At 42.0% G+C, this 144,179-nt stretch overlaps 6 protein-coding genes across 7 annotated transcripts; 3 read left to right on the forward strand and 3 right to left on the reverse strand.

The window, feature by feature from the left end:
- Positions 1 to 2,647: 2,647 nt before the first annotated feature.
- LOC112575991 (low-density lipoprotein receptor-related protein 4-like) lies at positions 2,648 to 11,615 on the reverse strand. The gene is given in 20 exon segments (XM_025258176.1): positions 2,648 to 3,005; positions 3,184 to 3,340; positions 3,665 to 3,792; positions 4,091 to 4,259; positions 5,114 to 5,368; positions 5,684 to 5,862; positions 6,074 to 6,263; positions 6,667 to 6,776; positions 7,301 to 7,382; positions 7,385 to 7,456; positions 7,895 to 8,022; positions 8,233 to 8,368; positions 8,371 to 8,400; positions 8,562 to 8,801; positions 8,985 to 9,157; positions 9,442 to 9,616; positions 10,168 to 10,321; positions 10,678 to 10,749; positions 11,058 to 11,137; positions 11,549 to 11,615. Coding segments are annotated over 19 exon segments (2,610 nt in total). The 5' UTR covers positions 11,121 to 11,137; positions 11,549 to 11,615; the 3' UTR covers positions 2,648 to 2,908.
- A 17,210-nt stretch (positions 11,616 to 28,825) lies between these two features.
- LOC112575963 (fatty acid-binding protein, liver-like) lies at positions 28,826 to 56,196 on the forward strand. Its single transcript, XM_025258138.1, has 5 exons — positions 28,826 to 29,201; positions 29,427 to 29,633; positions 54,234 to 54,415; positions 54,632 to 54,742; positions 54,989 to 56,196. Exons 2-5 carry the CDS (start codon positions 29,558 to 29,560, stop codon positions 55,037 to 55,039), a joined length of 420 nt encoding a protein of 139 aa, XP_025113923.1. The 5' UTR covers positions 28,826 to 29,201; positions 29,427 to 29,557; the 3' UTR covers positions 55,040 to 56,196.
- A 3,550-nt stretch (positions 56,197 to 59,746) lies between these two features.
- On the forward strand, positions 59,747 to 62,717 carry LOC112575773 (ribosomal protein S6 kinase alpha-4-like). Its single transcript, XM_025257788.1, has 8 exons — positions 59,747 to 59,798; positions 60,198 to 60,404; positions 60,742 to 60,857; positions 61,041 to 61,148; positions 61,402 to 61,482; positions 61,859 to 61,986; positions 62,226 to 62,523; positions 62,640 to 62,717. The coding sequence occupies exons 1-8, from the start codon at positions 59,747 to 59,749 to the stop codon at positions 62,715 to 62,717; spliced, it is 1,068 nt and encodes a 355-aa protein (XP_025113573.1).
- Positions 62,718 to 65,583: 2,866 nt separating this feature from the next.
- On the reverse strand, positions 65,584 to 69,271 carry LOC112575774 (ribosomal protein S6 kinase alpha-5-like). The gene is made up of 8 exons (XM_025257789.1): positions 69,220 to 69,271; positions 68,457 to 68,525; positions 68,118 to 68,327; positions 67,775 to 67,890; positions 67,399 to 67,506; positions 67,101 to 67,175; positions 66,877 to 66,986; positions 65,584 to 65,875 (listed from the first exon to the last, which is right to left on the reverse strand). Exons 1-8 carry the CDS (start codon positions 69,269 to 69,271, stop codon positions 65,584 to 65,586), a joined length of 1,032 nt encoding a protein of 343 aa, XP_025113574.1.
- Positions 69,272 to 75,442: 6,171 nt separating this feature from the next.
- On the reverse strand, positions 75,443 to 79,955 carry LOC112576115 (B1 bradykinin receptor-like). 2 transcript variants are annotated; one of them, XM_025258370.1, is made up of 4 exons: positions 79,730 to 79,955; positions 78,463 to 78,626; positions 77,357 to 78,122; positions 75,443 to 75,964 (listed from the first exon to the last, which is right to left on the reverse strand). In XM_025258370.1, the coding sequence occupies exons 2-4, from the start codon at positions 78,490 to 78,492 to the stop codon at positions 75,900 to 75,902; spliced, it is 861 nt and encodes a 286-aa protein (XP_025114155.1). In that variant the 5' UTR covers positions 78,493 to 78,626; positions 79,730 to 79,955; the 3' UTR covers positions 75,443 to 75,899. The 2 variants fall into 2 exon arrangements, with proteins under 2 accessions (XP_025114155.1, XP_025114154.1); XM_025258369.1 differs by lacking the exon at positions 75,443 to 75,964 and having other exon boundaries at positions 76,668 to 78,122.
- A 192-nt stretch (positions 79,956 to 80,147) lies between these two features.
- LOC112575775 (low-density lipoprotein receptor-related protein 4-like) lies at positions 80,148 to 89,668 on the forward strand. The gene is made up of 19 exons (XM_025257790.1): positions 80,148 to 80,235; positions 80,845 to 80,892; positions 81,183 to 81,271; positions 81,574 to 81,645; positions 81,950 to 82,109; positions 82,314 to 82,494; positions 82,630 to 82,802; positions 83,670 to 83,909; positions 84,308 to 84,476; positions 84,869 to 84,996; positions 85,485 to 85,641; positions 86,010 to 86,119; positions 86,251 to 86,434; positions 86,600 to 86,778; positions 86,990 to 87,247; positions 87,493 to 87,661; positions 88,247 to 88,374; positions 88,864 to 89,020; positions 89,263 to 89,668. Exons 1-19 carry the CDS (start codon positions 80,217 to 80,219, stop codon positions 89,363 to 89,365), a joined length of 2,724 nt encoding a protein of 907 aa, XP_025113575.1. The 5' UTR covers positions 80,148 to 80,216; the 3' UTR covers positions 89,366 to 89,668.
- Positions 89,669 to 144,179: the final 54,511 nt, after the last annotated feature.

Raw genomic sequence — 144,179 nt, forward strand, 5'->3', positions numbered from 1 at the left:
ATTTGTAATGTGTTACATTTTTGTTGATATTATTGAAGAAATTGCTCTAATTTTTAACCTGAGAAATACTGGAAATAAAGAGCATTGCATCATGATTCACCTCTCATGATTTTTTTGGCATGCCTTTCTTGGTGTCTCTTCCTCTTCATTCTACTGTATCTTTCTCTTTTCGTCTGTGAGGAATATCAGAGAACAGAAGCTCTGTGAATAGTGGTGCAAGTCTGGTACGAGTTAGGGCATGAATTGAACGATTTTTGTGGCCTATGAACACGAGCTGTCAACCTGTCAAGTTAGAGAAGGGACATCAAACGTACGAGTGCTTCACCATCTGGCTACACTAATGCCGCGCATGAATACGCTTGATTCAAACGAAATGTTTAAATTGAAAGTTGATAATAACATCACAGGTGTAAATGTTAACGGCAGAAAGGACATCCGGGAGATTAGCATTATTTAAGAAAGCAAAAGATGACAAAATATTGAATTGTATCTATATTCCAATCTATGTCGAGATAAGTTCAACCGAAGTTCCCCTGTCTGGGGTGTGGTTTTCGCATAGTAGTTTATATCTTCTACCAAGCTAATTTCTTGATGATTGTAAATTTGTTGGAAATCTTTTTCCCTTTTTGTTAAATGGAGTACATACAAATGGCTACATAGATATACGTACACACGCAACATAATATGTAAACATGTTATCTATAGAATGCCATATAGGAGGAAATATACGTAGCCAGCAGCTGCTCCCAGCTTGCACAATTCATTTTAAAAACTGTAATTAAAGCAACGCATCCTCCTTTCCACACCACAGTTTTAGTCACAGGATCGTTTTAGTATGGTAACTTATGGATGTTTGAAATACTACTACATGTATAATCTTTTGCAGAACATATGTAACGGAAGATGCGTTTCTACTGTTGTTATGTAAGAACACCGAGTCAATTCAACAACAGCAGTAACAAATGTCGAATGCAGGAATGTAACATCTTTCCACAGATTAAGATGTTTAGGAGGCGCAGTTCTACAGTTTGTAGCTCCGATCTACAAAACAATTATTAAATTGTGATAAAATGCAAGGTTCATCGATACTTGGAAATAGTTTGATACATAACCTAAAATCGTATTACTTTTGATGTTAGAGTTCAAAACATGAAATATTCTCTTGTTATCGAGAGCAGTGTAGAAATCATCTGCAACAAAAATTCAAGTGTCCAGAGGTTTAAACAAAATTGACTAAAGGGAGAGAAATACGGATTATGCAATGGACAAAGGTAGTCTCCCTTGAAGGACTGTTTTTTTCATTTTTCATGCTTGTGATGATATGTCCTTATATACATCTGTATATCATATATCTTGATACCTGTACTGTCCACTGGATAGTGATGTAACTCTCGTCGATAGGTTGGTTGTTTTTTTTTTACTTAGGAAGGCGCAACAACAACAAAAACAACGACGACGACAACAACAACAACAACAACAACATCATTCCCCAACAGACGATAGAGCCATTTAAAGTTGCCCCTATAAACACTGTCACGGACCAGTCTATTAGGAACAGGGGGTTGTTGCCCCTTTCTTTTGTTTTCAAAGATTATTGCCCTTACCAGTATCGGAGAGTGTTTATGGTTGCGTCGTGCTTAGCGTCAGATCACGACGTCATTTTATGACGTAATTTTAGTTTGGAAGAGAGTGGAAATTTTTGGAAGAAAGCAGACGACGGGAGATGAGAGAAGAGAAAGAACAGGTGTGAAAGTGGTCTGACTGTATATGTGGATACAGGGACGGTTGGGAGTGTGGAATCCCAACGTAACCGCCGGAAAGTGGTCTGGCGTGAAAGTGGTCTGACTGTACATGTGTATACAGGGACCGGTAAGAAATAAATGAGTTGTTTGCCCCGTCAAGGAACTACGAAGGGACTCTTCGGGAGTGTGGAAGCCCAAAGTAACCGCCGGAGAGGTGATGAGAAGCGGACGGAGAAGATTGTTGGAGAGAGAAAGGACGGACAGAAAACTGAGGAGCTGTCTGACTGTACGTGTGGATACAGTGACAGTTTGGAGTTACAAGGCGCTGTGTGGAAGCCCAGTAGCGGACAGAGTGAATGGATTGTCCGTTTTGGGGAACTTGTGTATGTGCAATTCAAGGAAGATTTCATTTTGGGTGTGAGTAACTAAGACTAACGATTTATTTAAAACATACGACAGTTTGGAGTTGCAGGTCGCTGTGTGGAAGACTATGGACTTTGTATATATTTAGTTAATGTTGATTGATTTAAAGTTTTTTTTTTTATTCCCACGACAAATCTTTGTGCTATGTGATTAAAAGAACACGCAAGGGGACGCGTGCGTGTAGTGAGTGAAAGTGAGATCAAAAACAGCGTTCCTGACAAACACTCGTTCAAGAACCCTATGCAGCCTTAAGCCGCAAGTTTCTGTTTCAGTCTGGCTTTTGTAACAAATCATCTGTAACTTTGACCGTGTTCATCTGTTGTACAATTTTTAGTCGTTCACGTTTCTTATGCAAGTGATTAGCGTTCAGAGCTTAAAGTTGATGCTGTGGTAGAGCGCCATACAATCATCTTCATCATCATCATCGGGAAGGTAACACAGGCGAACAGACGATATGCCAGACTAACAAAACGAACGAGAAATGATTGCTGCAATGATTTATTCTCAAAATTTCAAGGGGTTTTCGTTGCCCAAGTTCATTATATCCCATAAACTAACGAAGAATTCAGGTATTCCTGGAAGAGCACTAAATCAAACTAATTTTTTTTTTACAACAAATTATACAAAATAAAAAAGACTTTGTTCAGTCCATAGCCAACGAAATTCACGAGCGAAGAAATCTTGCTCGCATCTTGAGCCACATCAGAGTGAAGTAGAAACAAAAGATGTGATTAGGATCTGCTTCAACTTTCTGACACAGCGATGGCTCCGATGCGACTAAAGCTGTCAGGTCCCACCGGCATCTGATTGCTGCCATCTTTGTTGATGCGCATCGGGGTTCTGAAATGACATTACAAACAAAAGACAGTAAAACAGTCCTTTAAACAGACCTACAGAATGTCCTGCTACACTGTACTAATTTTTATGTTTTTTTAAAAAAAATAGGGAGTAAATTTATTTCAGGTCCCACTGTTGTAAAATTCACTGTAAAATAAACTGTATTTCGTGAGCCACTCACATGCGGTTCCAGTCGCTGTAGTAAATATGGTGTCTGGACGCAGCCAGTCCAAAAAAGCGAGCACCGAAGTCAGAAAACAGAACGTTTCTGTGCTGACCGTTGGTGTCCATAGACTCGATGAGATGAGTGCCAGCATCGCAGAAATACAGAAGACCATCTGCAATTACATAAACACACACGCTAGCGCAAGAACGCACACATGAGTATATAGATATACATTCTCTGGAAATGTGACAAAATCAATGAATAAATAAATGTGAAAGAGTATTGAGCTTTACTTTCGTGAACATTGAAGCTCGAGTTAATTTCTTGAATTGATGATTAGTTTACCTCCCACCAACATTCAAGCATGTTTGTGTACTCGTGTGTATGGGCGCAAGTGATTATACCAATCTAGGCCTGAATGCTCAAAGAAAAGGGATAAAAAGAGGAGAAAGAAGCGAGAAAGAAAGAAAAACCAACATATTCGAAGAACACTCACTGGTCTTGTCCAGGACCAAACCATTTGGCCACTTAAGGTTTGTGGACACGAGAACGCGTCTACCGGACCCATCAAAGTTGGCCCTCTCGATCTTTGGTGACGAGCCCCAATCAGTCCAGTACATTATTCTTGAGTGTAAAAATAAATATCAGTTTAACCGCCATTCCGTGTGTCTATACATAAATGGAGACACATAAATAAAAACACACATATAAATACTAGTTGCATACTCATCAAAACGCGATTAATAAAATTTAGAGAAATTTTAATAATCTAAAGTGTTTACTCTAGCTTTCGTTGTAAGCAAAACCCGTTAAAATCAAGATGGCCGTCGTGGATTACCAGGGAGCTGATGTTAAACACAAAAGCTCTAATTACTGATAAAGAAAGTGAAAGGACGAGATGTAATAACGGCCATTAACGGACCTGTTTTCTGTGTCGAGCACAATGGCACGTGGCTCATCGAGTTGACTGCTCACAATGATCTGCTCGTTACTTCCGTCTAGGTTACATGAAGCTATGACGTCACGTCCGGTGTCCGTGTAATACAGTTTTCCCATATGACTATCAACCGCCAGTCCATCTATCACTGACCCTGCAAAAAATATCAGCAGAAATTAATTGCATGAGGAAGAGATGTATCTTGCCTTCATTAAAAAAAATTAACAAGTTCAAATGTTATTTATAATATTAACGTTGACAGACGACAGATCAGGAAGACGGGACAAGTATTTATTTCTCTAATCCCGGAATTGAAAATAAAGACGAGAGAACCACGACAAAATTTTATTTAAAAATACGTCACAGAACAAAGAATGACGACATTCCTAATATGACGCAAATAGCAACATGACGAGTAAACTCTCAATACGTCAATAATAATGATAAACGCAATATTTTTACAGCGCGTGCTCACACTCCTGAGGAGCACGCTCTTAGCGCTTGAGAACAAGAACGAGACATGGACAGCATATGATAGACAGAATAACAAATAAACAATATAAGAACTTCGGAAGGATAAACAACAGTACCGATGATAAATAAAAACAAATACAGAAATCTCAAAGAGGAATGAAATAGCGAGGACTCAGAGTATCATGATTTTACAACAAACAAACAAAAACCCGTAGGTTCCAGTCCCTGTAGTAAATAGTAAACACAAACTACCATTGCTTTGCGAAGATCAGCTTTAAAGTCCAATGATGGCAGGAAGGGATCGAGAGTAAATAATGATAAAAACACTGAAAGTTATTGTCTTTAAGTCCATGATCCATTATTCTTATGTTTGTGAGTTTTTCATTTTAGTAATAGTGCTTTGATGGTGGGTAAAGCGCTATACAAATAAAAATAATTATTATTATTATTGTTATTATTATTGTTGTTGTTGTTGTTGTTGTTGTTGATGTTGTTGTTGTTGTTGAAAGCAGACAGAGAAGGGTGGAATCGTACCTAGAGGCATTTGCTTCACCATCCTCTGCCCCGTGGCGTCCAGCAGTGAGCTGAAGATCTGACTGCCCGGTACCTGGTGGACACTGGAGAAGTACACTCGTCTGTCCGCTGGGTTAAAGGTCAGCGCTACGGGATTGGGGGCATTCATTATCTGGAGCGCGACGTAGCTGTACGTCGTCATGTCCATGCGGTTGATGAAGGCATTAGTGGAGGTAGAGGAGTCCGTAAACAGTAGGAAGTCATTCACGGTGTTGTCTGAAATCAAAGATGAGTTTATTCACCATTCAAATTTGTTTCAAAGATAAGATAAATTACTGTCTATTATTTCACAAAGTAGGCGACATCTGTGTCGAATTCCGTTGAAATCTATCTACCTAACTAACAAAATGCTACCTGGTTGCTGCAAGTCTTCTGACCTTATTATCAGGCAACAGTATTCAGTTCACCTGGGATGCAGCGCTACACGGGTATCGAACCGACGCACCTCTCAGTTCCGACGCCACCGCTCTAACCACTCGGCGATCTACTTGCCCTCCGTTCACCTGACGCCCACATAAACCTCGTTCTTACCCACAGTGCAGCTGACACCAGCATCCTCATTGTGGGAACAGTCGTGGTGGGCCCAGTTGTCGCGCGTGATGCCGCAGTCCACCAGGTGGCTCTCCGTGCCCCGACAGTTGACCTCGTCCATCGCGATGATGAAGGACCCGTGGCCGGACCGCCCGTTGGTGATAGCCACGGCTCCCGACCTGAGAAAAGGTCACGAAAAGGGTGAAGAGTGAAAAGAGTGAAAAACCTTCAATACGATTATGAACGGTCGAGTCAATGATTGTGTGAACTACTCACGAACGCTTCCTCCTCAAAATGTGATGTCGTGTCATCGCTAGCACTTTTGTTGATAATTGTAAGAGTTGACTACATTTTTAAAGGCGAACAAAGAAATATTTGTTTGAGGCTTACTCGCTGAACCCCAACATGCGACACACGACAGCCGCATCCCTGTCATCCCAGTTGTCGTCACAAATAGTCCCGTATTCGCCGTTAGCGTACACCTCCACATAACCGGAAGTGGCCGTCTGATGTCCGTTGGAATTGAGGCGCACGAATACGTGATCACGGTCAAGCTCGACCGGCGTAGCTGCTGTTACACCTGTACATGTCAGAAGGTGAGAATGTGGAATGAGCAAGAGGGCTTTCAACAACAACAACAACGACGACAACGACGACGACAAGAAGAGAGAGATTGGGAATTGTGTTAATAAGACTGTAACGCTAAGCATTGTCAACACAACTAATGAATGAATGATTAAAGAAATACAATAACTAGTTTATACAGATACAAAAATATAATAGATAAATAATAATTGATTATATGGATATCCTCATGGGCCAAGTGGTATACATCATTTTTTCAGTTAACTTTTCAGAGTGCAGGTAAATAGGAATTAATAATGGTGCACTATTTTTTAAAATCTTTTTAGATTTCAAGTGGCGAAATCGGTTACCTGGATTAACGCACCCACGCAGGCACGCGCGCACACGTGTTTACATACCTGGAAGATTCTCTGCTGAGCTGTAGATTCTGATGTCTGACAGCTGCCGGAAGCTGGGGGGTCCAACGTTTGTCCTTCCAGTTCCGTCCTTGTTCACCCTCATCACGGTGCTGAAAATATAGAACGTCAGGCTGCATTCAGCCGGTTGTCTGCCCACTATTGGTTAACACGCGCAGGTGCGTGCAGGTGTGTGCAGGTGCGAGCATTGCTGCTCCTAGTCAGACCGCAGGCAAGATATTAGATGTTCAAGGGTCTATCACATGGGATAAATACCGCTATGACGACCTTCTCTTCTCCCCTATAAAAATCTAAATATAGCAACGAAAGATTTCTGATACTTCGATAATCATAAACAAACATTCATCTTTCAACATAGGCATGGATCCGCCCGCAAACACATACAAACACACACGAGAGTGCACGCACAAAAGCACAATTCATCAAAAGAAAGACAGAAAAAAATTAGAAAAGAAATCAGAAAGAAACAAAGGAAGAAACTGAATGAATGGTGAGCTACTTCAGAGTGCTGATACCGATATATATATATTCTCATTTAAAGCATTTTGAGTTTAAAAAAAAGAGTGAAAGATATCTTGTCGCAAAGCCAAGGTGATTTGTGAAGTACAAGTCTTACTTCTCATTCCAGTCGGTGTAGTAGATGAAGTTTTCGAAGACCGAGATGGCGTAGAAGTGCGCGCCTTCGTCTCTCAACACTCCCGTCGGTCTTCGCCGTTGAGACCCATTGACTCGATCCTGTTGAGCCCTCCGTCCGCGAAATATATTTTGTTTTCTGTTCACAGATGCATTGATGTGAGAGCATCAGTGTGATGATGATGATGATGATGATGATGATGATGATGGTGATGGTGATGTAGGTGTGTCTTAAGAATAGTCTAGGTAAGATCACATTAAAAAAAGTTTTCTTTGAATCACAAACTCATCTTTATCTTGTAACTAGCACTTGGTAGTTTGTTTGTTTGTGTTTTTTTTCATCTGAGCACGATTTCCGAGTATAATTGTCAGTTATGATTAATGAAGCACATTATCGTTATTATCTTTGTCATTATGAGAGAGAGAAGCATATAGGCGGACAGTTGAACATTTCTGTCGAAAGGAAAGACTAGAGAAATAGATGAGCAGACAGGCAGACGGACTGACTAACACATTGAAAAAAAAAGCGAGAAATGGTTTAAAAAAACATTCAGTGATACGAATGGCTGGCACTGACCTTTGTAATCAATGGCGATTCCATTGGGCCACTTGATGCCGGTATTAACCAGAATTGTCCTTCCAGAACCATCGTAGTTAGCTCGCTCTATTTTGGGGTTTCTTCCCCAGTCAGTCCAGTAGATTTTCCTGAAATAATGTCAGCTCGTGAAGTAACTGATAATTCTACTCTCTTTCTTTTTCTTTTCTTTCTCGCATAGAGTGAACGCTTGTGTAGCTCGGTCCACGGGTAACAGAGACAGACACTCATTCCAGTCACATCTTAAGGTAACAGTTGATGTATAACACCTCACAGCTACCTAGAGAAAGAATGTTCCAAAAGTAGATGTCAATACTTACTTAGTTCGAGGGTCAAGTGCAATGTCCCTCGGCTCATCCAGGTTTGAGTTCACGATAATTCTGAAGTCTGAACCGTCCAGGTTCATCATAGCAATGATGTCATTTCCTGTGTCCGTGTAGAACAACTTGCGGTTCAGGGGTCCAGTTCGATCTTTTCTAAATTTGCGTCTGAAAAATAATTTTTAAAAAAACTTTAAGTGCCAAACCATTGCGTTCATAGACACTTACAGAACATAAATACTAACAAGCAGAACCCGTCACCAGCAATGTCTGATGCTACATTGACCTTTCTCGGGTCTAATTATTAATAACCAAGAACTATAACTCACTTATGTCAAGCTGTCTCACTTCTCTGGGGTCTTCCCCATCAAACCGGATGCTGACGATCTGGCGGAGGCCGGGATCCACGAAGTACAGGCGACCGAACTCGGGGTCGTAGTCAAACGACGTAGGTGTGTAGATCTTGAGCTGCGGAAGTGGGACGAAGCTCTGGGTCATCAGGTTCATGCGCATCATCAAACCGCCGAGACCCACGTCAAGGAGAAATATGATGTCATCTTCGACCGTTACTATGCAGACGGACAAACGGAACACATCATCATCATCATCATCATCATCATCATCATCATCATCATCATCATCTAATCAATCAAAGGCGCCAGTAACAAAAGAACAAACAATAATAGCAGGTGAAGCCAACCAAAAAGATCTTCTAACACTCCCCCTTCCCTGTTCAACCGCTGACCACTGACCAGAGCTGCAGACGACCCCAGCATCCTCAGAGTGGGTGCAGTCGCTGATGCCCCAGGCGTTTTTGGTGCACTGAGCCAAGCTGGCCTCTTGTCCGTTACAGGTCACTTCGTCCAACCAGATCCTGCCGCTACTGTTTGTGTAGACACCTCCCTGCATTCCCACGGCTCCAACCCTGTCGATAACCCGGATGTAAAGGTACAGTTAACACCTTTCCTTGCAACAATTATGTCCCATTAATGATGATTACATTCTACAGAGTAAGGAGTATATCTTAATAAATGCTTGTATTCTGCCCTGTGATGAATACCATCAATGACTACAAGTTCGTGCAATATGGATCTTGATTGCTACAGAGGAGCAGAAAAAGATGAAGAGTAAGAAAGGTAGAAGTCCATGCCAGAATGTTGGATTAGTATGACAGAATAGTTTGATGTCTGATCATAAAATGATACCTACGGGCTATAACCCAGCATTCTGCACACAACCTGGGCGTCCATGTTGGTCCAGTGGTCATCACAGATGGAGCCCCACATGCCGTTGTGGTAGACTTGCACCGTTCCTTCATACGCGCTGCCCTGGGTAATCAGCCGAACATAGACCTCCTGGGTTGCAGGTATGGGCTTGTTATCTCCTGCAAAACAAAAATACGTGCGTTTGAAGAAAGAAGGGGAGGTAACAACAAAGGGAGAGAGGCAGTAAGTAGCTATGGACTAGGTGTGCATGGCTACCTCCTAGATTGGTTACCTTAGGTCTTAGCTCTTTGAACCATTTGTAAAATCTGGGAACATCTATCTATATCCTTTATCTTTGTGTTTTTCTGTACTCGCTTTATGATCCCGTTCCAAAGCTATCTCGAAGGTAGTCTTGCGTCCAGTCCATAAATTAGGGTCCCATCGGAAGGTAGAATAGGTCTTTGAAATTGCCCACCCCCTTTCCTCTAGAAAATAAAAAAAATTAAGGAGATTTCGGGAGCAGCTAAACTGACCAGAAAAACTGTTATACTAAAAAATGACCAAAAGACTACACTCATTCATTGCTCTGTACAGACCAGGAAATGACAGAATAGGAAAAAAAGAACAGTCTTTGTAAGCACTGGTCGAGACTTAATAATTTGGAGCCTATATCATTTTTTTTATTTTAAGCGATCGTTCCAAAGAAGGGTTTTAGAATGAAGTGTCCTACCTGTTGTACATATTCCCTTGTTGCAGTAGCTCTCCCGACAACACATGCTGCACATGGTGACTTCCCTCCTTGACCTGTCCACCTCAGGGAGAACTTTCACGTTTCTTTTCTTGCCCACCAGCGAAGTGGCGAATTTACTCCCTATATCGCAAGCCTGTCAAACAATTAATTTCAAGGAAAGGTAAAAATTGGCATTATGAGCCCGCCATCAAGAGTCTAAATTGCTCTTACATATTTTCTTTACCTGAAAGTTTCTTTCTCTCGTTAACTGTCATCTACTTTCAGGGAAGTACTCCTTTGCGCTTGTTCCTGAAAGTTCTTGTTTGTTTTTTATTTTGTACTTGTATGTGTTTATATAGATATATTTATAATGTGTATGTGATTTGTGTGTATGCATGATTATATATATATGTTCAAGTGGCAAGTGCATGCCAGTGAAGGAAAGACTTTTTTTTACTTATAGTTATTGCTGTTTGTATATTAACGAAGATAATTTGTCAAAGTTCTCACCATTGTCTTTTCACAACTGAAGGTAAATTTTTCTTGCAAATCTCCGGTAAGTCTCTTTTCCGAGAAACATACCTGTCCCGAAAAAATATTTTTTAAAGATTATTGTTATTGTATGGGTTTCTTTGTATAACTACTGATGTAAAGTAACTACGTCAGTAATTCGATTCAGCAATCGAAAACATTTATTTTATTTTTGATTACTGCTCTGTTTATCTGACCTGTTAAGCAGTCTTTCAAATGCTACATCACACAGGCCACAACCTTAGATATATGAACCCATCTATGATCTGATCGCACCACACATACAACAACGCGCGCTCGCACACACACACACACAGAGATTCAAAACATATTTTTGATAAGAATGCATAGTTGTTTACCTCGTCATCGGCACACCTTTGTAGAGTTTGACAACTGCCAGGCTCGCTGACGTCAGAGCACATATAACACACGGGGCCCGCTAGACAGGTACAACAAAGGTGTGGATCAAAACCTCGATGTTCATAGCACTTTGCATGATGACTAAAGGATTGACCATTGTGATAATAAATGATTGAACAAATCTCAATGCAAGATATTGCTTCCACAAATCGGGGTGAGTCAGTTCTCGAGATACAAACAAACAACAGAAACGTCAGAATAATGCATAGATACGTTAACACTGTCAAGGCCTCAGCCAATGGGAGAGCAGGGGGAAATATGTTAATTAGATATGTGGTGACGACAGTGGGTTTGAAATGTTTCGGTGTTAACGTGCGTGATCTGGGAATGATTTCCATCCATCCATCCAGCCAAAAATCTGAAGCCCTAGCTGCCACCGATTTAAAATTTAAGTTTGCAAAAAATAAATAAATTATTTTAAAGTTCTCACCATGACAGAGGGAAGAGAAGCTGACAAACAACGCCGCAAGCAGCAGCCCTGAAAATAATCACAAAGATGAAATCGTGTATTTTAAATAGTCTGTCAGCTGTCTTAATTAAAAGACAACTTCTTATACACTTTGTAAGTATGCGTGTGTGTGTGTGTGACGTGTACGTCACTTTTCAGTTATTGAGTAAAGAACAATTAAAACACAAAAATTACAGTTAGATTTTCTTTACACCGATTTAACATCCAGGTAAATATTTACTGATTCCTCTTACCTTGTTGGAGAATTTCATATTTGTCGTGATGCTGGAATTACTTTGTGGCCAGCGACAGCTTCTTTATATACTGTGCAGTACGTGATGTTAGTCTATTGTTATCTTGTTGTTATGAAACCTATTTAAAACTTGAGAAAATTATCATCGCAGTTAAAAGTAAAACAAGAAGGGGGCATATAGGTACACTAGATTAAGGAATATCAACAAAATGCTAAATGATAAAAGAAAAACAAAAATAAAGGGTGTGTAAAGTAGAAGTCGGTGTTTTCTTCTGTGTTTATTCCCAGCATAGACATCTGTTGGATGAGGAGAGAATTTATGTTTGAATGATGTAGAGAAAAAGTGTATGATGACTGATAGAGATAAACAAAAACATGGGGCAAAGAAATAAGAATTTAAAGCAAGAAACCAAGAATAAATGAAACACACACACATGAAACATTGCAACTCAGGTCCTAGATTAGTACACTAATATCAAGTCTGACACCAGGAGACCATGACATGATGGATGTTCACTAACTGGCCTTACTTTTGACTAGGACTATACTAATAATTACAGTATTCAAAGCACACACACAAACATATTTAACGACGCAGTACAGTCTGCTTGTGTCATCAAGGTCCTGAAACCTGCAGAAGTCTTATCAAAGAAAATGAAAACTTATCCGATTGGATCCTCCTTAACCAATGGCACGAGAGAAAGAAAAGTAAAAAAAAAAGAAGGAGAGCATCATTTGAGTGTGGAACAAAACAATTTTTTAAAAAGCAAAGTTTAACAAAAAATTAAAATACAATATGTCTTCTTGTGTAGCATCTCTGGAGTCTTATGATCTAGTGAAACCATAATCAGAAGACTTACAAATAATTTAACAAATAATTTGATTCCCTTGCATCAAATTTATGGAATTAATGGCTGGTGCGTGTTTTGAAATGTGCCCTGGTCATGATCTCTCAGAATGAAATATGATTCAAAGTAATTTTAAGCCTTGTATGTGTGTGTATTTTTTTTTCTTTATTTCTTCGTCTGCTGCTGTCTGCTTCGAGTACCACACTCCGACTACTAGCAATATTCTGCTAATACTAGACTACTGCATCTAATACTTCTTTCTGCTTACCACCAATACATACTTTTGTTTCTGCTAATTCTACTTACTTCTACACTCTAGTTAATTAATTCTACACTCTAGTTAATTAATTCTACACTCTACTTCTACTTACTACCACAAATGCTTCACTTTTCTGTTTCTTCTAATACTGTTTTTACTACCAATAATTTTTTCTGCTTTTGCTAATACTACTTTGAAGTAAGAGATAAAGTCCAAGTGAGAGAGATAACCGTAATGAACCACTGGGTGACATTGACCTTTGCTTATCACTTCATGACACAACAACAGAAAAAATCTCAAACAAATACAGAATTTTTTTTTCCTTTCAGTTCTTTCGAAAACACAAGCTACATTTAAATGTCCTGTTTTCGTTTTCTTGAAAGACTGATTGCACAAACAACCGTTATCAAGAGATATTCTTGACTTTTGAAGCACAGATGGTGCGTTTCCTTCATTTGTCTGTTAATGAGGGCTTTATGGACGAGCAGATCAGTACTGAAAGTCTGTGAGGAGATAAACAAGGTCCCTAGGTTTGCTTGTTTGTAAACTGTCCTTGTCAACAGGTCCTCATGTTGGTAAGTATTACAGAAGAAAACAACGGTTAATCTGTCAATTTAGCTAAAAGCTATGATTCTAAGACTTAACATGCTGTAGAGATTCATTCCAGTCGCTGTGATTATTTCTGCTTTCACTTAGAAAGTTTACAAAATGAATGTTATGTTGCTTCCGTCAATACTTGTTGACGGATTATAATGTTATGGAATGAAATCACAAGATAAAATATGACAATGAGTTTTTGCTTTGAATTCTGTTTGTCGATGTTAAAATCATCGACTATATCACGGTTGTGAAGGAGGGCAACAAATGTCATAGAAAGGAAACATGTAACAAACTGTTTTAATTAACGGAAATAATGGGATCAAACTGAGATACAGGAAGAAAAATCGTATTTCTTTTGGATATTAGAGCTTCATCATGAAGTTTTGTCTTTCAGCTAGAGCAGTGTAGGAAATCGCTGCAATAAAAATTGTCAGTTTTAAACATCCACAAACTACTCAGGGGAGAGAAATGCAGATCATGAAGTGTACAACAAATAATGATTATCTCCCTTTGAAGAATGCGCCACTTTTCATGCGATAACAATCGTGATGGGAAAAAAAAAAAAACTGGTCAGAAATGGAACTCAGTATTGAGTATTCCTGTGGCACATCTCAAAGAGAAGAGATTGAAAAAAATATTTGGCCATAATACTGTTTATTATCTCGTGACAGAAACTACGACACTGAAGACTGCCTTACTTGATATGTTTTTAGACTTGTGTTGCATGATAAGTTGGTATTAGAGAAATGGATTCTTCAAGTTTTCGTAATAAGATGATCAAGAATTTAAGAATGTTTTTCCACACAGTGCCAGTCCACTCTATCTTCTCTTAAAATTCTTATTTAATATCCCATAGAGGTTATAAAAGTTTCTTAAAATATTACTGATAGTAAAGAGCATTAAGAAGCAGTAAAAACGATTGTCTGGTCTAGACGCAAGAAAGGAAGAGGTGGGAGGAAAACTGGGTGTTTTAGATGGCAAGATGTCACCATCTAATTGAAGTTCGTTGTTTTTCTTTCCTGAGACAGAGGAAACAAACGGAAAAACAAAAAGACCGCGGTTGGGGATGGGGAACTGAAAGGAACACACATACAGAGTTCGAAACCTGACTTGCCCTCTGGTTGCACTCTCACCCGATTTAGAAAGTGAAAGCAGCCGCCCCGCCCTCCCTACGCCCCCCACGAGACATTGAAAAATGTCGGTTGTTACGAGGTGTTCACGACTTCTGTTTAATGCCTTTCACATTCTTTAAAAACAACTGTGGGAGGAGCACACTTCCGGAAAAAAAGTGGACTCCACACTCTGCAGCACTCGAATCTGGTTAAAATCAGCTTGATTAATTACACCCAATCTAATTGCCTCCTCCTGCATCGACCAGGCGGCGGATGTTTCCTTTCAAGTTGTCGGCTTCGCAGTCTTTAAACGAAGCACGGAGCTGGAAGACAAGAAGAAGTCTGGACAGATATGGTTTACAATCAACTCCAGCTGTTAAGAAACCGTTAGAAACCAGGCAGCACTATAAGACGGAGGAAGATAAGAAAATTATTCTTCTTGCTTGCAACGGCAGCTTAGTACAAAACTTTAATAAAAGATTTATGGTCTGCAAAGCCGAGAGATCATATTTTCTTTTCATTACTGATCAACGCTTAAAGAAAGTATTTGCTTTCCTTTGACTCGCAAAATCTCAAAGACATGCTTAACAGTTCACGGAATTACAAGGCGTTAAAAGACATTTGCAATTACAGGACTGGCATTAACGATTATATAAGTATATGCCTCATAATAATGGATAATTTGTGTGTCTGGTCATTTCTTTCTCCTTTCAGAAACTAATGTTATTGTAACTACGTCATCAGAGACGTTAGACACTAGAGATGATCATGAAGGCAGTTTATACAAAGTTTAGAGAGTGGTCAATTAAGAAATTGTGTAAGAGTAAGAGACAGAAGGAGAAGGAGGAAGGAGATATTTCCTAGTTTAATAAATTCCAAAAAACTTTATTTACAAACGGTAAAAATATCCGGTATAAATCCTCTCGTCTTGTTCTTCAACTGCTTCGGCAGTTTCCTCAACACTCACGTGTGTCTAATAGAAAAGAACGGTCTTTCTGTTCTGGGAAACGCATTTGTTCTCCTCCAAACCCCAACAACTTCAATAAGCATTTCGCCAGACCAGCAGCTTTAACACTTTTTTTAAAATTCAGCACAAGGATGGGTATTTATTTCATTCAGTAGATTTTCTTCCAGCGGGACAGTCAGCAGATTTACTCGTCGTCGCCTCGTTCACAATCGTCAAATAGCTTTCAGATGAAGCTTCTCTGTTCCTCGTGCCATACTCTGGTCTTGTTTTATTAACTTTGGATGCGTTTCTGACACCTCTCCTCTTCATTTCTTGATCGTGGCAAGGGGTTTGGAAACGAGAGGTGTTTTTTTTTTAATAAATAAAAAGAAAAATATTTACCAGCACTACAAAAGTTTTAACCGAGCTTCCAGGTTGCCAGATTCACAGACTGGGTTTGGATGTAGGTTTAGCGGAATATTTTTAAAAATTCTTCTTGTTATTTACAAACAACAGCCTCTTTCTTTTCTATCATCTGTATGCTCTGAACTTAGAAAGTCTGGTCTCACGGATTTTGTAAAATTATTTCCCTTAAATGTAAGTTCTGAAAAAGTTTCAAGTAATAATGTATAACTGGGTTTATCTTTTCGTTTATACTTATTTGTACATTTAACAAAAAATTTTTGCTTAATGAACAGTCTGATTTTCTATAAATGCTCTCTCCTCTCTCTCTCGCAGACAGATCAGACAGACGCACTTAAAATGATTTAAATGTTTCATTTTAAAACTAGTTATTGTCGTTTTTGCATCCTTCTCTGAAGCATCCATTTCAACGGACCTTTTGGCACTTTCACTATGAAAGAGCTGCACTTGTCTGGGTATGATTTTAATATTTTTTAAATACTAGACTGAGATAAAACCTTGCATCTAGAATGGAATGATAATAAATCGCTGTAGCATGAAACAGATGGACGCGGAATAGTGAGACAGTTTCAATGTTGCGCAGCCGTTGATGATGAATGCGTTCTGTCTGATATTTTTATACACAGAGCACGCGAAGATTTTTCTGGATACTTTTTTCACGTGTCTGAGAAATACAGCAGTGAAAAAATATCTATCAGCATTCCTGCATGTTTCGTTCATCTTTATTTTCTTCTGCATCTTCTGGCATCCCGACCATAAAACGAAATGCACTCATCTGCATACGCATTAAGTCTACTTTTAATTTTTTCCAAGATTCTGAATCATCCAATTAGTAAAAAAAAAAAAAATCAGTATAAGGTTAAGGTCATTTACTAAATTTTTTTGTAAATTGTTGGTGTTAGAAACCTCAGTTTATCGGGGCTTTACGTGAACTCGGTGTCCATCTCTTCTCCCTCGCTTCCTCACAACCCCAACCCTCCATGGAGTCAGGTACCCATACCCTCCAGCTGAATCGACTAAGGGAAGGTTGCTGCGCTGATCGGGCTTTGAACCAGCTCGCTCTCAGTTCGACGCCAGCGCTCTAACCACTTGACTGTCAGCTTCCCAATATCAGAGACAGGCGCTCTTCCAAGAAATTCAAACAATTTGTTTACGCCTTTAGAAAACTGTTTATGCTTTGTTTAGATAAAAACTTGACATGTTGAGCCACACACTGTCTCACATAAATTGCTTGTAGCAAACGCTGAAGGCTGTCAGGGAAGGGCAGACTACTTGAAATCAAGCGTGTGATGAAGCGAATGACAAATACATCACTTCTGAAGCTGGCCGGCGGACGTTACAGGGAAGTGCGCATGCGCACCAGATTGTATCCGACTGACATTTAACCAGGACGTTAACCTCTAGACATCCGCAATCTGTAAGCATCATGACATCAGGGACATCATGATACCCCGTGTCTCTCAGATGCTGTCTATTCATCCTCTTGTAGATGAGACTGATGGAAGACCTGATTGATGAGTGGGCAAAGAACTTACACAAACAGTTTCGGAAGGTAAAGGGAAAAAATCCAAACCAAATCAAAACAAGAAACTCTTAATAAATATAACAAAAACAAAGAAAAACAAATAAATTCAACAGCAAAAAAAAAAAAAAAAAAAAAAAATAAATAAAATAAAACAAAGTAAAACTCAGTAATGTGTAGGTTTGCTTTGGGAGGATTGGTACAATAAACTAAAGTCTCTTGGCTACCAATTATCTCAGGATGTCATTTTTAGAACTATGGTTTGATGAGTTGGTTGACTCCCAACGGATTTTGCCAGAAAAAAAAGGTCAAAGGAGGGAAGAGAAAGAGAAGGGGGAAGAGAGAGAGAGAGAGAGCAGTTTTTGTCAAAGATCAGCCTCAATCTCATTTCCTGCCTGTGGTATAACATGGCAAAGAAAATCATTCCGTTTCTTCCCTTTTTATACCTCATTGATTTTCTTCCTTCTCTCTAAGTTCACCGCGTGTGGGTGACATGAAGAAATTCCACGCACACACACAGATCTGGCAATCCTCCTTCTCCCGTCTACACCCCCAACCTCACCTCCTGTCCGTGTATCTCCGTCCTTTAAACACTTTCCCTTCCACCAAAGCTTCAGCGAGAAATTCGTTGCGTACAGTGAGTACAGTTCAGTGACGTGCAGTGTGGGTGTTGACACGACTCCACGTCACAACATTCATTCCTTGACAACTTAGTAATCAGGCTGATCATTCTGCTCGGCCTCCAGCTTAAGTCTGTGATAATTTACTACACGGCAAAGCTCGGCTCTCTCCTCATCTCTGATGATCACCGAGGGCTTTTACTGAAAAACAGAAATAATAGGCGTCCTTCCAAGAAATTTGAATTATTTGTTAATACCTGTATGGCTGCTTCAGGTGAAGAGATAAAATATAAAATGTTTAGTCATACAATTTCAGATGGTAGTTGTTGAATGGAGAAAAAAAAAGAACTGAATGAATAATGATCTATTTGTCTGTATGTCTGTGCATCTGTATCTATATTTGTCTGCATATCTCTGTATCTATAATGTTTAGTTGTGCTGGATGCCCTGCATACCGATATTCACCAGATATTTTAAAGTGGTCAGATAGACCAAACTATTGGAAATATGATTGGCATGTCGAAATGCAATCGTTTGTCGCTAATCTAACGGCAATGTTTCTCTGAATTAAATTAATTTAAACCAAACACCTGACTTCTAAATCCACCCCAGAAAAGCTTATGCACCGTCTCACGTCTATCAAATTTCTATGTAAACTGTAATGCATCTAGAATTTCTCAGATTTTATTTTCTTATATAAAGATATTGAGTCGGGCATCTTTCGTGAGCTGAATCGTCTTCGGGGTTCACTGAGTAGCGCAGCACCGTCTCACCTGGTGTAGGTGTTCAAGGCCAGGTGGGGTTGGGGTACTGACCGTACGGGATAGACCCGACTGAGTCACCGGGTACATTCTCCTTGCCGCAAACTGCGCGGCGTCAATGGTGCGGACCGGGGTCGCAATGACATGAACTGCGCTCACAGCTCTCAAGGGAGAGAAGCGCAGATTATCTCCCTTCCAGCAGCGCGCCATGACTAAAGCGAGGTTGGGGAATGGGGTAGAGGGAGAGGAGGGAGAGGTCGTTGCTCGGACAGTGCAAGGTGGTGGTGGTGGTGGTGGGTTTCGGACATGGAAGGAACGTCAGCCGGGTGCGTCAGATCTCGATGAGCGCGAGACCCAAACTGCACATGCGCCTGCACGCGCTGACACCAACCGTCAGGGCGAGCGCTGCCGACATGTTAGCATTCCTGTGTCTGGGACATTCCCGCGTATTATCATCGCGTAATGGGCGTGTGTGAAAACCGAGGGTGTTGGCGCGAACAGTAAACACGACGCATGCAAAATGTGAGGATCTGGGAGGGGGATTGGTAGGGGATGCAACTCGTGCAACACGACTAAACAGCCTGGCATTTCCTCCCCACCTCCCCACCGCTCTCATGGCACACAGCAGACAGTCTGACATTAGTCGGCACTTTGCGTGTGGTGTGGTGTTGTGTTTGTGTGTACACCTGCATGAGAGAGAAAGAGGGAGAGAAACATACAGGAGATGTAACACAAAAACATGGTAGAGAGAGAGATGAGAGAGAGAGAATGTCATTTTACATTTGCGTAGTGCAAGCAGGGATCGGCTTGTATCGGTTGTATCCAGCTTGTATTTCAATACATTTGTCATTATGTCTGTTAATATGACACAGACTGTCATGTCGCCCATATTTTTGGTCACGTTCAGTAAAAAGAAAATTAGACATCAAAAAAGCTTTGCTGAAACGACAACCATGATCTTCTTACTGGACACGACAGACATTCACGTCCGCACATGGCAAACCATCAATGTCTTCTAACTCTCGCCATCGAGCCTCGTCGAGTTCAACTCATCATGTCTTCTAACCCCACACTCATCGAGTTCATTAACACAGCAAATTATTTAACTTATTACCTCGACCTACCTAGCACCTACCACATGGATGCTAAACTTCATGTCCACTGACTTTTTCACTCCATCACGTGGACTGGAGTGACGCACATTGTCACGTGCGTTACAGTGACGCAAATCGTCACGTGAGTTAAAGTCACGCACTATTTCTTATGCCTGCTGCAGTAACGAGCATCATCATGTTTACTGAAATGAAAAACAACTTTCGGTATCACTAACGAGGGCACGAACTCATTTCTCTCTCACTGACATGAAACCATTGCACCTGTGGGATCAACCAACAGTGCAGCACACCTGCATTCCGTTACAAGCCCCTTTTAATAAAGAAAAACCTCAGAGCAGGGGATCACCTGAGCTTTTATATATATATATGATGGGAGGAATGTTTTCAGGGCAGATGCTCACAGACATACGGATCATTCGCACTGTATGAACAAATGAACTGTACTCAGTGTCTGGTGTACTCAGCTGAGCTCGACTGAGTTCAAGTGTAGTTCAGCGTTTCGAGAACGTGAAGATTGAAAATTAAAATCTTTTAAAGGCCTTGTATATTACCGTTATCGCAAACCTGGTCAAATATTTGTTCTTGTTTGTCCAATTAAGAAGGATTTATTACTAGAATTTGTTGGCATTCCGTTTCTCCATCTGTGTTGTCTGTCGATCAACGAAAATTACCATCGAGGATAAAATTCAAGGAGGCCGGTTTTATGTGATGTTTCCTTTTCCAATCGAAAAACTTCCTTCCATATATATAAAAAAAGACAACATGTGTGGTTGAATTTCTAAGAAACTTTTAATGAATAAAATGGCAATGACGAAGAGCTATGCCAGTCAGCAAATGATTTTTTGGCAGACGGTCGTTACTTTGACAGATGGATGTACATCTTGAGAATGTCTACACCCAGGGTACATATCTAAATTAGTTTAATGTCGAGTGCCTTAATGTCCTAAGTATGCAGGGGTCGTGCTATAAAGTCTTCTTGAAGAACAAGCTCAAGTGGACATTAATGTTATTTGCTTGAAATGTTTTAGCTAAACGATCCTGATTGTATTCTGTGTCTCTTAGACGTGTTGCTGCTTGTCCATATTAAAAAGGTGAAGTTTATTAGCAATTTATTTCATCGTGCTCTGTATGACAAACTCTCATAAAATCGACTCAAGATTATTTACACATAAATTGTAAGATTTCGGAAACATTTTCCTGATAGAAGAAAAAAAATTGTGGAAGAATCCGTGACATAACTAATTAATATTTATACAGATTACAAACTTATAAATCTGTTGTAATTTTGATTTATCTTACCTTAAAAATGCCTCGTTAGTTTTTTTTTTAATTTATGTTGAAATTAATTTCATGTAAAAAAAAAAAAAACTTTCGGCTTTCTCCAAATTTTAGGACAATCATCGGTTGATATTTTGTCGTGTCATAGTTGATTTCTGTTTGTTTGTTTGTTTGTTTGTTTGTTTGTTTGTTTGTTTTGAGGGCCACTCTTGTGGACTCGACTACCAAATGTGACATTTAACTTACTTTAATCACACAACGCGATCAGACTTCGACCTCTCACCTGTCAAGAGTTAATGCCTGTCTCTTCTCTGCTCTACCATCTTTTTCTTTTCATTGGGGGTGCAGGTGAATAGACCTCATTCCTGGGTGTAGGTGGATTGTGGAGCTGGTGCTGATGACGGCGATAAATGCCAAAGTGGTGGTGGATGGCCGACTTTCTCGCGACACAGACTTCATTCCAGCTTCTGTGTCGACCCTGCACCTCGGTCTCTCTGGAAAAAGATGCAACAGCAGAAATTTCTGACGACCTCGAGAGATGTAGGAGTCGGGGTGGTGTTGAGGTGTGGTGGGTAGTAGGGTGGATAAGGGTGCACCTTCTTTATTTAAAAAAAAAAAAAACCCTGAGGGCGATTAAACATTGAGCCAATAATTTTGTGTAGTCACAACATCGTGGAAAGATCCTAAACCACGCGGCGGTGTGCCAGGAAAGCGCGTGAGCGGAGGAGAAGGTGATAAAGTCAGAGGCCGGTGCAGCAAGGACAGCAGGGTGCAAGCTGTGAGAGGAATGCGGTCTGGGGCAACACAGGGGACGCTGACTGCGTACGTCACGCACGTGTCTTCTCACACACACACACACGAGCATGTATGCACACACACACTAGCATGCACACACACACACACAAGTATGTACGCACGCACGGATGCACGTGTCTAAAGACTACACATCATCAGAGATCGCAGTCCTCGTGTTAGTACGAGGGTTCTAGAGAAGGAGACTTGTAACGATGAGCGTGGTAGAGGGATGGAGAGAAGAAAGCCAGGTTGTACAACACCTACCTGTATCGAAGAGTAGGAAATGTAGATAACACAGAAGGTTGTATACAAGAACCAGGTTGTAAAAAATACAAGTTTAGAGAACTCAGTGCACAAAACAACAAGGGGTGCAAAGATCATGTTATTGTACTTTTAATAGGGGATAGCAAGTAGAGAACAGTTAAGATTGCAGAAAACAATGAAGATGACAAATAATATCCAGGTCTGCAGATCAGTCTTCAAGATACAAGCTGAAGAGAAGAAAGTGGAAAGTCAACAACGAGTTTTCTGGAGAAGAGGATTTTATTGTCGTAGAAAGCAAAGAGATTGCAAAAACATGTTTGTAGAGAACAGTAATGGTTTTAGCGACAGACCTGACGAGAAAAGAAACGAGAGATGTAAGTTCATCCTCAGCCTGCTGGTTCCTCATCAGGTACTCATAACGCGGAATACCGCGAGACCGTGATTTATGATGAGATTATGGAGGTAAGGGGTGAAACAAGACTCCATTCTTCTGTCTGGTTTGAGGCTACCAAATAACGAACATTCTTTTTTGTGAGTTTGCTGCGAGGGTGCATGCGAGGATGGGGACAGGAGAGACTCACCTACTCACACACAAAAAAATAAATATGGAAAAAAAGTAGAATTTTATCTCATTATCTGAATAACAACGGCATTCTTGTCGCAATGATCTCTCTCTCACACACACATACACACACTCGACACGTAACTCCTTCCTCCCTCACCTGTCGCTACCACCATCACTCACAAGCTCGCTGTTGATAATGGCTCTATCGGAGATAATGGTAACGACAACGACAGCAAAACTGATCAACGGCTTTCAAAAGTAAACAACAAGAAGGGCTGGATGGATGGATGGGTGGATGGTGGGTTGAGAGATTAGGGAGGAAGTTGCAGACTCGCGCGAGAAACTTTAGTCACACAGAGTAATAGAACCTTATCCTTTCACAACCATCGCTTCTTTCCTCCCGCCCCCATATCCTCCCTAACCCCTCAACTTCCCACTTTTTCAGCTTGTGGAAAACTCTTTCTCGGCGTCTACAGCTTTTTGTCTACTTAAACAAGCAGAAGGCGATCCAAATAAAACACCGAGCTGCGTCAACGATTTGGCCGAAAGCTCGTTTTACAAAGGGAGGTAAGATTCAATTTGTGTGTGTGTGTGTGTGTGTTGTGTTTGAGTGTGTGTTTGAGTGTGTGTTTGTGGTGGGAGTGGCGGTTAAAGGAGAACAGAGGCTAGTGTTGGCAGTGGAGCTACAGATATAAATGTTTTATTGTTCCTTAGTCTTCTCCATCTCTTCACTTTGAACTCGAGATTCAGTCCCTTAGTTTAATTTTAGCGAAATTTCTAGACTGCGCTCAGATCATCAAAGTTATTGAAATATATTTTTTTGAATTTATCAAACATCTATCATGTAAAAGAAAAATAGATATCAATTTTGTTTAATCTTCCATCTTCTATTTTGAGGAAGTAAAGACACCAATGCAATCTCTTGGAGGAGGCCGCCATGGCAACAAACGTTCCAGAGGACGCTCAGTACCTCGAACTAAAAAAAAAAAAAGTAAGAAAATTGTATTTTGCATGTGCAAGCACCAGAAACCTGCCACAGTGCGTTTTTAACTCATACCTGTTACATCCAACCGTAATAAGAGCGCAGAAGTGCGAACATGGTGGGTTCCTATTTTTACCTGTTTTGATTTATTGAGCTCAACGCCGGGGATCAAAGTGTCCGTCCTTCGCGAAGGTAATTAGTTGTGGAGGTATCCGAAGCAACGACAAGGTAATGCGTTGCCTGCAAACGACTTGTCTGCTGGTGGTGGGGGAAAGAGCGAGAGTAACTAATGCCGCAACAAGAAAGGGGAAAGCAATCTGGCTTAACGACTCAATCTATCTCTGAGCTTCCCTGGCGGCATGTTTGACCGTCTCTCGGTTCAACGTGGTACAACGGTTTTCCTCCGGGGAGCCTACTGTTGCGTGCATTCTGATGCATTTTCAAGCTTACGTCTGCTAGAGTGTTACGTGCGGGATCGGAATCCGTGTTTACGTTGGTGCCACGGGGGGAGAAAAGGGGGAACACGAGGTTTCCAGAAGGACGAGTCGCCATACTTTAACGCATGCGTAATCGGCATGCATCCAGTCAGCTTGTCGTCATAAAAGGAAATGCGAAAAGTGGCGGGGGTGGCAACTCAGCTTGAACACACAGACAAACATGTCTTTTTATCTGGGAGAGTCTTTATCTAAACTTAGAAACGGAAAATCATATAAGAGTAATCTCCCCGAAAAATTATATATATATAAAATCTGAGAGTGCATTTCTCGAATGATTTTGTAAAATTCAGTGAAGGATATTATTTCCAAAAATCTGGGCGAATAAACCTATTCCGCTGGAACGCTGTCTATAAACTTCACCGCGCGCAGAGAGAAATGATGACGTCACGGTTGTCCGCAGATAGGCCTGATTAATGAATGTTCCCAGTTTTCCCATTGGCTGAAACTTTCCACACGCAATTCTGACTTGTCGACCTTTCTCTGTGATGTTTGTCATCGCTGATCTCGGGACCATTCAACATCAATAATCCAGTCTCTGGTGGAAACCAACAAACATCAAAATAGATTGCTGATGACTTCCAGCAACTAATCTATGACGATGAAAGTGTCGTTGATTAAAAATCGTTTCTTGCTGCGCAGGGATTTATAAACGTGTCTGTCATCAAACCATTCACCCACAAAAAGTTGAATTTAAAAAACAATCCTGTCAGTATTCACCAGTGTAAAGAAGCAGCTACGAAATCGCTTATGACAAAAATTTTACAAAGTGTAGGAAACTATGTTGGATCTTCATACGCCTTCGGTCTGTCTGTCTGTCTGGCTGCCTGTCTGTCTGTCTGTCTGTTTGTCTGTCTGTCTGTGTCTGTCTGTCTGTCTGTCTGTCTGTCTGTCTGTCTGTCTGTCTGTCTGTCTGTCTTCCTCCTTCATTCCCGTTTGTCTGTCTTGCCTGTTTCTTTTGCTAGCTGCTGCATCGGTTCATCCGGTTCTTTTGCATAATTGCAGGAAGAGTAACGGCGTTTCCGTTCATCTATTCAGGCTGCGCTGTTTATTTTGCTTCCCTTTTCCTACCTCCCTCCGAAAACGTTTGACTCAAACCAACAAATGTTTCCCCTCTTGAAAAACAGGAATGTTTTTGCATTTGGCGCGCATTGCATCCACAGCAGCTCGGAGGGGACTATTTTGTGAAACAAAGTCGTGGCTAGAACTTAACATTCCTCCGCGTTATTACCTTTGCACGTTGTGCACCTATTTACCTTTCGCAGGTCCAACTCACAGGTAAGCTGCAGCTCGCTTATATTTTATGTTTTGTCCTTCCAGGTCATTTTAAATTTTCTTCTGAACAGTTTTTGATTGACGTGCTTACCGAGGGCATAACGACACAAGGTGCACTGAAGACGGTTTATCATCTTCAGATTGAACATCATTAGCTTGGCTCCGTCCTCTCTCTCTTCTCTCTCAATATTCAATATATTTTTCCCCTGGAAGTATATATATATATTCTTCAGAATCAGTTTTGCCATCATCTTCTCAGTCTTTGTATTGATTGTCTAAATATGTCTGTCTGTGTGACAGTGAGTCTGTCTGACTTCTCCCTTCTCTCTCTCTCAACCTTTCTTTTGTCGAGCTGCTACATTCAAAATCAGAAAAAGAAATCTTGCAATAATGAAATAATTTGTGGTCTTATTTTCTTTTTTTAAATTTTAGTAAGACTAACTCCAAAATCACTACCCGCAACACAACTGATAATCACTAACGTGTAGTCTCTTCACAATTTCTCAAACTATTATTTACACGTAAATAGTCTCATTAATTAGGCATCGTTAATTTTTTATTGTCTCATAATTTGAACAAACTGACCTCTTTTGTTAGTTGACGTGTAAAAAATTCAGACATATCTACATTCTCCCTGCTTTGCCGTGGGAGGTAACCCTGAGAGGTGAATACCTCCAGGGCTAGCCATCAATCACGGGAGAGAACTCTCTAAAATATTTGGTAGCATCTATTTTCGCTTCTGCTTCGTTCAGTCTCTCTTATTCGTGGTCTGAATATTTCCTAACCTGCTCTTGCAGAAACAGTTTTATGGATGACGAGATATCGGACTTTTTTTATTTATTTATTTATTTTTTTTTTCCCTTCTGTCCGACCCTCTCAGAGATTACTTTTTCGCTCCCCACCCACCGTCGGGGACACAGCGGCGGCGAGCAGCAATACATTTTCAAATCTGATGTGTAATCATGTTGTGATATGTGAAGAGAGTTGCAGCGAAATTTCCTGCGGTAGGTCCAGACAGCACGTGCCCGACGTCTGCGCATGCGCTAGTTAAGCGGGTGTTACCAAGATTCAAGATTGTTTATTAATCTGTCACCATCTAGGAGGTATTGAGATATTTAATATGTATTAGTATATATTATAATATATTTATTTAGATATTTATTAATATTAGCACACATTCCTGTACAATTTCTGTCACTCACACCTACACACGCTTTGCAAGTTGGTTTAAAAGAGTTCATATATTGAAAACTGATTTTCGCATCTTCAGCCACTGAACTCATACATACCCTGGACTCATACACTTCTCGATCCACGAAATGTACTAGTAAGAAGCCCATTAAATCATATATATATTATGTGTTTTATTACGAGAGAGAGATGGGGGAGAAAGACACAGGCACAGTCGCATGGGTCGAAATCTCATACACTATCTTTCTTTCAATCTTACTCAGTCCCGGGTATCTTCACAAAAGTTTACCGCTACCTCCAAGTCCCACTTTACGTAACCAGTTACCTAACGATCGTCAGCCACCCGCCGTGTCCTGGCCCTGGTGCGCCGGGTGTTCCGGTTCATTAACCCCTCGTCACGGCGGCCGCGGGTACCTGGTGATTGCGGCACCGGGGTCGACACTTCGCACGCGCAAAAGAAACAAATAAAAAAAATGACAGGTACGGACAGAAGAGGAAACGAACATACAACACCTGGTGACGCAGTGGCTGCACATCCCACAGGGAGAGGGCGGGGAATCTACCTGCACGTGTAGCGCGTCTGGCATCTCTCCTTCCTTCCCTCTCTCCTTCTTAAAGAACACGCAACGGCACGTGCAGCCTAGCGCTTGCTGCTTCTTTTCCCATTTTGTGTCTGTGAGTTTGCTCTCCTGTCTTTCTCTCTCTCTTTTTTTTTTCGTATCCTTGTGTAATTTCACAACTCTCTCAGTCAATGTTTTGGGTGTCTTCACTCTCTACCGCTGGTCTTCTCCCTGGCTTCTCTCATCCTTTCTTCCTGGCTCCACGGTTTGTCGCTGTCTGTCTGTCTGCTAGCATATCTACTTTGTTGACATCTACTGTTATATAACACGTCCTCAAAGCGTTTGTTTCCTCCGCCTGTTTCTTCTGAATGTTTGTTCTTTAAAATAAAACCCTGTGGAATCCGAGCTATGGAGTAATAGGGGGAGCAACACATGCGATAAGACTGAAGTGCGGAGGAAAAAATTGTAAACAGAACAGAATTGATGAAAAATAAGGATAGGTCTACTCCAAATATTAACTGTGGGATGGAGGGATGGGGTAGGGGAGTGAATATAGAAAGTAACCGGGAGGAGAGAGCAATGCTGCGCACCGCACATTACGCCGCCTGTGAGGGGCTGGCGGACCCCACAATGAGGCCTGGTGCTGATTGCTCCTACAGGGATTGATGGATCTCTCTTCCTCTCTCACACTTTCTCTCTGTCATTCTCATCCAAACACTTGTCTCTCTCTCAAACTTACACACTCTTTTCTATCTCTCTCACTTTCACCCACATACTTGTCCTTCTCTCCTTCTCACCCACACTCTTCTCTCTCTCTCTTGTCCCTCTTTCTCTCGTTCTTTGTATCCTTTCTCTCTCCTACTCTTTTCTTTCTCTATATCTCTCCCTCTGTCTATCACTCTTGTCTGTCTATCTTGCTTCCTCTCTTTTTTTTTTTTTTTTTTTTTTTTTTTTTTTGCTGTAGAAGTCAACTGTATTATTATTTCCAATTATAATTAACAATGATAGCATCTCTCTCTTAAATAAAAATAAAGTGTACAATTCTATTCTTTTATTGTAGAGCCCTCAGCTGATTCGCTTAACATTTCACTGATTTTTTATTTAGTTTTTATTTTATTTTATTTTATTTTTTTTGGTCCCTTCTTCCTCAACCTCCGCTCTCTATTCTGAGCATTTCCTTATTCCAAAATGTCCATGTTCATTCTCTCTACTCTTCCTCTCTTTCTCCGTCCCTCTCCACGCGCGCACCCACCCACACGCTGTGAACACTGGGGGACTGCAGAAAGCGCAGCAGGCAGCTTGGACCAGACTGGAACTCATCGCTGATTCTCCCCCCCTCTCTCTCCTCCCTCTCTCTCTCTATTCTCTGTCTGATAAAGAGAACCGTCAGTCGTTTGAATAAAAGGCTCTCACGCCAGTCTGCGAGTCACTCAGTTGCCCGCGGTGTCGCCAAGCCACGAGACCAGCCTGCTGTCGAGCGAATGAACCTTAACGAAGAAAACCAGTGAGAGAGAGAGAGAGAAAAAAAATACAAAACAGTCTGGTAGCTTCCACGCCGCCGAGAGGAACTGCATTCCGCAAACGCACATTTAATTAAAACTCGGAGGGAGACTTCCTGGGCATTCAGGCTCCACGGACGGAGGCAACCACAAGTACAAGGGGGGAGAGATTCCCTTTCCGCACATACCTGCTTGCATCCTAAACAGAAGCTGACGTTTGTGAAGACAAGAGCTGATTCCATTCTCTGTGATTCTTGCAGGCATTCCTTCTGAGTAAGTCATTTGTAAATAATTCTGATGCTACTCACCTTACAACTCTAAAAAAATTCAGAATTTTAAAACTAACTTTACGTTTGGTTTGTCGATTCAGAATTTATTTCTTGAAAGTAGTTTTTAATCCCGGGTTTTGGTTTGTAGACATAATTAAACGCGCGTGCATGAAAACCTCGGCTTGTTCGCGCAATGAGCCCTCGTAACTCGGGGAACGTTCTGTTGCAGCCCGCACGTTACGAGCGCCGGCCGGCCGAGCGACCGGACGGGAGGAGCAGTCGACAGCGGCAGCAGACGAGACTCGCGTCAGTGTGCGTAGAGACGTAGAGAGAGAGAAGGAGCTGTGCCTTCGCCCGACCATGTCGCTGGATTCATTCATAGGAAAATGGGTGGAGAGCGGGAAGGAAGGCTTCGAGCAGCTGGCCCAGACCATAGGTGAGTGAGCTTTGCTACAAATATTGAGAGGGAGGAGGAGGAGGAGGATGGGAGGCGAGAGTACCCCATGTTTTATGTAACATCCTCCCTCCATGCATCACCGTCTTTCGTTCTTGACTCTCGACCACCTTTCGTCTTGTCTCCAATATCCCCTCCCCTCTCCCCCCACTCCATCCCTTCCCCTCCTCCACTGATGAATTTCTTGTCAAACTCGCGCAGCTGACACTCATATGAAGATGTGTGTATGGGGAGGGGGATGGTGGAAGAGAATTATTTTCTTTATTCTCCACTCATCCCCCCATCCTATCTTTCTCCATGCAGCGGGTGGGTTTCGTTACACTCACGATTGACTACGTGTGAGCGGGTGGTGTGTCCTGAGAGGAGGGTGGGATGGAGGGGGAGAATGGCTATTGATTAACCTCAGTCTTTATCGGTCCCAGGTGCAAAGTTGCCTCCCGCCTCGTTGTGAAATCAATGCGTTTGGCCGCGGTGAATGAGCGGTGTGTGGGCAGACGACCTCTGTTTCGATTTTCGCCGTGAATTTTTCGGGCCGAGCATGCTTCCTTTCTTCCTGAGTTCTCGTTCATCCTCTGAAAGTTAGACTGTTGCATGTCATTTTAAAAAAAAAAATCCTTTATCTTACATTTCCCTTCCCACAAACACCGGACCTTCTCACTCCGTTACCTCCCAGTGGGCATCCACAAGCCGGGTTTACAAAGTCATCAGTGCAACCAAATTTAATTAATTCGTGTTTTGGGTAACGAACTATATTGACTGCCTTCTAGACATCCCGACATTAGCTTTTAAAACGAGGGAATGTCTGCGACCTTTGATCGCCATTAGCACGTGACCTAAACGCACTATTAGATCGATCAGGTCACAGTGACCTGGGACCTTGCCCGCCATCTTGAGATGTTTACTGACTGCGATATCATCGTGTTCTTTACCTTCCACTTGTGAATGCCCTCGTTGAAGTCCTCGGGGACTTTCATGGTTTATCATAGAGAATGTCATGGTTTACTATAGGAACGTTTATGGTTTAGTGAATTTGACATTTAACAGTCATCCTCAGGATGCCCAACGTAGAGCAGTTGCTTCCCTTATTTTTATTCTCTCCTCGATACAGTATCAGAACTTTTTTTAAAAAAATATGTTTTATCCTCAGTTCTGTGTTAAAACGTATTTTTCTAAGATATTTGTTCGGTCAGGCTAGACTGTAAGATGTCGACACCTTGTTTACCAAATTTTCGCAAAACAGTTATTAGTTTCACAAGAACTGAACCACTTAACCTCACTAATTTGTTTTTGTAGATAGTAACAGAGCAGCATTCAAGTATTTTCTTTTTTTCATAAAACATGTTTCCTCTCTCCAGTCTTGCCAAGTGCAAACCAGCGGCTCAGACATTAGTCATCGAAATTTCTTTTATTTCTTTTCTTCAGTCTGGGTGCTATTTGGTGCAGTCCACAGCGATTAAAAGTCATCTCGAATGAGTTTCGAACCAGGTTCGGCAGGAAGGTGACATCATCGTGTGGCGCCGCTAATGTCCGCCGTAAAAGTTAATTGCGGAAGCGGCGTTTGCAGAAGACTTTGTAGGGAAAAGCCAGATCATCATGGCATCTGGCAATTTCAAGACTTCTTTATTTATTATTGGCGCCGTCAGATATTTTTTTCAAAGCGAAGAAAGCCAATATAAAAACTGTTTAAAGAAGTGACGAAACGATTACACTCTGAGTGACGTATCGCACCGGACAGGTGAACCACTCACCGATGCGGAAATCGGCAGCTGCTGGGATGATTGATGTTTTCTCTATAAATACGAAAACATCGTTCTCTAACTGTAACACGCCATGGCCGCAATGCAGAACCGCCATGGCCACGAGCGAGGGTTATGAGGCGAGAAATAAGGGAGATAAGCCTGTAAACGCGCTTTGTGCTATTCAGACGGTTAAATTCAAGATGGGGAGACAACTGCTGGGCCTTCCAGAGGGAAATTATGCCTCGGGGGCTGGCACAGTGCATTCAGCGGTGTATGCAACTTCATCCCTGTATGGATCTGTTAGCAAAGCCATCGCTAATCGTCGTGCACGCCACCCGGCAGGGCCCGTCACTCTGCCGGCGGAGGCTGCTCACCCTGAATGTCGGGATATTTCTTGCACGAGGTTAATTTTAAGCGCCTCCAGCTTTTCCTTGAAAGAAGGCCATCTTAAAATAGCAGCGGGAGAAATTTAGCCAAAAAAAAAAATTAATGAAATAATAAATAAATGAGTTCTGACGTAGCTTTGGCACGTGGTAACAGATTTAGGACCGCGCATGCGCAGTCACACATTTCTGAAAGTGAGAGGTCGGGCTGGATAATGAAGGTTGTAGAAAGGAGGCAGAAATATGTAAATGTTATAGAAGAGAAGTGTTTCTCTCGCTTAGTTGATCCTTCTGTGACTGGGGTTCGAGCCTCACAGGAGTGAGAGGACATGAGGTCATAGGTCTCCTCTTCTGTTTGCGGAGACGCTTTCTTCACGTTCAAACACGGTTTGGCAGTTAAAAAAAACTGCCGTGGAGCTGTCTCTGTCAGCTAAGCACATAAATGCAAGTTTACGAGGGTTCAAAATGGGGTCTTAACGGCCCTATCTGTAGGGAGAGGTAATTTTTTCTTTGTTCCCTTAGTGTGAAGGAATGTCTTGGCTCGATGTTCTTTTTAATTAACTCACACCCTCTCGAGCACTCTCTCAACCACAAGCACAGACGTGCCTGAACAAACACAAAGAAGAAGAAATAAAGAATGCAGAGAAGAAAGAATTTTAAATATTGACAAGAAGAAAGATAGACCGCTAGACTTTCCTATTCGTTTTCCTACCCTCCTTCCTTGTTCCCTTCATCTTTAACGCACTTTTAAGCGCATTCCTTTTTCCGTAAAAATGTCCAGGTAAAAACATCCTGCATCTGATACTGAAGGAGGGCTGTCATGCTCAAACGTTGCCTAACGGGTCAGAATTTTCCTTAACGGCGAAGATCTCGGAACGAAGACAATGTTTTGTTTTCGCTAAGAACAGCCACGTCACGTGACCCTTGCGTTGTCTGAGCCGCGTTCCAAAGGTATGCAGACTGGCCCTACAAATTTTCTTCTTCTTTTTTTTTTTCTTTCCTTTTTCAGTCAACTGACGTTGTGTCTGTCAGGTTGCGAGAGACTGAAGCTATGTACACGCCTGCTGCTGTTGTTTGTTTAGGAAGAGTCTGGGGTCGGTCGCATGGATGTTCACATCTCCTCTCCTCTACATAAAAAGTCCTCCTGCGTTCCCACGGATATGCAAGTGCTTATTCAGGGTAGTCCAACATCAATTCCTGTAAATTATTATTTTTTAAATCTGTACTGACCAGTCTACCCTCGGAAATTATGTCCTCGCGAGTTGTAAATGCTTATCTGTGTCTAGCTTCCGGTATATAGGACTACAGTGATGTTAGCTACCAAACATTCTGTACATACTGACACGATTATTATTGTTCACATGCTCTTTCTCATTTTTCGATCGGCATCTGAAGTCTACAAGTCACTACTTGGAAGCATAGGAACATTCCTTCATTTCTCCCCCATTTTCCTTTTCTCAGTCTTTCTCCAAACAAACGCTAATTCATGTTGGCATAAACACATTTGTCACTCTGTTAACTTACCCTTGTTGGCAGTCTGTTGTCCTCCATCTGAAACATCGCCAACCAACAGCGTACACAGTTTACAATCACAGTTATCGTGATTATTTCTCTTTCTCTCCCCCACTTCTCTCTCTATCTCTCTGTGTGTCACTTAACAGTTCACCACCATCATCTATTAACCTTCTATCTGTCTTTTCTATTTCCAACATCTACGGCCTCTCTAAACACGTTTAGCAATGTCGGAGAAGCTACAAACATTGCTGGGTTACTGCTTCCAACAATGTGTTATTTGTATCTTAATTTCTCACATCATCCACACGAGGTGATGTTTGTAGTAAAACAATTACACTAGGATCGTGTGTACACACCCCTGTACATTCCTCACCTTTCGATTGTCGGCAAGACTTCAAGACTTGAAGACTTCTAGTCCAGGAGCAATCAGTTTGCTTGCTAACGGTCTTCACGTGCAGGGCCGTGCTTGTGGATGTTTGCAGACGTGTCCGCGCGCTGGGTTTCTATCCATGCACTGGTCAGTGCTTGAAACTTTCATCAAACAGCCATTCCATCGGTTTTGTAGGAGGAAGAAAAATGTAGTTTATGGGTGACAGGGAGGACGACTGCACTCGAAACGGAAACACACACCAGAGAGAGAGAAGGAGGGAGGAAAGAGACATTTTTTTTGACGCTGACATGAATTTATTCATGAATATTCATTTATTCCTTGTGGGGATGGAGAAGTTGACAAAATATGCAAAAAGGTTCTTTCCCTACACAATTTCTTCACAAAGAGCTTGAATAATTGTGTAAGATAAAATGTCAGGGTTATATAACATCATCTAAACATAACGATGATACTAATTTTACTTTTTGGTCAGAGCACAGTGGTGTTTACTTTATTCTCTATGTACTTGGAGAGGGTTAGGGTTAGTTTTTTGTATTTTTACCAGGTAGATAATTTTTATTTATGAGTCAAGGAGTGTTATATCGTTTTGTCTTATTTTCAGCTCGCATGATAATCATCTTGTTTTACATCCTGTGATGAACTAGGAAGGGGAGGGGAATGAACTTATCGAAATATTTTTTTTGTGATTCATAGAAATGATTTTTATGAATTAGGTGTGTTTTTCTGCACTTTTATTACATACATAATAGGTCTGGTGACACAGGGCGAGAGACAGAATTGGAGGAGCGAGCGAGTGCAGCTCACCCTAGTCTCACCCTCTCCCCACCTCAGACCCGGGTTGCACTGACACGGGCTGGTCTCCCGGTCGACAAATATAATAAGGAGAGCAATGTTATTGCTCCAGGGATAAACATGTAGCGGAATAGGAAATTGATGCAGTGGGGATGTAGCTGGAAATGAAGGGTGGTTACAGGGGTGGTGGGAAAGGAGGGGTGGGTTGAATCCAGACAAGGGACACAGTGTGCGTGACAGAACGGAGGAAGACTGCCATTGTGGGGAAAATTTCAATAAAACAAAAAATGAAGAACAAGATCAGGATTTCAAATAGAACAAACAAACAAAAAAGGTTAAGAGATATGTGGAACATAAAAGGGTGAAAGACTTGTAAACAATATGGCCTGTAAGTGCAGGGTTGTAGAAGCAAGCTGCCGCCTATTGACCCAATGAGGTCATCAGGTTTGGAGGGAAGGAAGAAAGGGAATAACGAACAAATGAACACAAGAGAGGGAGTGAGGGATAGAAAGATTGAAATGACTGAATGACTCACTTACGTAGGGAGAGATTTCGAACAATGTTGCTAATGTTGGCACTTTATGAATATATTCCATAAGCTAACGGATTTTATCAACTTAAATAATTAATTTGTTTAGTTATTTTAAAGTGAAACTGTTTCACTTACCTGGAACAAGCAGACATAGCAAGACCTACCCACCTATATACACAAACAGGCGAGTGCACAGTAGAATAGATGAAAAATCCAAACGGTAAAAAGAATAAAACACCCTTTCTTTCTTTCTTTCTTTCTTTCTTTCTTTCTTTCTTTCTTTCTTTCTTTCTTTCTTTCTTTCTCTCTCTCAAACACGCACACATCCACACACGCACATGTATTTATATTTTTTACATATACATATAATTTTTCACATAAATGCGGTAATCGTTCAATCCAAGCTGCCTCTCATGATGAGGGGCTTCAGCCAGCTTACTGTCACGAGTTGTGTGATGCTGCACGTGATCTGCTGTCCGGCCGCGAGCGACGATCGATGCTCAACGTATTGGGAGGAGGACATTGCAGATCCTCCTGCTCCCCCCTCTACCTACCAGCACCTTCCACTCCACCCACCGCCACCACAACCCTCCCCACATAGCTACCACCACCACAACCCTCCCGACATAGCTACCACCACCACAACCCTCCCCCACATAGCTAACACCACCACAACCCTCCCCACATAGCTAACACCACCACAACCCTCCCCACATAGCTAACAAGTGGTGATGGAGATACTCGGCAGCTGACTTCCCCTCCTCCCTGCCAAGGTGGAGGCCGCTGCGAAGCCCAGGTATTCCAACCGTTGACAATGCGCCAGGTGATAATGAGAAACAACAGGTTGTCGGCACAAGTTCATTCACTTATTGCAGCGCCCTCTTTCCACAAGGTTGCAGACTTAGTGAGTTAGCTCCTCCTGCTGTGACTTGACATCCATTCGGGTACTTTAAGACCTTTTCATCAGCACCCTCGTTCAGCGGGTGTCTGTACTCACTGACCTGTCTCTAGAGTCATATCAGTCAGCACTTTTTTCAAGTAGGGAACTACTTTCTGATATAAGTCTATAAAGCTCTGCTTTGTACAATACTGACATACATTATATAAAACTGTTACATAACACTGTTACACGATTAAATAAGCTGTGAGTGCATTACACTGCCATGTAACAGGTCTAACTCATTTACTGTGAAAAGAAATTAAAGCTTACGGCGAATGAGTTATTTTTCGTCCATATTTATACATTTATCTTGCTGACAGTCGGCTAAATCTGGCGAGGCAAAGATGACTTTATCCGAGTGCATAGCTCTCACTGCTTCCGCTATCCCGGGTATTCTCAGGGAGAAATCTCCGGAGGGTTTGTCGAGTGCATCTCCATCCACGAGGAGGACAAGCTTTCGCCTCGTAGCTCGGAGTCCAGGCCGACCGAGCGGTTAGCGAGCAGAGAGGACTAAGTGGCAGACTGTTAGATAACGAGATAAAGAACAGTGTCTGTCTGCTAATTGCTGAACTGTTTAACACCGGGAGTTGAGAAATGGGGAGAGAATGAGGGGAAGAGAGGGCGGTGAGGGTGGTGGCGCTGCCAGTGCTTCCTCTACACAGCCATGACTCGTCCTCGTCAGATGAAAGGCAGGATGAGATCAATGCCGGGTGCTGAGACCCAGTAAATGATGAAGTGCACCAGCACTTGCCAGCAAGTGTTTGAAAACTTATGAAAAATGCAGTTTCTGGTTCCAAATATCATTTTCGTATTATCACTTTTTTTTTATAAAATATACTTTATTGCATTTTAAAAATAATAGTTTTATTAAAAAATGTTTTGTATAGAATTTTTCAAAATTGAAGCCATGTAAGAGTTGAACTCTAAAACCACCATGTCAAACTTTCAATGAAGAAATATTTTTTCCTCTCATGTAGGAGTAGCTGCTTCACTCCTTTCTTTTGGCATCACAGTCTTCTTTCATCTTTTCCCTTTAGCATTTCTCTGGCAGTTCCTTTTTTCACATTTTCGTAAGATCGACATCTTCTCCTTTTTTTTAGCCTCTCTCTCATTCTCCGGGGCTTGCAGCCTAATAGTGTGTGCTATCTACTTCCGGTCTCCCGGTGCTTTGTCATTCAAAATGCATGTCGTTATCTGCTTTCGTCGCTGCTAACATCTAACATGTAGATCATCACTTCAAAGCCTCGCTCCTGATTTCTATTTGCTGGAGTTATGGCTCTTGTTTCAAGAACCGCGCTTATCTGCACTTTTTAAGGCCGGGTACCCACGGGTGTACCCCTATAATCTCGTTCCCGAACCTGAGGGCAGATAATCTTAGATAAAGTTGGACGGGCGTATCGCGATTACTCTGGCGCCGTGGTTTATCATTTCTTCACTAAAAATGTTGCCGAGCATGACATATCTTGCTGTTCACTTGGCATTTCTTTTTCTCTTTTCTTTCCTTTTTTTAAACCTCGCGGGATTTGCACTGATAGATTAGTGAAATCCTGTCTTTGAGTCCAGATAATTCTTCCACCTTGCATGGCATTAATATATCAAATTTTGCGTCGGCTGCAATAGTTTTTATTGATCATTGCCATATGCTGTTGTAATTTATGATCATTATCAAAAATAAAATTATCAAAAGGTTTTAAAGACATCTATAGTCATGCCTGTTCGATACAGATCTTTCTTTCTGGACGCATAATTTTTTAAAATCATTTTTAGAAAATATTAAATAAATAACAATGTAATGTACAGCTGTAGCTTTTGATTTTATAAGTAGATAAATAACAGTAAAATTTAATTTTTTTTAAAAACTTAATTTGCTTCAAGCTTGTTTTTTTTTTTCACAGCTTGATGTTCAAGAAACCTAGTAAACTGGCTATTAAAAAAAAACGGTTGTGAAGTAGGCTACTACAGCAAACTGATTACTATCATTACTAATCTTGCCAAAAATTTAGTTTAGAAGTCAAAACTAATCATGAGGACATCCCCATGGAATCTGAACACCCCGATAAGTTCAGCATGGACACAAGTTCGAGTGGTTTTTGCTCTGAGAGACATTACAACTCTGATTCTCCATTTCCCATAGGCAGTGACTCGATTACTGAGTCCTACTCAGGCAAACAAAGACAGAAAGAAGACAGAAAATACTAGATTCACTGGATTTCTTTTTCTGCAAGCCTGTATGATGCCATGATGGAGGCCATCAGAATGATATTTTTGTCGGCCAGAAATACCCGAGTATCGTCGACCGATGACAGCAGCTCACGATGCATCCTGCGTAGGAACCGACATGTTGTGCTCGACCATAATTAAAAAAAAAAAAATGGTATTTTTATGGGAAGTGATAGCGAAAAATAAAAAGTTATTTTCCACCTGCAGCTTATCGGGTCACAATGAACTCCTGGAGAACATGTGTAGGAGGAGAGACAAAGGTGACAGAGGAATAGGGGTAAAAATGAGCGGTGGGGGAGAAATAATCAGACTGCATGATGGGACTGGCTTCCCAGGACTGCTAGAGTATGAGTACAAACTCACATAGCCATCTCTGTATCTCTGTTTCTCTCTGTGTATCTCTGTGTTTCTAAATGGAGGAAGAGGCATTCATCACCGATATCTTTCATTTAGTCTGATACATCAGGAACTGGAACTTTCTGGTAAGAAAAATAATTTGCAGAATGAAAGATGGCCGATCGATTACAGCCAAGCCAGTCTGCCAGAAGTGATGCCGAGGGAATCAAAGGTCGGGCTTCACCTAATCAGTAGGTTGTATAAATAATACTTGAAAAGAAACCAGAAACAGTCCCCGAGACCGCTGATTATTTCACCCAGTGACCTAGAATATCCTCCTGGTTTCCCATTACCACCAAACCCCTCAAATTTCCTTTGTCGTGTGTTCTTTCCCTCTTTTTCTGAACACGTGATTTATTCGTAGAAGCACGAGACAGGATGCAAAGAAGGAGTCTTATACCTTGGAACTAGATGGCCGGGTGGGCTACATCAGCGTTGTTTCATTATCATTAGTACAAGGATCCAAAAAAGACATTCAGACATTCCACAAAAGAAACATTAAATTTAAAAAAATCTACATAAATTGTATAGTAAATATATAGTCTCAGTCTGATGTTCGCTTCCGCGATTCTTTGTTCTCGCCAAAAGTACAGACCCCGAGCAAAAACACAGTCTCTCAATTCTTCCTTCCATCCCAAACCAACTTCCAACGCACGTCTATTGACCACTTCACACAATGCGACTGAAAGATGCATAAGAAGGATGCTGGAAGACAAGTTGGTTTCCCCTATTTTCAGCCAAAAGATTTTCCGAGACCTTCCTCACAGAGACTTTGAGACGAACATCATGCGCCCTCACAAAAATCATTTCACCTTTCACCGATCCTTGTTCTGCCTTTTTCAGCAGAAATTCCAGTTCGTTCTTCACTGCAGTTTATATTTAATATAGATATAGATTAATTATATTAACCGTCTGAGTTTCGGCCATACGGCTGCAACCACAGTTCTTACAAGATTTCAAAGAAGTCAGACATTGTCTTCAGGGTAAAAATACTATTCCCTCGCCTTCACAGTCTTTGTGTGTTTTCATTACCATGGAGACACACAGGACAAGGTCCAGGGATTACAGCTGGAACTAAACTCATTGCAAGCGAATATTCATGGCTTGGCTTAGGGTCAGGCTGGTACGCGCCCATTGAATAACCGCATCCGTCCGCAGGGGGAGAGAATCATAAAGTAGCGCATGATGGAAGGGGAGGGAATCAATCTCACATCACTGCTGTGTACCCGGCGCTGTAACCGCAGTTGTCTTTATCTGAACTACACTGGCTCCCATAAATCACTCGTAAACGGAGGAAAACTTCGGAAGATTAACCACGAAGTAATCTTAGGAAACGTTTGGTTGTGAAGGTTTGAAAGGACGTTTGTCCCTTTGTTTGTCTGTCTTTCATCTCCTTCGATTCGAGAAAGCTTTATTCTTTTCAACCATCTAGAAATGATGAGAATTTTTGTAATGACAATAGCAAGACAAATTTCGGAAAAAATAAAGGTTCTAGAAAAAAAAAAATGAATGGAATGAGGAGGGGGGACAGTTGAGGGTGCAGAAGAGATTCGACCGGAAAGTCCGAGCGTGGAGAAGGAGAAGGAGAGCTGAGTCGTTACTGATGATCGGCTGGCTGGGAACCGAACCCAGAGGGCTGTAGCATTCATCATGCCACGTCAGTGCATTAGCATAGCGGCTAGACACCATGATGACATTTCAGTCGAGACTGGTTTTCCCACGATTGTCTGACCATGGCACAGTGTTGTAGAGGCACTGATGGCGGTAACTACGACATCAGTAATGAATATCTATTACTCTAGGCCACTTTTAAATTATTCTCCTTCTCTCTCTCACTCTCTCTCTCTCTCACACAAAGGGGAGAATGCAGAGTTACTGTTAGAATAATCCAGAACTAAAGAGGTTTACAACCCTGGGATGATCTGCACTTTCAAAACATAAACGCAGACATCGCATCCTAGACAGGGTAGTGCCAGGGTAATTCCCCGCATGACTACGTGGCTTTACTATGGTAATTCCCAGCGTGGAAGCTTGGCTGTGACGGTAATTCACTGTTCCCAGCATGTGACTGTGACAGGGTATGTCCCCGTATCAGCACGTGACTGTGAGGATGATTCACACCCCAACACCAGGATTGACAGGGTAATTCGCGGTGTGAGCACGCGGCTGGGACAAGTAATTCATGGAACACGTAATTCACGGCCCGAGCACGTGACCACAAAAAACAGTAACTATACCATAAATAGCGTGACCTCGACGGGGCAAGCAGCATGCGCATGACAAGGCAAATTTCCATAGAAGGAGGATCCCGGTGGGATCCATTACCATAATGGTAGAAACGTGACAAGATAACCTGCAAATATAATCCCTGCACGAGTCAGTACCCTCGGAATAAAAGATGTTACAGTGGCTGGCTGGATGGCTGGTCTTCCTTCTGACAGCAACGCAGGATTTACAACAGGAAGTGAGCTCAGTCCTTATTGATCACGTGCACAGGGCGGCCTCGTTGTGGAAAGAAACGAAACACCTGATCTCTTTGATCATCTTCTGATCATTTCATGTGGAAAACAGATCTTTAGACGACTGGGGTGACTATTTTTTTAAATACTTCAATACTTCCTTTTCCCTTCTGTTCTCGAGATACACGCTTACAAAACAAACAAACAAACAAACAAACAAACAAACAAACAAACATCACTCTGCATCGTCGTCGTCGTCGTCAGGTGGTTTGTGAAAAGAAAGTACACACGACAGAAAACAAAATATGAACATGATTTGTTGTCACCCTTCTGAATGCATTCTGGTACTCGGCGCTTGACCTTTGAACCTGCCGGCCTCAGTCGCAGACACCGATATATCCACAAGTATTTGTCTGGGGTAAATGTGCCCTCCGATACCTGCAACAGAAATGCTCGCCTGAAGCCCGACACTCACGTGAAATATCAAAGGTCGGCGATGGTGATGTGAAGGTGGATGTGTGGGAAGTGAACAAGGTTTGGGAGGGGACGGGAGGCGGGATGCAGGATCTGCATGCTTGTCATCTGCATACATTTTCGAGGTGGAGGGAGGTGACTTGTTGGCTGATTGAATCGTGTTATGTTGTGCTGGGGTTGACTGGAGTCGTGCATGCATGCCTGCGGGCGCTGTGCATGTCGGTAATGCAATTGTGCAACAGCTGCACAACAACATCGACAGGCTTGGGCTCCATGGTGAATACCAATGATGTTAAACAGGTTTCCAGAATCCCACAAACCATATTAAGGGTATCACAGGGGGTAAAAAGCAGTAGTCACCAGGGACTGTAGTTATGAAGCGAGGGTAAGTCATTTCCCCGGGGTAAACAATAAAAATTTTAATACATCTTTATTCCGAACTTCGAAAGCGATGTCCAGAAGCCCGATGTCACTACTTCATATTTCTTTACCCCCATGACACCTTTGTGATTGCTTATCTAGGGGTAAAACAAAGTCTGCTTGTCTGGACACAAGCCTCGGAAACAAGACCCTTGTCCTCGTGTTCGCCATGTTTCCCGACTTACCCCTCCTTCATGACTCCGGCCCCAGGAGTAGCTGGCACAGGAGGAGGGTTGTGACGAACGTGCACTTAGCTGCTGAAAAAGGCGAGCAGGCGTGGGAGTAGACCTCAGCTGGTCTGGTCTGAGTGTGCCAGTTCTTTCTGATGGAGGATAACCTGTGGTTTGTCTTGCAAGAAGCCTTGCTACCATGAAGGTGAAGCGTGAGAAATGTTGATGGCAACTGCTTTAGTTGACAGGAATGGACAGAGTGGGTGAGATAGGTTGGTAGAGTAGGTCGGAACAGTCAGGTTCTTTATACTTTTTCCATTTCCCAATGTCATACCTTTTCTCTTCTTTCCATTTTATAATAATAAACTTTTTATCCTATTTTTCCATTGTTTTCCATATCAGATACTCTGTCTTTTTTCCATTTTCTTCTGGCGCCCTTTTTGTTTCCATTTCGCGATGCTTCTATTTCAATTTCCATGACTTATGTCCTTTTCGCAATATCTTATCCTTTAAAAAATCCAAGTCTGACCAGAAATATTGGTGAGTTGTATTGCGTGCAGGCTGGGGATCAAGTGAATACACTCCCACGCTCATGCTGGTATTTCTGGTGAGCTCTAGACGGTTTGGAGGGGTACATACCCGCACCTAGTGCTGTCATAGCACAGGGGTTAGTTAACATGACACTAATTCTCTCCTCACTTTTACCTAAACAAACATTGAACCTTACTTTCGGTAGCTGCTCATGCGGAAAATGTGTTTTTGCAGATTAATACAGCCCTGAAAATTTAATGTGATGCTCAATTTGATATTATTTAATAAATGTTTAAATTATTTGACTCATAGAACCTGATTTGAAAGACATGCTATAATAAAGTAGTATTTGACTTTATATCCGCCTCTTGGAATATTGATTTTTTTAAAAGAAACCTTTCATCTTGGATAAGCAGCCATTACATTTTAAACAGAAGGTGATCGTCTCCAGTTGCCGACAGTTTGTGGTTCCAGTCTTAGTTTTCTGTTGCCATTTTTTCAACTTTCAAAAAAAAAAAAAATGAAATGTTTACCCGGCTTTTGAAAAGAAAAGGATAACCTTACGCACAGAAGAACAACAGACAAACTCGAGATCGCATGAGAGTTCAAGGAAAAATAAAAAGCCAAGAGCACGAGGAATTCAGGTCACCATTCACTCCTGCCTCGCCCTCTTGACACTTGTGTCTGGTGTTTTCCTTTTTAATGGACGGAAAGCATTTGTAAGATCACTGACAGATCCCACACCTGCCAAACAAATGTCCAAAACCTGGAGGAAGGCGGAGAGAGGATAAAAGGGAAATCCGTTCCTAGGGGAAGGTGGAGCTCAGGGATGGAGCTTTATTTTACAAATAAGGATTGAACGGCAACTGCCAACAGCGATTTGTCGTCGCTAAGAAACGGTATTTCGTCAGGAAGACAGGTTGGCTTTGTTCTTCTACAAACCAGAACACTTTTGCGAAGACTTGGCTCTTGGAAAACCTTTTTCCTTCGGCCTCGTCGTCTTCGTTGTCCACTACAACATCTACATCAACACGATTTCCTATTTTTCACCTGAATAACAACTCAAAGTTTTAAAGATTTAAAATGTTAAAGGTAGGAGACGACTGCAAGGTCCAGCAATGCTGTTCGCGAACAAAGAAGATGTCCTGAGTGAGGAGCAAGCCAGTTGCTGTTTGTTCAGATGTTTGATTTCCACCTTTGCTCAGACAACGATGGGAGGGAAGCTGGGCAAAAGAGGGATTATCACCTCGAAAACTGAGCTACACTTTCGTCACTCTTTTCTTCTTTGAACTAATCGATTCTGGCAAGTTTCGTATGCACGGTGGAAGGTGTCTGAAGCTCCACGGCCAATATTTAACACGAACTCTTTAGCTACGGAAAACATTAAACGGAAAACCGAAGGCTTACACCTTTCACGATGGCGGAAAAACAAGTGGAACAGGACAGAAAAAAAAGCATGTAAGGCTGTAATCGTGGATTTATGTGTAAATCTTTTTTTGTCCCTGTCAGAATGAGAAGAAGTAAATAGTGAGGAGTAGAAAAAAGGGTTGAGAACAACAAAAAATTTTTAAGTTTTTTTTATTCTTTGATTATCATTTGGGGTGGAACATGATCGCGGTTTGGTGCACCTGGAAAGGAAACAAACTCTCTATGATCTGAAAAACTACAAAAGCTAGGCGCCTCGTAATAAAAAAACAAAACACTAATAAATGCAACAATAAACACTTCATTTTTAGGAAATAAAACAGAAAAAACATTACCCCAAATATTAACTGCTCTGTTTATAGATGCTTGGATTGCATGAAGACAGGCGGGGTAACACAGCGCGAAACGAGAACGATGAGATTATCTGTTCCTGTCTGAATTTGTTGCTTTTTCTATTTACTGATCAGGAGAGAACGAAATGTTTTGTTTCTCTTCTTTTGTCTTTCATCACTTTTGAGTGTTGTCCGACCATCATAAATGAAACATTATCCTGGCTTTTAACTCCTCCTAATGTTTATTGTGGCGGACAAAAGGAAATAAATAATAAAAAATACATAGCTGCTGCATACATTTCCAAGATGGCGATAATGGTGGCCTATGGCATGATGTGTGCATAATGGTTATTACTGTGATATCAGGGATGTGTGTAGGTGGACTGCCGTCTGTCTGCCGAGACCAAAGCTTCGCCTCTTGCGAGGTTCTCCACTGTTAGTCTTGGCGAGCCTAAACAAAGAATGTGACTAAACCGGAAGCTTTGTCGTCTAATGCCTCATTTTAGTAGTTAGCTAGAAAAAAAATCGTCTGCCAGCAGTCCAGTAATACAAGTTCGTGGTCATATACAGCTAAAAACACTCTAAATTCCTCGCAACGCGATTGGTTTAGGAAGGTAGGAAGGAAGGATATACGTGGAAAGTACAAAATCCACGGCAACAATCACCATAGCAACTACTGTCGTTTCATCATGTTCTCGTGGCTTTGCACTGTTCACTGACTGCTGTTGGCGGGATCAGCATGACCCTGGCATCACGTGCAAGTCCTGCCCAGAAGGAGTGGCCTGGACAAGCGGAGATGACTCGTGTTGCAATTATCAGATAGCGCGCAGTTAGCTCCTCTTGTAAATTCCACCAGGGAATGGTCCATGTGTGGGCATCCATTTTGTCTTTCCTTTTTTATAATGTCTGGCTGATTGCCTCTCTTTACTGTACATTTGTCTCGCCTCTTGTCTTGTTTTTCTTGTCTCTGACTTTATTTGATTATTTACTTTCGCTTCTCGTTCCCGTTCGTGGTGGTGGTGGTGGTGGTGAGGATGGTGGTGGTAATAATAGAATTTGTAAAGCGTATTTACCCGTGGAGGCAGGTTCAATGCTCTGCACTAAAGTCTACAAAGTCACAGTCAACCACTAAAAATGAAGCACGTGTCCGCAAATCAAACAAGACGATGGAACTGAAGAATGGACGGAAAGCGTTTGCTGCATTAGGAAAGATATAACATCGATGATAATGTAACAGTATTACTGTTCTCTAAGTAATGCTACTGTTAGCTTAGTGATAATATTGCTATTAGCTAGTGCAAGAAATTTGCTGAAAGTTTTGTTTTTGATGGTCTGCCTCTACCCCCACCACTGCTTTTATTCACACACTTTTCAGCGCGCGCTTATATATATAGAGAGGGGAAGAGAACGACAAAATAAAATAAAAGAAGAAAGAGAAATAGAGATAAAAGAAGGATAAAAAGAAAATAACAAGTAGAGAGGAAATTTGCATAAAACTTTATTTTCACAAGTAGGTTCAAAGTACTTTGTAAAAACGCATTCAAGTACATACTTATCAGGACAGGCTTCAAATGTACCTTTTGTACAACGAACGTGCACACAACACAACGTGCACATCACGTGCAAGGTGTAAGACATGTGAGGAGAGAGAAAGTCTTCTCTGAACTTGTAGCCCGAGTTTCTGTTTTAAAGAGTTTCTGCCATCATTATTCATGTTTCTCGTCTCTGCACTTTCGGACTGGAAACCCTCGTCTCCCCCAAAAATACTTAGTCTTATTTTATCTCGACGACTAGTTCTTTCCAGAAATGTCAAAATACACTCTGGCCCCACGTGGCGAAGCCCCTAGAGTACAAGCCCCTGGGGTTGTGAGGGATTTCCTGGCATGCGACTTCAACTGACGGTCTGGCAGACGACTGTGGAGATAACAAGTTGCACACAAGAGCTAACATGGCGGCGCAGTCATGTAACATTCGGAAAAAAATATTTACAAAGAACGTAGCTATACTACAGGAAACCGCTTATCGATTTGAATCATCAGGGGAGTTAACTGTCATTATCTGGAAACAAGGGAGGAAAGGCAGCCTCAGTGTTTATTTGCGTGTTTGGCGTCAGTGTCTGCACGTGTCGGACTGAAACCCGAGTACCACGTGATCACGAAATCTTCGCTGTCGGATGAAATTATTGATGTTTGTTTTTTGGTTTTTTTTCTGTTCGTAAACAAGCTGCAGGTTATTCAACAAAGTTTTGTAGACATCAAAGTACTGGCCCTTGGCAAGATCAGAGATGTGACCTGAAGGGTTGAACAAGCGGCTAGGGCCAGGCGGTGTGTGTGTGTGCAGTCAGTTGAAATAAATGTTTTTTGAGTTTTAAAGCGTGTATTTTTAAAGAATGTATTTTGAGTTTTAGACCTTAACTATGGCTAGTCCCTAGAGCTGCTTGCTGCACCCGGGCCCTGGGATGGGTGCCATGCGAGGTCCAAAGTCTGACTTGAATTTAAGTCCAAATTTTTTGGCTTAACATCCCTCATCCCAAAAAGTCGGTTTTTGCTGACGACCACGTGAACTTTTAGTCCTGAAAATGAGTTTTTAAGTCGAAAGTTCAGACTCAACTAGCGAAATCGACTTAAAGCTTGATACAGGCAATTTAAAACTTATTTTCAAAGCCTCACATTGTAAGGGTTGTACTTTCACGGTGTGTTGACGTGACCTCTCCCAATCCTCCACATCATCTGCATTCTTCTTTTTACTCATTGTTCTTCGCCCCATCCCTCTGTCCCTCTGTTCATCTTTTCACAATGTACTAATCGTCTCTCGTTTTACTGAAAAAGTCAACCCATTAATTTTAACTTTATTTGTTAGGGTTCGGCTGGTGGAAAATGGGAAGAAATAATGAGACAATTTTGATGACCCTGCTGCTAGTGATGATGTTGGTGGTGGTGGTGGTGATGATGAGATGATTGTCTATGGCAGGGGTCAGAGCGTACAAGCCTTAACTGGACCTTTTCCCTTGTGTCCCTCCCTTTCTCTCTCTCTCTTGATCACGATGACTTAATGCATCTCTAGACTAGAACCACGTGACCGCTCGCGGCTAATACAAACCATTGCCTTGTTTCCTCACCTCTTTGTCATAAGAGGCACATAATTGCTTGGTACCCGCCACACACTTTCAAGTGAGCTTGGCTGTCATACATTGTTAGTAATTTCATTTCCTCCCCACAGAGAAGAGCCTTCATCTGACAACAACAAACACAATCGCCCCACGGCCTGTAGACATCACAGGAAAGCTGTTTGGACGAGCTCAGTGTATTGCCCTCGTCGTCCTTGTTATCCTTATCCACAGTCTTGTCTCGTGAGGACGAACACGCGCACTGTGGCATTGTTTAGAGATGGAGGGAAGGAAGTGGGGAGAGGGCGGGATGGGTGGAGCGAGTGGCGGGTAAATGGACCGAGAGAACAAAACAAGATGAGCTTGTAATTGTGAAAGACAGACAGCCAGGCAGGCAGACAGGGGGAAATCTTCAACAGGGTAATGATTAACAGAATGAAGGATGAAACGTCTAAAATCCTTTTGTCACGATCCCTCCTCCCCTTCTTGTTTCTTTTGTGCTCCCCGCCTCGTCCTTGATGAAGAATGCTCATCTCGCCAACCCATCAGCTCAGGCAGTTATGTATGCACTGAACTGTCGAGGTCATTGATATTTTTTCCTTGGGAAAGTAAGAAACGATTGTTGAAGAAAAAAGAAGCAAAGGAGAACAATAGATAAATAGAAAAAATAACAAAAAATGAGGGAAAGACAGACAGACAAACAGATAGAAGTATGAAATCTTCGAAAGGGAGACATCTGTGCGAACAAGAAATGCACAGACTGGCTTCCTCTCCCGCTTTTACTTCATTCAGATCGTTATCGTCTTTGACATCCGTTCATATGTGAGCATCATTCCTGGGCAGCGCCGTAAAGCGTGCACCAGGCCTGCGCATGCGCTGTCGTAATATTTCTGGTAGCTGAGTGAAATATGTGGCAATGACATGAGTATGGCTAATGGTGGGGAAACGACCCCGGGGGTTTGAACGAAGACCTGGAATGTAAGCTCAGGGAACCGAGGAGGGAATGCGCCGCAAGGGTGGCCCGATAGCTCAGTGGTATGGCGGTTGAGGATCCTGCACGCGGATCTTGTCTCAAAGCTTGATTATTTCTTTCCAGAAACTCATTTCCTTCTTGTCATTTTAGCTCTTTGCTGTCTTCCATGGAGGAACATCGTAGGTAGCAGTAAGCAATTTACAGTTGAATAAACTTTGCCAGTTAACCAGTCAGGAAACGACCCGGCTTTCGTGGTACTTACGTTCCGTGAACACTACTCGTCTCTCCTACTAGGTCACGTGACCATTAGCAGAAAAGCTATGGAACGGCACAGATTGCGGCGGTTTGCGAGGACCTGAGGATCTGACGGGCATTCAGCCATGCTGGAAAATTCTGGCGCTGGCCTCGTCTCCATCTTCATGACTGCAAAAAAAAAAAAAAACCAAAAAAGAAAAACAAAACAAACAAACAAAGTGAGGAGTGTGAGGGATGGCTATCATTCTGAGCGGATGTTTAGGGTAAATGAATGGGTCCCGAGTGCAAGGCAGAGGGCGCCACTGGCGTTCCGGAACTGTCAGTTTAGGTTTGGGTGGGTTTGGTTTGCAAAGGAAAGTTTTCTTCTGGGTTTTCTTTAAGTTTTTTTTTATCGTGTATTCCGGCATCAGTACACATATGGCGCGTGAAGTGCGCTAACAATACACACACGCGTGCAAACACATCAAGCAGTGGAATTAGCGAAGAATTGGGGATCTGCGGGGTTTTTTTGGTTGTTGTTTGTCTCTTTGTGTATTTATTTACTTCGTTCGAAGAAACATTGTTATTTTATTTGTTAAATCATTTGTTATATTTATTTTATATGGGGGTTTTGTTCCTTTTTCAATTGTTTCCTTTTTGTTCCTTTTTTACCCTTTAAAATTTATTATTATTTAGTTTGTGGTTTGTCTCTTTTTTTATTTGTTTATCATTTCTTTTGTGGTGCTTTTGTTTTTTTTAATTTGTCTCTTTATTTGAGTTTTTGTCGATGGATGTCTTTCATTGAGGTTTGGTTTTTTTAAAGTCATTTGTTTTTTCATTTTTTTGTTGTTTTTTAAAGTTCCTTCACGTCTTTTTTCTTGACTTTTTTATTTGTTTAGTTTACTTAGCTGTTTCATTTTTAATCCAGTTGCGAGAAACCGGTTGACCTGTGCTGTTTACAAATTAGCCTAAGTCAAGCAAGTAACTAGTTTACTAAACAAAGTATCATAATTACATGCATGCATGTACAGACATGCAGACAGACAACCTGACATCCAGCAAATGCTCAACTGTGACTATTATCTGACCTTATGTCTGCAAGTTGTTCTGCTGTGACCGTTATCTGACGACGACGACGACGACGACGACGACGACGACGAAAACATGTGTCGAGAGAGAGAGAGAGTGAGAGAGAAAGGCAGACATATCTAAAAGACACATCATACTGTTCTGCTGTAGTGACAGATAATTACTGTCGCTTAAAATGACCTCTCCACTTATTGCATACAATCATTACCATTATCATCAGCTTTATCGTTAATTGTTAATCCCTTTATCGTTAATGGCCCCTACCCCAACACGCTTGGCGTGATGATGCACCATCATCAACAACTACGTCACGCACGAGTACATCAACGACACTCCCACCTTCATTCACCCCACCCACAAATAATGCGTTGAGGACTCATCCAACGCCGTCCTGCTTATTAGTCCTGGTCTCTCGTGCCCCAGTGGTCATGGTGCACCATCGTGACGTCACGAATATGGTGCGAGCTTCATCATGCATGAATGCATTAATAACAATCTTTAAAAAAAAAACCAACAGGAATTATCTGAAGCCCTTTCGGTAGGGACAGGCTAGGATGGCAATCGTTGGCGTGTGAGTGAACTCAGGGTCACATTACAGCATCCTAAAGGTCATGAGATCTCGACCATGTTGGTTTCCTTGATCAATTGTGAGGAACCTGAAAAAAGGATAGATCGTGATTTCAAAACACAATCAAAAGAAATTTCGCTTCCGACGATGACCATGATGATGAAGATGATGATGAGGATGATGATGATGCTGCAGCGAATAAGAGGGTTAAGAATATTTCTTGAGTAATTGTTCCGAGGGGGCGTGGACATTGGCGAGGGTACTGCACTGTCTGTGTGTCATGCCAATTAGGACCACCCTCTGCCCTCAGGGAGAATGTACGCCTGGCAGTAATCAACCGGGTGCCAGACCTGGCGCAGTCCTCTAATGAAGTCGTCGTGTAGGCAACTCGCCATAAGTATAGGTGCATCGGGTAGGTCGGTGGTGGGGATCGGGTGTAGAGAAAGGTCTATCACCATGGCCAGTAAAACACCGCCCTCCGCATTCTTCTCTAGTTCACGAAATATGAAGGTACTTGGTGTAAATATTTGTTTTATGTAAAGTAAGATCACCCATCCTTTGTCGTTGCCGCGTGCCTGATTTCTCTTCCCATCTTGATTATGAGGAATGAGGGACGAAGTTAATCAAAATTCAATTCCCTTCGCTTCTGGCCTCCCTTGTGAGACACAGCAGTATGTCTTGGCACACTTACCTCCCCTACCCTGCACCCACTTACCTCCCCTTGCCACACGCACCAGCAGCAAGAAAGTGCGTGTGTGTGTTGCGTGAGGGGTTTGGGGGTTGCGGGGTGCTTATGTGTGTGTGTGGTAAGGGGTGGGGGCGCAGTAATCGCACTTTATCACAGGTGGCGCTCTTAGCTCTATATCGGTCTGCCCGCCTCATTTCAAGTGATAAACATTTATACACACAGGAGAAACAGATTCCGCCGAGAATAGAATACCTTCACGTGTCTTACAGACCGCTGCAGTTAAAGGTCGATCAAAGCTTCAAGCACTTGTCTCTGTTCTTTAAATATCACATTCATTAAACACACTTAAAAATCTGTTAAAATCTCTCGCCCATTAAATACACCTGTTTTGCTTTGCACTCGTTGAATCCCATCGTTCTTTAAATACACTTCTTTCTTCTTCCGTCTTTCAATCGTTCCTTCATCAATGACACAAAGTCTGTTATAGCATCTTTTTTTTCTCTCTCATATAATGATATTAATTTACTAATTTTCGTTTCATCAATCTATCTATCTGACCTTTTTTTCAGGTATTCATTCAGTCCTTCTACCCATAATAGTTGTCTGGTCTGGCTGTCTGTTCGACTAATAACTGACTCTCGTCTTCAAGCCTTTTCTATTTCCGAAGCGCAAAGTATCTAGGAGGGTAAAAAAAATGGATAAAGAGCTAAAACATTTTTTTTTTGTCTCCGTTCACCTCGCCTATTTTCAAGAAGAACGGAAGTCCTGGCCAGACTAATTACCAGCATTTCCATCCAAACACGGGGCCGAGTTCCTGAGGGGGGATGCGACCCCCACTTTCGCATTTTTGTCATGCCTGCCGTGCCAGTTCGTCCTCGCTGATGTTGAGAGGACGAGTGTGTTATCCAGCACCTGCTGAGGTTTTTTTTTTAACCCCTGACCCTTTGTGTCTGTCAAGAAGTCTATTACTGTATCAGATCATCTAATTATCTCTGGATGACGATCGGACCCGCAGATGCACGGACAGCCGGACAAGCAGGCGCACTGACATTTCTCTCTCTCCACACACACAATTACACTGCAACATATTTTGTTTACGACAATATTTGTGTAGTCTGTCGAGCGCATGCTCTAATTAACACTTGGTATTTAGTACAATGGCCTCCTGGAAGTACCCCGAACCCTGTAACGATCTCGCTCATCCTCTCATCATCCCCTTCCACCCACAAGCTGCCTCGCTGGCGGGCGGCAAGAACTGGCAAAGAAAATGGAAGGTGTGTGGGGTGGGGTGGGGTGGAGGGGGAGAGAGTTGAAGGCTAAACAAACCCCTCTCTCACCTGTACTTCATTTTCTGCCAGGTACTGGCTGAGCCTAAATTCTTGCATGTCTGAGATAAACTGATCTGGCCTCAGCAAATGCGGAGTGACTGGGTTATGTCAGGGTGTCTCTTAGATGTGCCTGCCTTTGTCTCACTCTCTCTCTCTCGACACATGCAAGGTTCCATCATCATCATCGTCATCGTCATCGTCATCTGAAGGTTACAACAACTGAGTCCAACCAACCAACGTCAGACATTGTTTCCCTTCGCGTTTCCCTTTTGTTACCCTCCTACATTTAATGTTATATACAACTGTGTTTATTCCAGATAAACAACTCATAAACATATGTAAGCTTACGCAGGAATGCGATGGAGTGGTCGTTACTTCTAAGCAACCTTTGCACACAACTTCAAACAACTTGCTATTTTCAACCTTCACATGGAGGTTTCTTTTCTTCTGCATGGAGGAAGCGTGTGTGTAGGGGAGGGGAGAACATAATCGTAACGCCAGGATAATAAACATAAACTATTTGTCAGGATATCATTACAATTAACTCTTAACCATCACATTGCTGTTCGTCTGTCAGTATTAGCATATACTTACTACTTAATCCTGTTATGGGATGAGTCTGCTAGTGTACATCTATAAGGTTTGTACTTAGAAGTAAGAATCGTTTTTGAAAGATATATATATAGGTGAGGAATATGTATAATGCATTGGTACACTGAGATTAAATTGAAATTATCATATCAGGATGAGGAGGGGAAATGCCCAGTAGAAGAAACGATAACAAAGACAAACGTATTTTAAAAAAAGGTCGAGAAAAAAATGAAGAAAAAAAAAAGAAGATATGAAGAAGGCGTTCAACCGACATCTTGTTCGTTCATCATCTGGCTGCGCGTGCAACAGCTCCTCACACACTGCCCCAGTTCCAGACGTCTGCTGTAATTATGTGGGCGACAGGGACGGAAACCAGGTTGGAACAAATAACTAGATGAAAAAAGTCTTCACTGGCTTTCGTGGGGTTTCGATTGGATCCTTATTTTACCGCTGGCAGCCTGTATCACGTGACATGGCTCCGTGCCTCGCTTGTCGCAGTCCCTAGCGATGACACGTTTTTAAAAGATGGTGTATAAGGCTTCGGATTTCTCTTCCCTTCAATAAAACCGTCCCTTTCTCGTCTTTTTAATCAGTCTCCTTTTTTTAAAATTTCTCAGGCAGCAATTTTTTTTATTTTTGGAAAAAGTCGGCGGATGTTGTTAACAGATCCAATGGCTGGCTGGCCAAAGCTGCTGGCGGTGAAATTTGGCGAAGCTGGGTGTTGCGGACACCCACTGTCTCTCTCTCTCTGAAACAGATCCTTCATCGTCTCTGAAGAGGTGGAAGTGGGTATCGTGAAGGGAAGGGGCAGGGTGGGAAGGAGATCGTCTGCTAGACATGCTTGCTGTGCCAAAGTGCTGAAGCGCTCACCTTCACGCGGCAGCTACTCCAGGTGACGGTAGGTTTGCAGTCAGGTGTGAACACCTTACCTGTAGAAACGGTGGATCTCTGTCTTCTCCCCTCCCCCTCCTCTCTCCTCCTCCCCACCTCCTTACCTCATCCTCCACCTCATCTACGCATGCGCGAGCGCAGAAATGCACTCAGCCAGACAGAGCCAACCAGACAGACAAGAAGGCAATAACCAATAGAAAAGCGATTACCTGATACGTCCGTGGGGTGAACAGGATATGTTGACTCCCATCCTGCACCGAATCGAAGACATATTTTGTCACGTGACCCAGTAATATAAACCAAATGGAATAGAACGGAATCACTTAATAAGGCATCTTCCCTAAACCTTACAGATACTTCGTTTTATTTATTTTATTTATCTTATTTATTTACAGGCCTACCTGCAGACAAGCTGGAGTTCTACAAGCAGGCCAAGACGGAGATAACGTATACCAGGGATGGAGATCAGTGGACAATAAATGTAGGAATCGTTGGAGTTCCCAACGGTTCTAGGGTCTTTAATTTCGTCATGGGTCAGCCCTATGACTCCGTCAACATTGATGGCACGCCGTTAAAGGTTTGCTACCATCCTGTCGTCTTTTAGTCACTGTGATGTGTTTTTTATTTATTTATTTTTGACTGAGATATTTTTTTCACTTACCCCATAAACTTATCTGCTCATTCTAGGAGTTCATACTCTTACTGGCTAAGATCAGAGTATCTATCTATTGTGTTTGTACAAGCTATTCATAAAGATTAATGAAGTCTCGCCTTTTATCGTTTCACCTCCCAGAGCGTGATTACCTTCGAGGGCGGAGCCTTTGTTGAACAGCACAAGGAGGCGGGACCAAGGGAAGCGGAAATGAGCATCGTTAGGAAAGTCAACGGGAACACCATGGAGGTGGTAAGCATCTGGTTAGAGATGTGCATAGGTGGATAGTTGTCTGCACCTTTACTCTCTCGAACCCTCGTTAGCAATCCTCAGTTCACGATCGAGGGAGATAACTGGTATGGCCGTTTTATAAAAATTATAGTTGTCGTTCCTATTCTCTTTATTAGCAAAAGATACCTTCAATAATCAGTTGACTTTTCTTGCTTGAAATTATTGAAGAAATACAAGTATACATCAAGTAAGGTTCGTTTTCCACAGCAAACAACGGTTGGAGGCGCCACGATGACGTCGATCTACAACAAAGTATGAACGTGATGACGTCATCACGAGGGGGACATGGCTGCTTCACAAGCTGAGAATGATGTTGCGGATTTTTTGTGTTTCATGCTATGAGTGCGAAACTGAACGCGCAAACAAGTGCTGGATATTTATTTGTTTATTTATTTATTCATTTGTTTAGATATTTATTTCAATTTTTATACGAGGCTAGCCCAGGTGTTTTGTGAACTCGGAGTTCATCTCGATAATTTTGATGTTGTGTTCTACGTGTGCCTGCTCTGTGACTTCAAACATTAAAGCTAACATCTCGATGTGCATCAAAGCCTTTTTTATGTCCTCGCTGCAAGAGAAGAAGAAAAAGACGAAGACTTCTGAAGACCAAATGCCTGACTAGATTGATGTTCAAAGATAATTATTCTGTCTTCAAGCTCGCTCGTATGGAGTGAACACCTCTCATTTTTCTGTGTTATAGCTTTTGATGTCCTCGAATGGTAGACAAACCATTTTAATGGCCTTTTCTGGTGCTACAGTCGTTTATTTGCTTAATACTGAGTGTGAAAAAAAGGACTGGTATCATCAAATGTGAGGAGTATAAATCTGATTGATGCTGCTTTTTTAAACAGAATAATAAAAAAATTGGAGATAAAAATAAAATAATAAAAATAGAAGAGAAAGATTTTCCGGAAATTCTACTAATGTAAGAAGAAATAAATACACGCTTTTGCCTTTTCTTGTTGTAAGTTCTGGCACGCTCATGTTCTTGTAACTGATAAGCTTCGTCAGCAGAAGTAGAGGTCGACCTCCCAGGTCGAGTTGGCTGATTCTAATGCTTGAAGCTTGCACGTGGTGCGTGCGGCCTCGCTCGTGTTCCAAGAGGGGCAAGGGGTGGATTCCGGATTGTGTGGAACGTGTGTGGTGAAGTGGAGGTGGGTGGGAAGAAGAATATTCGATAATTTTGCTGTGAACAGATGAGATGACGTATGTGAACGCTGTGTCTGGCGTGTGAACGCTGTTTGCAGAGCTGAAGTGAACAGACATGCGCACAGGACATGTGAATGGCGCGCTGAGGAAATACCTGCTGCGATTTTTGTTTGTTTGTTTGTTTTGTGTTATGGCGAGCGTCTACTTTCCCCGCAGGTGCAATTAATGTATGTGTATTAACTTATTAAACTGCCTTGAGCTTGCACTTTTTTCTTTGTTGATGTGTGTGTTGTGTGTGGCTGGAAACAGTTCAATGTGTGTGTGTGGACTGTTGGAGTAGTGATGATGATGATGATTGATGATGATCACAGAGATTAATACAAACAGCACAATAACATAGGGGTGACAGTTTCAGTAAATTAAGAACAATAGCTCAAGCAGACGTTGTCCAGCAGTCATCTCTTTTACCGACATTTGAGTGTCATATGAACACATGAACAGAGATATGAACATATGAACGGACATATCAACAAATAAACAGACATATGAACAGCGCTGCTTTTAAAACAAAGCTTTCCTATAAATATTACAGTGTAATAAACAAACCTTCCTCAGAGACAAATACCGATAGTTTCAATGAATCGTGTGAGTGCGAGTGTACGGAGAGTAACAGGAGGAAGAGAGCTGAGGAAGAAAAAAAGCAAATTAAGAAAAAAAGGAATTTAAAAAAAAAAAAACCTCCACACAAACCTCTATTCTTTAGAGCGTGCAGAGTAAAAAGAAGCTGTGGTGGAAAACTAATCAACAACTTATATCAGTGAGCCAACCATGCATTTACAAGAAAATTCCCTGTCAATAGGTGAAGTAGTTCAGCGCGATTTGTGCAGAAAACCTATAAATGACGCTTTACTTCACACTCCCTGCCAGGAAGTCGCGAGTGGGATAAAGGGAGAGCATCCATGACTGTGTCTGTTCAACACTTTGTTATCTCCCATTTCGCTCTCTGGCAACACTATAAATATGGAACAGCTTTCATGGAGCGAAGGATGTCGTCATAACGGGTAAATCAAGAGCAAGCCTCCTACCTCCGTGGTTATAAAATGGCGTCCAGAGAGCGCGAGGTATCTCTACCCCTGAAACTTTAGTTATCAATCACTGGTAAATTAACATAAAGCACGGTTCAGCGGGCGTTGAACTACGAAATCAATTAATGTTTTCTAAATTTCGCCACGGATAAAAAAAAGGGTCCTAGATACTCAAATGCCTAGCAACAACTGACTCCAGCGACAAGTCCAGCGTCAAGACCGTACAACACCAGTGGTTACCCCTGCCTCGGGTGTTACACGGTCTTGATGTCGATACAGCATGACACTACTGAGACGATGCCTCGTTACATAGTTTCTGATGTCTCCGAGGCATTCCCGCATGTCATCATGGAAAATCCCTGTCAATGGCTCACCTTGTTAGCCACTGAGTGAGCAGTGTTCAGGGAGTGAACTACCCGTGCAAACAGCCCCGGGTACAGTGCGACACCAGTAACCGGTGGGGTAGCCAAGAACACGCCGGTACAAATCCTCTTACCTAATCTCTTATCTCTTGTAGGAATACAAGTGTTCACATAAGATGACTCAAATAAAAACACAAAGAACTTTCATTATGTGAGTGTGTGATTGCGTGTTTGTGTGTGAAATGTCAGGTGTGATCTGTCTAACACTCTAACCCTTTCAAGTTATACAGCATTAGTGACCTAGAGTTCACATACAAAGTGTATATAGTAACACATTTCTGAATATTTACTTGCAGTTTGAATAAAATATAATATACGTATGGGACAGCAAAGCACGCGCGCGCTCGAACACACACACAGAAGACCTTAAAATATTTCACATGTGTGTGTGTGCGCGCGTCGTGAAAAGAGACAAAACTAATGAAAGGTAAGTAGTCAAGATTCTATGGAGGTAATATCTGCGGTCCATTGTCCTCAATTATGAATTTTATTAAATACTACAAAATGATCGGACTAATACGAAATTACTTATGTACCAAATCACCATGATCTTTGGGGGATGGAATATAATCAGTTCCACTGATTGTCTGTAATTTAAAGTCCATAATCTCAGAATTATTTACTCGCTTTCCACCGACAAACAGCTAACAGCTAATCCCGGGTGGTTACGTGTTGACCACGAGCTGCTACTGTCCCCGACCACAGCTGCCGGCAGTCTTACGTCATGAATGGCCCCTGGACGTCACGTCCACCCAGTTATGGGCGGGTGGGAGTAAATCTCCGGGGCCTACGTTGCGTCAGACAAAGCTACCCAGCCAGATGATGACGTCGCGTCAGGCGTCAGATGCAGGTGGCGCCGCAGGCATGGAAGACGGGAAAGAAGTGGCCCGACTGACGACGTGTGACGGTTGGCTGGTGATCAGCAGCGAGGGCTCTAGGACAGTAAGCACGAGCGAGATGACCACGTGATCTGACGCTTGATTGACCCTCTTGCCCCGAGCACCGACGTCACAAGGTCAGCCAGATTGCTCAAAGGCAGCTGAACACCACAACACTCTTTCCTTTGTTCTTGGAACAAAACAACCTATCAACACCAGTTGATTAATACAACGACCGGCCAGCCGGCCATCCCATCATGGCGCGGCACGCCTCAGACTGTTGACCCTGACAGTCGCAGTAATTGCTGTCTTTCACACCTCCCCCTTCCTGTTACTTTTCCCTGTCCCCTTCCACCTTCCAGGCTAAAAAAAAAAAAACCCCGAGCTGACTGTCTTAAGGACAGTGCCACCTACAATAATTGACAAAACTTTTACTTTCAGACTCACTGTCAGCTAGAAGCTAACGAACAAATCATCTAACAGTAATGAGATAGTATATAAATAAGATACCTTCGCTCATAAATAAGATTGACAAAAATAAAAGATGGAGACCTATTTCTCAGGGTTCCCTCCTAAATTGGAAATTAAATTGAATGAAGAGGATGATCAACTAGTTCGACTGGCAGTAAAATAAAATACCAATCCTAATGTCACCCGTCTAAACTTTGCTGTTTCCCGAGCTGAGAGAACAGCCATAAAGCTGGCAAGAGAGACAGATGGCAAGAGAAATACAAAAATCTTTGTTTGTGCTCATCGAAAAGAAAGCAATGTTCCTTTGCTTGTACTTATAAGAAGTTCGCTTCTATTGACACCCACAACCACCCCTTCCTCACCACACAAGCACCACCAGTCGTCACCCTTGTTATCGCCTGTTGTGTAACGATGACCAAGTAAAGGTGAGGTAGACTCGGTGGACACGCTCTGCTGGTCACGGTCTTATCGAAGGTAACTACCCGTACCCCGCGGAGGACAGGTGCTTAAACAACTGCTCCACGTCATCACTGCTATCACTCTAAGCTTGTGTGTGTGTGTAAGAGATGATTACGCAAATTGGAATCAACCAATTAAAATTGTTAGACTCGCTCGACCTTTGTACTCTCCACCAGAAGAGACAGACCAGGAGCTTTCCCGAGGGTTGTTAGTCTCACTCGGTACCTTCTACCGATGACACTTGTGAGCCACGTGTGGACTATCTTAGTGTGCTGACTCAGAAACGATCATAATTTTTTTTTAAAAAAAAGGCTTGTGGAAAAACGTAAGTTACATTTTTATTGTCTGCTTTTGAAACCTATTTATATTTTTTTCACATTTGAGTTATCAAAACAGAATCCTGGCCGCGTTAAGAATGAAGGAGAAAGTTAGTTTAATATTAGTGTGTCAGGTTTCTGTTATATCGTGTTATTTAGTTTTGCTGCAGGAAACCTTGTGGAAATGGCCGTTGGACTGAAAGACTTTTCAATGGTGAAATATCTTGCATCTGGAAGTAAGTTTTTAGCGATTACTGCATGAATAAGACAAATGTTCTTCAGCACTTACACTTAAAAAATAAACAACAACAACAAACATGTAAAGGCGCACTCAAGAGACAGAGAAATCCAGATCCATTTGTTTTTAGGAGGCAAAATAAACTCACGACTTATTTCTACTGTGTAAGTAAATTAATCTACAAAGCTGGAATGCGAGATGACACACTGTGGTATGTTGTTGTTTTGGTATGTTTGTCAACATAACGTCATTTTAGGTGTAAATTGGTGTATTTGTATTTTGACTTTTTACACACTTTTTACATCGTATTCAAAATGCACAAACTAAATTAATATTTGTTAAAAAAAATGTCGTTTTGCACCTTTTGAGGTAAGAAGTATTCTAACGACGGTTGCAGGCTTTGCCAGAGTATTTCTCGTGCGGAAGGTCGGAGGAAGAGACGACGGGACGCTGTACGCCATGAAGCGGGTACCCAAGGGAAGTAGCAGAAAAGCCAAGCGCGTGCGCATGGAGCGTGACGTGCTTGACTACATCCGGTATTTCCCGTACGTCACCAACATGCACTACGCGTTTGGGACGGAAGCGGCCGTGTACCTGGTCACAGGTAAGTGGGAGACATTTATATGTAACGATTAATAATGACGTAATAATTTGAGAGCGACACGAGTTAATTAGAGGGAGGAAGCCGGAGTACCCGGAGAGAACCCCAGATGGTCAGCCCTGTGTTCTCATTTCTCATTTCCCTCTCTCCATAATCCTGCATTCTTTTATTTGTTTCTTTGATTCTTTGCTTGGAGTCTCTCTTTCATTCTTTCAGGCTGCTTTTCTTTTTATTTGTCTTTCTCTGTTCTTAATTAGTGGTGGTGGACAGTTGACGCCATCTTCTTATGAATGTTTTAGTCGATTCGTCGGCTTTATTTTTTTGCTAAAATTCCTTGCAGACTTCGTGCGCGGCGGCGACCTGTCCAGGCTTCTGCACGAGCGCAAGTTCTTGGAGGAACGTGACGTCAGGATGTACGTGGCTGAGCTTGTCCTGGCCCTGACTGGTCTTCACAGGGTGAGCTTCATTATTGCATGTGGTGGTGGTGGTGGAACTGAATGACGATAACTCTCCCTGTATCTGTGTGTGTGTTTCGTTTTTTAGAGCGGAGAGATTTATGTGGGTGCGTAAAAACATTTTCAAGCACACCACGTGACATATATCTGTGTATATATGTGTATGCCCGTGCATTTCTAACAGGTCGGAATTGTCCACCGCGATCTCAAGGAGAGAAATATTCTTCTGGATTCCAACGGACACGTTGTCGTCGCGGACTTCGGGTTCAGCAAGTTCCTTAACTTGTCGGAGGTTTGTGTGAACAGCTCACTCCCCCATCGCTACCCTCCGTCTCTACGGGTACAGAAGGGGGTACATTTTGTTTATGTCACTTTGTCAAAACATTTTGAGGGAATATTATCATATTTACTTGTTTAGCTGTAAACTGAAAATACACAGGAAAATACCGTCTTGAAAGTTACATGCCTACCTTTTAAATTAATTAAATGAACACCTGTTTATTTTTATTTATATATTTTATAATTATCTGTAACACGTGTTACAGAAGGAAAAGACCTACTCCTTCTGCGGTACCTTAGAATACATGGCGCCGGAAGTGATCAACCATACTTTAGGAATGGATCAGGTGAGTGAAATCATTTTTAAAACATTATACAATTATTAGCACGAAATATTCAATACGGTATTATTTTGCAAGACTTTTAATAAAATAGTAATAGAAACAACAAAATAATTACTCAACATATCAGTAAAAAGTCCAAACAGTAATTTTGCTGCACAATGTTTTACCGAACCTGTGTTAAGATAATTCTTTCTTGGCCTCAAACTCAACGAGTTGTCCTTAGTCGGACAAATACAGACAAAGGATTATGTAACAACTTTCCCAAGCTTGGATAAACGGTTGTCTACATCTGTCATGTCAAGACTGTGGATATTAAATAGAATGTGAAATGTCTGTAAATGTACATGGGAGACTAACAGTTGCGGGTGTTGTGCTGCAGGCAGTGGACTGGTGGGCTCTGGGTGTGGTGACGTGTAAGCTTCTCGGCGGGTTGTCGCCCTTCTGTGTGGAGACGGAGACAACTCTAGGAAAGCCATCTTTGAGTAAGTCACCGCCATTCTATCTTCGGTTTTGTTTTTGTTTTTTGTTTGTTGTTGTTTTTTGTTTTGTTTTGTTTTTTCTGTTTGGTTTTTTTGTTTGTTTGTTTGTTTTGTTTTGTTTTTTTGCTTTTTTTTCTCTCCACAACCCATCCATGTCCGCTAAGCCCCAAACTTTTTCTCGCCTGCCTTTCCTTCTCCCTTTCTTGCCCCGATCCTCCTAATACAAGAGAACCCTTTGTCATGATTTGTTGTAATATTATTTTTCAGCCGTATCCTGCACGGGCAGCCGACCTTTCCCCCGGCGGCGTCTCTCGAAGCCCGAGACTTCATGCAGGCGCTGCTGACAAAAGATCCCGAGAAGCGCCTGGGATCTCGCGGAGTGGACGAGATCAAGGCTCACCCCTTCTTCCGCGGACTGAGTTGGGACGAGGTGATGGCCAAGACCAACCGGGTGCCTTTAATACCCGAAGTTCTCAGCGACCAGGAGCTGACTGAGTCTCACAAGCGCGTGCCTTTGAAGGAGTGTGACGTCACAGCGCCCCCTGAAGACAACATTTTTTATGAGGTTGTACAGCACACAGTTTGTTGTCGTGATGGTCGCCATCATCATCGTCATCGCTTTACTTGTCATTAAAAGCACAATAGGCTGATCATTACCATCACGTTCGATGTCTGTTTCAGGGATTTACCTATGTGGCAGCCTCCATCTTGCTGTCAGAAATAACGGACGAGGAGGACCTGTCAATGACATCTGACTAATAGTCTCCTGCAATTCTGGTCTTGATTGGCCCGCTAGCAAGTTGCTAGTAGTATCATTGTTTACAAAAGTGACAGTCAAGGTAAATATCATAATGTGTGCAATATTTTATCATTGGACACATCCCAGGATGAACTTTTAAGCTCATAGACATTGTACTCCAGTCCTGCAGTCAGTCATGTTTAACAAATAATTTTAGATGACAAATTTACATACGTATATTTTGAACATCAACGATCACAAATTGAAAATGAGAGTTCATGAGGTAAAGCATGTAGAAATATAATTATTAAATGGTAAAATTATATATATATTGAATATTATGTTGAACATAAGAAATAAATTGAATAAAAGATAATATTTTAGTTGTCTTTAGAAGTAAAGTGCTCTCCATTCAATAAAGGTGTTTGAGTGACAGATAATATGCTTGATCAGAAAGCAATTCTTGAACAAATCACTAAAACCTGTTTATTCCAGACGAATTTACAAATTATCAGTGATGTTTGCCAGTACTTGGCAAATGACAAGTGCTTGACACCAGAGGACAGAGCTTTCTTTAATCAAGTGTACAGTGAGTAGCGAACATGGATTCTGACATTATATTTATATTCTGACATTATATTTATACACACATTCATAACATCACAAGTCACTTCGCTCTATATAGAGTGTTAGCATTACATGTACACACTACATAATACAAAATAGCACTAACACACAAGAGTCATACTTGTGTAGGGTCTGAGTATATTATGGGATACACTACACTATCACTATTACAGGTTATCATAGCATTGAATGATTTCATTACATTTGTCTCATTTTCATATATATACTTTCAGAGGATGAAATTCTTGAGAAAGTCCAGTTTCTGGATGACTGCCTTGTGCCGGGCAAGATGTTTGTTTGCACTTCAAGAGAAAAGACAAGGAGTTTATATCATGCTGCCTACATAAAGAATATGAGCTCTGTGGCGGAGTTCTCATGCTCCTTTCGAGTGTGAGTATGCTCTTTAGAAATTTTGCATTTATATTTCTTATTATTATTAAGGTATTTTATCCTTGAAAAGATTTCTCTTTGGAGGGAGGGGATGAGGGAAGGAGGGGAGGGGTAACCAGCCTACCCTGCGGGTTGTTTGCACACACATCTAAAAACGCGGAAAAGCAGGCAGATATAAACAAGACCAATGAGTCATTTTTAAATATTATTTACGCTTTTCTGGACATGGGGACATTAGATGACCTGGAATGGGGTGAGTTGTGAGTTGAGCAACTGCCTTGCTTGATGTTCCATCCATGAGACCTCCACCTAGTGTGCGTCAAACGAGTCTATTTTTACATCTTCATCGTATTTATTTGTTTACTTTCATTGAAGCGTTAGGATGGGAAAGGAAGACAAATAATATTATTGTACGACAACAGTTCATAATATATAAAAGAACTATATACCCCAGTTATGTTGTTTTGCTCTTCCGTGTTTTTAGCTGTGTGTGTGCTCCATTGTCGCCGTTCCTCTTCATCCTGGCCATGGACTGGATCATGAAAACTTCCACCGACAGTGAGAGGAGAGGGATCAGATGGACCATGACTATGACAGCAACAACAACGCTGGAAGACTTGGACTTTGCTGTCACACAGCCACCAAGACATGCATGAAAAAACAAAGGCCTTCTCAGAAACAGCTGGAAACCTTGGCTTGAAGGTCAGCACAAAGAAAACGAAAAGTATGAGAGTGAACGCCAGAGTCCAAGACAGCATCAAACTAAATGGAGAAGAGATTGAGGAAGTTGACAGTTTCACCTATCTTGGGTCCAAAATGTCAAACACCGGGGATGCGGAGGTGGAGATTCGAGCCCGACTGGCGAAAGCCAGCCACGCCTTCGCCTCACTCAGGAGCACATGGAAGGCAACAAACATCAGCCAGAAGATCAAACTGAGAATCTTCAAGTCAAATGTGATCAGCACCCTTCTTTACGGATTAGAATCATGGAAGATGACCAAAACCATCAGTAACAAGCTTGATGTCTTCTATAACAGATGTCTCAGGCGCATACTTAACATCTGTTGGCCAAACACCATCACCAACGAAGAACTCGATCCACCAAAGAACTGAAACCGAGTCCATCACCACGCAGGTTCAACGAAGGCGTTGGCGATGGATTGGACATGTGCTCCGCCAGCAGACAGCAGACCTTTCCAGAGTCGCCCTACGATGGACTCCAGACGGCCGAAGAAAACGAGGCCGCCCAAAGGAAACTTGGAGAAGGACAATGGAAAGGGAGATGAAAGGAAAGGGCTGGACATGGGGTCACCTAGAGCGGGTTTCAGCCGATCGACATCAGTGGCAGACTCTGGTTGGGGCCTTGTGTGTAACCTGATGCACGAAGAGGAATAGACAGATAGTGCTCCCTTGGAGAGTTTCACTGGGTGTCTCTCATAATCTCCGAGTGTCTCTTTCCCTTTTACCACTCAGTTTGCTGGAGTGATAAGGACAAAAATTATTTTAATGTGAATGATAAATTCTTTGATTTGTAGGATCATAAATATTCTTACAGCAAATTTAATAAAAGAAAGCAAAGCAAAAATAAAACACTGAAAAACTTTATTTGGCAGTTTATTGCTTAAAAAAACACACAAGCGCGCGTCCACTCCCGAGAGCTAGTTATAAAGCATGTGTCTTGTCCAGGTTAGTGATACAAACAATGCACAAAATGGTCAAATCTGTGAAGAGTGTCTCGTAGAAATTACAAAGATACAATTTGAAGTCCAGAGAAGAAAAGGCGACAATAACGTGTTTTTGTTTTTTTTTGTTTTTTTTTTTAATATATTTTTTTATATTATACAGTAGAATTTATCAACATTAACATGTCTAGAGTACCTCTCTAGGGAAAGAGAGAACTTCCCGTACAAAAGAATGATCTACTCGGCAACGCTTGTTAGAAACCTGGTCTTTCGCCATCATGTCCAGGTGAACTTTCGTCTGGTCCACCTCGGTAAGGTCTTGGGAAGGCCTGGCACCATCTAGCTCAAAGCGAACACGCTTGCAAGCCCTGGGTCTGAGAGCTTGCATGGAAGACACATCCAGACCCATGTCCAGCTCCCGACACCTTGTGATGGACAAGCCCAGACTGCCGAGTGAGGACCTCGTTGCTGACAGACAGCTGCCACACAAGGTGCTTGTACATGGGAGGACATGAGGGTATGGAGGCTCCGCCCATTGAGTGGGTGGCTGTTGCATGGCCGGTGCAACATAATAAAAATCCTGAAACAGATATTAAACGCATGTTATTATTATTATTAATGTAGCTGATGGAAGTATCTATAAGAAACAATGTTGCAAAACACTCTTCTAGAAATCATTTACAAAAGTCGTAAGCAAAGCTAACAAAGAAAACAATTTTAGCAGGTCTTTTCATTGTCTTAGTTTATCATATCAGAAGACTTTTTATTATTATCTTAACGGCCCTCACTCAAGTGCATTGAGAAAGGAACATCAATTTCAATGATGCCAGATGATAATATTTAACTCTATAAACATTCTATCTTAGTATTGAATGCATTAATTATCAACAACAGGTAAACAATAAATAGGAATGTTTTAAAAACAATAGAATAAAGATAAGCATACCTCGAAATATTTGTGGGTGGTGCGGATGATGCAGGACTGGGTATCGGGATCGCACGCACGTAGACGTGAGTCGTCTTCCGCCTCGTTCTCACCCGGTGTCTCGGTAAACTCCTCTGAGAAGTTGCTTACATCATGGTCACTCGTCACACAGGGGAGGTAGGGACCGCAACCTTTTTCTTTTTAAGGTCCTTCCAGTCAATCTCCTTAAAGAATTTATGCTTCATGACCTTTTTGACTCCCCGGGTACCCAGCGTTTACTGGGGTCTTTGTTGAGGAGTGAGTGAATGAAGTTTCTCACCTCCTTAGAGAATGTGCTGGGGTATGATGGCGTGCTCCCGCGAATGGCGCTGAAACGAAGACATGTCGATGATGATGATTAAAAAAGTGCAGCTGACAGCTTCATATTGAACCTCAGAATACTTGCTCATAAATAATAGTATAAATATTACAGTGAACTTATATCATTCATTAACCTCACATCCACCTTCTCATGGGGAAAATCAGGTAACGGCTAAGCAAATAAAGACTACAAACCTGATGATGGATGCGAAGTAGTTTTCATTTTCATCTTCGTGTGCCGTGAATGGACAATGACCGGTGAGAAGCTCGTAGGAGACGACTCCTACTGCCCACCAATCCACTGGCTGCAAAAATGAGAGAATGTGTTCTGCACGAAGTTCAGTCTGCATTTCATCTCATCATCATCCAATCAACAACAACAATCATCAACAATCATCATTGTGTGGGATGGTACTTACATAGCCGTGTCCTCCAGCCTGGATGGCCTCTGGCGCCATATACCGCAGGGTTCCGCACGATTCCGAACTCGGGATCTGGAGAAGAAATCGAGCAAAAATTGAAAAACAAATGTACAGTAGAGTAGTTGTACCTCCTTCTAAAACGAAATTACTATTAAAGTATGTCTATTTTTAGTTTCATGCCTTTTGTGTCCGCCACAACCCAATTAACAAAATTATAGTCTAAAGTTCCGATCTTACAAAGAAATTTAAATGATAACTAAAACACACACACAGGTGAGATAAAGAAGAAAAGTACCTGGCAGGAAGAGAGAAACTTGCTGAAACCAAAATCAGTAAGGATGACATGACCGGAGGAGTCTATGAGGATGTTTTCTAGCTTGACATCCCGATGCACGATACCCAGCTGCAGTGAAACGTTTGTTAATCAGTTCAGATTGATGAATGACACAGCTGTGACATGCAGCTCGAGAATACTGGAACTTTAAATACTAGACGTCTAATATGCAGCACATCTTTTTATATGTGTGTTTGTTTGTGTGTGTGTGTGTGTGGAAAACAACACAAATAATTTTACTATAAAAATTGATTCTATAGACTCATTTCCAAAGAAAAGCCGTTATGAAACATGCCGTTACTAGTTTGGAGTTTCAGTAAAGATAATGGCCACTTACCTTGTGTAAGTATCGAAGGGCCAGGACAAGCTCTCCAACGTAGAACTTGACACACGATTCACACAAACTGCCCCTCCGTGACACGTGGGTATACAGGTCACCCCCATTTACGAAATCTGAAAAAGAACAAAAAAATTATGTCACAACAAGATACATTGTTCTGACATCAGTAGAAAATTTAGAGAATTCCACCGTCTGAGACCTGGAAAATGATATAGAGTTAGCAGGCGGAGGGAGTTCATGAGTGAAGGCCTGCCACGTGATCAGCAGTAAAAAGAACAATCACACTTCCACCAATTATTGCATTTACTAAGAACAGAGAAGACTAATTGGTTGAACATACCAAACACGAAGTTTAGGTGTGTGGGGTCCTCAAATGCATAATTCAAGGATGCCAGAAACCGCTTCTCACGCACGCTCTTCAGCACTTTGAGCTCATTCAGCAAGTTGTCCATCCTCTTCCGGTCTTCTGTCTTCTTCGCCTTTTTCATGGCATATAGGCGGCCATAGTCCCACCCATTTATTTTAAAGACAAGGAAAACCTTGCCAAAAGCTGCGAACAGAAACCGGATTTATCAGCTTAATGTTGATCACAAAATCGCTCATAAACCAGTGACAATCGTAAGGAATAAAGATGTATTGTAACAGTCTTCATGCGATCATGAAGTGAACACAAACTTACTTCCTTCTCCAATCATGGAGACCTTGTCGAAATGTTCTGCTCGTACTTTGACTTGGCCTTCCATTGTTACTGCAACACAAAAACACAAAGAGGATGGTCGTTAACAGGACCGCTGCCATGCCACGTGGCAACAAACCAACATCACGAGTCATTCCTTTTCTCTAAGTTGTTTACGAGCACTAATTGTGTTTTTTCCTAATGTAATTATCCAGCTTAATGTAATTATCCAGCTTTTTGACAATCAGAAGTAAACTCCGTTTGAGATGCTCCTGAAAGCAGTTTCGGTGTCATAAAAGTGAAATTTTTGCAAGGAAATTAGACGGACCCAAATGACATGGAGACATCGTCTGTGAAACGTTTTGGCGTGAATCACACAACGGGTGCTAAACTATATGTGAATGCGATAAAGCCTTCAAATCAACAATTGTGTCAGTAACAAAACATCAACTCACATTACAAATACTATTTCGCAGGAATGTCTACAGTTTCATGCAAAAACGTGCGCGTGCTCAAACGTTCATACCTAAATAAAAAAAAAATTCCTTTCTTACCTTCTATGACAAGTAGAAAAGAGTCTCCTAGCAACGTGAAAGTGAAGTCTGTTGGACAATTGACTTGACACCGACACTGTCGTCGGTATGACTGACCAGTACTAGAAGAACTGAACAATGACTGGTACACCGCCACGTGGTGGCGACCTCAGTGAAGTCAGCAGTTGGTTGTTGCCATGCTGGCCAGCGAATTTTTGTGAACACTTTCACACCTTGCCGGCGCCCCGCGGAGAGCTTGAGGACCTCACGAAGGGCAGTTGCCATTGTTTGCAAGAATAGTTCAAAACAGGTGAGTTGTTTTGTCTGGTGACAGTCATTAGCCAATGGGAGCGCTACCAGAGTAATTGATGTGGAAACTTGTTGATGATTAAAATCAGACACAAGAAAAAAAAGGCTACTTTTTCTAAGCCACTATTTTTTCCTTTTCCTTTTTTTTTTTTTTTTTTTTTTTGAGATGCGGTAAGAAAAGAGAAAGATATAGAAAGAAGAAATTCTAAGGTTCTAAGAAAAGGAGTATTGCAGCTGCTCATACTTTGCATACCTGAACATTTCGTTTCTCGGTGCAAATGAATCAAACATCAACAAATCAGTCGTCATCCACACAGCTGTGACACATGCCAAAACCCTAGTTTCTTTCAGTTTTAATTCATTTTATTTTACAAGAGAATGACAACACATCGACACCATCAAACAGAGAGACAATCTGTACGATGAAGCATAATTATCTCTCACACAAACAAAGCCACATATCAACAAAGAGAAACCTGCAGATCCCTGTCGACACCAATTGTCTCCTGCTCAAAAAAAAAAAAAAAACAACAAACAAAAAACAAAACTGAGGCACCGAAATGGAAGGGCGCATCTCATCCAAACATCCAGAATCAGGTACGACTCCAAACAAATGTCAAAACGAAGTCCAAGGAGAGACGACAACATATCAGGTGAGAGAAAGTCAAAGCAGTCGCCAGGGGACATCACTCTTCAGGTCAGTGTTGGTAATAACAGGAGTTAAGGGTCTTGCTACTGACGGCGCTTCTCGCAAATAAAGTAATTGTCCTCAAAACACTCTTTGTCATTCAGCAGATTGTTTAGGTTCCCCGCCACCTGTTGGCAACGTTTGTCAAAATATGAATGTAAATACATCGATGTGTACATTATACGTGTGTATATATATATGTCTTCATCTTATATAGGCCAACAAAAATCGATCAAGAGAAAAACATTAATCCTTATTTAAAAAAAATAAAATTTAAAAGATAAATTTAAACAAAACGTTTGTGAAAACAATAATTAAATAACCATTTTAATTTAAAATCAGCTTTTACAAATTATTTTTAAATTAAAATAGCAAAAATTATTTTTAACCTCAGCTTTATCTTGAACTGTCCTTTGGTTTCTGTCTTTAATGGGTCTTCACTGATTAATTAAACACACATCATCTGTGGCGCTGAACGATATCTTAAACACTGATTATCCACACTTACCGTTAAGCAGTGTTGACTGTCATTGTCATTGTTAGGTTGACCAGAAGCCCAGAATGGTTTCAAGAAGTCCTTGTCTATGCGGGAACCGCTGATCCAGTCAAACATGGCGGCGTCGCCGGTCCAGCGGCCAGAGAGATCGCTGATTGGACGAGCAGCCCCGATGTGAAAGATCTTCGATTCTCGGCCTGTTGATGAATGAATAATTAAATGAACTGACGACCCGACTTAAGCACATAATTTACGCAGTGATATTAAACTGAAAATATTTGTAGGATTATTGTATTTATATTTAGTATTCATATTTTCTATTTAACAAAATAACAATATGGCGATGAGCGATGCTTCTACGTGGCTCTTTTTTCTTATAAATGCAGGATAATATTCATTACACTGACAACAAAACTTAAAAGGGTATTCCTATCACTAGTGTGTGTTCATGCTACATCGAGATCAACAATGGAAACAGATATAAACAAAACCAGTTTCACAGTTCACAAAAATATTTTGTCGAGAATTCAAACTGGGCTACACCAGTGTATTTGTATTTTTGCCGTCGACTTGCTTGTTATACTTTCGAAACCAAAACAAAAAACCGTTTAACAAGACTCAAATGTTCTTTCCCTTCAGTCCATGGAGTCTCACCAGGTGTTGTCCAAATGGCGGTTAAGAGAATCTTCATTTTAAGCGAGGTGTCGGGTACGACCAAGGTCAGCCCACGTTTTTCACATTCAAGTTTGTTGTCAGTCCAGTTGTTTGTGATGTTGTCGACAACAAGAAAACAAAACTGGGCTGCCGGGGAGAGCACAAATCCATCATCCACTGGACACCAGTCTGCACGCAAAAATAAACGATTTATCATCCTCCTCATCCTCCTCATCATCATGCTAAATAGAACGAAAGAAATAATAAAGGAAGAAAGTAAAGAAGACGAAAGGTACAATACTGAATTAAAGAAAGAAAGAAAAAGAAATTGATTGAGGAAGATGTTAAAAAGAAACAAGTATCTAGAGACATAATTTATTTATGCTACACTAGACATCAAGTACAATAGGAATCTAGGTGTACTTAGAAAGTTGTCGTTGTTCTCTTTCTCCCAATGCACGAAGCTTGTATCCGGTGCTGAGGACGAGATGTCCAGCAACGTCACATTCCTCTCCATCAGCTCACATTTTCCTACCGGGTAGTTTGTTACAACGGCCACACACCCGGCAAAGGAACTGCACCTTAGAACGCAAGAGAGCGGGGAGAGGTCAGAGGTCACCTGATGGACGACTTGTCTCGTTCCTGTGATGATCTCATTTTCGCGCATGAGCACCCACAGGCCAACACGAACTCTGTTGAACAGAAACACTGGGTCCCTTTAACCACAGGAAACACTCGTTAACTGTATAATTACGTATCCGTGAAATAATCAAATATCACAAAGTTCTGTCTTGAGTGAACTGGACACTTACACGTTAAAAGCAGCGACCACAGTGAGAAGAACAGGTTCCATTGTAAGAGTAGAACATTCGAGGTCGAAACCTGCGGCGGCCAATCACCACGACACACAACCGCAATAAATTTATAGCCACCCGTACCCGTCTTGCTCGACTTCTAAACGTGATGGTCATCAAGATGTCGGCTCTGATTTCCACGGTCTGGATGAGTCCCGAGCATCGTCACGTGACTGAGGTTCAAGTACATACATGGCCCAGGACCGCAAACAAAGCCGTTTGTAGACTGAAGAATATTCATGTGACATGGATAGTGTTTGCTGTGCTAACGTGTAAATGGGAGACAAGCAGGAGGCAGAGTGGGTTATCTTCCGCTGACAGTTTCCTTTTCACTGTGAACAATAGAAACTGGTTTCCGTAGGTATCATGTTCCCCCCCTCCCACTTTTGTCATCCGTCTGAGCTTCTTAGAAAATTGTGATTCACTGGCATTGTTATTAAATGTCTTTTTGGTTGATTAGACCATCCGCCAATTCCACTATTCCACATAGGGACATATAGACATACAATTTATATATATATATGTGTGTGTGTGATCTTCAAATGCCTTTTTTTCGTTTTTTTTTTTTTTTTTTTTTTGTTGTTTTTTTTTTTTTTGCTGTAACAATGGCGATTCCCTTCAGATATCAAAGAAACTAAAAGAATCCTCTCAGCGTGTTACTTATTTGGTAAACTATTCTTTCATTTCGTTTCTCGGTGCAAACATCAATAAACCAATCGACATCCACACAGCTGTGACTAACGCCAAAAAATAGTTCTTTCAGTTTTAATTCATTTTATGTTACAAAATAATATCGAGATATATTTTCTTTAGAAGATAAATAAAACTAGATTTTTTTAGAAACGTTAACGACAGAATAATTATGTTGACAGTTCTAACGAGTCAAAGGTCAGCCACTGTCCAGAGCCTGGTGTTGAACTTTCACAGAGGTCAGCTTGAAATGGTTCAGTCTGGTCTCCATATTGCAGTGATGTCATCAGGTGACGACATTGCAAAATTACGTATGCATTCAGCGGAATGCTGACTCCGCAGCCGCCACTCAGGTGAAGGGACATAACTCGTCAAGTCAGTGTTGATAATATCAAGAGTTACAGGTCTTGGTACTGACGGTGCTTCTCGCAAACAAAGTAAAAGTCATCGGAACAGCATTTGTCACTCAGCAGGTGGCTCAGAAGTCCCGAAACCTGTTAGAAAGGTTTGTTAGAATAAAAAATATTTAATTAATAACTGTATAAAACACACATGCAAACATCCATACACATACATATCATTACATCTCTCAATATATGTTATATAGGCAAACTTGCACTAATTACATGACAGAAATTAATCGTTTTTTTATCGATTGTACATATTATATAAAAGAATAGAAAATAAAAATAGTCAACAGTTTCAAATACAATTTGACATAAAATATTTTTTAATTAATTTTTGCATTAAAATAGCTTTTCGCTTCAGTTTTAGCTTCAACCGTCTTTTGGTTTTTGTCTATTTTGAGAGACAGCAAAAAGTAAAGACAGCAAAAAAAAAAAAAAATCAAAAGACTGTACACATGCACATACATACAAAATGTATCGTACAGAGAAGCAAAATTAGGTCTGATAATAATTTAATCGCTATGCATTTGGCAATAAATATTTTTATGATCACATCTTGAATTAAATTTATTTTTGTGCTACTAACTAACCGCCATGTGATTCACTGATTAGTCAAACATCTTGCATCTGTGGATCTGAAGAATGCAACTTGTCTTGAAAATTACTCACCCATACTTACCGTCAAGCAGTGTTGTTTGTTATTGTCATTGTTAGGTTGACCAGAAGCCCAGAATGGTTTCAAAATGTCTTTGTCTATGGGGGAACCGGTGATCCAGTCAAACATGGTGACGTCACCGGTCCACCAGCCAAAGAGATCGCTGATTGGACGAGCGGCCCCGATGTAAAAGACCTTCGAGTCTCGGCCTGTTGCAGAATAATTAGTTAAGTTAGCTTAGCCTAATCCTAATCGCATATTTTATAGCTGAAATGATTTTTAAGTAAAAAATATTTATATCTATTTTCGGCATATTGTCTTTTCATTTAGTATTCATATTTGATAATATAACAAGATGGCGAGGTGTGAGGGATTGCAGCCTGCACGTGGCTCTTGTGTCTCACACAGACAAGAAAACATTCAGTACACCGATAGCAAACCTGAAAGGACAAAAAATAAATAAAGACCCCAACATAAAAAGCCCAAAATATGTATACAACTAAAAATATATTCTGCATTCAACAATGAAAGTAACAGCTGAAAAAGAAATAAATAAAAACAGTTTTACAGTTCACAAAATAGTTTATCGAGAATTCAAACTAAGCTACACCAGTGTATTTGTAGTTTTGGCGTCTACTTGCTTTTTATTTTTTAAAAATCCAGATTAATAGCGGGTTAACAGGACTCGAATAAGTTCTTTTCTTTCAGTCCATGGTGTCTCACCAGGTGTTGACCAAATGGTGTTTATGAGGATGCTCATTTTAAGGGCTGTGTCGGGTACGACCAGGGTCAGCCCACGTTTTTCACATTCATCTCTGCTTTCAATCCAGTTGTTTGTGATGTTGTCAACAACAAGAAAACAAAACTGTGCTGCCTGCGAAAGCACAAATCCCTCATCCACTGGACACCAGTCTGCAAGGAAGGAAGAAAAGAGGGAAAAAATGTGAAACATGGAATTAGAGAGAAAAAAGCAAGAATAACACAAACAAACTGAAAAGATACAATTATCTAGAGACAATTATTTCGCTTAAATCTTTTAAATCATACTAGGTAATATTGAGAGTCTACTGTAGGCGTACTTAGAAAGTTGTCGTTGTTCGCTCTCTTCCAAAGCTCAAAGCTTGAGTCGGGTGGTGAAGAAGAGAAGTCCAGTAACATCACATTCATCTCAAACAGCTCACATGTCCCCGCCGGGTAGTTTATTACGAAGGCCGAGCACCAGTTGAAGGAACTGCACCTCTCAGCACAAGAGATCGGGGTGAGGTGAGAGGTCACGGGATGAACGACTTGTCTCGGTCCTGCGATGATCTCATGGTCACGACTACGCTTCCACCTGGTCTGCAGGTCAGCACGGACCCTTTAGAATTATGGAAAAACAAAGATAACAAACCTTACTGAAGTCTTGTCACGAAGAAAAGAAGACACGGATAGGAAGGATTGACTGAACTTCCTACTCAAATTGGTTATTCTTAATGTTTGTTATTAATTCTTATTATTTACTTCACCGAGAACAACTCATACATCGCTGCGAGCTCTTGTGTAGACAAAACATACAACAAACGAAAAAAACCTTGATATTTACACGATAACAGCAGCGAGGATGGCGAGAAGAACAGATGCCATGGTCTCAGCAGAGGCAGTTCTGATGTCCAAACCTCTGGCAGTAAATCGCAACGAGTTCTGAATTTATAACAGTCTATATTTTTATTTCCCTCAAGAACAAAAAGTTTATTTATTTTTGTAATGTCTTTGAAGCTCAGGCATAAAGTCTGTGACAAGTTTTATTCTGGGGTCGATTGAAGACGGACACCATGTTGTAGATTTTGCCATCGAGAAGCGAGAGTGCACAGTTCCAAAGACATGAGCAGAGAACAGTTTTTTTTAAAAGTTCCATACATTCCAGTTGAGCTTTCTGATATTTATTTACCGCCTTTGTCTATATGAGTGTCTAAATTGCAACAGAAACGATTAAATGTAGGAACATTTTACCAAATGATGATTTTCTTATTGAACTCCGAAGAACAAAGAGCCTGACCCTTTAGCACGCAAATATAAACGCGCGGTCTCGTGTTTGCACCTCATCTTTGGTTTCATCAAATTCTCATTTCTAAATCACTTACCCAGAAGGTTCGATCAGGCAGACTCCTCCGCAGACAAACTTTAGCAAGCGATCTCATGTTTTGCTGGAAACAAGGCTTCCGTCATGTTTTCGTTTCCATGTCCTTCTGCCAGCGGGCAATCAAACATGTCGGCTAAAATTCTCCATGTGTGCTTTGACATGAGTCTTACTTTGACAAACTTTACATTATCTCAATTCCATTCAAAGTCCAGTAAGTAAGTCTTTTGAAAGAACCCATTAGAAATTTGTAGAGTGGCAATGTTTGGACAGCGGCTGGGAAACAATGACCACAGCTCAGTTCCACAAGATGCAGGAAGTTTGCGAGATGTTCAGGTTATTGCTGAAGGCAGCCTGGCATGCTCTGATCTTAAATGGCTTTCTCTCTTCCAAACTTATTTTTCCTGTAAGCTCCATATTTGGAGGTAATTCTCTTATCCGTTACCATGAGACCCGATGGTTTGGGGACTGCGGTTGCCCTGTTTCCAAAGTGAAGCAACCCTTGCAAGAAAAGGAACAGAGATTCTTATGATCTTCAACTCGACGACATTCAAATCCTGTTTTACAAGGTTCGGGTCCCTTAAAGAACTCCACATTGTAAAGGATGCGCTGGGACGAACATCCAGGGTAGAATATCCACATACAGTATTTTTAATGGCTTTACTCAAAAGACAACTCAGTCTTTGATTGTTTTAATGACATTTACTTAAAAGAGTTCAGCAGGCGGGGGCAGACCTTCGCGGTCAAGCAATGTTGTAGCCGAAAATTCTTAATTTTGTCAAATTTGAGTTTAACGGGAAACAGTGAAATGGTTTGTTGGGCTTAAATCATACAGTTTGACTTATTTGTGTGGTTGTTTTTTTTTGTTGTTGTTTTTTGGGGTTTTTTTTTGTTGTTGTTTTTTTATATAAACCTTTAAGCAGGATCGGACGGGAATGCGGTTGTAGAGGAGCTTATATACAGTGCAATTCATCTGGATAATGCTCTATACGTATATATTCCAGAGATTTTTCCGTACTTGTTTATTTGTCCTTCTTTCAGTTATTATTCATTTCGTTACTTTAATATTAGTTATTGCTAAGAGCTCCGACAGTAACATTTCTAAATGTACTGCTGTGCTATATAATCTCTCGAGTTGGTAATTATTTATTAGGCCAAAAAATATTTATGGGGAGTCTACCCCTTGAGACTGCTTTGATAATGCCCTCGCCACGTTTTCTCCCTCGTTTCCTGCTGCAGAAACACATTCCTTGCACTGCCTCTCGATAACGACTTCCGAAAGAGTAGTAGATGAAAGTAGTGAAGGATGAATTGACCACGAAGAAAAATTCGGCAATGTTGGATAAACTGATGATAATATTGTGATGGCGTCCACCTGTGCGAAATTCTGAAAGCATGAGAGACAGGCACATGAAGAAACAGAATGGAGTAAGACAGACGATGAAAAGTATCGATGTTCCTATCAGCATTTTCGTCAACGCTGCCTCCTTCCTCGACTGACCGTTGGGAGCGGAGTGTTCTCGCCACCGCACGCTCTGTCGCAGCTTCACGCTGGTGATCAAGGTAGTCGCTATGACGACAGGTAAACATAAACACAGCACCGAGAGGCCGAACAGGTATCTTTCGACGACGTCCACCAACATCCGGTTCCTGCTGTAGAAGTCGTTGCTGGTAAAGATTACCCTGGAGACACCGGAAGCGCCATCCACAAAGCAGGCGACGCTCCAACTGGCAGCGCTGACGTAATAAAGACCGATGACTGAGACGAAGATCAGGGAGAGGACCACCGCCATGGACTTCGTCGTCAAGTGCGCATGCGCCTGCAAAGGCCGTGCGATGCTCCAGCACCTCTCGACCGCGACGATGGCGGTGATGATGAAAGAGACGTAGGAGAAGCCGTAGATGACTTGGAGGCTTTTGGTGGTGATGAAGACGAACACGTGACTGAACCGTTCGTATTTCGAGAAGAGCGAGGCGAACCGCTCAGCGTAGAAGACGAAGGAACCGCAGTTGACCATGAGGTCGGCGAAGGCCAGGCTGAAGAGGCAAAGGTTGATCCGCACCTGCAAGCCCTGCCGGTAGAAGACGAGCAGGTTGAGCAGGTTGCCTGGCGCCCCCACGAAGAACAAAGGAGGGATCAGCACGGACCCGAAGATCCGCGATGTCCACTCTTCCACCTCCGCGCTCTCCCCCGCCACTAAGTTCGTCTGGTTGCTGACGACACATCCTTCCATCTGGTCCGACATGGCAGTCTCGTTATGAGCGGCCTGCGAGACAGAATGAAGGATATTTTTTATTCTATTATTATTATTATTATTATTATCATCATCATCATCATCATCATCATCATCATCATCATCATCATTATTATTATCATTATTATCATCATTATTATCATCATTATTATCATTATTATCATCATCATCCTCTCTTCTGAATAATATGTATTTAAGACTTTCTGTCTATGAGACGTGGACACACCAATACATGTTTCTATTCAAAAACATCTTCCGTTTCAACACAGTCTACAATATGCATCCATACATACATTAAGATGATTTCAAAGGGCAAAAAGAAATATCTCTTGATTGTTTACTGTGTACACACTTTATTTACGCTTGTAATGTCTGCTGCCATGTCTGTAGAGAGTCAACAGAGGTCGCTGGTGTTGTCTGCTCAACTGTCAAAGTTCCAGATCCGTTTCATCCAGAGTTTCATCACGAGGCATTGTCAGGGGAAGATTGTCAACAAACGCACGACTGACCGCATCTCTGGAAGGTATTAAGTTACTTAAGAACAAACAAAAAATAAACCAATCAACAACAACTAAAAAGCAGATTCACAAATCCTCTTTTTCGTCTTCGTAGACGGCAGACCATCGAAACCATCATCTCCATTAATGAATGCACATACATGCTGCTGCCTGAAATGCTTTCCTTTTTCTCAACAAACCGATATATATAGATAATGAAGGAATCTTAAGTTTCAACGAAAACTAGAAGGTACAAGGCTTCTCACGTGGCTCATGTTTATCGTAAACAATCTACTTGCTAGCACGCGCCCTCCCTCTTTCTCGTCCTTCTTCCTGGAGCGCCTTCTGAACTTCGACTTACAGAAGACGATAGTGCTGAGCGTCTGTGTGTTCCAGAGTGATCTGGAATGTTCTCTTTTATTTAACAATCATTTGGATTTTCTAGAAAATGTCATGTTTGACGTTAGCAAACTAATCGATGTTTGCAGGAGGCAGGTAGATACGTAGATACACATTTCTTCAAAAAAGACTCTGTGTGTGTGTGTTGTTTTGAAAGAACAAAAAGGGTAGTACAGTGAGAAAATAAACTATACAAAAGGGGTTTTTCGCCGGTTGAGTAAATACGTTTGGTTTGATAAACAATGTTTCTGTCCATAACGGTTACTAGAATGCACGTGAACAAACAAAGACAATCAGAGGAAGAAAGAAAAAGAGAGAGAATGTTAGACTGAAGTTAAAGTACACATCTACTTGTCATTTAAACTTAATTTTGCTTTACACTTATATTTTCCGAACGCTTCTGGAAATACACTGTTCACACGGCGCTCACCCATCCACAGTCTTGTTTCAATCGAATAGTTTCATCGTCCAAACTTTAAGAACTGGCACAGAGGTAGGCGTGGACACACACACACAGACACACAGACACACACAGATAGAGATATGAGAAAAGGCTGTTAGTAAACTTTCCTTGAAAGTTCATTATGGATGACACCGTGTCCACAAGGCACACGTATGGAGGCATAAGAATTGTTTCACTTCAATCCCGAGCGCAACTTGTTCTCCATTGATAGACAAGAAAATTTTTTTATTCCAAAAGATAACAGGCATAACGGTACAGACCCTCAAAGCTTTGGCAGAAGGCAGAACTCGGTTCGTCATTGAGGTTGGCGTGTGAACAGACCAGATGGTCGGCAGGTCCCTGGGAGTCGCAAACAAAGATGGTGTGTACCTCGCACCAGACTGGACCAGACCTTTCTTTGTGTCCTGAAGTCTGTCTGGCTGTTTGTTTGATCAGGTCCTTCTATTTATCTGTCTGTTCGCCCATTCGTTTTCCTCGATCCACAGATTCCAGAATAATTCGTTTGTTTGCTTCGATAATATCGGACAGATGTTTGGTTATTTTATCATTAAGGTAAATGCACGAACAACGAGATATGTGACTAACCGGATGCTGGGACGAATAAACAAACAATGTAGATAAACAGACGGGCGTACACAGGCAGATAGGGAAATTTTTTATCATTTTCTATCTATTCAGAATGTCACATGACACTCCGGTGAAGGAATTTTCCCTTCCACGGACACATCGTTCGTCAGAGAAAACACGATGGCCTATATTTCCTATGGTAAGTTGATATTTTTCTTTTGTTTAATTTAGCACTGCACGACAAATAAAGCAGTTTAACAGCTTAATTAAGCGAAGAGACAATTAAATCGCATTTAATTATAAAGCTAGGATCAGAGGACTAGAGGATCGTTTTATAGAGAAAAGTGTAAGGGATTGTATATTTCATTGGGAACAGGCAAGAGGATGTGCTTTGAGTATTTTCAAACAATACCGAGATAACTTTTACCAATGACATATGATTAAACGAGAAAAGAGATCATAGGTCAATAAAAATGCAATGGAAAAGTAGGAAGAACGGAGCTGAGGGTGTGTCAAATTTTTGGTGTGTAGAAATCTCTGAAAATGTGTCTGAAAGGTTTGTCAGATATTTGAGAAGGCATTGTTGATGAGTTCAGAATGTGTTAGTTGCTCGGGAGGACGGTTCAAAGATTGTCATTCTGCTCAACAGGATACGCGACAGGATAAGCGTTTAAGTAAGAGGCTGAGAACACAGACACATGTAAAGTAAAAGAACCATGTACTTGTGACTGGCAGTGGGTTTATAAGATTAATGATTTTTGTTTATATACCTCACAAGATAAATTTATTCTGATTTTATTTGTTCTAGGATTTCTCAGATATTTTGTTGCTGTCTTCACCATTGCCAGTCTTAAGGGTAAGAAGATATACACCATCAATCACACACACCCACGCACCCACGCACGCACGCACACACGCACACACAAGAAAGGTAGACGTGAGATCTGACGAGAGATGGATTTCGGTGTCTTAGAAAATGACTCTGAGAAAAATTAATTTAGAATAAATATTTATTTCATTCTGTTCTCCCGACGAATAACCTTGCATCACAGCCATATTTATCCCTCTTACGTTGTATCCATGTTTATTACTCCTACATCATTGCCATGTATCAGTTTAAAAGCACGTGGTGTCACGTGTGTACAGCTCTGGCCGTCGGTCCACTGTGTTTCTCATGTTCTCAAGTGTCGGCGCCCGAGGACTGTACGACCCTTGTCGAGTGTGGCAATGACGAGGTGAGCTACCTCAACACAGGAGACATTACTGGGATGTCTGCTGATGGCTAATATTATTAAATGAAAACATTAAAAAAAAGTTTCTGTCTATAACAGAGATTGCACGGAAACGCTCTTGATTTTGGAATATTTTGTTCAGATTAGAATACTTCCGACCTACGGCTGCTTTTATGGTTAGTTTTACGGGTGAGACTAGTGTAGGGTTCGCTGAAGGAAGGGTTCTCTTATCTTACATCAGATTTTGTTTTGCATCACGTTTGTTTTGCATTCTATCCTGCTTGTTTTGGTGTTTACTACATCAGGTTTGTTTTGCTGAAAGAAGAATCTCTGGGGATCTACAAGAAACATACACACTTGGCTGCGAAAAGATGATGGTGGGTGGTTTAAATGATAGCGAGGGGCAACTTTTGTAACATTTAACTCTTTTGCTGTGGGTCTATTTGTACTGTAATGTTTATTTATATTGTTACATACCACAGTCAATTAGTAAGGAACCCGATATTAGGTATAATTCCCCACCTTGTAAAAGGGATTCGTAAATGAGATCCACTGTGGGTTGAATAAAGCACTAATAAATATTTTATTTCTATTACTTCATTAAAACATTAATATTTTATCTTTTTCTGACGTCTTGAACATCTTACAGTAACTGTAAATGTACTAACTCTACCTGGACAGGTGTGTCAGCTTGTGGGCGGTCTCACCAGCGAGACTCTCGTTGGCAAGAAAAGAATGATCAGAGCGCCACCTACCACAGCCAGAGCAAAAAGGGACGTAACTGTGTGCAGCAAATGTTGCGGAGAAAGCCAGTGCAACAGAAATGTTTGCGTTGTGACAGGCAAGGCATTTTACAAGTTTGTTTAATTATTTTTACCTTACAAAGTCTCTTCTTTCATTCTCTCAGGTTGTCTATTTATTATTTGTAACCGCTTTGTTTCCTACTTATATTGGCGCTAATTCACACTAATGGATGTGCATTTAACCAGTGGGTTATCTATTTTGACACAAAAATGACTAACTGTTTATAAACTCCTGTCATCAGTAGCGCCACCTACCCAAGGCCTGCCAGCCTCACAAGAAGTCTATGTGCGCCTAGTGGGAGGCAGCAACGCCTACGAAGGAACAGTGGAGATCTTCTACAACGGCCAGTGGGGATCCATCTGCGACGACGACTGGAGCGGTGCAGACGCGGCTGTCGTCTGCAGAATGCTTGGATACAGCCCGTGAGTGTTGGCACGTGTGAGGGCACGCATGAGCTCTGGCGAGAAGTGTTTTACATGAAAGGACCAACTTTTTAAAGGAGAAGGCAAGGGAACTCGTATCGTGGCGAGTTTGTAGTCTCAGTGTGAATGTTGCAGAACAGGAGCTGGGGGTGTGGTAGGAGGAACATTTCCAGCCAGCAGCGGGAGGATCTGGCTGGATGATGTGAACTGTACTGGGAAAGAAAACTCGTTGGTGCAGTGTGACAAGAGCGAATGGGACATCCACGATTGTAATCACAAAGAGGATGCAGGCGTTCTCTGTTCTTCCGGTGAGTATAGATTCTGTGTGTGAGAGAGAGAGAGAGGGAGAGAGAGAGGGAGAGTGAGGGAGGGAGGGAGAGAGAGGAGGGGAAGAGAGGGAGGGGGAGAAAGGAGCGAGGGAGAGGGAGAGAGAGAGGGAGAGGGAGAGAGGGAGACGGGGAGAGGGGGAGAGGGGGGAGAGAGAGAGAGACATATAGCTACATACATCTTACTGGAAACATGTATCTCCCATTACATACAGCCCATCTGCCCCATATATATATATACTTGTTTACGTGATTTCTTCTGTCTTTTGCTGTAATCGTTTCATTGACATTTCTTTTACGCGCTTGAGTCTTTCTGACATTCATCCAGTTTTTCACTTTATTTTAGACAAGCCATTCGTCAGACCAAGATCTTTTTAACCCTGTCACTTCTTTTATTTGCCCAAATTTTCACCAGGGGAGATAGCTTTGAAGACTTGTAATTATTATATTAAAGAGTTGTTTCCCCTCGATCAGTAAGCGCTGTTGGATGCTGTTCTACATAGCCTTTGACTGTTGTATTGCTGCTACTCGTTATCTTTGTAATTTTATGAAAAAGCCTTTAATTGCATATTTCATTTTATTTTTGCATTTTGAAAATAAGGAGACAAAATCTAAGATTAAATCTTTTCCTTCATTGCCAAATGTATTGTAATGTGCTTACATTTATACTACTTTGGAGAGATACGAATATCAGTTTGTGCCACGTTGTTCCAAAGATTGTTTTAAAAAGTACGTTTCATTGTTATATTATCAACAGAGAATAAACTTGATTTGTTTTTTCTTCATTCCCTCCACTTCTAACACCTTCCCACCCACCACCTGCCCTCTGCCATGATGACTGACGATCAGTTACGCCGGAAGATGATGTGATTTTCTTGCTGGACACGGGGCTCGGGGGAGAAATCTTCCGAATGAATCTGATGACCCAGAGCTACACCACCATCCCCATCAACCGGCTGTACGCCCCGTCGTCTATAGACTACGACCCGGAGTACGGGAGGATCTACCTGGCGGACCCGCGCCTGCGCCAGATCGTCAGCGTTCACTTCGACGGCACCGACGCCAGGGAGGTCCGGCAACTGAACATGGGTGTGTGTGGGGGTGTGTGTGGGTGGATGAGGTCATTTCTATGAGCGTGGCTATTTTTTTCACTTTGTTCTTAAAGACGAGTTTATCATACCATGCTTATAGGCATAATAATTACAATTCTCTTCATTATATTTATTGCTATGCTTCTCATGCTTATGTTTAAATAACAAGTTTTATCTCTTAGGGGTGTGTGTGTGTGTGTTGTGTTTTAATTTGTCCTTATTCTAGCTTTGTGCTTGCGAACATTATTCTCAATATTTCTAACCATTTCCACAGTACCTTATAAAAAAGAAGTGAACAAAACTTGCTAAATAAAATTTGTGAATGACAAATGCTTCACACAACAACAATAATAAAATAAAGGATCATGTTCAAAAGATTTTTTGGTTTTGTTTCAGACGCAGTTCTGGAGAAGGTGGAGGTCGACCCTTTGAACCGGAAGCTATTTTATACTGATACAGGAAATAACGTCATTGCTGTCATGAACCTCGACGGCACAGGCTACAATATTATTGTGAACTCTAATCTGGACGAGCCACGTGATCTCGCCCTAGACCCACGAAATAAGTAATATTTTTTCTAATACTGTTCTTTTTTGTAGGAAGACATGTCAGGTGGTAAACACTAACCCTGTATGAACACGGAGCTCACTAATTGTGTGACATTTATATTAGTACATGTTAGTCTTGACAAGGAGATGATTCAGTTTAACCCATTTAACCTCTCCATGCATGTATATTAACAGGGGTAAATAAATTTACTTATGAGGGAAAGGGGAGTAAAATAACTGTTTTGTTAACACAGTTTACGTTTGAAAATGACACACAGTCTTGCATGACATCCCATTAGCACTTCCATCGTGGCAATCAAAAAAAAAAAAAGTTTAACCAAAGGCATATGATGAGCAGCTGAAGAAAGTACAATGTCCTACAAACTCTTGTCATGATCACTTTTTTCAGGAAGATCTACTGGAGTGACTGGGGAACAAGCCCGAAAATAGAGCGAGCGAACTATGATGGAACCGAGCGTGTGGTCCTCGTCAACAGAGATCTCAAGTGGCCAAACGGCATGGCCATTGACTACAACGGTAGACTGGTGATGTTTCTTGCTAGATTTGGTGGATGGTTGACTTTTCTCAGTTTTAATTAGTACAGCGCTCAGAAGGCAGGTCATTAGTTGAATGGGTAACCTTTTGGTTTGGCGGTGGAAAAAAAAATCTCATTTAAATGTTGAACTTAAGAGAAAATCGCAAAGGATTGCTGATTTACGTGTTTACAGAAAAATGAAGAACAAAACAAAAGCAAAAACACACAAAAGATTAAAGAAGACGGAAGCGCGAAACACGTGTGTGTGCAGAGTGCAGCTGGCCTGTCTTTCTGTCTTGCTCAACCTTCTTCAGCCTTCTCTCTCTCTCTCATCCCTTCTGTACCTAAAGCCCTCGTCGTAACCTCTCAACATAGTATCATTATCAGTCTGTCTTCTGAATAACATTACTCTTCACATGACTCATAACATAACAGTGATCTGAGCAGACAAATAGAAATATTCGCTTCACTACCTTACCTGCCATTGCAGACAACAGGATCTACTTTGTCGATGGAGGCACGCACCGTATCGAGGTCATGGACCTGCTGGGAGGAGACAGGCGAGAGATCTTTCGAGATGCTGGCGCCCACTTCTACTCCATCGTCGTCTTCGATAACTACATCTACTACACGGACTGGAACCGCAAGTGAATGTAACTTGGTTCTCTTCTAAACTTGCCTCGGATTGGTCAGCTATAATCCGCGTGACGTGTGTTGGACCAATCAGCGGGTGGCAATGATGCTGTTGTTTAGGTCTTCGGTCGCGTCAGAATTATTAAGCGTCAGACTGCTGGCAAAAGAATTATCTACGGAGGTGTATAGGTGGACTTATGTCTGTCTGCCAAGACCAACGCTTAGCCTCTCGCGAAGTTTCCCGCCGTTAGTCTCGGCGAGCCTTAACAATGAATGTGACTAAACCGGAAGCTCTGTGCTAGTTAGCATTGGTTTCGGCAGACTACAATAGAATTTGGTGTTAGCTTATCGTCGTCTCTCAGACTGTGCTTGTATTGTGCAGCACCCTGATGAGGCTTAATAAGGACGGTTCCGGCATCACACCTGTCGGTCCTCCCAGTTTCCAAGAGCTCACCGACATCCGCATCCAAAAGTACGGCTACGACCTTCCAGGTAACATCACAGGTGTTTGGACGATGAACATTGATTACCAGGCTTTGTTGGCAGGATGTTATCTACACTAGGTCCATTGTTGTTGTCGTTCATGATGATGTTGATGTTGATGTTGATGAACACCCGTGCAGGTGTCACCACTGCCGCTCCCTTGTACTTTGACCGAGATCGCGTGTTCGTGCGTCTGAACGGCGATCACGTGGCTACCAGCGGCTACGTAGAGGTGTACGCCAACGGCCAGTGGGGAACTGTCTGCGACCACGACTGGGACGACAACGACGCCGCTGTGGTGTGTCGCATGCTGGGCTTTAGCGAGTGAGTGGCAAGGGTGGGCGATGAGAAAGTGGGAGGGGGGCGATGGTGACTAAGGTTGGATGGCTGGGTGTTGGATCTCGAGAGTAGCAGCTCGTGTGTTTCCTGAAGACGGTAACCCTCGAGGTTAGATGAGAGCCGAGTGATGAGTTTGTGTTGTGGGTACAGGCACGGGGCTGTGGCCACCAACGAGTCGGCCAGCGGCCGGGGCAACGGTCTGATCGTGCTGGACAACATCCACTGCCAGGGCACGGAGCGCCACCTGGTGGACTGTGGCATCACGCAGGACGACTGGGCGCGACACAGCTGTGGCCATGACAGCGACGCTGGTGTCCAGTGCACTGTGGGTAAGGTGATGTACTGTGTGTAAACTGGTGGACAGTGTGTAGCACCAGGGGGTGCTAAAGTGCATGCAGGCACAAGAATTTGACATAAAGAGATAAGGAGCGAATGATATCGTTTCTATCCATTGTCGGTACTCGTCAGGGATAAATCTTGGCTTCCCACCCGCTGAATAGCACGAGGACATTTTTTTAAATAGTTGTTTTTATTCACCAGACGACACTATGAACAATTTCTTGGTGTTCACGGATTCATACACCGGTCTCCTGGTCCGCATGGATCTGAATACCTACAGCTTCACTGGCCTTCAAATGGCGGGAGCCTACAACCCCGTGGCCTTGGCCTATAACCCCCTGGACCGACGGCTGTACTTCTCTCAGGTGATGAGCAACCCCGGCAGCCAGATCTTCAGCATCGGTCTGGACGCCGGGCAACCCACGCTCCTCAAGCAGATGCCCAAGGTGCAGTTGCTTTGTCTTGCCGCGTGCTGTCATGCAAGCACGAGCATCATAGACATAGCGCGTGCGTGTACAGTCATACGATGTATCACACACACACACAAGCACACACTAATGCACAAAAATATGTACGCATGAATACTAATAGCTTGTAACAAAAAGCCGGGAATATAAGCAGTAAATCTCGCAAATAATAAATAGCAAAAGTGCGCGAGAAAATATCACGTATATCACGTGCGCGGTGTTATATCACGTGACCAGGGTCGGTGGTGGACGGCCTGGCTGTGGACGGCAACATCCAGCGACTGTTCTACACGGACAGCGGACTGGATGTCATCGGCTCCATGGACCTCCACGGGAACGACCAGCAGGTAGTCGTCTCTGGGCAGCTGGGGCAGCCACGAGCCATTACACTGGACCCCGTCAACAGGTAGTCGGGTGTGCAGCATTGTATCAAGGTAGTGAACTCCATAGCAGGTAGTCGGGTGTGCAGCACTGTATCATGATAACGAGCTCCATGTTGAGGATGTCGCTAAAAGCTGGGAAAATATGTGTATAGCGTGTATATATATATATAGTGTATAGCGTACTAATAGTTCTATGCGCATTATTTACAAAAATGTCTCTTGTCCCTTCACTATAGTTGTTGAAACCAGAGATGAACAGTGATTGTACATTTTTTGTTTGTCTCATCAAGGTGGTACCCAAGTTGAAACAGTAATAAAACGATAATATAGTACAACCATTTTACTTATTTGTAATATTTGTAGAAGATGACTGTACTCTATTGTAGGTTAATTTCTTTCAGGTAATTACATCACTAAGGTGCAAATATTTTTCGATGAAGTTTTACAAGATCCACGTACTGCAATGTAATTATCTTCCCTTAGAGGTCAATGTAATATATTCTAGGGTAACGGTTTTTTTTCTAAAAGGTGAAGAAAGTGCAGACTCTGAAATGTTGTTCATTGTGTCATCCGGGGTTTCAATGTCAATTATAATCATCTCATTCAAGAATACTCTACTGGAGCGACTGGGGCAGCACTGCTAAGATCGAAAAAGCTAGCTATGACGGATCTAACCGCCAAACCATTGTCCCAACAAACCTCAAGATACCCAACGGCCTGGCTCTGGACCCAGGCAGTGAGTACTTTACTAGATGCGCATGCGCACTACGATACACGATTTTATTTTGTTTGTTTTGTTTTTGGTTTTTTTGGGGGGGAATTTTTTTTGTTTTTTGTTTGGTTTTTTTTTGGTTTTGGCTTTTATGTTTTTGTTTTTGTTTGGTTTTTTTGTTTTTCTCTCAGTGGTTCTTACTTTTAGACAGAGCGTCAAGAGCGAGGAGACGGCAGACAAAATGTAAGGGAAATAACTGATGTTTAAGTACTACTAATTACTGAGTTGTTTCCCTTTGACAGCCGTGCTTGCTTCTACGTTTCTCTCCATCCTCCACAATCGTATGTATCCTTCCTGACCTCTATGACCCGATCAGCTGTTTGTTGCACCGAATTGCAGCATTCTCCTGTAATTGTTTCTGACGTTACAAGTGGCTTCCTGTATTTATTTGTTGACTTTCCCGACACACCGTAGTCGCAGGTGTCGTTCAGTATCTGACGAACTAATTTACAGGCGGCCTGCTGTATTTTTGCGACGCCGGGACTCACGTGATAGAGTCGGTGGACACAAATGGAGGGCAGAGAAAAGTCGTCTACTCCGACCTCGGCGCTCACTTCTTCGGGCTGGCGGTCACCGCCAACAACATCTACTACAGCGACTGGAACCGCGTGTGAGTGGCTGGCCGCCAGCGTTGCACTGATGTCATTCGTGTGATAGAATTATTCGTGCGATTGAGTGTGTGTGTGTGTGTGTTATGACTCAATATGTTTTATTACCGGCATGTAGACAGTCATTACCTTCTAGTTTGCCTCTCACTTTTCGTCTATCAGTCACGTGTGGCAGTTTCTAAAATTACTTCATAAAATGGCGTCTTCCTGACAGCACCAATCGCATTGTTGTTTCCATTGTCAGGAGCATCATGCGCATTAACAAGGACGGCAGCGGTCTGACGACTGCTGGACCCCCGAGCTTCACCCGCATCAACGCCATCATCGCATCGGAAGGCGGAAACTGACGGCTGGTTATCTCCCTTGGCTGACTCTCGCCACCTGGTGGGGGAACTTCTCTCACTGAGAACCGCATTGACGATTTCTCTTCCATGTTTGCTGTTTCATTCGACAACCCTCTGACTTATGAATCTTTGAAAACACCGGCTTGTGTGAAGACAAATGAACGAATAAATGCCTTTTTTCTTTTAAAACGGAATTCGTAGAAAGTCGATTTGAATTAATAATTATCTGTGTATAGTTTTGTTTTTACATGGTTTGTCAGCCAGAAACTCTTGTCGCTAACTGGCCGATTAAATGATTGATGAGTACTGCTTGTGTAGAAGAGTAAAGATCGTGAGAAAAGGGAATAAAATATGCGAGCGTGCGTGTGGGCGAGCACGTGTGCGCGCGCATGCTACAAAATGAAATATCAGGAAATAGTTCCGTGGTTTTAGAGCCAAAGGTACGTGATGCTAGAATTTCCTCCCTCAAGAAACTGCATCACGTAGAAATTCACGGCGCAGTCTTTTCATGACGGACGAATTTACGTCAAAAGCGATGCGCGCGCACTGACGATGGGCGCGTGATCTCTTGTCACTTCCGTTTTTTACCCACAATCCAGCTGTCATCCTTTCCAAGCCTCTCGAAAACTCTCAAAAACTTTCAAGTCAGCGCCAGTTAGAAAGGTGGATATAAGGCTAACTCTTACTCTCTGAAAACGAATATTGTCATTCATGTTGTCCTCTATCGTCGCCAGTGCACCCTCGTGATGACGTGGCACGAAAGGTTAAGAGATCAGCCACCAAGGTCAACCTTGACGATCGTATACACCATTCTCTCCCTCTCACCGCCGTCATCCTCACATCCCTTCAGCTTCCCCCTATACTGTATTCCACCCACTCTCCCTCCAAGGGGACTCCACCCCTTCCTGCACAGCCGTAACAGGACTACTCTATCATGAAGCGGAAGAAGGAGGTGATGTGGCTTTTTCAGGACAGCCATTAGGCTGTTACCGGCCTCTGGTCATCACGAAACATCTCAAGGCGATACCCTTTCTCTGGAAGCTGCAACACGAGCCGACCAGGCTTCTAAGTGGCAAATTTGTTGAAACCTTCAGTGCCAAGCCATGACGAGAGATGCCCGAGGGCGCTGGGAAGGGGGGAGGGGTGAGTGGGTGGAGAGAGAGAGGGAGAGAAAAAGAGAGAGGGATGAAAACAAACCAGTCGCGTGTTCCGACCCACACACCGCTTTCTTTTCCCGATCCGTGTCTTGAGTGGCTGGGTTCCGGTCACGCGCAGAGCTGTGTGAAAAGAAATGATTAGGAAGAGGAAATGAGGACTTCAATCTTGTCACGCTTTTTCTCTGGCGAGGTTCGTTCTCTCGGAACTTCTTACTAAGATCGCGTCACACTGCAGTCTCCGCCTCGTCTAGAAAAGCGGACATGATTCTATACAACAGCAAGTGTCACCCTACACCCAGTCCTCCCTGTCCCCACAACATCCTTCGGCCATAGACAATATTCACGATACAGAAAAGTCGATGTACATATCGGATTTCTAATAAGCAACAGAACATAGACGACGGCCTGGATATATGATATTGTTTACATTTTTTTCCTTTTTTTAATCTTTAAAAATGATTGCACGAGACTATCAGCACGTGAAGGAGTGTGTTTTAATTAGTTTTTTTTAAGCTCCCTTTTTTTTTTTTTTGGTGGATGTTTTGTTTGATTTTTGTTCAATTCATCATCATCATGTTTCGAAGTCGGAGTATTCTGTGTGTGGAGTTTCTTTAGAATTAACGAAGCAGACGACACTTGTTTATCATCTACGAGCATCCTTTCATGGAGACGCTGCTACCAGGTCTCTAAGAACTGACTTCCATGGTCTGGCAGTGCCAGACATTGGTCTTATACTGCTTCTCCCTAATCCACTGACGAATAATATTCCAGCTTTTCAATAAACAAACCATTTTCATTGCTAGCAGTGGAGACGCATCCAGGTTAGCATCTGTCCAGCTTCTCTTCTGGTGATGAAAAATATACATAGTGATATTTTAGGGTTTTGTTTCTTAAAACAAGACCAATATACAAGAAATATTCTTTAAAAAATTTGAGCTGACGATTTTCAAAACCTTTTCAGTTTCCTCTCAAAAAACCAGCAGTTTCTGATATTTCTAAAGTATGCATAAAATTACATCGGGATCAAGTGATTGTTACACGGATTCGTTCTACTTTTGAAGATTCCCCTCCCCTCTCTTCCACCCACCCACCCCGTCAGCCACCCATGAAGCACATGCCGCAGAAATCGCATCACTGGGTTTCTCTCTTCACACCAGTTCATGCGTGTCTGTACAACAGTGTAAGGCGCTCGTTCATTCTCCACGAACTTGCCGTTCCTTTGCAATGAAAAGGTCTACCCGTCTCTTCACACTCTTTTTTTTTTTTCTTCTTCCAACCCACCTGTACTACGAGGACTGGCATGCACCCGAGCAACACCGGGTGCACGCCAGGAACCACCCAAGTTTTGTTTGGGAGGAGTGGAATTAGCCAAGTGGACAATAGCAACCTTAGAGGATTGAGGCCGAGGAACATAGTCCCCTCGGGATTTTTCTTGCCAAACCATTAGGGCAGTCACCGCGAGGTAATTGTCAATTTTTTTCGGGCTTTCTAACGGGGCCCACTCGCACCTCTAACTCTCCGTGAAAGGGGGGCCCCTAAAGCTTGTATCGAGTGCTTGAAGAAAGACAGGTTTATGTTTGACAGTGAAAAGGAGTCAGTGCTTTCTTATTTTCCTCCCGTTTGCACGAACCGGCCCCGAGGGACTCGGTGTATGGAGTGTTTGGTCTCCATTGACAAGATATTGAGACTCTAGTCACAAGCTTCCACCATTCTCTTTCTCGGGTAGTTGGAAGTTGGAAGAGGGGGGCGGCCAGCCAGGAGTCTTTTATCTCTCCCTTTTTCACTCCGATTGGGTCGTTTTCATAGCTGCAACAAAAACGTTTGTTCCATGTAATAAATATTATAATGATATGAACCTGGTCTGCCTTTGTAAACGTGTTCATAAAATCTCGACCTTTGAGTGTTCTTTTTCTCGCCTGTGAATTCTTTTCGCCGGAAGGCCATTCTTCTGCAACGTGCCTACGACGCTAAGACCTTTCTAACCTCCGGCGAGCGAGAGCGGACAAAGGGAGGTCAGTGGCTGTCACCAAGTCAATTCCTCCAAATCGCTGATCGGCAACAGTTTGAATTACGATTCCCTTCAATTTTATTACATGCCTTTCGAAGCGGAATACTGCCGGGCCTTTTCATGGCCACATTGTCAGTCCCACATACACGCTGTGCACTCCACTCGTGGCAAAATCTTTGTCATTTTCATCGATGACTGGGAGGAGTTTTTTTTTTTTTTTTTTAACAACGGATGGGTGGGAGGGAGAGAGCTTTCAGGACCTAAGCTTTAGGGACGTTAACAAAAGAAGAAATACATGGCAAGTCTTTGTTAGGCAGGTTTTTTTTAAAATTCAAAGCATGTGAATATGTTAAGAGACTTCGACTGGCATGAATAGAATACAACAGACCGTGCAATGTGATTTTTTAAATTTTGTAATCGCTTCTCTAAGCTTGTAAAATATTTTTTAAAGATGCTAAATGTTTGTTATTTTTTTCTCGGGTGTAAAGGGGACAATTGATGAGTCTCTTTGTATGATGAAAAATTATTTTTACCTCTTCGCAAACTAGGTACATGTAAATTAGTTTATTTTATGTGAAAATTGAGGATTTTGTTGTTTTTGATATTATTTCTTTGTTTAGTTTTTTTAACCTACACATCATCATCGGATAATTTTAAGCCTGTACTAAATACCTGAATTGTTGACAACATTTGTTTTGCTGTTGATAAGTTACCTCCACTCGGCGCTCAGGAAGAGAACTGCTTCATTATTCGGTTTCAAGTAATACTCGCATGAGGAGTTACTTGAAGAACAAATGGAATTCAAATAGTTTTCTAATGAGCTGGTAAAGCTCAAGCTGTTCAGGTCAACTGTTAAGGTCAATGACAGTGAAAAGAATTCCTTAAAAAAAGAAAGAAAGAAATCGGTCGTATGGGTTTTATTACAAGATGGCCACGAAAATCGGGTTTTATCGGACATGCTGCATGCACTGAGCGCGTGATCACATGATTATGATAGGAACTGAAAGCTGCACACACACACACACAAACGTGTATCTATAATATTCAGACACGGAGTAAGAGACAAAAGGAGGAAGCGGGAAAATCATGAAATGTGGGAGAGATGGTAGTTTACGAAGAAAGAGAAGTAGTACAGAAAAAAATAATGATATGTACTAAGATTTTTCCTGCTAAGAAAAATGCTCCACTTTAATAACAGTTAATTTATTTACCACATAATTATCACTAAAGTAAAAAGAAAAATGCTTTCAAACAAATTGTACCATTTAAACAAAACTTGTTTTGAAAATTTTTTATTATTTTATTTATTTCCATTTTCTGCTTAGGGTTATACAGCGTTAGGGCAACAATTATTTTAAAAAAAAACACATTCTTTCACGAGCTAAGAAAAAAGAATCCACACACTTAAACAATTAACTGAATGGACAAGATTATTTTTCCTTTGTTTTATTTCTTTAATAGTTTCTGCTCAGAAACCTCTAAAATGAAATGCAAACTAAAGTGAACCTTCCACATTGTAAATAAACAATTGCATGTTAAATTTAAACATGCAAAATTGGAATATGCAAAAAATGCAGAATTGGAGATACAGGGATATGCAGGAGGTCCATCCTTAAAAGGGAGTTAACATGGCGGTAAGGAATCGACTACTGCAGCGACGACAACGACGACGACTTAAACAGCTTGCAGCAACGCAAAACGCCGAGTCACGGGTCAGAATGATGTTGTTGCGATGTGAGGATGGGGTTGAAGTAGTAGTGGTGGGGAGGAGGAGGAAGACAGGAGGAGTTTGGAGGAAGACAGAGGGATGTCGATCCAGCGTCTGCTGCAGCGCAAGCGATGTGGGGGCGAGGGCGACTGTGTCTACCTCGGACAGAGAAGGATGAAGTCATCTTGATAGTCTGCGACATCCTCGTCTCAAAACGAAATGCAGTGCAATAGGCCGCAGCGGCATCCCCAACATTCTACTTTGTTTATGTCACAAGGGGCGGCAGGTTAGACGCAGCCGCGCGTCAGCAGTCCGGCATGAGTATTGGGAGGGTCGGGTGGGTGAGGGAGAAGATGAAGGAGGGCAATGAGGGAACCCGAATCGTTCAACAAACGTGTGCATGGCCAAGAAAAAAACCCACAAAAACAAAAACAAAAACCCAGTAAATGGAGCTTCAACTCTTTTTTTATTTAGTTATTTATTTATGTTCAGTTTTTTTGCAGAAGATGTGTGTATTCCCTCTCACATCAGATGTTTAGTTTCGCATCAGGCTGAAACCAAACCTAGAAACCCATTCCCGCAAGAACTACGACTCTTGGCCAAGACAAGACAAGAGCAAAGATGGCGACAACGATGGAGACCGGAAGCAGAGTGTGACGGGAGCTGCAGAAGAGGAGAACTAGGGATAGGCTTCCGTAAGTTGGCCATAAAGAACAAGTTAACCATTTTGTTACGACTCCTTCGTGCTGCGACAGATCGACGAGAAGAGGTTGGGTTGGTGGGGGCAGGGGTCAGGGGCAGGGGAGAGAGCCTTGCGAAGGTGAAAAGCAAGAGGAGGAGGAAGAAGAGAAGAAGGGGTATCTCGGTGGTAGAGAGGGTGGGGAGGTGGTAGACGGGTAGCGGCGGTAGAGAGACGGACAGTCATTGTCAGGAAACCGTTTCTTTGCGGACCAAGTCGCCCCAGCAAGGCGGGCCGGCCGGAAATTGGAATCAACTCGAGCAGAAAGGAGAGAATGGGAGAGGCAAGCGCCAGAGAAGGACCCTAACAGGCTAGTTAATGTGCAGATTGTACTGTCTAAACCGCCGCCAGCCTGCCTGGGCCTTTGCTTATAATTTCTCGCCGCTCGAGCTTCCAACGGCACTCGCACGCTCTCGTGTTCCTCGCAGACGCACTCGGACCGGCAGCGCAAAGCGCGTGCAGCTCAAATGACTGGACTGTAAAGTGAGGATCTGCAGCACCGACATTGTGACTCCCACTCTCCCTCCCTCTCCTTCTCTGTTCCCCTCTCTCTTTCTGTCTTTTTCCCTGCTCGTGTGCGTTCTCCCCTAGCGCTCTCAGTATGTATGAGAGTGCAAGATAGATAGGGCGAGATCGAAGGGGAACTGGAAAGGGGAACAGAAGGTGAGTGGGGGTGAGGGTGAGGGTGGAGAGGGGAACAGAGAGCTGGTTTTGTTTTTGTGTCGTAGCTGGCGAGTGATAGAAATATTCCCAGGAAAATTCCCAAAGTGCCGAGACTTCGACTCCATGTACACAATAATAATCTTGAAAACAAAAATCATGTTAATTTAATTTTGCTATAGATGACCAATCCCCGATGCCATGAATTTCCCCTTTCGCTTTATTTATATAATGGTATTTCCTTCTTTCATTTTACTGAAGCTGCAGAGTGTCAAGTCTGAGTTGTAAGCCAGAATTGGGAGCTGAATTCGGGTAACCATGGGATACGGGATTGTAGGAGGGGAGGGACCTTACCGGGCGATTTTTACAGATGAGAACCTGGTTCATTTTGAATTCACCAACTTAATGCTGATCGCCAATCAAGTTTCTTTTATTTATTTATTTATACTTTGCCGAAAACCTGTAGCTAAGACATGGAGGAAGAAGGCGCTCACACGACTTTGCACTAACCTCCTTTCTTCTCTCTTGAGGAATAAAGGAAGAAGACAGCACAATAAAGTATATGTCGTCTGTGCAGAAACGAGCAAGAAACTTGTTGTTGATGTGTAATCTAATTTTTTATGCTAGTTATATCAATGTTTTTAACATACCAAATTTATTTTGTTTTGCTTGAAGTCCCGCTGACCGTTTTATTTCTGCGATTCAGTGTTTTCTTAGAGAGTTTCCTTGTGTTTGTTTATTCTTGATGTTCAGGAGACAAGTGTCAGCCGGTCAGTCAGTTGCGAGGATTGAATAACCAACGATAGGCTGTGAGAACTTTCTTTTCCGCTCTGAGACTAATTCGCGACCTGCCGGGATTCGAACCGATTTCAGTGGTAGTGAAGGAAGGATCACACAATTAGGAGGCGGTTTTATCTCTCTTAAATATAAGATTAACCTAGTTCCTTGAACTGTTTCACAGGATCAGTGAGCTACACAAATCTCCCAGTATTAGTATTAAGAATCTGTTATGAATTATGATTATAACAATATTTCACAATTCAGCTTAGTTGCACAAGATATATTGGGAACCATTATGGCTGTCTCCATTTTTCCCCTACCCCCTTCTAAAAAAATATCAAGCCCAAAATATGTCATGAGAGAAGAGAATGGTACTAACAATCAGAATCTTCACACACACAACTCTACCTCTAACCTATGTACACCAGTATCATATCAAAGCTTGGATTAATTCTGAACTATAATGATGGAAGAGCCAGAACTTCTTATTCTAAATTACAAAGTTCTTAATTTTAAAAAAAATTCTATCTAAAGAATAACATTCTTTATCTTTAAAAAAACTTTTTATATAATTTAAGCTAAAAAAAAATCTGAACTGCATCAGTTTTAAATTAAAGATTAACATTTTAATGTTAACCCTAACCCTAAATAATGTGATTGTACTCTAACTTATACAAGTTTTAATCTTATTTATACCATTCTTAATCTACAGTATACAATTTTTAGTGTATGCGATCATTTTTTAATCAAAAGAATAGCGGTTGAAATACGAAGAAGAATATTGTTAATTTAAAGATGACATTGTCAATAAACACAATTATTCTCAATTCTCAAGCTGTCCTCATTCGCGGATTCGATTGTTTATTTTTTTGTTTTCAGCATCAATACCTTATCTTTATTGGTTCAATAAAATTTGATTATGTTAATTGTTACATACCCTATTATTTCCGTGACATACTAATATTGCATGACAGAGAAGCAAACTACAGTCAGTACAATCCTCTGTCAGCTGAATAAATTGCTTACTGTGCTTCCTTCATTCACCATGATTACTTGAGTATACAAGTGGGATATAGACATATTCATTTATAATTTCTGGAGTAAATATGATTCCTTGAAATTCATCCAGAGAAGGAGAAAGTTCTCAAGATGACTCTTCAAGACAGGAGACGACAATCCTGCAGAACTAAACTCTTAAACCCAGCTCTCCCCCTGATCGTAGACTTGTCTCCCTCAACCACCTCCTCCCAACCGTTGAACCTGCTCCATTCCCCATCCCTATCCCCATCCCCACCCTCCAACACCATGACGACCCCCACCTCGGGCTAGTTCCAGTTTTGGTGTTGGTGCGCTTGTGGTTGTTTTTCCCGGGTGGCGGGGGTTCCTGGGATTGTTTGGGCAACTCCGAGGCCACCCGCTTTGGACTTGTTTTTCTTGCTCGTGCGCTTGACTGCCCTTTGGCCACGACAATGGCGGATGGTTGGGGTCTAATAATGATGTCCGAGCGTGTCTGTCAAGCAGAGGGCGCTTCGCTTTGTTGTCTGGCGGTTGGTGTGGAGCACTTTGCACGCTGGGAGTTATGAAAAGGCGGAAAAGTGATTTAATTGGAAGTTAAGGGTCAAAATGACCAGGGAAAGGCGACAACAGTGACAAGGTTGACACCCGATGTTGGACCCTGACACCCGCCCGCAGGATCCAAGATGGCAGGATGGAATTTAGCTTCTGGCTTTTGTGTTCTTGACATCTCAAAAAGCTGTAATGGGCGCTGACGGAGCTTCTCAATTAAGGAAAATGATTCATAAGAGCATCGTCAAGGATTATGAGTAAAGCCCTTATTTCATTTCTTGTGTGATATCACATCTAAGTGTCGCATGTGATGTTGAGAAACAAACTGTTATAATGTAGTGGGAAATAAATAAATAAATAAATAAATAAATATCAACATCCTCCTCAATTTATTTCAAATCTGCGCAAAAGGTTTGTTTCCGTTTATATTTTTAATCTTCATCTTCTGGAAATGTCCAGGAACTAAAGGGAAACTGGTTTCCTTATTTTTGAGATGAGGTCTAATGCAGAAGTGGTACCTCGTCCTCATCCTCCTACTCTTCTTCTTCCTCATCTTCTTTAACCTCCTCCTCCTCCTCATCCTCCTCATCATCATCATCCTTCTCATCCTCATCCTCATCATCATCAAGACGAAACCAGCTAACGCAAACAAATGCAATGCTGCTACACTCCTATGACAATCGTAATGGCAAGTCCTATGGCAATCCTTCTGAAGAACATTTTTGGCTCAGACTCAAAACAATCAAAAGTCAAACAGATGGGAGTCCCCCTCCCGCCATTTTTTTATCTTGAGATCAGCTATGATCGGCTCAGCCCTCGGAGCCATTGACAGTCCCGACACCAGGACCTCTGTAGCCTCCGGTTCATCGGCTTTTCTTGTCCTAATCGTGTCTAATGCATCGCTTCTTTGTCATTTGTAGAGATTTCAGAAAAAAAGTTTGAAGGGTGAGAAAGAAAAGGGTTAACCTTTAACGCTTTTGGTAATGAGTGAAACTTGAAGAAAGTCTTTTGTGTCCTCATCAATTTGTCTGTCAGTCTGTATTCTGTCAGCAAATTTATCTGGCGCGCGCGCGCACAAACACATGGCTTTGCATTTCAGATCGAACACACCTCTTCATAATATAGTTCTCATTGGCCACTGCTATCAGTCCTGCCGTGTATTCCTCCGCTAAATTGAGTGAGTTACAAGGAATTAATAAAGTGTTCTCTCATTGTCAGCAAAGAAAGTGGTCAGCTGTTACTACCCTGGGGATGGGGAGATAAGGAGCTCAATCTACTTTTCCACCGATATTCCTGAGAATAAACAAGTTTCTCTAAAGGAGCTTCTTTGGCCAAGGTATGCAGGTTCACGTATCAAATCCTGGTGCACAATGAGGGAGGAGAAATAAATAAATAAAATCGAGCGCTGACAAGGCGTCATCTGCAACTTGTTAACAAACCACCCGACAGATACGCTGACTGGGACAAAAGCTGTTACAATAAATTCCTACAGGCCTTTCAAACCGAGGACGACCCCTGTTCGTTGTCCACCCCTTCCCCACCCTTGTTATTGCATCTCCACAGCAAACACCTGCCTGTCCTCCTCGTGTTATTACGAAGTCGTATGGTCGGTGTTTGGAAAAAAGAATGAGTGGAAAGAGGAAATTTTGGAGTCGTCTCGAGTAATGAAAGCACATCTAGGGTGATCCTTTTCTTTCTTTCTGTTGTGTGTTGGGGGGAGAAGGGGTAGACGTGTGCCTGATTGAACTTTTCCGAAGCAGTTTTGTGTTTACTGGAGAGAAAATTAAGCTCGTAAAGTGTGAGATGAGAAAATTAATCCAATAAGCGGATAAAGAGAGAGAGAAAGTAATAAGGTGATAAGAAATCGGCTTCATGACAATCGACAAACAAGTAAACATCTTGAATACAGGAAGAGCGAGCGGGTCGTGTGCACAGAGAGGCGCTCGGTGGCGCAGAGGTTAAACACTCGCTTGTCGCCATTGAGAGACCTGAGGTTCACATCTCGTCAAGGGACGTTCTCTGGGCGTCGATGTTTTGCTCTGGTAGAATATGTCTGATGCCCATACTAAGGTTCAAATTCTACGAAAATGTCCACGTGTCTACAAATTTCAGTTGAACATACTGCTTTGTACTGCAAGTATGCCTGTATCTCCCCCCCATGTCATGATAACCATGAGTCATTGGCTTTAAAGATGTCACACACACACAAGATTAAACCGGATACTTCCAGAAAGTTTGAGAAACATGAAAGGTCTTGTTGCTCAAGAAAGCCACGTGGCTGACCTCGCATGCAAATATCTCCACGTCCCAGTTCACTAGGTCTTTGAACTATCTGAGCACCGATCGTGACAGCTTGTATTCAAGTATGTCCTGACAAAGGTTCAAGCTGATGATGACCTTAAAAGAACAAAGTAATCAGGGAAAAACCCAAGTCCTTTTTCATGCTAAGTTCCTCTTTGACCTGTGAACATATATTGAGAGAATATTAACATATTGACTGTCCTCACAAAGCAGCCGGCTGCCTTCAAAATATTAAAGTGTGCTGCTGCTGCCCCAGTCGTAGAAGAAAGCCAAGTCGTCGACCTTCCATGCAAATGAGTGTCAATGATATAGTTCACTAAAACTAAATTGTCTTTGCATCCGTTAACCGACTTTGTGGAGGTTAAACCCTCGTGAATAAGGTGGTACACAGAAAAATAGGGCAATGGAATCAAGATTCAAAGACCTTTCATTTCCTAAGTACCTCTTATTTATTTATTAATTATTTGTTTGTTTATTCATTTGTTTATTTATTTGTTTATTTTTTGTTTATTTTTTGTTTATTTTTTGTTTATGTATTTGTTTATTTATTTATTTTGCTGTTAATTTTATTTTTGCAAGCTCACACTACTCAAAGTTTTCTGTGACTAAACTAACCTTTATTGAAAGCATTTATTCAAGGTGGTGGATGTCTAACTCTCTCTCATTCTCACAGATGAAAGAAAAAAACATGAATATAGATATATTGGTTCCACGAAGCTCAAGTGATCTGTTGCATCAGAAGCAAACGAAAGCCATGTTGTCGACAGTTGAGCGTCCATGACCGAGTTCACAGGGTATGTAAACTTGAACTGTGACAGCTTGAATCCAGGTCTGTCTAACAAAGGTCCAAGCTGATGATGACATGAAAAGAACAAAGCAATCAAGGAAAAACCCAAGTCCTTTTATATGCTAAGCTCCTATTTGACCTGTGAACATATATACATGATATTAACCCCTCGACTCTCATGTTCCTAACATTGATCGAGGAAAGTAAACTCCTGACAGAAAATCTGTTCTAATTCCATCGGCGGTCAAAATAAAAAGCTCGATGCTGGTCGATAAAGATGTTTGTTTACCACAAGGACTACACATATCCAGAATATTCTGACAGTTACAGGTCGCAGCATCGAATATTTTCACAGTTTGTTTGTTCTTTCTTGTTTTCACAAGACAAAATAAATAAACAATTTAAAGTAAACAAGGAGAGCACACAGTCCGCGGGATGGGGTGGTAACAGCAGCAGCAGCCAGCAACAGCAGCAACCCCATCACCAGCACTTCCAGCGGCAGGTAGAAGGTGTATTGAGACTGCAAACTGCCGTTGCCAAGGCATTCCAAACACCGCGCGTCACGTGACCGCAGGCTCTCAGCTTCCTGGGGTCTACAGGCGGTGAAAAATTCACGACTTTTAAAAGCAGACTCTTTGTTTGCTAAAACTAGGAATTACAAGCACCGTTTGGCGACAGTGCCGTGTGCAAAGTTCCAGAAAACTAAACAAATGAAATATTCAGTCTCATTTGATCATCTGAGTAGAGAGTTGTTTTTCTCTACAAACGGCAACCTGGTTTCCGCTTGACTGCCTGTGTAGAGAGCTGGAGATGGCTGCTTTTTCTTCTTTGTTCTTTCAAGCCCAGTCAGCCCCCTTGTTTTCCCCTCGTACTCTTCAATATTCTATATGTCATTATTTCATTGTCATATTTGCTTGCAATATTTTCACAGCCTCGGGTCTCATGGGAGGAACGGAAAATGGGAGCAAGAGAAAAAGAGAAAGGAAGGATAAAACAGAGAGTGGGGAATAAGTTTATATTATTCCAATAAAAAATATAAGAAAGATTGAATTTTTTTTTCATTTCTGTGTTACTAGATGACTTCAACACATTAACCACATCACTTCCTCGTTCGGAATACTGCTGCTGCTGGAAAAGTTGGAATTATTTATGAAGTTGTCACTTTTGCCTACGCCAGGAGTGAGGAACCTGTTTTTTTCTCAAGGGACATTTTTATATTTATAACATCATTTGTGTGCATACAAAAATCGTCTACCTAAATATTAGCCTGCACTTTTTTTTTCGCTACAGTGTGTTAGCACTTTTGCATCCTGTACACAATCCCAGCATCCCTTGCACTTCTGTCCTCTGAGTCACCCTCATCTAACTGTCGTGCGAAAAATATGGTCTTCTCCTACGAAAACCATAGAAACAATAACTGTTTTGAATGTGTAAAATTTATTTTGGTAAGTAGAAAGTTCCAAGATGGAACAGAACATGTGATAACAAAAGTTTTTTTTTAAATTAAAAAAAAAGAAGGATAACTATTTAGTACAAATATACCTACTCCTGAAGTTGAGGTTCAGGTCACAAGCATGCATAATACTCTCAAATCGTATCAGCATACTTGTCTCTCCCGTGCTATATTCGTTTGTGACCTTTTGGTCCCGTAATGGACGTTCCTTGCTTACCCCACAAAATTAACTAGATCATTATTATTCACTTATTATACATTTATGTTGCTGTGAAAAAAGCTTAAAGATTTGTTGAAATCTGCGGTTGCCTTTGCTAGGAGTTTCCAATGAATTTGCGAGCCCGATGTACCCCACTCCAGCGTTTCACATACCCGGACATTTTCCACATACGAAGATGTATGACTAGGGTGCTGGTGACTGCTGCATGTCTCTCAACAATCGGACAGAGCTGTGCCAAGAAACGGCTTCTCTTGCTGAACCCTTCCCCTAGCTCCTCCACTTTTTTTTTTTTTTCCTTTGAAAGTTTCTTTAATAAAGCTTCCATTTTTCACGTGGATAAAGAAACGAAGCTGGGATGTAATGGCAACAGTTTTCATCGATATAACTATGTACAGATCAACCACAGTGTGAGCCGACAGGAACATTCGAGATCACGTTCGAGAAATTCGCCCCCCACCCTGAACCCCTACCCTCTTTATTTTTTATTTCTTTCTTTCTTTCTTTTCACGAGCCATCAATACATGCAGTACGAGCCCTAACATATGTTTCATTCGGATTACGTACGTATGCTTTTGATTTCGGTTTCACCGAATGGTGGCGAACAAAATCGGCTTATTAGAAAACCCTCGGCGTTTCGATCGAGCGTTCTTGTGTGTATGTAAATCCAAATTGACTTAGAAGACGCTTCAATACCATCTGTGTTCTTGACAAAGATGAATGTCGAGTTGGTGACTTGTTTTGCAGGGCGAACATAGGTTGACAGGATTTGAAGTGAAAAGAAAGAAGAAACGGCCACAGAGGGTCCTTTGTCCGCAGCGGCGATATGAACCTTAATCCGGGACACGATCTCTGCTACTTGATAGACCGTTGAAAGTTGTAAAATTCTGCGCTCTGAGCACTTAAAAAGTACGATCGTTTGGCGAGAAGCATCTGCTGGATCTCGAGATGAGCGATCGAAGGGTGGAGAGTTCATTTTCCTTCATTCTTTTTGGATTTTATTCCTTTTTTTTTCTCCTTCTCTTTCCTGCCTTTATTGTTTAATAATAATAATAATAAAATCATCGAATTTGTAGAGTGCGCTTCCTTGTGTGGAGGTGAATTCAATGCACTGTGCACTTCAAACGAACCGACAGTCGATCATAAAATAAACAAACACAAGCAAATGTGACCAGCATCAACAAAGTCCATGTCTTCGTTCACTTTTAGCAAGTAAGAAGAAGGTTCGCTTGGATTATTACAAGTGTTTTTTTTTAAAGAAGTGGGTTTTTGAGGCCGGACTTGGAAACTTCGAACAAAATTAGACAAAATTGGAGGATAAAGGGGCAGGTAATTGTCTATGTTGTATGTAAAGAAGGAATGTCTACCGGATAGCCCTCGTCAGCACCAGAAGATCAAAGAGACCGACTCGGGTGGCAGAGTAGCTCGGTCTTTCCATACAGTATTCACATAGTAATCAAGAATTTATATACCACGGAAATAAAATGTGATAAATATTTATTTCTTTTTTGTTTCGATATTACTAGTTAACCGTCAAGAGATTTAAAATTTTAAATTCATTATTTATGATTCAGTTTATCCCACTAGCACTCCGCACTTCGTTATAATCACGATCTCTCATGTCTCTTTATATTTTTTTTCATTCTTCTGTCTCTTTTTTTGGGGGAGGGAAGTGGGGGTCAGACTTTTCCCTCCCTTTCCTCGTCGTCACGACTGGGCTGCAGTATTTTCATGCCTACACACCGTGTGATTTTGACAGCTCCTTTCTTCAGAGTGATTTCTCGACTTAGCTACCCCGGGTGCTGCGACTGTAACCTGCGGCGGCAGCTGAACTGGCGGGAGCTACCCGGCTCGTGCTGGATGGACGGGTAGATGAGAATCTCCTTTCCCCCTCTGCCTAGCCGGGGAGACGGGGACGAGCACTCCGTGACCTAATGCACCTGAATAGCGCACCTGGGAAGATATTCCTCCGACTGCCAGCTTTTAGTTCTGAACAAAATGAGTCCGTGTGCGGCTGGGTTAATACCTGTATACAGAGCCACCTAATGTGATTATGTCGACAATGAAGAGTCGCTTTCAATTGGATTTATTTGTGATCCAAGTTTCGGGTACTTCTGGTATGCTCGTCTCTGCGTGCTTGTGCGCGTGCTCGCGCGCGAGTGCGAAACTTAATCAGAGCTTCTCGATATCCAAAGCAAACGAACATAGATCATGATAAATATATAAATGAGGAAATAGCTTCAATATTGTGCTTGATGCATCATGAATGATTTTCTTTGCAAGGGTAAAAATTCTTTATACTAAAGATTTCTGTTATTACACTGAAAACCGACAACGAAGGATGTTGGACGTGGACAAAAGAATTTTTTGTACTAATCAAACCTTCATCACATCCTTCCTCTGAAGTAGATAGCAAATGTCAATGTATTTAAATTTTAATCTCTGTTAATGTCTGTAAGACCTGTATCTCTGGAAGACCCTTCCTAACGGACAAATGTTAACGTCTGACAAAGCTCGGCAGGGCTGGGTGCAAAGGTCACAATAAACTAATAAATGTAAGATGGACATTGTACACACTAGAACTTCTGAGTCTAGACTTGTTTTCCAATGCTTTTGCCAATCCACTCGGACATCAACAGATTAAGGATTTGACACTTTTGTGATTTGTCCCATTAAGAACGACCACCAATGCAATCTTCAAACTGCATGATTCTCCACTTGGTTTGATCTCAGTTTAGTTTTGGTGTCCTTGCAATCCAAGCTGTCCTGTCACCTTACCTCCGGTCACGGGTCAGTCTGTAAAGGGTGACCACTCTCTCCTCCCCTGTCCGACCCCAGGTCTGAGTGACCGCCTCATTGTGTTTGTCAACACTCGCATTAACTCTCGGCAAACACAACTCGCGATGGGCAGAAGATTCAGAGACTGCCAGCTGGAGAGAGTTCGGAGGAGGACAATGTCACCCGATGAATGGCCCTCGGACGATCTAATTGGACACCTGTGTGAATACAGGTGAGCTCGGATCGCCCTCAGAAGTGGGATTAGAAAGTACGTTGCCTGATGGGTAAAGGTTTGGTTTGCCATAAAGCCGAGTTTTGAAGAAGCAAAGAGGGTTGTCGGACTAAAGAGAACTTTTTTGAAACCCAGGAAACCGAGGACACCCGTCCCATTTCCCTCCACCCAAAAAAAGTGACCGGTGTCCGTTGATATTCAGCCAGCAGATTGACGTTTGAATGTCTGGCAAGTTTGTAGAACTCATCTGCGCTCGGACATTGGCTTTTGTTGGCCGCTGATGTCCAGTCGTGTGACTGTCATTGGTAACAGTGTTTGCTACTGACCCTCCCTGAGTTCTTTAAGCAGTCATTGGATTCATTCATTGGTGGCGTTCGTCGAGCTTTGTTTATTTTTATTTTTCGTTTATTGTGATGTTTGTTTGTCCTTTCTTTATTCAACTTTCTTGCTCGCCTGATGCAAACCTTTCGTGCTAGAGGGTTTATCGTCTTGCAGAAATACTTCTGTAGACTGTCTCCTTAGGACACTTGCTTCGGACTAGAGGTACACTGTCAGCTCCCAAGGTTGCCTATCATCGAACATAAGCTATCATGAAGACCTACAGTATAGGTTCCTCCAGGAAAAAAATCCTGTTGAACTTAAAGTTGTTTTTTTTTTCTCTATGTATCCAATACAACTATATCGGCTGAAATGTCCCTTGACCACCAGTTGTAAAAAAACAACAACAAAAAAAAACCAGTTCCTCGACTGGTTCATAGTTAGCTGGATGCTAGTTATGATATAAATTTAGCTACTGCGCGTTAGCACTGGAGTTAGCGCGGCTGTGCACCTGGGCCCAGGTGTGGTTAGCAAGGTGAGAAATTGTTGCACACCAAAATCCACAAGCTTGTAAGTGGCGGCCATAACACCAGACGGCTTTCAAACATCGATTGTCGACATGCTTGCTTTGAAACCCACAATGCTTGCTCGCGCCAGCAGCCGACATCGAGCGTCACAGGACAGGGTACATAGACGGCGCTGAGTGTCACAGGACAGGGTACACTGCAGGGATTGAGTGTCACATGACAGGGTACATTGTAAACACTGAGCGTGACATGACAGGGTACATTGCAGGCATTGAGCGTGAGATGACAGGGTACATTGTAGGCATTGAGCCTGACATGACAGGGTACATTGTAGACATTGAACTCACGGGACAGGGTACATTGCAGGATGATGGGAAACATCATTCGTTTACTATTTATTCGAGTGCAGTAAGACGACTAAAGGCTGTTAAATATACTGAACTCTTTCTAAAACCACGGTTAATGAACATAAAGATATTTAGTCAGCAGGAAAAATAAAGGCAATGGTGAGATTAAGAAATCCCCGCCATTCTTTTATTTTTTTTTTTTTTTAAACAAACTTTGACCGTTACTAGCAAGATAATCTTAAAAGTTTTTTTTTGAAAAACTACAATTTCATATGATGTTGATTTCTAAAAATAGTAATCCTATAAACAAACGCAAAATATTAATCCAGGGAGATAATAATGCTGTTAAAAACAAACGACAGTTGCAGTCACGTGATTAAGAAATGTTAGGCTCAGGATAAACTTCGTCCAAGTTCGATCTGTGACCCGCTGTGTACACACTATTTGCTGTGGGGGAAAACAAAAACCAAGAAACAAACTTTTATACAATATACTGAAAGCAAGTGCTCTCTCATTAGTTCAAACAAGATAGGTGGACGGAGGAAGAAACTGGACGGACACGGCAAAAGTTCACAGGTGAAGGTCGTTTGAGCTGGACAAACAAAGCTACAAGTTTATTCACCTATGTCGGTATGATAGCCTGTTGGGAATTTTAGTATGAAAAAGAAAAAAAAAATGCATAAACTCCGTTGGGGGAATGTGTGAGAGAAGGGAGGAAGGGAGAGCGAGGGCGAACAAAAGGCTATTGACAGCGAGCCGGCCTCGTGCTGTCGGACTGACTGACTTGATTGACGTCGATCAGGCCCCGCCTCCTCTCGTGTCGATTGGTCGTTGAAGCGCGCGCAAGGAGACGCATGGCGGATGAAGAAAGGTCCAGATGCGAGAGTTTCCCTCATCGTCTGCCGGCACAACATCACCCCCGGCCTCGTCGGCGGTGTTGGTGATTAGCAAACAAATCGAAAAGTGTCCCCCCGTCTTGGCCAATTGCCAAACATTTAATTCCCCTCGCCAGAATTAACAGCACCGCCATTGCACCCCTGCAGCTCGCGCTCAGCACGCACACAGCCGAGCGTGGAGTTCCTCGGTCCAAACTGCGGTAACTAAACAAATTTTTACTCGAGGAAACAGAAAAACTAAAACGAGTTTTGTTTGTTTATAGTATATGACAACAAGTCTGACAAAGAATCAACAAGGCCTCGGCCAGCGTTCACGGTGGCTTACATTCCGACAACAGGATTCGCGCACCTGAGTAAACAACGAGGATGTCTTATCCTATTAACAGCAAAATAAACAAAGTGAGCGGTGGCGGTTATTTCAGTGAGGTGCTCACTTGTTTTTAATTCTGGATTTTAATGCTTATTGTTTTATTGTTTTCTCTGTTTGGTTTGTTTGTTTTTGTTTTTGTTGTTGTTTTTTTTTGTTGTTTTTTTTTTAAGTTTCTCTGCATGGTCGCTGTAAAGCTAGACTAGTTGTTTATTCTAGTTGTGTTCGTCGTCAGAGATAACTGGACACTGATGTACAACAGGAAGAAATGGAAAAAGAAAAAAGAAATTTTTTTTAATATTACAGATGAACAATGAATACTTTTATTTTAATTTATTTACTGTTGATAAATTTAAACTTTACGCAATATCATTATATTTTTATCTAATTATTTTTGTTACAAATTTTTTATTAGTTTTTCACTAAATCCTCATGTTTGAGAAGTATAAGCGATGATTGCCGTGATTGTGGTATTGGGACATTTAATTTATTAAATTATAATTAAGATTGCCGAGTAGCCATGCTTTCTTTCTAGCTTGTCCACATTAATGACTTCAATTTAAAATAATTTATATCATTTTCTGCTCACGAGATGGAGTGCTAACGATTTGATTGCGGTTAGAGTATGTACATAAATACGGGTGTGTGAAAGCAACTGCTAATGAATGACAGCTTGTGACAATGATTACACTTATGCCAGGTTTTTAAGGATGAGGGAAGGAAGATTGGAGGCGACAATCTATTAATTAATACACTGTAAACACAATATGAATTATAGTCGAGGAAACAAGTCCCAAAGCTGTCAGTTTGGCGAGATAAAAGATGGACTCTCGTGAGGCTGGAAAGTTCTGTGTTTTGTAGACAGCTACCTACCGAGGGTGGCACAGACCAGAGAAGAAAGAAACGGAAGACAAACAAGGAAGGAGGGAAAACAAAGAGCTGGCAACATGAGCAAACAAAATCTGGACAAGAGCTTTCTTGAGACGATGGAGGACAGACTGAGGACAGGGATGGAGGACCGAGCTTCGCGGCCCTCGTTGCCGTGCGGCGGGCGCTGGGCCAGCGGGAGACATCGGAACCTCGGAGGGGGCGGGCTTGTTGACACATCGCCTCTCGTGCGGCGCTGACTGACAACTCCTTGCTCATTTGTCGTCTGCTCGTTACAGACATTCTCTCTCTCCAGCCCCCTCACCCCATCCCCTACACCCACCTCAACCACCCCTCCAGTGCGTGCGTGCATGTGTTACTCCGCGGGCGATGACGAGGGATGAAACCGTCGTCGGGCTACTTTGTCGTGCGTTCGTAGGTGGAGGTCGCCTGGCAGCAGCAGCAGCAGCAGGAGGAGGAGGAGGGAACTCTGTCGCGCGCAAGGTCCATCTACTTCCTGGTCTCAAAAGGCGTGACAACTCTCTTTGCCTGCAAGTAGTTTCTGGCTTGCTGTCTACCTTCCCCCACCCTGTTCCCCGTTTACAAACCCCCACCCCACACACACCCCACATCCCACACGCCGAGCCTCCCTCCCTGTCAGGGTGGACGGACCAATGTCATCGTCAACGCACCCCCTTTCAGCGCCATTGTAAGTCGCTCTCCACGCCTGTGAGGCATTCATCGTTCTGTGGCGAGGGATAAACATCGCCGCTCGCGGAGCCCATCTTGCAGCGGGTTGTCACCCGCAGGGACGACTGCCACGGTGTGTGTGCGTGCGTGTGCGCGCGTGTCGCCGTTATTTTCATTGGCCACACAGTCATTTTAGTTCGCACATCGCCGGTTCATCGTCGTCAGTGAGCTTCTCAGCGAGGACCGACGACAGCGAGGATCTGGTCCGTCTGAACGTCCTGCCATCGAGTCTTCACTCCATGAACCCGTGTCCTCACATTTACTAGGTACGACATTTTTTTTTTTAACCTTTCACCTCAACAGATTTCACCTACCGAGGGAGAAAAGTAAGAAGTAGAACCTCCTTGTCAGGCTGTGCAAGGATAACCTACTGCTCCGTGGTATTTTCATCGAGAACACCATCTATATAAGTCGCCAGAAGGACAGAGGACAACTAAAACGTCCGCAACAACAACAACAACAATAACAATACAACTAAAGGTGGTGAACTCATTTTTCCGGGTGTTTTTCACGTGAAAGACCAGGTGCAGAGTATGAACAGCTTACTCAGACGAATAATTACATCTCATTTATAAGCGACCCCTTCTCGTGGGGATGGATGCTGGGACAGAGATCTTCAGCTTCATCGAACTGTGATTAAGTGAAGGGCGACAAAAAAAGCACTGAATAAATAAGCAGACAACAACCGACGGGATAAAAGACGAGGACACCAGCTGCCTTGGAGTGTTTTAAGGAAGGTAATTGCACGCATACGAGCAATATATTGCTGATTACTTGATAGACACTGAAACGTGAATTCTGTCCTCAGTCATTGTCCCGCGAACAATGCAGCTGCACTAGAATTGAAGTGGCTGCTGAGGCCAGAGATGTAAATATATCGATGTGGCCGGTGCAGCCGTTGGTCCTAATTGTCTGGATATGACTACTTTCGATAATGATACAGAGGGGAAAAATGCATAGATGTGATAATTGCCTTCTCCACGTGTCTCCTCGCCCATTCACAGTAGACAGCGGGACTGTAAGTGATACAATTGTCAAGTTTATTCTCCCACGCCACGAGTTGGTAGTGTAACCCTCGAAGACGCTCGTTGGGTTTTCTATGATCCATCTCTGACAGTTTTAGTCTTCTTTAAGACAAGCTACTCATCGTACAATAATTCAACAATGCTTTTGACTAACTTGACAGACCGGAAACTACTTCAAACTCTGCCTATAGGTCTGATGTAAAAAGGAGAAAAAATTAGCAAAATCATTGATAGCTTAAAGTTTTTAGAGGAAAAAACCTGTTCCAGTCCTCGAGCTTTAATGATGGAATCCGTGTCGGATGTTACTGATAGGCGGAACAAGCCAGAGGCCATGGTCTGCGACAACAGCGATTCCGACATAGAGGTGTCGGACAGAGGTGACAGAATGATCGTTTCGGACGTGAACGAGGATGTCAGCAACGACAAATGTCGCTGCCCCTCCGAGAAAACTAACGCCGTCAGCTGCTGCAACGACTTTACCTGCGCTCGAAACCACGTGAAGCTTCCAAAGAAATCGTCGACCACGGTTGCCAGGCAACCAGGGGTGAGCAGCGCTCGCCTTCACGCAGTCGAATCAGACGACACAAAGCAGGCGAGAGGTGAGGGACGAGGAAGGGGAGGAAGCGACAAGGGGAGGCATGACGTCATAGTGTCCAGCCACCTGCCTCAGAGCTTGAGCCAAGCCCTGGCGTCCCAAGCCCACCACGACCTGCCCAAGGGTCAGCCGGTTCGTCGTCATGACGACAGCAGAGCGTCCTCCTCGCCGGGTCTCCGACAAGTGGACGACTGTCAAGCGGCGGCGGTGGCGGACCGGCACCTGACCTCGTATCTCTCTCAAGCCCTGTCCACCACGACCACTTCCGGTGGGGGTTTCTTGCCGACCGCATCTCGAGCTGTCTCCTCGCCTCAGACCTTGTCCAAGAACCTTCAGGCAGCTCCGCCATCTTGCAGGCAGGCCTGTTCTCCCCAGGCATCAGAAGGAGCCCCTCTCCTCGTATCTTGTCGGACAATACTTCATCCCCAGGGTCCGCACCCGGACCCAGGAGGAAACTGCTGCCCTTGTGTGCGTCTCCCTCCTCAGACCCTGACGGACCTACGGAGGAGGTTCTCTCCCGACGATCATCCCTGACGGACCGAGCTTCTCTCACTCCAGTCGAGGGGCACTGCACACTGAACCTCGCCATGCCTCATCCTCATTCCCTGCCTCTTCCACCCCCTCCCCTGGTGCCCCACACCGCCCCCAAGCCATCCTTTATGATCTCCGATATTCTGTCGGACAAAGGACCGGCGGCCAGGTCGTCCGCTACTTCCTGTTTCAGACCGGTCAGAATGGACAGGTCCCATTGTTCAGACCAGACAGTCCGGAACTAGACAGGCTGTCCACCTGCGAAGGGCAGCATATCGTGCAGGCAGAGCCCAGAGGACCACGATGACCAGTCGGACACGGATGTAGACAGTAAGTGTTTGTGTGGAAGTATAGAAAGTTTATTCTCATTTTTGTAAAAAATCCAGTTGCAGTCGGAAAGGTGTACCTGGAATCTAAGAGGGAATCTTTTAGAACCTACCTTGAGCACAGACATTCAAGTTGTAGGAAGTTTTCCAGGAAAGCTTCTCCATGACTTTTGTATGTTTGTATTTCTGTCTGTCTGTCAAATTTGATTAATCACTTAACCTCATTTTGTGAAATGATCTCAGATATAAACAAATATAACCCACAAATATCGTTTACGCATAAACAAGATAAAAGGGATGTGTGTGCGGGAAGGGATTTATTACTTTACTTCTGTCATAAAACTTGGTGATAAGATAGAGCAAAGAAGAGAGGGAAATACTTTAATAGAGATCACAGTAACGATTCTCTAATTTAAAAAAAAATAGTCCATTTATATAAAAAAAAATTCACAAACTTAATATAGGTTTATTTAATTTTTAGTGTGGACGCATAATTGACCTAGCTTGTTATTCTCTGGAATATTCTCTGTGAAGTACAGGTGTAAGATTAGAATGGAACGATTCGGGAAGAAGTAAGAGGATACGCTTGCATATATATATATTTGCACACACACTCACATACACAAACGCATATTTCATCAGCTCGCCAGTCAATACCCACTACACATCACATGGCCTCAACATGACAGTCACGCCCTTCCCTCATTGTCCCCTCCCCTAACCCTCGGTATTTTTTTTTTTTTTTTTTTCAATCCTTTCACCGTGTATAAGACATCTGTACTCCCAACATCCCTTCTTCCGTCCATCTCCAGAGATCAGCCTCTGGTCCCTCGTCGACTGTTTTGCTATCAAAAGCCTTTGCTCGGACATAAATTTTTCAACTCATTTTCTCCATTCCGTCGACGGTGTCTGCAGCGCAACATAAAATTTTCATCACTTCTAAAAGGCATTTCAAATAATCTAAAGCAACAGGAAAAATGTTCACTTGTCTGTCACCAGCCGAGCCTTGCCGACCAACACAAAAGCCTTATTTTCTGACTAAATCAAATACAAACGGAAAACAGATATTTTCCTCGCATCCAACTGTCATTTTATTTGTCTTTTTCTGTCTTTCTTAGTCTTTCTGATGTATTCACATTTCTTTGCGTGTCCTGTGATAAAATGTATCCGGGGGATGCCCAACAAATCAAAGAAACATGTTTGCCACACCTCGCCAGGTACGAATTCCGAAGATGCAGTTAATCAGACAGCCATCTGTTGCCCTGCATTATTAATAATCTCCTCGTGTTCATAGCTAAAAAAAATCCGTTTAGTTAATACCAGAGCAGCTTAGGCTATATTGCAGATAATTGTATTTGCTGTGACAAACTGTGATGATGACAGTCGACAAGTAATCATTATCTAAACATGACGACTATTATCCTTCGTGAACGAACACAGAAACAAATAATTGTTTTCTGGGGATTCTTGTTTGTCCGTTAGTTGTTGTGGTTGGGAAACGCAGTCAACAGAGTGAAGAAGTATAAATGTCTTTCATATTCTTAATCTGATATGGTAATTTCACAAGTGTTCCAGATTTATTTATTTTATTTTGTAAGTTTTATCTATTGGCAGCACATTATTGTTACACATGACTGATGAAATGTTAAATGAATGTCCCTTGGGAGTTCACAAAAATATAATAGAATGAAATCCGAAATAAAATTACATTAACTTTAGTGATTCCTAATAACTATAGACACACACTCTTTATGAAACAATTAAAAAAAACAATCTCATTTAGGAGTTTTACTTTAAAAATAAAATCTCCTTTTGATGGTTTTACCGAGTACGAATACCTCTTACAAATGACTCAACGAGTTGAAAATTTTAACAATTTATTTTTCATTTCTTTTTGTTGCTCGAGCGACGATTCGTTTTTTTTCTTTTTCTTTTTTTAATTTTATTTTATCAGCAGACCAAGATAAACAAAGGACCTAATTGTAATTTAAAGAAACTCGTTCTTGGATGTTGTAACAAAATAGTAGACAAGACAAAATGATGGACGTCCATCGTAAAGATAGACAGCAGGGAATTAGAATTTATCAAATGAGGACACAGGAGACAGGGGATGTGTAAACACACAGCCATGACCAACAAAGACATATCCCAAGATTAGGATAACCACACATCCTTCACTACAATCATCTTTCTATCGATGCGAGGGTTTGCACCTCAGACAAACGCTCGCTGTGGGAGGCAGAGACATGGAGCGTGGGGTCGATAAAACTAATTAAACTGATGACAATTGCTGTAGGTCGCTAATTTGCTGACTAGTCATCTTCAGCTTAGTTCTAGATTATATCTGATTTAAGTAGCTTTAACCGCGTCACATCATTGATGATGATGATGATGATGATGAGGAGGAGGAGGAGGAGGAGGAGGAGGATTCATTGACTAAGGAAAGAGGGAAAAGTAAAAAATGAGAGAGAGAGAGAGATAAAGAGAGTGTAAAGGAAGGTGGTAAGTAAGGTGTAAATGTAGATGTTGCATAAGTCAGTAGAAGGACCTCATATTTCCTGAGCTTTAAAAAAAAAAAAAAAATCAACCATTGCGACCCGCGAAAGACAAGAATCAACAAGCGCGGAAATCAGGCCAGCAACCCGGGTAGCCGGTGACGTCACCACTGCACGGTTGGTTTCGTGATGCGATCACGTGTCGTGTAGCACTTCAAAAGTGCCGCCGGAATGTTTGTAGCGTGCCTGTTCAAGTACAGTGTATTATGTGGTTGACATATCAAGTGTCTAGGCACAGAGCCTGCAGCCACCTACCCCCAGGCCTAGGGGTGGAAATATTGCTGTCAAATACTGTAACAGCCTGTGGTAGGAGATATTTCATTTAACTGACTGAGGTGAAATGTTTACTTCACAGCAAAAAGAAAAGAAAAGAAAAGAATAAAAGACAGCAAAAAAGAAAGAAACGACCGCGAAGTAAACTAAAGAAAGACAAAATGGAGATGATGAAGGAAGAATCAGAAAATGAACAAAATAGAGAAAAAAAAAACAACAAAAGGAATCAAAGAAAATTAGACAAACGGACAAAGAAAAACAAAAAGAAGAAAAAAAGACAACAAACAGCAAAGAACTTTTTAACTTACAAAAAAATAAATACGACATCAAAATTTAAAAAATAAAAAGACCAAAAAATATAAAAAAATAAAAACGCAACTAACAAAAGAACGAATAGGCAAAAAAGAAAAGAAGAAATTAAAATGAGTAAATAAGTAAAAGAAATGAGAGAAAAATGCAAAGACAAAGAGACCGAAAAGAAGACAGAAACAGAAGGAATATTTATGGAAGATTATTTTAAAAGAAACCCGAGTCGTCTTCAATACTTCAATGCCGTGAAGATCGTTGATGACCCGAGATGATCTGGAACCAAAAATACTCCAACATAAATACCTGATGTGAAGTGTAGCAAACACACAGTGCGACTGTTCGGAATTCGAACCGAGATTGTCGTCTCCTGTCAGGACAAGCTGATGGCGGCGTAGTCACGTGGTTGCGCCGTCTTGCGGACGCCAGAGGGTTAGGCGAGGTAACCGATGTCTGAGGGTGGGAAAACGGGGGTCAGAGCGAAGTTCGTTACACCTTAACGAAGCCACACTCTCGTGGAAACTCGCGGGATACTCGAGAAGATGTGATACAATCTTGCTGGACAAGGTCGGCACTAAGTGGCGCTGCTCGGGGTCACGATCAAAGATTAAGTAAGAAAGCACCGACGACTCCTGTCGTGAACGTTTTTTTGGGGGGTTGGGGAGGTCGCGAGACAGACCTGATCCCAGACTGTTAACATGGAGGTAGTACGGAGTCGGAATGGCTGCCGCCTGAAGTGTCATCTAGTGTTGGGTAGTGTGTGTCTGGAGGTTTGTAAAAGAGGATCTGGCACGCACTGTTGCATGCACGCACCATGTGAGGAATCTCTCTCTTTTTCACCTGCACACACACACACTGCCTCTCGTATACACTCCTGCCACCCACATTTTAACCCTAACCCTAACCCTGGCAGGACATAAAACACAAACAAACAAACAAATCCTCTCACCCACACACTCACACACACACACTCTCTCATACACCCTCTCTTCTCACCCATATCCTCACTTTCTCACACACACACAATATCTCTCATATTCACTCCTCTCTCCTACACATTCTCTCTCTTTCTCTCTCTCTCACACTCACACAAACACACAAGTTCGGTCTCAGAACTGACCTGTCAGAAAGTGCTTAGTGTAACTTGTAAGTACTTCTGCTCACCTCGCTCATCACTTCCATCCTTCGTCCTCACTCTGCCATGTTTCGCCACCATGTAACCTGAACATTGTTGCAGAAATTTTTTTTTTTTTTAATCGTTGAATGTTAAACTGTCGGATAGTTCGTGTCCCCGTCAGCACAGCACATTGAGCCACCCTTCCCCTCACTTGGAGAAACGCGCTTTATTAATTTTCAACTATTATTATACAAGTACAAACATCCACATGTGTCTACATACACAAATATACATATATAGAGAGAGAGAGAAGCGGATGGGGGATAATCTTGAAAAGCAGATAAGCAGACGGACAGACAGAAAATGGGTTAGGAATGGGGAACAGAGAAAGAAAATGGAAATAAAACACATTTTTGAAGAGAGCAAAGAGGAGACAACTCCTCCAAAACCCCATTTAGACAGTTCTAACGCGACCTTTGAACTTTGAGAGAAGAAAACCTACAAAGCAACACGTGAGTGCAGACAGACCATGTTCTTAATTTTAAATCGCAACAGAAATGCACATCCATCCATCCCCCTTACAATGTACCGTGTAATCCTATTTTAAACTGATTTAAATTCTGCCTGCGGTGTGGTGGGTATACGTGCTCTGATACTAATTTTTCTGCAAACAGTTTATCATTATTATTATCATTATTATTATCATTATCATTATTATCATTATCATCATTATTCCTATCATTATTATTATTATGTTGAGTGTTGCTGTTTCCCGTCTTCAAGTTGTGAGAAGGCACTAGAAGTAAGAGTGAGCGAGGGAGTAAAGTTTGTGCACAGAAGGACGAAAGAGAACGAGAAGCGAACAACCAAAAGACACTAGGTGTACCCCCTCAGCTTGCATCCACCTCTCCCCCTTTCTTGCTTGTTTGTTTCTTTTTGTTTTGTTTTTTGAAGACCTTTGTCATTCCTTTCCTCCCTCTTTCCACCTTTACCTACTTCCCTTATTATTTCTTTTCTCTCTTACGCTCGCTCCTTCACTCTCTCTCTCTTCCCCTCTCCCACGACCACGACCACCACTACCTTCTCTCCGGCTGTAGTAACTAAACTTTGACGGAGTGTAACTGAAAGCAAGGACAGCCAGTTAAGTTTAGCCCGAACCTTAATCCCTTATCATCTCAAGCGCCCACGGCCTCCCCAGGGCCGACCTAAGGGATATGTCTTCGCGAAGATCGAATTGTATCCACACAAGGGTTGAATTTCCAAATTTGTCCGACAAATTGGTTTCGGTCACGCACCGACTGGCATGCACCTTCACTGCAATGTGCGGGTGCTGGTGTGTCGGTGTGAGGGTGTGTTGGTGGACCCGCTTCACTGGCTGCGAGATTAACGACAGGTGGGCTGGCTTACCTGCAACTCTCACATGCTTTCTTTAATTGCTCAATAAAACAGAGAGAGAGGGAGAAGATGAAGAAAGGGGTGAGTAAGGGTAGGTGGTCAGGCCAGACAGTATGTATGTCGCAGGTGGGAATCTTTTTTTTTTTATTTGTCAATTGTTGTACCTTTTTTTTAGTTATATTGTTTATGTGCGTAAGCATATGCTGGTATTTGTGTATGTTTATATTCATTCCGTGTGTTTACCTGTGCAGACACAAGTGTATTCCTATAATGAAATGAATATTCCTGAGGTGTTTTTATTTTCATCCGTGAGTCTGGGAATGCCGCAAGTTCACCGGCGGGAAATTTCAAATTGTGGGTCCCGATACTTCAAAAGATCGTTTGCAAAATTTAGAAAGAGAGAGGTTTGGAGGGTTTTTTTTCTCTCCCTAGCACAAAAGCATTCTGATATCTGAATGCTTGTGATGGTGAACAAGCCGAGAAGATAATCTGGAAGAAAACTTTCACAATGCACTGAAATAAAGCGATGACATCTTGTACCCTTGAGCAGGCCCTGTGGGAGAGGGTGGGTAGCTCTTCTCAAAATTTAGGTCAATAATTAAAGCCCTCCAATTTTGTAGAGTGCACCCTAGTACATCTCTCAGTAAAATTTAGAATTCATCTTTAACCTCTGGTACTCTGAAATGCTTCAGCTGTCACGTGATTTTAAATGCGGCATTGGTCACTTCGAGAAAGACCTACGTCATCGTCCTTTCTAACAGTCCTTTTTTAATTAGACCTACCTTGTCCAATATGTGGTTTGGCAAATTGTTGTGTTGTTTATATTTTCGTATAAGCGTCATGTACACAGTCTCACTTTCATTTGATTGGTCGAGACGGCTCGAGACGTCATTTTTGTAACGAATCGCAACGACCACAGCCGTTATGACGTCAGATGTGATTAACAGAAATCAGACAATTTTTGCCCTCGTCCTCCCCTGCCCCCAATCCTTCCCAACCCACCATAGTAAAGATGAGAGTGAAAATATTCCTCAGTTATTTGCAGTGCTCGTTCATTTATAGTCCAGGTAAACGCCACTCGCGGCCATTTTGTGTCACCTGCCAGTCTACCACCTGTGAAGTGTCGTCGTCTCAAAGTCACTCGTAATGCTGCCAGCATTTGTTGACCACGTGCTTCAGAAAGTCGCCAGGTAATGGATCAGGTGCAGGTGTGACCTCTCCCAGGTGTGACAGTTACCCTCCAAAACATTGATTTGCTTCAAGTGGTTACCTACCCGCCGCCCCTCATCTCATGTTCAAAGGCAGGAAGCCGGGGTGGGGATGGGGTGGGGTGGCACCAGGGTGTTTGTTTTACTCGCCATACATTCTGTGTAGATACAGACGCATTTCCAAAAGCCCTCAAAAGTGGCGTAAATAGATCCCCTCGGTGTAAATAATACTGGATTTATTCGTTTATCTGTTTGACCTCTGAAATTGCAGGTTAAGCTTGTCTTTGTAGAGGAATCGTGTTATCACACGTAGAAACTGTAGATGTCCCCAAATCCACACGAAGCCAACTAGACGAGAGATGAGATACTCACCAGCCGGGTCAGAGGTCAGTCCGTGTGTAGAAGGACAGTCGTTGGTACCTTTTGCTCACCTGGTCCCCTTGTCTAGTCTTACCTGTGATTAAACTACCAGCGTTATTCGATGGACAATGTCTGGAAGTTAATTAAAATGTCTACACAGAATAGACGGATATGAAATAAAGTTTCGGGTCTCACTCTCTCACATTCCAACTGTCACAGACACAGCTTTATTTGGAGTCATCGCAAAATATCAATCCTACTAGTGTATGTTTGTCCTCAATTGCCGCTTTTATTATTTTTTGTTTTTCAACTTTTTCTCACCTGTTTAAAGTAACTATTTTATTTTTTCCTTTTCTTTTCTGCTTATTTTTCTGTCCGTGAAGCCATTATTCAGTTTGTGAGGTAAGATCATCTTGTCAAGCTTGTCTCACTGTATTTTCATACTTCATAATCAGGTGCTTTCTGCTGATGTGCTGGGGTGTATGAAATAAAACATATGTCACTTAATAATCCAAAAATATTGGTTAACTCAACACAGAATACCTTACTGAAAAACACATCATCATCCTCATCATCATCATCATCATCATCATCATCATCATGCAGCTATTTTTCTGTCACGGCTAGTGTTGGTAAGACATACTTCATTAGACTACAACCAATACTCTTCGACCATCGTCAAAGATAGAAACACCGAATGCAATACCCGACACCAAAATAAATAAATAATGCGAAAACAAATTTTCAAAAATCGTTGCTGTTCATTCCATTAAATGAAGTTTGCACCGATAATCGAGGGCTTAATTACTCCACGCTGCTTTTACACCCGGATGTGGACTGTGAACTGGTGAACAGGATTTTATATGAGTCGTATTACGATCTGGACTCCTCACACCATCCACACACTCACCATAATAATCACACCCCGTTCCCAAGTTGTGTAGAACTATTTTCTGCCGCAGCAATATCGTGAATGGCTGTGAGGTGGTCACGAACCAAGCGGCGGCTTTGAACTGTGGTAGTGTGTTGGGCACCGCAGCTTGGAAAACGCCCCAAAACTGACATATTAATTATCAGCTTAAGCAAACATCACCGCACAGATAATCCATGTCACACTTTGGCAGAGAGGCTCGAGTTACCGCGCCTTTTATCCTGCACAAAATCATCCTCCGCCTCCTGATGAAACACTGTCCGCCGGCTGTCCGAAGCCGGCCATAAAACCTAAGCTGACTTTTTAGCTTTTTTTCTTTCTTTTTTTTTAAACTTGTGGAGTATAAAACTATGAGCCAGTAGTATTAACATCTGCTTAATCGTGTGGGTAGCCGAGAGAAAGAGTTCGGGTGCCGAATGATACCGCATAAAAGGTGTTCCTTAACATGCAGGTGTTTAATGGGCGATTATTTCCATTCTTTCGCCCATCTTTAGTCCAGGTGGGTTGCAACTTCGTCAGAGCAGGAAAGATCGGTTACAAGCGTTTAGAACACTATCGGATTTTATTGCCCGCTCAAGAACACAGGAACCTCACGGCGAGGCTTGCGCGGAGGGTAGGTGGGGTGGGGGAGTGGGTGAAGGGGTGTGGGGTCGGTGGGATTTGGTGCGAGGGGGAAAGTGTTTTGAATCGCCAAACAAAAGTCAGAGAGAGAGAAGGTGAATGAGACAAATACAAGCATGCAGACAGGGAGAGAGAATTAAAGGCAAAAAGATGATAGACGGACAAAAAAAAAAATCTTAAATGAGAGAAAGCGCTGTATCAGAAAGAAGTGTGTTTGTGTGTTCGTGAGACAGTGAGTTAGAAAGAGTTTTGAAAAGCCAAACAAAAGAGAAAGTATTCGAAGAAGGAAGAAGAAAGAATTTTATTTTTACTATTCGCCACAACGATTTATACTTTCTTATTTTTCTCCCCTCGGGAAAATTTCGTTTGGTTTTCATTCTCTCCTTTGCAGTGAACTCTTTCCCTCACCTGCTTGCTAGCATTTGTAGTAGGTTTGAACAAGTTAGATGTCTGCTACAGTGTATTTCCCTCCTCGCCTTTATTTCTCCTCTCCGAATTAACTTTTCTCCTTTTCCGCATGTTTCCTTCCATTCCTTCCCACGTTTATCTTCATCTTTCATTTCATTTTATCCTCTTTCCTCGTATCTTTCTCAATTTTTCTCCTTTTCCTCTTCTTTCTTCCTTTGTCATACTTTTCCCTCACTTTCTATTTCTTCGTCTTTCTTCACAATTTTCTCCTCTTTCCTTCTCTTTTTCTTTTCCTCCTTCTTTCTTGTATTTCCTTTTTTCTCACCTTTCCTCTTTATCATCTTTCTGGTTTTTTCTTTCCTTTCTTCCATTCCCCATTCACTCCTCTTTCTCTTTCTCCTCTCTCTTCTTTATTTTTTTATTTCTGTTTATTCCTCTTCCTCCTCTCTCCTCCAGGGTAGTCCTGCGGCAGAAATGGTTAGCGCTTGTCACCAGTAAAGTGAAGGCTGGTTGTCCTGGGTTCAGCTTTCGTCTCGGGCATCCTGTTCTTTCTCTGCATGTGGCATCTGTTTACAGGGCTGGCCCTGATATAGTCTTAATTGCCGGCTCGGAGTAAAACACCAATTCTCTCCCTTCTCCTCCTCCCTTCCCTTGTCCTGGGTTCGGATCTCGTTTCGGACAGGACACGCTGTTGTACTTTACACGAGGCACCTTTGCCGTGAGATGGCTTTAGATGTTCGCTCAGTGTAAAACACCAGTTCTGCCTACTTCCTCTTCTCACTTGTCATCTTCTTTCTTCTCCTGTCTCTTTGTTTCTCCTCCTCATTGTTGTCATCTGTTACATCCTCCACTCCACCACACATCCGTCAATTTAATATCCTCACGTCTTGCTTAAAATGCAGTTTCCTTGTATTTAAAAAATTCGTTGGTAACAGATCGTGTGCAGCATTCACACAAAACAAAAAACTCATGTCATAGGTCACAAACGAGCCAAACTCCTGGTGTGACATTTACCCATCTCACCTTCGAAAACAAGCGCGTGAACGGAGCCCTCGTATGAGTCGGAAGATTGCCGAGCGTGGTCGTGTTACCCAGTGGAGAGAAATTAAGCCCTCGGTTTTCAGATGTAGGGAGCGGAAACCTAACAAAGAGAAAAGGAAAGAAAGGGAGAGAGTGGGGGTCTTTCTCCACCCTCCTCGTTTAAAAGCTTCCTTCTCTTTTGCCGCTTTGGTGTGCTCTTTGATGCCATGCAAGGAATACAAAACGCGGAGATGACAATGAGGCGACTTGGACCGGAGCGGTGCTCAGTCAGGTTCACGCAGAGAGCGTGAAGTTTTCCACTAGCTTGAACCCTACGTAAAAAAAAAAAAAACAACCAACCAACAAACAAACAAACAAACAAACAAACAAACAAACAACCAACAACAACCAACCAAACAAACAACAACCAAACAACCAAACCAAACAAACAACCAAATAACAACCAACCAACCAACAAACAACCAACCAACCAACCAAACCAAACAAACAAACAAACAAACAAACAAACAACAAACAAACAAACAAAATCTGGCTTTTAGGCAACAAAGAACCACACAGTTAACTTGGGTAACTGCCAAGACTAAGGAGGCAGGAAGTATACGGTGTTTAGGTGGATGAGGGAGGAGGGGGATATGATATGCTGTTCTCAATACAAGTTTGCACGGCCAGTATATTCTTAGGAGAAGCTGAAGGCAGTATAGGTCATCCTGCTACCAGAATTATTTCAGACTAACTACAATACTATAAGATGTTACTGGCTATGCCCACCACAAAAAACCGTTAAAATATTACCCCACCAAAACATTTAATTTTACATCTTATGCTACAAGATATTACTTGCTACACAGAATATACCTACCTGATACTTAAAACATATGAGCTTTCAGGGTGTGCAAATTCTGTGAAAGGTTATCTCGGGTAGTGTTAATGTAGGAAAATTACGATTTAATATGATGCTGTTTTCTTATCTCCCTTTAGCCTAATGATAATCCCAAGTTGTCGGCACTCTTGATTTACACTGTGAAAAGAAAAAATTAATTAAAATAAAATTTTTTTAAATTCACAGTGTTTTTTTTTTAGTTTTATTTCTTAGTTTAGGACTCATAGCAACTAAAGTTAATTTAGTTTGTTAATAGCCAGTCAGGACTGGTACAGGACACATGGGAGACAATGAAGTGTCTATACATGGGATAATTAGTAGTCATGGTGACGGTAGATCAGACCAAACTTTTTTTATTATTTAAAGTTTCTGCTGCGTTTGACTCCCTTTTCTGCAGGCTACACAATAAAGCTCACCCTGGGGTTTTGTTGAGCATAAGAAGGAGAAACAAACCACAAGAGTAGCCGCAGACTCACAGCAACAAATTCAAAAACAGAAAACAGAAGGAGGACTGCGCCCCTTGCCTCTCTTTCAGGGAACTGTTTCACGAGCCGATCGTCGCGATAGTCTTATTAATGGATCTTAAATCTCAGCAGCTTTGCGCATGACACAAATGGCTGATACTATCCAATCAGATCGAGTCACGTCATATTTAAAAATCTTAATTATTTATTGCTAATAAAGATTAGGTTTAAGGGTTTGGTTAGGGGTTAGGGTGGTTGTTGTGAAGGCTTCTTACTAGGCGAAGTAGATGACGTGACGTCACACCACTTGTATATCTCCACCTCTCTTTCTCCATCCTACAACCTTCTCCGCCATTTGTGAAATTTTCTCCTCAAATGGATATTATTTGCCTGCTAATTTCTTTCATCAACATTTGCTTACATTAAAATATCACGTGTTTTTTTTTCTTTTTTTAGGGTCGTTTGATGATGGCTGCTCCGATCCCGATGTGCACCGCAACTCAGGGCAGGACCTGAATGCCATGACGTCATCGTCGTCCTCCTGCAAGACGAAGAAGCCGCGGAAGGCGCGGACGGCGTTCACGGACCACCAGCTGTCGTGTCTCGAGAAGTCGTTCGAGCGACAAAAATACCTGAGCGTGCAGGACCGCATGGAGCTGGCCGCCAAGCTCTCTCACAGACACACAGGTCAAGACCTGGTACCAGAACAGGAGGTAGGCTTTCAAAACACCAGTTTCCACAAATATTACATTTCTTTTATTTGTCCTTATTTTCGTCCATCTTAACAGTTCTCAGTATATACTCACTTGCTGGAAGATTGAAGATGTTTGAGATATCCAAATGTTATCGCGACGTTTGGCGCCTCAAACCCTCGAAGTCTCTCGGACTCTTAAAAACCTCAGACTCGCTCACAAAATAAAATATCTCAAAAAAAAAAAAAGGAAAAAAAGAGTGGGCCTGGCCATCCATATGTTAACCGTAGCCCTCCACCCGGTGCCGCGTGCCCGGTGTGGGAGAGCGCTGGAGAGTGTTTGCTTGTTTGCCGACTGCCCTCCCAACTCTCGGCCACACCACGAGCGGCAAGGCGGGAGGGCTTGGGGGCGGCTCTTTGATGTCAGCGACAAGACGAGCCGCCAGTAAATTATGAACGATTACTCTGACACGCTCGCCGCGGTGAACGTTCTAAGCGGCCGAATGGACAGCGACGATTAGCGGGCGCTGCCAGCGCGTGCCTTTGGTTATAAATGAAGGCGAGACAGAAAAAAGGAAGGAGAAAGAAAAGGAAAGAAAAATAAAATCCATCGGCTTCTGGGGGGTAGGGGACTATGGGGGATGCGTATGAGCGTGGAGGAGGAAGGACGAGGGGTGGGTAAGGGGTGGGGACTACGAACGAAGATCAGACTGAGAAAGTACAATCAAACCTCGGTATGATAATGTGCATCGTTCAAGATAACCGTTCTGATGAATATTCCAGTAACCGGAACAATTCCTACCTCGTTGTGTGGATTACCTGAATCCCGCACACCCCAGACAGGTACCCGGTATATAACATCCACGCACATCTATCAAATAGTTCAGCATAGTATTAAAATGTAAATGACAATAGCTTTAAAAATTAAATATAAATTATAAATTGATTAAATAATCTAACTTAATGTAATAAATAAAAGTTTAGGTTATGAAGGAATACTGAATTCCTGCTGAGGCAAACGCTGTTTACCAGGGTAGATAGTGAGGTTGGTAAGTGTCTGAGATCAGCTAAGGGTCGTGTTTATTTAGAGAGATTTTTTGTTTTTTTGTTTGTGGTGTTTCTGTTTATTGTTTGTTTGTTTGTTGTTGTTGTTGCTTTTTTGGTTGTTGTTGTTTTCGGGGTTTTTTGGTTTGTTTTTTGCTTTTTGTTGTTGTTTTTTTGTTTGTTTGTTTGTTTGTTTTTTTGCATCTGATTTTCGGATCCTTTGTTTATTATAGCGGGACTTAGCAGTTCCACTAGCGGATATAACAGCTATTTGTTATAACGGTAATTTTTACCCGATGGACAGCCGATACCCAAGTTTCACCACCTGTCTGAGAAATTTTAAAAATATTTTGTTAATGACTTTCGATACCTACCTACATCAACACACACAAATATCCAGGAACCCATCGTTCAGTACCTACTTGCCAACTCCCTTCCCTGCCGCATGTTCACCAGCACGCGCACGGACACACAGACAACTGAGTGAGAGACAGAAATGAAGAGAGAGATTAACTTCTCTTGTTTTGAAGCAGGCAAATAGAAAATAATAGAGTCAAACACGGATATACTCCCCTTCCATTTTCTACTGCCGGGAATTTTGATGTACTAACTTCTTTGGACCCACTTGCGCCACCTACAGGCATAATAGTTTTGCTGACCAGCATCTCCAGCATTTTTGGTACCCGGGAGGACCTAGAGGGGTAATCATACCCTTGCCTACCTGACTCACAGGTGCATCTTACTCATACTCACACAAACACCCCAGGACGCGCTCGCCAACCCACTCACTCGCCATCACACCCGGGTAGTCAATGTAGGTTAAGAAAACAGACCTACGCACAAACTCGTGACATCACTAACGGTTGCCCACAAACTACACCTCCGCTGGAGTGTTTTCTTTCTCTCTCACCTCTCTTGTTCTTCTTGACTAAGGTGTCTCGCGATGGGTGTCACTCAATCAAAACAAACCCCTTGTTTACACTCGGGTACTCTCCCAACTTCTAGCGGCCGCCCGTGTGCCCGGTGTTGTTTCAGGGACGGTTAGCCACTCGGAGCTGTGGAGGATGAAGAGAAAAATTTAATTTCGTCAGTCTTCTCGACAGAACAGGAAATATTGACACAGGTTTGCGCAGTGTGTCGGACTGGGTATGGGTACGTGGTAATATATTCCTCGCTTAACCATGCATTGAAATTTTTGTTTAAAGTGCTGAGTGAAAGAATATTTGAGTGACATGTTGGCCGAGACTGAAATTATGGTATGGCTATATAAATATATTTCACAAACTTACTTAAGATGAACTTAAGGCAAGCTTGGAGTGCGCATGTGTGTGTGTTTGTGTGTAGGTGTCACAGGTATGTGTGTGTGCGTAGGTGTGTATAGGTGTGTGTTGTGTGTGGAGGGGTGTATGCGTGGCTGTGTGTGTCTAAAGCTATTTTTAACATGACAAATATAATGTATATGTATATTATACTAACCTTCAGCCAAGTTTGGGAAAATTTTTGCTTCACAGTGACATAAAATCGTTTGCCAAAGTTTATCTATATTAGTGAAATTCTTTTAAAAATCAAATTAAAATAATATTACTAAACAAAAAACTATTGTATTGTGAGCAAGATAATTTTTGCTAAAAATAATTTTTCATCAACAAATATTTTCAGATTTTTATAAGAGAAACGGAGGAGTGGGGGATGTGGGTTTTTTTTTAATGATAACGAGCCCGATCAGTTATCGCTAGACTCATCGTCCTGATTGTCCAAACTGGTCATCATTCGTCTCTTGACTCATACTGGTCTTCTGGGGCGGGGGAGACACAGGAGGACCAGTCCAGTCTTTGCCGTTCGTAAGCCAGTTCCTCCTCTGGCCACCGCTGAGTCGACTACCTCTGAGGTTGTCAAAACATGAATGGTGTTAAAAAAAAAAGGAGAGAGAGAAAGAGAGAGAGGAGGGGGTTGTAGCGATAACCGACACTCCACATCGCCATATCTTCTAGACTTATAGTACCTCCAAAATCAAGCTCGGAAAATTCCAGTCACACTATCAAAATAGAAAGGTCACTCGCGCGCCCCTCGCACTCTCCTACTGTCACACAAAGACCTCGCTGTTCCTCGTCATAAATGCCTGTCATCGATGACTGGACGAGAACTGAAACAGGCTAATAATAAAATTAAAAAAAACACGCAACACAACACGATAACCCTTCTGATAACTAACACAACAAAGAACTCTTGTTGTGTCAACAACAAGCAAACAAGTCTGTCAAGATGTGTGTAGTGAGGGAGGAGAGGGAGGATCGAGTCGGGGTGAGCTTTTGTTTTCAAATGTAACAAGAATCAATCAGCAAAAATTCGAAGAATTAAGCTAAAGGTAAGCCTGATTTTCTGCTTTTTTTTTTTTTTTGGACTCACAAATCAGTGAATTAGTTCTGAAAATCTCCGATGTGAAGAGTTTTCAAAGAGCTTCCTCCAAAAACGATGTTTTTCCTACCAGATGGCGCGTGTTTGTCGCACTGCTTGAGAACGGAGTGAAAATTGTAAATGAGTTTGCCGAGTTAAATTGGTGAAAAGGACGTCTGCTAGGGAGGGTATTTTGCCACCAAGAGGTCAACATTTGCACTGGGTGTTCCGAGGGCGCATAAGTGCGGGACGATTGTCAAGCCACAACCTAGATGATTTCTTTGTAAAGATCCCACGGACACTGGAAAGGCAAATATGGTTAATACTCAAGCTGGTCTTGGGAGCAGAATGTTTATTCGTTTTCCAATTTTTTTATTCTCGGATTCACCTTCCTACCTCGGTTATACACTACTTATTCCTTCCGTTTGTCCCTCCTTGTGACGCACACATCACCTCCCGGTCACAAAGCTTCTTTAACCCACTCTTCCTTTTTTCTTCTGTCTTCCTCGATTCTCCTTACTGAAATCGGCAATAAAGATCGAATAATTTTTTAAATACTTTTTAAAATTCATTTACGCCTCTCTCTCTCTCCTCCCTCTCTCTCTCTCTTCGTCTTTCCAAATTTTTTCGTCTTTGAAACACAGAGAGCACTTTGTCCATTCCCTCCGAAACTTTACCAGCCACGCGGTGTGTCACTCCCATATTTTGACTTTTTTTCTGTCCTTTTCATATCGGGGACTCAAATTGTGTTTAAGGTGCAGGCAAAGGTGGACAGATGTTGCAATTCTTGTCGAAGAAACACTTTTACCTGTCACGTGACAAAGGCCTGGAGGAGAGGTAACATTTGCAGCACGAGTCGCCCTCACAAAGTACAATTATCAGAAGGTTGGTAATCCTTATTCTGGGGCAGCCAACTGTGTCAACAGAAGAATAGGGGTTTTGCGCCTGCAGAAGTGAAGGGGAGTAGGGAGACAGTCCAGCCCCCATGTTCTTTAGCTGCTTGATTGAGCTCAAGGACTCCATCAAAAACACATTGTACCAGTCTCGCCATATGTTCGAAAATGATGCTGGGATGTGGCAACGGGCACTGCATTGGGTTTCATCCAATAGAATCTGCTGTAAACAAAAACCGGAAGTCGTTAGCGAGAAACAAAGAATTCTCAGTGTTGCTTGCTTCTGTTTGTTAGATTTTTTAAATATTTTTATTTTATTTTTTTTATTATTTTTCTTCTTTGTTTTTGTTTTCTTTGTTTGTTTGTTTGTTTGTTTGTTGTTTTGTTGGTTGTTGGTTGGTTGTTGGTTGGTTGGTTGTTGGTTGTTGGTTGTGGTTGTTGGTTGGTTGTTGGTTGGTTGGTTGGTTGGTTGGTTGGTTGGTTTTTAATATACTCATTAAAAATCCACACAGTCGTATTGGGCAGTGCCGGACATTTTTACATTTTTAAACCCACAGCTAGAACTTCAGAGCTAAAAAGAGAAGTTGTCGTCTGCAAAATCCTTCTCGTCACCATGGAGTCTGTTACGAATGTGTTTTACTGTTTAATTGTACAACAGATTGTCAGGGTTTGCTCAGTGATATCAGTCCTAATTATTGAAAATAATACAGAAATAATACAAATAATTCCAGCATACTGCGAAAATAAAGTTCTTATTGAAATACTGACTTGTACACACGCAGTGTAGTTACACAAGTGTTTTAGCTTAACAAGGGTTAAAATAATTATTATTTAGTCATGAAGCGTGTCGTCTGTAGTATCACAGAATATGTGATACAGATTAACTATTGCGCCTTATGTTCTACTTTAAGAACCCGTAAGTAATATTTTCTTTAAGTATGCAGATGTGTGTGTGTGTTCATGGATATGAATGAAGATAATCAGATCGTTTGTAAATGTGAAAAAAGAGGTTCACAAGGTAATATTGGCAGTAATGTCAATAATTAGTAATATTTCTCTCTTTCACACACACACACACACACACACACACACACACACACACACAAGTATACACTCGCTACCTCTTCTAACATGTAATCAATGAAGAAATAAATACCTTCCGGTCTTCCCACGCCGACAACCTCTCCTGTAACTAAACAGTCCACCGACTGGTAACTTGCAGTTTAACAGCAAACTAACAGACACCGTTTGTGCATCATCTGTCGCGAGGGCCCGGCGCGCTGATTAGATCGTGCGGATTGTTGTAACGACCCGTATCATGCTAGGGTCAATTTACCTCACGAGAGCCTGCAGAGGGCGCTCTCCGAGGTTGTTAGTAAGGGCATCAGGCTTCCTCATAGCTGACATTCGGACGTTACGCCATTTCGGCTCTAATTTATTCATAACTTCACCCCTAGAGCCCTCTCTTGGCGCTGGTAATTGGAGCATTCTGGCATAAACGTCCCTCCATCTCAGATAAGAGGCGAGGGTGTCATAAAGGGATGAGAGCAGAAGAAGTAGGGGAGGGGGAGCATTGCAAAGGGAGACAACAGGGGAAGTCGAGTGGGTAGGGTGGTGGTGGTGGTGGAAGGAGTTGGAGGGGTGTGAGGGAAGTCTCCTCGTGGCGCAATAGTTCTTAATTATCCTGCGCTCTTCAAGCTCCAACGTTGTGCTCAGCATCCACCACAAGCGCTGCCAGGGTTGTCATCAAGGGCACATCACTGCGCCTGAGTTGCTTCCCTTGTTCCCGGGCGCTTGCACTTGCAGGGAGCAGTGGCTGCAGAAGTCTGGCATATGGCGCTCAGTGCAGCACCTCGCCCCGTTCCTTCCACCGTCGCTATCCGTGGTGACAATTATATCAAGCGCGAGACGCCGGGGCTCATCCCTAAGGGCCGGCGAGGAATCGGCCGACAGACGCGGACCTTCGGGGCATGCGCGTAGGAACGTTGCAGCCCTCGCCCCACCAGTCGGCAGCTCGCCCACGTCAGGGCTCTTTCAAGAGAACAATTTCCATTGATACAAATGAAAAGAACAACATTTAATTAAACACATTCTCTCGGAGTTTTGCCTTTCCTTTCTACTTCGTCAAAGTTGTTTTGTCCGAATTCCTTCTGTTGTCAGATGTTTATTATAGACCTCTGGTACGCCTTCGACTTGTAACTGGAAAAGGAACTGACTCATTCACTTGTTAATTCAGATTTAATTTTTTTCCTTCTTTGATGAATAATTAATTTCACTAGTTGGTCTCTTACTCAATATACAAACTAGCTGGTCATCTTCCAGAAAAAAAACCCCCAAAAATAATCTGCTTTGATTTTGTGTCATCAACTATCTATTTGTAGTTATCTTAACGTTTGTTCCATTTTGTTGTTGTTGTTGTTGTTGTTGTTGTTGTTGTTGTTGTTGTTGTTGTTGTTGTTGTTTTCTGTCAAACATCTACGTGAGGAAACATCCTCCCTTCGTTCAGTCTTCCCTGTAAAAGGAACTTTCCCCTCACCTCCAAGCGAACTCCGTGTTATCTGTGACCCTGTTGTAGACGAGTCTATTATGCAAACTCTTTCAAGAAGCCATGGCGGCGAAAATGGCCAATAAATCTGCAAAACCGTGATAGGAAATCGCCTGGCGAGCTGCCGTCCATCGTGATGTAGTTAGCCCATGCATCCGTTTTGCGGATGGAACAGCTCGAGTGTTAATGGGTTGAGATGGGGAGGGGGAAGGCCGCCCAGGCGCTGGATACAGCCAGGGAAAACCCAGAGAATTCTGGATACCGATGGCAATGTTCTTCCCTTTTTTTGGAGAAGGTTGTAATCTAAATGTTAGGAAAGAAACTTTGACCACTATCATTTGAATGTAGATGAGAGAGAATGTCATTAAAAGCGTAATGTGTGGTCGTCGTGGGAAACAGTTTTGCACTTCAGTGAACAGTTAGGCAACAAATAAATATAGAAGAAAAGCTAATAACCGAACAACAGCACAAAGTGATAAAATGTAAATACTGATGGAAGGGTGAAGGTACTGAAGGTATAGTGGCACACATTTTGACAATGAGTGAAATATGTCATCTTCATTCTTGCACCAAGTATGGAGCTTCCATACAAGTTTTTTTTTTTTTAACTTTACAACTGAATGGTTTTAACACTAACTAGGTTTCTCTATGGAGATGGAGTGATGACAAATAAGTGGAGAAAAAAAAGCATATGACTAACTAGCAAGCGAACAAGCAAAAAAAAAAAAAAATAAAGTAAAGCAAGGCAATCAAACAAAAAATATAAAACGAAAAACAAAGAAAGAAAAAATAAAAAAATTAGACCAACAAAATAATAATTTATAAAAGACAAAAACAAAAAAGACACAAAAAACAATCAAATCAACACAAACACAAAGAAACAAGCAAAAAACAAACAAACAAAAAAAAAACAAAAAGAAGGAAAGAAACAAAAGAAACAGAAAAAAACAAACAAAACAAATATAAGGAAACAAACAAAGAATGATATAACATCGCCTGGTCTTTTGGTTATTCCGTCCTGAATGGTTGAGGAAAATATCGGTGTTACTGAGGTTGCTGCTGATCATGGAAGACGAGAGCGATTAAGACCGTGGCGACGACTGCAGCGGGTGGCGGCGGAAGGACCAAGACGTGGAAAGTGGGCGGACGGGTAAAATAATGTTGATGAAGAGCTTCTTCCAGTTAAGATCATCCACCCTTCCCTTCACCCTATCCTCCAACCCCTCCCTTACCCTCACTTGCCCTCCACCCCGGGCTCCCCTGGCATCGATCAGAGGAGGGAGGCGAGTCCGGGAGGACCTCCGTGCAGCTGACTTCACGAGCGACGGTCGGGCGTCAGAAGGCCAGCGCGTGAATGGTGGCAGGCAGCGCGAGACGCCAGGTGCAATGAACCGTGAAGATGGACGATTTGTTTTGCAGGACCCGTGGTTGGCAAGTGAGTAACAAGCTGAACAGCTCATTACCGCACTTGTCAGTCGCAACTCCCAGTGTGCAAATTTCAAATCTTGAGAGGAAGTTGAGGCGATGTAGTGTGAGACATTGCTTTTATTGGAGGTGGAGAAACAGAGCCGTGATTTTACGAGAAAACAAACGTAGATCGCGAGAAGTGCGTGTCGTGGTAAGAACCGGAGAGGAAAAAGGGATAGAAGTTAGTTAAGGTAGAAAATTTTCATTGGGAGACACATAAGTGAACTTACATAAGTGAGTTCTGTAAGCCAAAAAAAGAAAAACAAGGGAACATAAGTAATACAATAACAACACAAGTTTAATTACAATAAATAATTTTAATATTCCTCTCTGAGGACTACCTAAGGTATACATATCTGGACTGCTTGCAGACTATTTTTGTTTTCATGTTAACTTCTAGAGCTAGACCAGTTTCTCAATTTCCCTCCAGTTTAACTATCAACGTGGGGAAACAAAAAAAGCAAACAATGCGAGCTCTCGTGTTAATGGAGGTACAAACGTGAAGCTATACAATCTGTTGTGTTTTCAGTTTACTGGCTTTTAAAAGACCGAACTTTTAGCTTCTGCTGGGAAAGAATTCTTCATCTCAAGGGAGGTAGGAGAGGAGTACATGCCGTGCCCGTTATCCTAGTAGTAACCATTCATCTACCTCAGTGGTCATTCTATCTGTACCCTCATCTCCCTCTGGATCGAATCCATTTTTCCTGCCGAGCGGAGAAAGTTCGGCCATTAAGTTGTTAGAAATGGAGGTCGACGACTTTTGCTTGCAACCAACCAACCAACCAACCAACCAACCAACCAACCAACCAACCAACCAACCAACCAACCAACCAACCAACCAACCAACCAACCAACCCAACCAACCAACCAACCAACCAAACCAACCAACCAACCAACCAAACCAACCAACCAACCAACCAACCAACCAACAACCAACCAAACCAACCAACCAACCAACCAACCAACCAACCAACCAACCAACCAACCAACCAACCAACCAAACAAAACAAACAAACAAACAAACAAACAAACAAACAAACAAACATAACTACGCAATAAACGCATTGTTTGTGTACTACTGACTTGAAGAATTCTGGGTTCAGGATATTAAACTCACAAATTGTTCACTGACACCCGAAAGCTCCAACATGGCTGCGTGTGGGCAGACTGCCAGCAGTCCAGAGACAGGAAATTTGTACTGGACCATAAAGCAGGAAATTTGAGTTGCGAAATGTTTCCTCTGCTGACATCTGAAAAGAAAATGGTCTGGACACAGATGCTATGCATCTTTCACGCTTTTACCCCAAACAGAATGTACCCGTAATATCTCACAGCTTTACAGCTAACGACACGTCCAGCCTGTGTCCACAGCCATGTCAACTATGATGGAATGATCACATCATAACTACTTTATGTCTTGTTTCGCTTTTGGATGTCCGAAATTGCCAGACACATTGTTATGGAATTTTTTCTGTTCACAAAATTTACGGAGGAAGGTCGAGATAGAGTTCAAGATCTGTTCTCTCATGCATCCGTATATGAAGGGACGAACTGGATGTAGAATATTCTTTAAAAATTTTACTCAAGAGAAATCAGGCAACATGTTTGGTTATGAATAAGAGGATAATACAATTGGGAATAATAAAGACCCTTGAAGTATACCTAGCTCTAGATTTATAACCATTAAAGGAAAAGTGAAGAAGCTCTTGTTCGAATCCAGATATGATTTAAGGATAGAAAAACATTTTCGAAGTGTCAATCTTGTTTTCATTTGTCTAAATTATATAACTAACTGACCAAATAACGTTAATATTTAGACAATTCATATATTTTAGTGTGACTATTGCTATTGTGTTTCAGTTTCTGTAATAATGCTGCTGCTGTTGTTGTAGATTGTGAAATATTATCTTTACCATGGTCGTTCACTTATGTTTTTTATTCCCTGATGTACTCATGGAGAGGAGAAAACGAATCAACCGATGCCTCCTTTGATATTTAATTTATTGTCTCATTAGCGAGTTGATGTTATCTGCGAACGCAGGTCACAAATATCTAAATGGCATTTGTGACACCCGGCTGTATTATATGACGGGTGGAGAAAGGCGCCATATGCAAATAACATCATGGCAGTGTGTGGGCGGGGCTGATAAACATTTGACAGACCTGCAACTATGGAGGCTGAGAGAGTGAGAAGAGGGAGGAAGCGGGTGGGGGGCCAACAGGGAAAAGAGAGATGATAATGACGAGAGAGACAGAGAGAAGGGTGGGTAGGTGGGTGTGGGAGAGGAGAGACGGTGATGACTGAGAAAAAGACAAGGGTTGAGTTCAACAATTCATACGCATAAAGCTCATTTGAAACCTGTATCCTGTAATGTGTCTTTATGATCGCCGTGATTGCAAACCTCGCATTACTCGAGAAAACTTAAACCCTAATAGCCTCCCGAGTCCGCCGAACTGGTCAGGCGGGCGTTTGCACGCCCCGCCATTCATCTGCGGAGGATGACACAACGGAAAGCAAAGCCCACTAAGTCCTGGGTCGTTAAACGTCAAAATGGGCGCCATCGGCCACTTTCTCTTCTTCCTCCGCAAGAGAGCTCCGTCTAAGCGAGGTAACTGTATATGTGACTGTCCGCTTTGCCAGCGCCACCGATGATGGCGTGAATATTAATAGTTTCCTTCCATTTACGCCGACGTCTGGGCGGAGTTCAACATGGCTTCCTGCACCATCCTCTCGACCACGGCCTTTCTCTCTCCATTTCCATCAAATATGTTCGCGAAGGAAGCGCATTATGTCACGTGCAAATCTATTTTTTCACACTTTTCTTTTTTTTTTTAAATCTTACCTTCTTTAAGACATTAGTTTATTTTGTTAGTGGAGGTCCTCTTTGATTTCATAGATCTTGAGAAGGTATTCGGTGTCAATAATTATACCTACTCCATTAGAGTTCTGAAAGTTTTCCAGAGTTTTTCAGTGAAATATGTATTTTTCTACTTTTCTTGGTATTAATTTATTTTTAATGCTTGACAATGTGCTTGTCTCTTCTCCGACATCCCGTCTTTTGTTATTGTTGTTGTTGTTTTTCGCTTTCTGCATTTATGGAGAAATTTTCTTGTTGATTAATCTATCTGGTCGACAAATGTTTGCAATAAACACTAGACAAGGGCATCCACACAAAACAATACTGGTAAATAATAATAATAATAATAATAATAATAATAATAATAATAATAATAATAATAATAATAATTGCAGCAGCCCACTGAATTTAAAGAAATGTTCACTGAACGATGAATGATCAATGTGAAGATCTCTATTTTCTCGAATTTCACAAGAATCAAGGAATGCTCGTCACTGACAGGTAAATAACGATCATCTTAATTTTTTGAATTTCAAAAAGGTAAAATGTCAGCTTGCATTTGGTGAACGCACAAAACCCTCTCTTCCCCGCGCGCGCACACACACAAACAACAACTAAACAAAAAGTTCGCAAGACATTAACGGTAAAAGAGAAAGCAAAAGAAATAGGAAAGAAAATGAATGCATAGATGTAAAACAGAAAATGTGACTAAAGAAATTCCTTTACATTTTTTTCCTCTACGTATATGACAAATCACTTTTAAGTGATCAGCGTTTCTGATTTTTTCGTTTTATTCTTGTCTTTCTCTCGTGTGATTTGCAACTGTAGGGTGTGTTTTTGTGACACCCTACACACGATATAAATTGCCGCTCAGTTTTACTCCCCCTGAGCGACGACAGCAAACAGAATCCGTTGCTTTTATAACTGGATGCGGGCGTGTGACACCTCAGTCTCTTATTAATGTGTGTCTAGCCTAAGGATGCGACGATCGCAGATGGAATAAATTTTGAAATCCATTCGAGCCGAGGGTCCTCGTAAAATATGCTTCGTTTTCGACCGTTGCGAACCATTAGAAGCTGATGAATTTTCAGCAACCTGAGACATCGTGACTATCTCTAGCATCAATTATCTTGCCTTTCCCGGGAGGAATCTCCATGGTCCGAGGTTTCTTGTCCTCTGGAAGACTTGTCTGAGCAGGATGTGAGGGGTAGAGAAATGTCTCGGTTTTTGCCTTGTCGGAGTCAAAGTCCTTCTAACTCTTGCGCGCTTTGCGGTGATAAAAGCTTTTATTTGGATTATGTTTCTTCCATACATCTTGTCAAGGGGGCAAAAAGTGGGCTTTCTCTCGCTGATGATGGTTTTCACGAACGGATCTGTTAGGACACCATTACAAGTAAACTATTGTCTCAATGATACATGTGTGCCCGGCGCTTACAATTTTTCTTCATCGAATTAAAGAAAAAAAAAAGAAAAAAAGGTTTCTTTAGACCAATGGCTTTAGAAAACTTATAAAATCCTGGATAACTTTGACTAAAGGAACAGCTGATGAAAATTTTACCAAAAGATTTAAATTGTTTGGTATCATGAATTACTTTTATCTGACTTTATCTAACGCATTGTCTTGCGAATGGTTTGAAGATAACACAAAAATCTTCATTTCATGTTATCTTCTGCCTTTCACACTCATGCTCGCACACACACACACACACACACAAGGACACACGCCACAGGTCCTCTAGGCATGCACTCATTTTTTTTCTAAATGTTGTATAATGCAGATGAAAGCAGATAAAAATAAACCAACCAACCAACCAACCAACCAACCAACCAACCAACCAACCAACCAACCAACCAACCAACAAACAAACAAACAAACAAACAAACAAACAAACAAACAAACAAACAAACAATTAAGCTTGACTTAAAATGCTCTTCTTTTCTTCTTTATTGCGACACATCTAGAAACCCTTTTAGTCTTTAAAAGAAAAGAGTTAAATTCATATTATGGATGTGCGTGCGCGTGCGGGTGCGGGTGTGTGTGTGTAAGTACATTCGCGCACCTGCTTTATATTAAGCATCCACAAAGACGCTTTTACAAAATTGAGGATAAAATTACACAAAATTTGTTTAATCATATCTGATCATTCCTTCCTTGTTTTTTCCCCACTTTGGCTGGTTGGTTCCTTTCTTCCTTCTCTCAGTAACATGCCTGGGGGCGACTCCACAGCCTAAAGGCACACGCACTAACCCGTTCGCAACGAGTTCGAGGCTCGCCTTGGCCTGTGACTGGAAAATGTCATTCACTCGGCAGCGAAGTGTACTGGAGTGTGATTTTATCCGAAAATAAAAAATAAAAAAAAAGCGGTGGAAAGAGAGGTCCTTACTCCATTTTCCATCTACTGAGGACTTGACACGATGTACCACTCAATTTCACTGTCCCGGATGTGGAGGCTTTGTCTTTCGCTATTTGTTTGATTGTTTGGTTGTTTATTAAAATTCACTCGACGATGTTATAACCATTTTTAAAAATATTATTATTATTGTTGTTAATGTTGTTGTTGTTATTATTATTATTCCTCAGGACCAAATGGAAGCGTCAGACTGCCGTGGGACTGGAGCTGCTGGCGGAAGCCGGCAACTACGCCGCCGTGCAGCGCATGCTGCAGACGAACCCCTACTGGGCCTCCTACCACCCGCACCACGCGGCCGCCCTGCTCTCCAGCGTCGACTCCATGTACCTGCGCAACGGCATGGCCGCCGCCGCTGCTGTGGCCGCTCTACCCGTCACAAGACCCGTCATACCCCGGGTGTTCATGCCAGGCATCGCACAGAATGTTAGTCCTCTTCCTCCACCACCTCCTCACTGAGGGGAGGCGACTGCGCCTTTGGACAGCGGGGATATATTAGGGGTGGATGCTTTCCGAGAGAGAAGGAACTTTGCTAAAAAGCGTGACGAGGGTTCAACATGAGAAGAAGAAGACTGAAAAAGGGGTGGAAGGGTAGGGGGCTAATTTTCTTGACTGTGTTGGAAGTATGACGAATTTACACTATTTAATACACGTGGGATTTCGGACAGGAGTTTTTTTTTTCTCCTCGTTTCTTGATGTGTGACGATGTGGCTGGGTGGATAATACTACAGTCAGTAGAAAGTGCACATGTTGAACAATTTTTTAGCCCTGAAGCCGATCATGTGTTGAATCTCCAGCGCTTGTTCCCTTCAATTGGAGTTTCTCCTGATTTCATTTTAGTCCCTGAAGTGACTCGGTTAGAGAGAGAGGGCAAACCTGATTGAAAATATTCTACATGTGGGAAGTCCTGTCTCGTATGTTACACACTGTGAAATGTTTTTCTCAGCAAGACTATGCATTATTACCATATTAACATGAGCCAAGGTCTATTTAGCGAACTGTGGCATTGTTTTCAGGAATTTCTGCAGAAAGAAGACAGTAGAAATATTCCTCTGTTTACAGTGACACAGTCCCCCAATTTTTTTTTTAAGTTCAAGAAATGGTGTACAGCAGTGTCATAGCGAGGAGGTCAAGGGTGAAGGGTTACTTTTGCTTATGCTTTCAATATGATTAGATTTTCACCTGCTGTCAGTTTTATTGTGAGTGGTGTGTTCCGAGCTGTGAAGTGCAACTGCTACCTGGCTGACCTTTTGTGGGTAAGGTCAGATCGCAGGTGGACAATGGTTGCTAGGCAGTAGCTGTACCCTCACCCACTGTGCCATTCGTAAAAAATATGTAGCATCTCGCGCACCAACATTTCATTCAGAAGCAAACATTGCCTAGCTCACTCAGAAATGGCTTATAAGTTATTTCAGTTAAAAATTAATTTAATAATTGAAAACCTATGATTCAGGACAATTTTGTGTAAATCTTTGTAAATTATAATTTTAACAACCTTTGTCATTTATTTCAGTGTTATTTCTGTATCACACCGAGGAGTGTACAATTTTGGACTACAGTTAAGACTATTTCACACACACACACACACAAATGTAAATTATCTAAATGAAAATACTTCACTAGACTGAGGAAAAGTTGATTTTGTGCGATGGCCTTTAGAGCACCTAGGAGAGGCATGGTTTTATTTCCTAACAAATGACAGTGTTTATTATTGTAAGAGCCATGAGCATTGATACGATCGCATCTCGTCTGTCTGCTGTACACACCTGTACAGGTAGTCTTCGAGTTATGAACGGCTGTCATTGTAAATTACATACACATACACACTGTTCGTCTTTTCCGTAAGTTCATCAAATATTTTACCTTTCTCTGCACGTGCAGCATTACAGAAGCGCTTACATACACCATACATCTTAAACACAATAATGTGTAGCAAGCTAGTTACTACGAGCTGTTTGTCTGTAACTCGGAATTCCAAATTAACAGTCTGACAACTCGTCTGTAATAAAACATGTTTTTTTGCTGCAAAGCTGTTTTTCCAATGTGCGAGTCCACAGCACGAGACACGAGTATAGAATATTCCTCACTGTCATTAGCTTCTAGTTAATTAACACTCCCGTGTAGATGTCAAACCTGCGACTAGTTGATTCCCCGTCTCCCTCATCTTAAATATGTTACTTTTCTGGTTTTGTGACTAAATAATTGTGGCGAGGGGTTAATCTCGACACGCGCGAGGCTCTCAGTAAATAATTCGCCGATAACACTTCCGCTGGATGATGATAAAGAAGGATGAAATGATGACCAAAGGACTATTTACCGGGAGGTTAAATGCCAGAAACATGGCAAAAGATGGTATCAAGTATTATAACAAGGCACGTGACTGGTTTGTGACAAATGTCATTGATTTCAAGTGAACGAGTGTCGTTGGCATCAGCATGTCATCGACGGAGTGCATCATAGATGACAGTGGTCGATAACAAGTGTAATTTTCGGTAGGCTCGTCTGAAACATTTCACAGTTTGATTTAGTGTGCAAAGCCTTTTGGAAAGCATTTGCATGGGTTAACAAATTCCCAAACAGTATTCGTTGTCTCCGAAATGCAAATAAAACTTGTTCCACAAAGTTACTGTCTTCGTGCCTTCTTCTTTAATGATCAAGTTATGTCATAGCTTTCTCCAAACAAATTAATATATGTATACATCTTACGAAACCAAGAGTGATATAACTTTATGGTGATGATGAGTCGGTAGGGTGGAGGGAGAGAGAGAGAGAAAAAAAGAAAGAGACAGAAAGAAAAAAGGATAAAAACAAAGAAACTAAAAAATGAAAACGGTGACAATGAAAGAAAAAGAAATACGAGACAAAGAGAAATAAGGAATTGTTTGTAAATAAGCAAAAACACACACACACACACACACACACACACACACACACACACACACACACATGCACGCGCGCTGTCTCTCACGCATGCACGCATAACTAACTCGCTCCTTCCATTCACTATAGACTTCTGAAAGCAAATGCCTTTCATTCCTGTTATTGTCCCCTATATCCCCGTCCATCGTGACTAACCGACCTTTTTGCTAAAATCCTCTTTACTCTTTCTAAGTAAGTAGGTAGCAAAATTCACACCTGATGCAACAAAAATAATGTTAGCTGTCGCCCACACGTGAGAGAGGAAAGAGGAGCAGACTACGAAAGTCAGCCGACGGCGCGAAGACTTCGGGGTCAAAGGGTGAGAAAAGTGTGGGACGCCTTCATAAACAGCCTGTTGGCATGTGTTCACTGCGTCGTGGCAACATTACTTAATGCAGTTTGGAATCCTGTCAGTTATTTCTGTTCTTGCTGCTGCAAGTTCTTTCATACTTGAGAATTAATAGGAGAGTACAGAGTGTTTATTTAAAAAAAAAACACTACACCTTTTACACAGTACCCTGGGTAGTACAGCGATAATATTTACAGAAAGACAGGGTGATACATTTTAAAGAAAGACTATTAAATGTGTATAAAGTTATAAAAAAGACATGGTAATACAATGAAACTATTTACAGAAATATTCGGGAACAGGATAATAAACAATCTACAGAAGGATTAGTTAATACAATGACACACTCTACAGTAAGAGTGGTAGATACATTTACACAGTATACACAGTATACACAAAGATTGCTGACATGATTCACATGACATGAGTCAGCCACAGCTCCTGCTGCTGTGGTATCTGAGGATGGGAGGGGGAGAGAATGGAGATGGGGATGAAGCTTCAACTTAGGAGTTATCGTACTTTACCCATAATTAGAGAAGTCGTATACTGTTCTAATACTACTCCCAAACTTTCAAAAACAAAACAAAAAATGCACTCAGGTAAAAATATCAAGACGTGGATGCTTGCAGGCAAGACACACCACGCATGACCGTTGCTATTGGGTGGAGGTTTAGACCGTTTCATGTCATTCAGTTTGGAAGCCAGTAATAGCCATAAAGATAACTGATGGACTAGTGAGCTTAACTCTGCCATCGTTTTATTTTTCTTTCCATCATTTCTTTTCTTTAATTTTCGCTTTCTTTAATCTTTCCATCCTTGTTTTCCTTATTCTGCTTTTGCCGACAATAGTGATTTTCTTGTTCGGCCATTTTAAAACGCGTTACAAAGATCATGTTGTTAATAATAATAATAATAATAATAATAATAATAATAATAATAATAATAATAATAATAATAATAATAATAATAATAATACCGCAGCAACAACACTAACAACTACCACTATACTACTGTAATTATTATCAACATCTAACAGAGCAGTGCCGGTTGCCAAATAAAAAAGCAACCGAACAACAAAAATAAAACGAATATTTCCAAGCGGGATTGTAAACCTGACACCGTTTTACAGGTATTAACCTGTGAATGCAGGCATTGTCACCTGGCTGCCGAAAGCAATTAACGTGGTGACGTCACATATGTGTGTTGGCGGATATCTGTTTACCACGAGGAACCGACTCTTGAGTGGGGGCTGTTGGGGAGGGAGTGAAACCTAATTCACTGCTGTCAGAATGTGCCATGTCACACTGTCACACTGTCAGCAGTCTCCTGAAAGCCTTAAAGGTCTAGTACAGGCTGTGAGGCGGCGATAAGGCTGTGACGTGATGTGTGACGTCAGCGAGGGACAGGAAGTGTCGGTTATTGTTAGGATTTGAACTCAAGTGATCGGTGGTGTGTCGTTAGTTGGATTAGTTATATATATATATTAGTGATGACAACAATCAAAATGGCTGTGAGCAAGAAAATGTGGTAAAAGTCCATTCACACTGCGAAAAAAAACCCAGTGCCTGCGTCTAGCTTTCTATTGGATTCCTCAGTCGACCAGCTTCACCTGAATAGATTGTTATGAACAATCGATCACTCAGATAAAGAATACCTCCGACATTTAGTTTCTTAAACACTTTATATATGAAGTCGCCAAGGTAAAACTCTAAACAGTATTTTAAATGTTCACACACCAGCTTCACTAGAACATCAATCCGACATGTATGATCACAGTTTTCTTCGGTGCTCACGAACTCTGCCAAGTCGACAAGAACTGCCCGTTGCCATTTACATGAAAATACACCTGAGATACCCGAGTGTATTGTGGGGTGTGTTTGTTTCGCTCTGTTTACACTTTTCTTCCGCTTTATTCTCTCCGCAGACGTCAACAGCGATTTGTAATACTGACCGGATTGCGTCTTTGTGGCTCCGCGTATTACTAAATGGTAATTTGATTGTCTAAACGATCGCTTCCGGCGGGGGAGGTAATAGCCTCGTTGTCGCCAACATCACTAGGTGGCGGGCGCAGCTTGCTTTGGCGTAAGTGTCATTGACAAAACTGGAGAAGCAGTCATCAAAATGAGATGGGGAAAAAATTAAAACAATTTGCTCTTCGTGAATGGCTATCGGAAATTCTGCTAAATAGAAAATAAATTCGATTTGGAAAACAGTAGGCCCCCTGAGGGAGAGAGAAGCATAGCAGTGCGCTCTTTACGAGCCGCGGAAAGAAAGCGACGAAAAGGGAGACTAATCTGGTCAATTTGCTCTCGGGGACCGAGTCTTGGGCTCGGTTTGGAACAGAGCTCAAGTGGCATGATGCAGTTAAGGACCAAGTTCAGCATCTGAGGATGCCGCAAATACAAGGTGGAGTTGTCCTGTTGTAGCGATTCCATCAATACACAGCAGGAAAAGATTTTTAGTTTCTGAAGCTCACCTCGCTGACCAGTTTCTTTTTTACTTGAATTTCTAAATGAAACTTTTTTTTTAAAGTAGTGTTTGAGTTTTTATGGTGAGAAGATGCGATCATTTAGAGTTACTCGTCAATGTCGGTTTTGAAAAATTTATTTTTATTTATTTATTTTTTATTTATTTTATTTTATTATTATTTATTTCTTTAAACCATTTAAATAAACTGTCTTGTCAGCGTTCTTTGTGGATCCATGTATGAAAAAGTCAAAGCAATCAAGCGATCTATTGTAAATAGAAAACCTTC

The sequence above is a fragment of the Pomacea canaliculata genome, linkage group LG11, assembly GCF_003073045.1.
Source record: "Pomacea canaliculata isolate SZHN2017 linkage group LG11, ASM307304v1, whole genome shotgun sequence".
NCBI lineage: Eukaryota > Metazoa > Mollusca > Gastropoda > Architaenioglossa > Ampullariidae > Pomacea > Pomacea canaliculata.

Excerpts from the sequence above, each read along its gene's own strand:
- LOC112575773 (XM_025257788.1), top strand. The coding sequence starts at position 59,747 with ATGGCCGTTGGACTGAAAGACTTTTCAATGGTGAAATATCTTGCATCT. Across the intron at positions 60,405-60,741 it reads GGCCGTGTACCTGGTCACAG|ACTTCGTGCGCGGCGGCGAC; the intron begins GTAAGTGGGAGA and ends AATTCCTTGCAG. Across the intron at positions 60,858-61,040 it reads CCCTGACTGGTCTTCACAGG|GTCGGAATTGTCCACCGCGA; the intron begins GTGAGCTTCATT and ends CATTTCTAACAG.
- LOC112575774 (XM_025257789.1), bottom strand. The coding sequence starts at position 69,271 with ATGGCAACTGCCCTTCGTGAGGTCCTCAAGCTCTCCGCGGGGCGCCGG. Across the intron at positions 67,891-68,117 it reads ACACCTAAACTTCGTGTTTG|ATTTCGTAAATGGGGGTGAC; the intron begins GTATGTTCAACC and ends GTTCTTTTTCAG. Across the intron at positions 67,507-67,774 it reads CCCTTCGATACTTACACAAG|CTGGGTATCGTGCATCGGGA; the intron begins GTAAGTGGCCAT and ends GTTTCACTGCAG.
- LOC112575963 (XM_025258138.1), top strand. The coding sequence starts at position 29,558 with ATGTCGCTGGATTCATTCATAGGAAAATGGGTGGAGAGCGGGAAGGAA. Across the intron at positions 29,634-54,233 it reads GCAGCTGGCCCAGACCATAG|GCCTACCTGCAGACAAGCTG; the intron begins GTGAGTGAGCTT and ends ATTTATTTACAG. Across the intron at positions 54,743-54,988 it reads ACGGGAACACCATGGAGGTG|CAAACAACGGTTGGAGGCGC; the intron begins GTAAGCATCTGG and ends CGTTTTCCACAG.
- LOC112576115 (XM_025258369.1), bottom strand. The coding sequence starts at position 78,492 with ATGGCAGCAGACATTACAAGCGTAAATAAA. Across the intron at positions 78,123-78,462 it reads ACATTACAAGCGTAAATAAA|GCCGCTCATAACGAGACTGC; the intron begins GTGTGTACACAG and ends TCTGTCTCGCAG.
- LOC112575775 (XM_025257790.1), top strand. Across the intron at positions 85,642-86,009 it reads TACACGGACTGGAACCGCAA|CACCCTGATGAGGCTTAATA; the intron begins GTGAATGTAACT and ends TGTATTGTGCAG. Across the intron at positions 87,662-88,246 it reads ACACTGGACCCCGTCAACAG|AATACTCTACTGGAGCGACT; the intron begins GTAGTCGGGTGT and ends ATCTCATTCAAG.